The sequence below is a fragment of the Magnolia sinica genome, chromosome 2 (genome assembly GCF_029962835.1).
Source record: "Magnolia sinica isolate HGM2019 chromosome 2, MsV1, whole genome shotgun sequence".
Taxonomy (NCBI): domain Eukaryota; kingdom Viridiplantae; phylum Streptophyta; class Magnoliopsida; order Magnoliales; family Magnoliaceae; genus Magnolia; species Magnolia sinica.
Genome location: NC_080574.1, coordinates 120,861,185 through 121,005,363, shown reverse-complemented (window position 1 = coordinate 121,005,363; position 144,179 = coordinate 120,861,185). Strand labels below are relative to the sequence as shown.

The window sequence follows — 144,179 nt, the reverse complement described above, 5'->3', positions numbered from 1 at the left end:
TAAAGCTACAGGGACAGTCCACCATAATGTTTAAAGTTGTGGTGTCCTATCTATAAATCACAACAATCTCGACGTCCAAATGTTAGGGCCCATCCCAGATGGAACCTAGACTGAAAATTACACTGACTGAACGTTCCAGATTATCCGATATGAGGCTACCGAAGTTAAAAATAGAAATGGCCAATAAGAGAAATTGGACGCTTGAGATCGTTTGATCGGTGTAAATTCCGGTATAAGATCCAATCACAACGGCTCCTGTTGTCTACAAAATCTATCTACAGTGTCCGGATTTCTATAAATTAATGCCACTTGTGCCATGGATGAGGCCCACCATATTCTATAAATGGTGGCAATCTATCACTATAAGTTCGTGTAATTTTCTCTGCCACGCGTGTAATGCAACTGAAGTCAGATAGGGTTGTATTGTAAGTTATGATGCAGCCAATCTCACGCCAGCATGTCGTACGTGTGGTACGTGCAATCCGTGCAAAAGATGGGCCGTACGATGATTATCAGCTTTTATGATGATCATGCGATCTACTCATTGGGTGGGCCATACCATTAAAAGTCCATTGATTTTGATCTTGAGTTCCGATCGATGAGAGAATTGGTATGATTTTCATATAGGTAGATCATCAAGGTTTGCCCCACCTATTTGAACGGACAGGATCTCCTACAGATATGACACGTTGGCTGGAAAAAGATGGCGGTCTCACGACTTACGGTACAGCCGCCGTATCTGATAATTCCTCTAATATTATATCCGTCAGATCAACTTTCAACGGTAGTACAGTTGATTTGGCGGGATTTCATATTTTACTATTATATTTGCACGGACAATTACAGCCGTTCGTACAGAAAACTAAGTGCGTCGCAGTGGGCCCCACCATGACAATTCATTGTTTTGTTTCCATATGAATGCGGGAATAGGAGGATGGACATGACTAGGATGATGGTTGCTCTTCGACGTTGAATTTCCTGCAAACGGTTGTTTTGCCGAGCCCCTGCAACATATAGCTTTGTGGGGCTCACCTTGATGTGTATGTAAAATCCACTCCGTTCATCATTTTCATAAGATCATTTTAGGTGATGTTTGAGAATTTGAGGTGAATACAAAACTCAAATGGCCCATACCATGAGGAAAAGTGGAGATGGGATACCTACCATTGAAACCTTATTTGGCCCACCGAAGTTTTGGATCATGATGATGGTTTGTTTTTCCTTTCATCCTAGTGGGATTCACCTTATGAATGGATTGGATGGCAGATACACATGGCAGTGGGCCCAAGAAGATGTTGATGGTGGGGTGGGCATTCCCATCCCCATCAGACAGAGATCGCGGTCGCAGGGCCTGATGATTGTACGCTGCACACAAAAGATCGGCACGTGATATATCGTACCTGAAATTGATCCGTCCAAATTGTGGGGCCCACTACTGATGGGTGGGATTATTATGGGCCCACTGAGCAAAACAACCATTGGTTTAAATTCAACAAACAAAAATCTGTGTCCGGTGTCCTACTCCAATAATCAGCCTCACTTGGGAGACATGCTCCATTTGGATCAGCTACTATAAGGTCATGATAATGTGCTGTAAAAAGAAAAAAAGAAAAAGAAAAAGAAAGAGAAATCGTCACCAATGAGAAGAAAATTCCTGCATAGATGGAAACTTTGTGGCCGTACATTTCCAATATGAGAAAAGTCTAGCTGTGTCTGTGGAAATGGAAGGTGGAGATATGCCTGTGTTTATGTTTGGATAAGACATATGCCCAATCCATTAAATGAGTCACCTCATGAAATCCCCCCTAAACTTTTCTGGTGTAACTAAAAATTCTGATGGGCCATGGAAAAGTAAAAACATCGAAGCTATCTCTCTATTTGCTTCTCACTTTGTTAAGACCCACCAAAGTTTTAGGTCAAAGAATTAGACTTAGACATTCCCTAAGGTTACTCATTTAGTGAACTGTCTCGTTTTTGTGCCCACATCATATATTAAAAGTTTTTACAAAGTTTTCATAAAAACCGTTTCAAGGATTGAATTTATCAAGCTATTGGATTACTGCTCGACTCTCCCAAGAGATGGAGGTTGCATTAGAATTCCGGTTGAATGTTTAATTGTCCGATCAGATCTACATGGAAGCATACTGTGATGTATTTGTTTACTCACATTGTACATCTCTTTTTTGAGATCATGTTAAGGTATGAGCCAAAAAACAAGGCAAATCTAATATTCAAGTGGGCTATACCAGAGATGACTTGCATTTAATGTTGTGTGCATTTAATGCACCGAGCTTACTTATTTGGTGTGGACCACTGGAGCTTTGGATCTGCCTCATTTTTTAGCCCATAAGTTAACATGTTATGAGAAAAAGGGATGAACAATGTGGATAAACAGATACATCACAATGGGCCCTCATGTAGATTTGGTTGGACACTTAAAAGTCCATCTGGGAGTCGGACACAATCCGTTTCCTCTCCAAAGTGTTGGATTGGTTAACCTTAAATGCATGTTGACTGTGGTAAATAAGCAATTATGACATGTGCTCGTTGTTTAATTAAAATTTTTGATATATATGTTACATTCACTGTCCATTTTTCTTTTAGTTAATTTTAGGTCAATAGCTCAAAGAAGAGCCAGATAACAATATTTTCCTTTCTAATCACACCCAATGTCCATATACTATCCAATCACCGCAAAACTCATTGTTTTGCATTTTTGGATTTACATACACATCTAGATAGGATATGTCCATTCACATGGCTTTTCCCTCCACCATAAACGGATCACAACGTGCATGACCTTATTAAGAGGAAGGATTGTTCCAATCTCAATAATTTAAAAAATCATGTATAGAAGAGGATTCTTATGTGCATGAATAGTATTTCAAACTTGAAACGAGCATGAAGAAATTAACAATTCTAGATATGGAACAACATATCTAATAAGTTTCCAAAAGACTTGTGTAAAAGCATATTCACAACTTAGACGGATGAAGGATATCGCACTACGGCCGGTCATCCAATGTAGGTTACATGTTGATACCATGGCATCCGCTCCATTTTGAATGTTTACTATCAATAAGGAAGTGTTTCGATTAACCCTAGTCATAGCCTGCATTCCAAACATAGCTTGTGCTAGATAAAAATGATAAACACGTAGTAAATGATATGAATCTGTCGACTTGGATCTCAAAGATCTATCTGTATTTATAGGAGGTGGATTATAATAAACCTATATAAATTTGAATATATTTGAGATTTGAATGTGATGTAGGTGAAATGCTACTTGTTCGGTGGAAGTTTTGGAGGAGATGTAGATGGGTGGTTTACAAGCAAAAACCTAATAAAAGTTCATGGATGGTTAACAAGAAAAACCTAATATAAGTTCATCCAAGACCTCAAAACGCATCGGACCATTTTAAAACGAAAACCATGGGACCTGTTTAAAGCACATTCAGAAGAATGAGATTGAAGAAAATGGGATGAAATGAAGATGGACCTGCATGTGTGTTGAAAACGACTCGGCAAACATGCGTGCATATCATCTACGGCCTTACTAGTGTTTCAATGGTAGTAGTTCAATCCCCACTATATAGACATGCATGCATATCAACTATGGCCCTATGACCGTTTCAATGGTAGTAGTTCAATCCTCACTTTTACCTTGTATGACCCACTTGAGTTTTGAATACAGCTTTATTTATTTATTTATTTATCTCTAGTCTTAAGATGAGCCGGTAAAATAGATGGACATGATGGATTTGTCACAAACATCACAATGGTCCCACCATGCGTGCTTTTGGGTGCAAGAACTCAACCCATTGCATAAAAGTGTAGATTAATTGCTTAGTCAGTAACTTAGTATGCTAATATATACTAAATAAATTCTATGAGTCGCACCATGATGTATGTATCTTATCCAAGCCATCCATTCATTTTTCCATCTCATTTTATGTCTGAAACCTAGAGTTGTACACGAACCGAGTTAGCTCGCTCGACTCAACTCGACTTGAAAAAGCTTGATTCGACTCGGTTTGAAATTGAGTTCGAGCCAAGTCAGAGCTGAGTTTTTTAGCTCGAAAAAATTCTGAGCCGAGTTCGAGCTTGGCAGAGCTCGACTCGACTTGGATAGAACCCCAACTCGAATCGAACTCGGATTGAACCAGTTCGATGACTTGGTTATTTCGATATTGATGTTGCTCAGCAAGTGTTTGATGAAATGACTCAATGGAGTGTCGTCTGATGGTGAGGAAGGTACGGATATGAAACAAATACCCTTGTATTTTGATTTTTATATTGCTTACTGAGTATTTGATGAAATACCTATAAACCGATGTTGTTGTTTTACATTCCATGAGAAATTGAAGGTTCACTTCATATGTTTGAGAAAATGCCACAGATGCTCGATCTTGACTTGAACTCGCCTTGAATTGGCTCGAGCTGCTAACCGAACCAAGCCGAGCTGAGCTGGTCAGTTGGGCTTGAGGACCGAGTCGAGTTCGAGTTGGGGTCAGATATTGGCCGAGCCGAGTCGAGCTATGCCAAGCTCGACTCGGTTCAACTCCTGTACACCTATACTGAAACTATAATTGAAGCATATCTAAAGCTCAAATAGACAACACTAGGGGAAATAGTGGTCATTAAACGCCTATCTTTGAAAACTTTCCAAGAGCTAAAGAAATTCTGGATCAAGTTGATGTTTGTGTTTTCTCTTTATTTATATCCGTGTGATCTTATAAACAGTTTGAATGGCAAATAAACATCACTGTGGGCCCCACGAAGGTTTCTTCAGTCAAGCATCATTGTTCCCACTGTTTCCTATAGTGTGGTGCACTTGAGCTTTGGATATGCTTTAATTTTGGAACCATTCGCTAAAGGGAACTGACAAAACGGATGTACTGTGTGGATAAGACACATACATCAAGGTGGGACCCACAGAGTCTGATCAGTATGTACATGTGTACTGAGTCCATTGCATAAGCTCTCCTGATGCAGCGAAGATGACCATCTCTTTAAATGGTGGTAGCTCTTCAACTGCATACGTGGTGTGGTGTACTTTTATAAATTACTTGTATTAATTATCTGATCTGTCTCTATTAAATGACCACTCACTTTCTTTTAACCATTTATTTGGACCTCCAACCATGATATGCCCCACTGTTTGAAGAAAAAATAAATCTCTGATACTCTGACAGACTATGGTGATACATGCAGGCACTTTTGCAGACGAACAATACAGGTAATTCAAATCAAGCCGTCCACATTACGTGTCAGAGTGAAAATGTATGAACCAAAAATAAATATTATTTAATGAGAACGTCCCAGGTCCAACTAGTTGGACTACAAGGTACGGTCCATCCTGACCTATTAAGTTTATATGACATCCAGCCATTCTAATGCGTGGACGTACCATGGAAATTAATTTTATCCATTGATAAATAGGAAAGTACAACTGTGGTCCATTTGATGAGAAGATATGGCTCATTTTTGCATAAGGTGGTTCTCGCAATGAGGCCAATCTATTGGACGGGTTGGATGCTGCACAGTCATGATCGTGACAGATTGTAAGCTATTGGGTAGACTGGAATTTATAGTACAAGCGGTTGTACTTGGGATCTCTTATTTAAGTATCTAACTATTGGACGGATGGACATTTATTGAAAGGTATATATCCACCAATCGAGGTTGGTATTGTCCTGACCATATAGTTTTGGGCTTGTTCGGATAGCCAACCATGATGATAAGAATTATGAAAGTGTAAAGATTATAAATTATAATACCTGTTGAATTATTAATTTTATTAAAAAAATTTGTGTTTGGATAAATATGGTAAAAATATGATGATGATATTTTTACATTTTAGAAATGTCAACTCAAAAAAAAAAAAAAAACATTAATTCTTATGTTTGGATAAAAAGTTTCTACTGTTACAAATTTGAAATGATTACAAATTCTCTTCAAGTTTATTATAATTTTTTTAAAAGCTGGTTTATTTTGTCAACATTGTAGTAAGCTAAAGGAACCTAATAATTTCAAATTACTTGTTTGCTGCAACTAACCATTAATTCCATGTTTAGTTTATTTGTGATAAAATCATATTTATGATATTTTTACGGTACTTCAATGTTAAATCACCGTAAATATCTTGGTATTGTTGTTTGATTTTAAAGTATGTTTGGCTTTTCACTTTTCTATGAATAGTAAAATACATGAGCCGTGATTATTATTATTTTTTTTAAAAAAAATGAATATTAATGAAGTAAAGTAAATTGTAATTATTAAATTATCACACTATAAAATTACATTTTTACAATGATTTATAGGTGAAACAAATAATGTAGTAAAATCATCATAGTAGGCAAATATAACCTCATTGCCTATTTACATCCATTTATCCTTATAATTGGAAAATCAAAGAGAACCTAAATTTTTTTCAATAATTACATGGAAAAGCACAACAATTATAAGTTCATTTGGGCTTTGTTTGTTTAGATGAAAATACTGATAAATGATGGTAAAAGTATAATAATGAATAAGGGCAGTGGTTTGAAAAAAATGACTGATTTTGTGCAAAGCCCAATCCCAGTGAAGCAAAAATTATATAGGCCCACCGTGATGTATGTGTTATATCTGCATCATTAATTCAATTTCTTAGATTATTTTAAGACCTAAGCAACAAAAAAGAGGTAAATCCAAAGCTCAAGTAAACCATACCACAAAAAAAAAAAAAAAAAAAACACAGTGGATTCAATGGTGGCATCATTGTTCACACGGCTTCATTTGGTGTGGTCCACTTGAGCTTTATATCCATCCCATTTTTTTCTCATGTGATAAAATGAGCTGGAAAAAAATGAATGGACGGCATGGATATAACACATACATCATGATGGGGCATATAGAATTTTGCCACATATACATTGCAAAGGATGACAGGTAAATCGAATTACCTCCTAGGCTCCTACAATACCTGTAGGACCGTACTTGTGATATCTTTTCCAGTGTAAACAGGAAAGTAAATAATCATTACAAATTTACCTCAGGGGATATTTGTTTCCCAATTTATCAATGAAAATGATTGTAAATAAGCAATTATAGTTTTCTAATATAATATGGTTGATCCACATCGTTCATTCATTTTAATAGCTCATTTTAGTGCATGAGCCCACAAATGATATAAATGAAATAAGTTATAAGGTCAAGTGGACCACACCAAACAAAATAATGTGGATTATTATATCCACCATTGAAACATTGGAATGTTCATAGGGCCCACAGTGGCATGTATCTGTCATCCAGCCTGTTCATGAGGTCAGACCTACATGGATGAAGGGAAAAATAAATATCAACTTCATCCAAAATTTCTATAGCCGTAAAAATGTTTTCAACAGTAGGTGCTCAAAATTTCCTCATGTTTCAAGTGGTGTGGTTCATTTGTCATTTGGATCATTCTCATTTCTTAATTAAAATGAGATGGTAAAACAGATGGACGGCATGGATCACACACATTCATCATGGTGGGCCTTATAGAAAATTTTCTTTTCTCCTTTATGATAATTGCGTCGAAACCTATCAACCGTGATGCAATGAGGGAAGCCCCTGAGTATATAATAATTATTCACTTATTTACCACTATTTACTGCCATTTTTAGTGGTAAATTAGAAAACAAACACTTTCTTAATTTACATAAATGAAAAAAAAGAAAAGAGAGAGTCATTTTTACACTTGATATGTTTGTACAAATATCATAATGATGGCTTAATTTTTCTTGTGAATCTTTTGTTATATTTGTATTTGACCATCCAATTAAGTGTCCAATTATACATTTAGGGCATGTTTAGATGATGGACTATAACGATAATGTGATGTAAAACTCACTTCATTACTCATTGTCATTGATGGGATATTGCAGGATGTCAAATCAGGATAATCTTTCTTAGTCACAGCATCACATAAATTGATAGACAAGTGTTGAAGTGACATAGTTTCGTAGGCCTCACCATAATATATGGGTCATATCCACACCGTTCATCCCCCCTGTATGATCATTTTATAAAATGAAATTAAAAAATGAAGTAGATCCAAAGTGGAAATGGACACCACAACTAGCATGGGTATTAATACCTGTCATTAAAAACTTATTAATGTCTACATAAGTGTTGGATAAGCTCATTTTTGGAGACACCTTAAAATAATATTGCAAAATGGATAAATGGTGTGCATTTGACACATACTAATAGAATTACATCAAATTATGTCTAACCAACTAAAGTACTGTATATCGAGATTTGATAATCTCAAATTACAAATTTATAATTACAGTAAAATATAAGGAAATATGAAACTGAAAAATATAATATTAAGGACAGGCTGAAGCATGTGTGATAACATTGTCTTTAATGCGTTATTCACTCATTCTCTTAATAATTGAGACTGCTGATAGGTAGTAGGTAAATAACTTCCAAGATAAAATGAGCCTGTGTGTGGTTCTGCGTTCAGCAAGCATGAAAGTACTACTGATGGAACTCTATAAGCACAATTTTCTAACAGATGAAAACAAAAAAGAAAATTCTCAAATGGAAAGTGTAACATCCCAGAAAAATCCGTACAAAGACCCGAATACCACCTCAGGCAGAAATCACTAAGGACCAAATCCTTTAGAAATTAGATGAAGATTAATTAAGTGCTTAACTAAATCACCTGTTGAATTAGCTTGGACAACTTTTAATATGAATTGCAAGACCCAAAATCAGTAGGATCGCTGACGCTACATTATCCTGAAACCTAGGATCAATCTCTAAATCCGGTTGCTCTCGGGAGCACACCGAAACTCCGTATCGGACCTGAACTGCACGTCGAAAGTCCAATTAAAGCGAAACCATACGCTTATGACCGCCTTACTGGACTTGACAACCACCTTGAAAATCAAGTCTTAATTGTATATAGAAACACACAACTTGAGCCTGGAACGAAGTGTGTGAGAAACGTGAATCTCTTTAGGAAATGAACTGGGACTTAAGTGAATTGAGTTATTTCACTTGTAGGCCAAATCTATGGATTCAGACCGTCAGAATCTGACCTAATTATACCTTCGGATCAGAAAAAATTTCTAACACATGTCAGTGTACTTGTGGCCCTGATCAGATACCGGTGACCGTTGAACTGAAACTGGTCCTCCGCGGTCGATCTGTTAATCCGATCGGACCAAGAACTTAACTCAACCTAGATCTAATGTTTGGGAGCTTAAGTCCGACCGTACGCAGAAAAGGGGCCTCCGGAAGTGGTCTGTTGGACCAAAAAAGTCTGTCTTTGATTATAACCCAAGTATACAATGGCCCTGGGGCCATTCCCATCACTTTTAGGCCTATATAAGGACCTTAAACCCTCTCTCTCTCTCTCATTCCATACGAATTTGAAAAATCCTAAGAGAGAGAAGAGAGAAAAGAGAAGGAAAGAGAGAGAGAGTGAGAGAGAGAGTCGGTGTTTCTTCCTGGGATTCAATCCCATCACTCCACGTGCTTAACCACCACACCTGTATCGCTTTTCCGGCTATTCCAACTCCGTACTTGGGTAAGAAAACCTAACCCTAATCTGTTTAAGGGTTTCCAATAGTGTAAGTGATGAAATAGTTAACCGATTTCATGCTATAGGTTGTCGTTGTACCATAAACAAATGCTTAGTGTTTAAACTGAGTTCATTACGAGTCTACAGGGCGAAAGGTGCAGATTACAAATGTTTAGGTTATGGTTTTCAAGGCTTTCAATGTCAGTTAATAATTTATGACTGAATTGATTGCTTAGGTACGATGTCTTCCGTATATTATATATATGTGTAAAACTATGTTGTTTTCAATGCATTCCAAGTGTTTGTTGAAATGTTTGAATGAATGTGGAATTATAATGTGTGCATGCCATGACTATCGATTGCAAATATATGATTGTTGTATACGTGACATCTCCTTTATGAAAGATTTGCTATAATATGTGTTTTGACTAAGTTATTACCTGTATGTAATATGTGTAGTCTAAGTGTTTAATAAAATACCTCAATGAGGAAATACTTGTTGAAATGCATATAATGAGGGTGTTGAGATAGGATTCTCAATTCCTTTAACTATGGTTATAGTTTCCTTTATGTAACCTATATCGCTACAACATGCTGTATTGTTGAAATGCCTATGTATGCTAACATGTACCCTATGTGTATTTTGAAATGCTCATATGAGATTTGTATTTGATTTCAGTTGCCACATGCTGTTTTGGCTTACTATATGTGAATGTTATTGTTTGGAATGTGAGTGGGACTACGACGTAGTCCAAGCAATCGGTAATAAATCCTGTTGGAGTAGCTGAGCTAGTCTCACTATAAGTGATACATTTGGTGAATTCGAGTCGTACGATGATTGTTGACAGCGGTTAGCGCTCCATGTCGATTAATTCAGCGTACGCTTGTACTACCGAACTTGCCAAGTAACCCGATTTGCCTAATGTATGTTCACCATGTATGGACGCTATTGCTTGAATCTAAGGTACCAAACTCACCAGTGAAAATCTCTTTAACCTTGGTACATCGATTCACTAAGACTCATGAGCCGGGCATGGTGGTATGGGACACCGTGGTCGAACTATCGGCCTACGCTGGGGTGACGAGCCTCCCCGTAGTGAGCAGTGAGCAACCCAAACTCGTGAGCCGAATACGGTGGTATGAGACACTGTATTCGAGCTGTCGGCCTACCCTTGCGCAGCCTGACTGTGGTCTCCAGTTGGGTTGGTGACGAGCCTTCGAAAATAGACTGTCAGTTAGTAGGGTGTGGGTGGTAGTGACCTCGAGTGTACTCTGAGACTGCGTTGAGGCGACGAGTTTTTCCATAGCAACCAGAGTACAAACTAGGCCTATACTGATCAGGTGACGAGCCTTTTGTAGTGACCTAGAACTGCAATATCATATGAGATTTGCTAGGACTGATGACCCTAGAATGGATCATTGTTTGAGAATTAATATAAGGGAGGTACCATAGCTTTCCAATCCTGCTGTATGAAAAGGACTAATAAGAACTTGGTAATTACGTTCATGCACCGCATTACGTGTATGTTTGGCGTAGGAGGTCAAGCATTGAGGAAGTATTTCATGCGCGATCGTGAGATGAAGTCGCTGAGGGAGCGCAGGTGAGGGCATGCATCATTATTTTATATCATTCTTGCATTAACAAGAGTACTTAGGACCTGATTGTTGTATTGCGTTATCATTACTACTTGACTGAATTGACAACATGTTAACCTTTGCTTTATTGTTCCACTGAGTTGATCACTCACTCCCACGTTACGGGACGGTGCGCCCATCAGACCCTGTTTTAGTTTCAGATGATGGCGATGCGTATGAGGCGAAGCCGGACTTTTACGATGATGAGGAGGGTTTCTCCTATATGCAGCTATCAAGCAAGTCTATGTAGACCATGTTCTGATCGACGGGGTTACAGGGATGCTGATTAGATGCCATTACACTTATTATTTTGCACCTTTGGAACACTCATGTATCTTCATTTTGTTTATTTTTGGAGTATACATGTATATATTTAACCTGGAATTATGTTCACACTCTGGAGACTTACAACAGTTTATATATTTTATATATTTATCACAGTCTTCCGCTTGCGAAAGTTAACTGTCTCTAGAGTATGATATGCTGTTTTGGTATAATCTCACCATGTTTAATGCACCAATATGAACAACATTCAATCATCATTATCTATGTTGCATAAGTGATGCGTTGGAACTCAGGAGCTAAGCTTTTGCTCGACCCCCGATTTTTAGGGCATTACAGAAAGAGAGATAGAAAACAAAAGATTGACTTTGTTGAATTAGACCACTACACTAGTCTAATTCTTGTGGACTTGTTGGCTTAGGTTCGTATTGAACTTGCTGACTTGATTAGAAAACACTTGGAGCCTACCGATTCATATGAGAGAGTGATTAAGATTGTTTGTGATATTGAAATAAACAACCAAGCTTTATTTATATAGGCAAGGTTGGCTGGACGTTTTGGTCCAGGGTCATTATTATAATGGATTGTTTATAACTGCTTGTGAGAAATTAGCCATTTAGACATAATGGCTAGTTGTTTGTGACTGTTGGGCTAGCTACCTGCAACAATTTCTGCGCGGTTTAGTTAATTACTATATGAGCAGCTACATCAGGCTTCTTAAATGGCTCCACAACTTCTATATAAGGCAGAGATGTGTCTCTCAAACCTCTTATCCACAACACTCTAAACCTAGCCATCTAAACTATCTCTTTTAACCACGGTCGAACTATGACTCGCACTGCCTCGCGAGGAGTGCAAAGTGTACCACTAGTGCCTCTATGGCCACACTATCTCACATGCCCATCCCCTCACACCAAGTCCAAGTCCAATGTTCACACCCCAAGTATAGGGTTGTGATGTAATAATCTCAGTAAGACCGAGGTCGAATCCACAGGGATTGAACTTAGTACGTAATCTGAAAGTAACCAGAACTAGAACTAGAAAAAGATGTAATTTAAACCAGGAAATTATAGGGGAATAATGGTGAAATATTAGACTAAAAACTATAAATTTAAAGGTGGAAAACTAGGGTGCCAGGGATCCACTTGTATTAAACCAACTCACCGTTAATCTTGCATTTTCTGACGATCCATGCATATACGTTTGTAAGGGGTCAAAAGGACACCTAGGCGAGGGTCATGCCTCACCTCTGGAGCAAATGGACGGCTTTGATCTTCTGAATACATGATGGATGGGGCCCGCAAGCCAAAAAATGGTAGGACAGATGCGAACATTGTTGCGTTTTTGAGAATTAAAGAAATAAGTCAGCATGCGCTGACCGACTTTGGGTGTTTTGGTGCACGGTGAAGTGGGTCCCACCTTGATGTTGTTGATAAATCCACACCGTCCATCTGGTTTCCCATCTAATTTAAGGGGTTGAGACAAAAATTGAAGCATATCCAAAGATGAGGTGGGCCTCAAATTGATGATATGTGGACTGATCTATCCATTGGGTCACTTCCAGAGGGATCCATGGGCTGAATTTTGATGTGTATGGTTAATTTAGGGTCTTAAAGCCAGATATAAAGTTTCGAGCCAAACGGATGGCGGGAACCCTATGATCTTACATTCAAGACGACTTTCATGCCATTTGAACTTCAATTACTTGATTTTCTCGGATCTTTGGAGTGTAAATTCTTCAATCTCGGCCCCCTGGGATCCGTCCTTTGCCTTGGTGATTTTAAAGCGTTAAATCCATGCTTTTAGTATCCTTTTTCAGTCCAGGCTCCTAAATTCACATTGCATCATAAACAGTATCATATTCATAAAATCAGGTAATAATTGAGTCTAATATGCAATATTTGACCCTCAACACCCAAGATCATGACCGAGTCCAAGTCTGAAACCGTGACAAAGCCCATGCAGGCGCATTAGAACACGCAAATCTCAGTACTCACTTGTCTCACTAAGCAAACTCAACACCTTACTTATTAAGATGATTTTTTTATTCTCTCCTCTTCGATATTGGACTATTCCCAAAGCTGGAAAATAAGTTTTTTAATTTTTTACAAACAATGATATATATATATATATATATATATATATATATATATATATATATATATATAGGGAAAAGGTACTATGCGCTCGACCTCATAATAAGCTCCCGTGAGGTAGAGCTGTGTGGGCCCCACCATGATGCGTGTCGACCATCAACACCGTGCATTTGATGGGTCCCCTCTAAATTATGTGATATCCCAAAAATCAACCGTATACGGAACTCAAGTGGGCCATACCATCTAAAATCATGTGAAGACACCGTTAAAACATATAAAAGCACTTGGTGGGGCCCACCTGAGTTTTGAATGCTGTTGAAACTTGGTCTGAACCCTCATCCAAGTGGGACACAAATAATGGATGGGATGGATTTGCAAACCACATCTCGTTGGGCCCAAAAAATGATTATGAATGTTTTAATGGTGCACGGCCCCTCTCCACTTTTGTATGTGGTGTGGCCTACACAAGTCACGGATGGACTTGATTTTTGAGACCTAGGCCCATGATGGAATGATGCATCTGACTGATGGGGTAGATGTTCGAAACGCATCACGGTGGGGCCCACACAGCTCGACCTCATGGGACAGACTGGTGAGGTCGAGCGCATAGTACCTTTTCCCTATATATACATACATATATATATATATATATATATATATATATATATATAGGAACGCTCAACCACGCACCGGTTCGCACGTCATTACGTGCGAACCTTCCTATCAACCGTCGGATAAGGCTGACGGTCTGGATGAAGGCGCTTGTGGTGCGAGCTTGAAAAAGCAAGTTTCCTTCTCTCGCACACCTCTTCACCCTCGAAGGATGCGCTGAAGCCTTTTCACATAAAATTCTTCTGCTGGGATGCTAAGTGGGTCCCACAAGATGTTAGTGAGAGAGAGAGAGAGAGAGAGAGAGAGAGAGAGAGTACTGGTCTCCTGCGAACCAGTCCGCACGTATTATCTATGGTCTTAATGTGTGGCCAGCTGAAGTGGGCCTTACGGTGATGTTTAAGTGAAATCCAACTCGATCACTAAATGAATTGCCCCATTTTAACAGTATGAGTTCCTAGTGTGGTTGCCGTCCGTTCGAGGATAAAGTCACATTTTCAAAACAACTGGCTAAAAATTCTCCATCATCAATGCCTTTGTTTAATAGTCCAGTTCAATTCAGCCGTAAAAACATTACCCACAGTGTCGAAAAAATGAACCAGATCTAAATTTTAAGAGTACCACACCATAGGAAACTGTGGTGATTGAACTCTAGCCATTAAAAACTTACTAGGGCCCATCGTAATGTTTATTTTCCATCCATCCAAACCAATAGATGCCACACTAAAATTTAGAGTACAAGCCCAAAACTCAACTACATACATTATCTAGGTGGGCCATATTAAAGGAAAATAGTTTGGAGGGTAATTGCCATTTTATACACTATTTTTAATATCGTGGATTGCCGGGATCATATTTCAGGCTGGTTTCTCTGCTCTAAACCTAAATTTAAGTCATTCACCTGATAGCCGGGGGCATTTTTGAAAATGCATGACGGTGGCCCCACACCACCTGGCAAAATTTTTTACTAATATTTAGTAACTAGATAGGAAGCCTACTGCATTGAGGCTTAATGAACCTTTCACCATGTGATGTGAAGATTCTATGGGGCTCATCTTGATATATGTGATTTATCAACACCGTCCATCCATTTTTCAGCACATTTTATGACATGAACCCAAAACCAAAGGATATCCAAAGCTCAAGTGGACCGTACTAAAGAAGGCAACGAGGATAATGAGTACACTGTAAACTTTTCTAAGGCCCACACTGTTGTTTATTTCTCATCCAACCTCTTAATAAGGTCACATGGAACTAGATAAATGGAAAACACAAATATCAGCTTGAATCAATATTTCTGTAGACCGTAAGAAGTTTTCGACTGTGGTCATTCAATTCCCATTGTCTCCTGTGGGCGGTCCACCAGAACTTTGGATGTACTTCAATTTTTGTCTCAAACCTAAAATGACCTTGGAAAAAGAGATGGACCGCATGGATAAAACACATACATCATGGTGGACACCACAAAGTTTTCACAGCATGTAAAGGGTAGTGAATGCCTCACTACACAATCATAGAGCTAGCTTAGCGCTATGTATTTGTTTGAAAAATAGAACAAGGTGGAGTCCACCTGAATCATGAATAATGCAGATTTTTGGACCATACGCTTGACACCAGATGCTGCATAAAACAAAATTATTTTTCATAACACCTTAGTTGTGGGAAGTGGAGTTGGGAGAAAAGTATTATGTGCGGCCACTACTTAATTTTACTTTTGACTACGGTAATAATAATAATAATTATTACCTTTTTACCGCATATAACCCTTATTATTGCTGTTTACTCATCATCCAAACACGCCCTTAATCATGGGCTATAAAATAGCTGTTTGTCGTCCCCCTTCCTGTCAACATCTTTATTGAATAAAAAGTACTGAAATAAGCCATCATCACACATTCATATACATTTATAGCTAATCAAACAGGCCATGCGATGTGTATAATATTTCAGAGCCTACGTATCAATATCTGCCAGAGTATTAAATAACTACTCGATTTGGATGGTCTAGACAATGCTGTATAGTCGCTGCATGTGAGGAGTCTGACTATATGAGGTGACCTCCCATAGGAATGTGGACCACACTTAAACATTGAATTTAGACCTTTGGCATGTGTTCTGCACCATACGTTCTTCTCATATATGAATGGACCACCTTATCAAGGTACTACAGGCGTGACTCTTGAGTATGATCATTTTCAAGGTGGCCCACCTTGTGCACAGCTCAGATATACCAAGCACCATCCAAGCTGGCACTTTTGCTGCCTTCAGGTTAGGCAAAACCTCGTGGAGGTTGTGTGCCCTTGTAATCATAGGAACCGGATTCGCTGGTGTACCTGACACCAGCTATATAGCTGCTGTATTGGAGTCTGCAAGTTCTGTGGTTTCGATCATGAGGTATGTTGTGGTTTTGATCATGAGGTATGTGTTATATCCAAACTGTCCATCCATTTGGCGAGCTAATCTTAAGGGTTGAGACTAAAAATATGACAGGTACAACTATTAAGTCGACCACACTGAAAAATGTGGCGGGGATTGAACGTCTACCATTGAAACACTTTTTGGAGTCTCGGAAGTTTTGGATCTATATGTAATTTGTTTTTCCTCTTCATCCATGTCTTTGCAACATTGTAAATAGATCGGATGGAAAATAAATGTTATGGTTAGCCCTATGAATTGTTAACCGTGAAAATCAGTCTCTCCGCTGCTATTTGTGGTGTGGTAAAGATAATCTTTGGATATGTTTTATTTTTTTGGATAATGCTATAGAATGATCTCTAGAAATAGATGAACAGTATAGATATAATAAATACATTGGCCAATGTAACTTTGATCTCCTATAACTCTGATCTCTTATGAACCGTTCGTACAACTGGGAGCTCGATGAGCGTCAGTGTTCGTCTTCGCACGACACGTACCTACAGCAGCAGCTATATAGCTGATGTGTGGTACACCGGCCAATCCGCTTCCCATCATCTATCCAAACATGTCATTTTCATTTGTCAAACGTGTCGGTGTAGTGCGTCACATCAGCTGATGTACTTCTCTGGCTTGACATGTGCCGATAAATGACTCTGATTTTGACACGTGGCAGAATATGTGAGCCATGCATTGATTGCAGTTGCACAGTAGCTCTAGTGACGTGCCAGACGGTTGGTGGAACGGCTCTACGCTTTCACACGTTCCCCCAGTTCTTCCAAATCACCACGTGACGATCTGAACCGTTCATCAGACGCGTAGATTGACCCTGCACCTGACTTTTAGACCCTACTGATAAACGGTCTAGATGTGAGCTAAACCTGACCCCAGTTAAAGAACAACGTTGGTTATGAATTTAATGGTTGGGATTGTATTAGAAGTGAAAAGGCCCAATTACTCAACAGGTGGGCTTGGGCCATTCAAAAACCGGCTCAACCCGGCCCACTGACACCTTAGTGGGGCCAGATGGTCCATGGTTCAGTAATCCAAACAGATGATGTTAGGGTCCTACTGAAACCATGAATGGAAAAGCACCCAGGCTGGAAAAAACGAGAAATTTGCGGCTGTACGAGCCATTTATGGGCCATTTAGGAGACTAAGCCCACCTCATTTTCCCTTGCGAGAATACGCCCAGCAGTACGGACACCTTTCCAATGTTCGAAAATGCCCCTGGTGTAAACGACGGATTTGACTGCCGCTGCCAGTTGCGTTTCCACCAAAAAAATCCTAGCCTTTTTCCTTTTTCTCTCTCTGATCGTTCATCCTACCAATAGATTACCAATTTCTGATCACTTCTCCCCCCTCTGACTATCCACTGAAGCAGTAAAACCCTTCTTTTACCGCTTCCTTCTTTCCCCTTTATCTGGTCGAAAATACACACCTCACAGACGTCCTTTTCGACTTTTTTGAGCTCAAGATAGGACAAAATATGGTCACCCCAGCTAAGAAGCCTCGAATGGCGGGTATATTGAAATCCCTGCTTTCATTTTTTTGACCCCACTGTATATTTTAATATATATGCGCACCGTCCACAATCCATTTTCAATTTTTAAAAATATTAAGCTTTGTTTGGGTTGACCCCACTGTATATTATAGTATATATGCGCACGGTCCCCAATTCAATTTCATTTTTTTAAAATGCTTAATGGTATGGCATGTCCTGATAAATGAGCGAAATCAGGACTCAAATCGCCCACATTGAGAGTTGTTTAAATAAAGAATAAAATTAGATATGAAACTAAATGAAAAGCATGAAGGTGACTGAGCACCGACTGAGTTAACAGACCGAGGACCCACTGAGTTATTCAATTCGCTTCAAACCATGATCATTCCCATGCATTTCACTGTCACTTCACAGTCAGTTGCATGGACTTCGCGGTCAATTCGCTTCAAACCATGATCATTCCCATGCATTTCACTGTCATCCCAAACAATTCCGTGTTGATTCACGGTCGTTTCGAGGCATTTCGCTGTCAATTCCCTTCACTTCACGGTCAGTTGCATGCACTTTGCGGTCAATTCGCTTCAAACCATGATCATTCCCATGCATTTCACGGTCATCCCAAACAATTCCGTGTTGATTCACAGTCATTTCGAGGCATTTCGCGGTCAATTCCCTTCACTTCAGGGTCAGTTGCATGTACTTCGCGGTCAATTCGCCTCAAACCATGATCATTCTCATGCATTTCACTGTCATCCCAAACAATTCCGTGTTGATTCACGGTCGTTTCGAGGCATTTCGCGGTCAATTCCCTTCACTTCACGGTCAGTTGCATGCACTTCGCGGTCAATTCGCTTCAAACCATGATCATTCCCATGCATTTCACTGTCATCCCAAACAATTCCGTGTTGATTCACGGTCGTTTCGAGGCATTTCGCGGTCAATTTCGTTCACTTCACGGTCAGTTGCATGCACTTCGCGGTCAATTCGCTTCAAACCATGATCATTCCCATGCATTTCACTGTCATCCCACACAATTCCGTGTTGATTCACGGTCGAAATTCGCACGCGCGGTGTTTTTCTCGCACCGAACGCTGGCCCACATCTCCCAACCAGGGTATCGCCTCGGCGCGCAAGTCGCGGCATCGGAACCACGGTGATGACGCGGTCGCTAAGGTATAAGTCTTGGGTTGAGTCGACTCAGGTTGACGACACGAGAATCCAGGTCGCGCGCAAATACCGGTTAAGGGTCGAAAGTTGCCGGAATTCGACTGGGAAGACCGCGGAAGCCTATGGAACGGTACGGTCTAGGATACGAGGCTTACAGGAATGATAATGGTTTGAAGCGAATTGACCGCGAAGTGCATGCACCTGACCGTGAAGTGAAGGAAATTGATCGCGAAATGCCTCGAAACGACCATGAATCAACACGGAATTGTTTGGGATGACCGTGAAATGCATAGGAATTATCATGGTTTGAAGCGAATTGACCGCGAAGTGCATGCAACTGACCGTGAGGTGAAGGGAATTGACCACGAAATGCCTCGAAATGACCATGAATCAACACGGAATTGTTTGGGATGACCGTGAAATGCATGAGAATGATCATAGTTTGAAGTGAATTGACCGCGAAGTGCATGCAACTGACAATGAAGTGAAGGGAATTGACTGCAAAATGCCTCGAAATGACCGTGAACCAACACGAAATTGTTTGGGAGCACCGTGAAATGCCTGGGAATGATGATGGTTTGAAGCAAATTGACCGCGAAGTGCATGCAACTGACCGTGAAGTGAAGGGAATTGACCGCGAAATGCCTCGAAATGACCGTGAATCAACACGGAATTGTTTGGGATGACCGTGAAATGCATGGGAATGATCATGGTTTGAAGCGAATTGACCGCGAAGTGCATGCAACTGACCGTGAAGTGAAGGGAATTGACCGCGAAATGCCTCGAAACGACCGTGAATCAACACGGAATTGTTTGGGATGACAGTGAAATGCATGGGAATGATCATAGTTTGAAGCGAATTGACCGTGAAGTGTATGCAACTGACCGTGAATTGAAGAGAATTGACCGCGAAATGCCTCGAAATGACCGTGAATCAACACGGAATTGTTTGGGATGACCGTGAAATGCATGGGAATGATCATGGTTTGAAGCGAATTGACCGCGAAGTGCATGCAACTGACCGTGAAGTGAAGGGAATTGACCGCGAAATGCCTCGCAACAATCGTGAATCAACACGGAATTGTTTGGGATGACAGTGAAATGCTTGGGAATGATCATGGTTTGAAGCGAATTGACCGCGAAGTGCATGCAACTGACCGCGAAGTGAAGGGAATTGACCGCGAAATGCCTCAAAATGACCGTGAATCAACACGGAATTGTTTTGGATGACTGTGAAATGCATGGGAATGATCATGGTTTGAAGCGAATTGACCGCGAAATGCATGCAACTAACCGTGAAGTGAAGGAAATTGACCGCGAAATGCCTCGAAACGACCATGAATCAACACGGAATTGTTTGGGATGACCGTGAAATGCATGAGAATGATCATGGTTTGAAGCAAATTGACCGCGAAGTGCATGCAAATGACTGTGAAGTGAAGGGAATTGACCGCGAAATGCCTCGAAACGACCGTGAATCAACCCGGAATTGTTTGGGATGACTGTGAAATGCATGGGAAGCGAATTGACCACGAAGTGTATGCAACTGACCGTGAAGTGAAGGGAATTGACTGTGAAATGCCTCGAAACGACCGTGAATCAACACAGAATTGTTTGGGATGACCTTGAAATGCATGGGAATGATCATGGTTTGAAGCGAATTGACCACGAAGTGCATGCAATTGACTGTGAAGTGAAGGGAATTGACCGCGAAATGCCTCGAAACGACCATGAATCAACACGGAATTGTTTGGGATGACCGTGAAGTGCATGGGAATGATCATGGTTTGAAAGGAATTGATCGCAAAATGCATGCAAATGACCATGCAATTTAAGAGACTAGAAGAAGCACACTATGAACAGAACTTGGATAACATGGAGTGTGTACTAACATGGGCGTGTACTAACAAGCTAACCGAAAAAAACAAACCAAAAAAATATATATTTAAAAAAAAAAAAAAAAAAACACATTAGAAAAAAAAATGAAAAAATTACACTTCGATATATCGAATAGAACACGATATATCTAAATGCTTCGATATAAACGAAACCTAATCGATTAATTGTAGAGTAAGTTGTTGATTATATCAAAATCTAGTCGATATAATATTAGTATGTCATCCTTATAACAGACCGATATATCGACTCATGTTCGATTGATCGAAAATGGTCACACACTGTCCAGCGACAAAATGCTTTTTAAATTGTATTATCGATATAATCGAGTAGATGTCGATATATCTAAGTATCGATATATCGATTCGAATTCGATATATCGACTAGAATTCGATATATCGATAAGTGTATGGGCTTTATGCAAGGGCTTAATGGAGATGACTGTGGTAACAATCAATAATATTCACAACCTTAACCCAACTAGCAATAGTATTTGGAGTGCACGAGCAATGAGATGCCCTTTTGGCTGTTAATGTAAAGTTTTAGTTGAAATTCAGATTACACACTCAAACACGTTGATGGTTCGAAATTATTTGAGGAGACCTTTTGCGGCGATGTATCATAAAAGGTGTCCTTAGGAATGGCATTTCTTACACATGGAGTTGTGTGGAATCTTTTTCTTTTATATTTTTTGCATTGAACCTCAAAGGTTTACTTTCACCACCATTAAATTACCTTTGATTCACTAACGACCGCACTTTTTTCCAAACTTCTCCTAATCCACAATATTGTAAGATATCAGCCACTGCCTTTCACTGTAAACACACTGTATCGAGATCGTCAATATCGATACAAAATATGAAAAACTTTGTGAAATTCAAGAGAATCAGGAAAAATTCAGAAAATTAAATAATAATAACCATACATGAGGGGTTTTCACTTTCCACTTTATATGGACTAAGACCATGCTTTGTTAGACAAAACCAGTACAATTATATCCAAAATGAGTTCGTACATTCATACAATGAATAATACGGTACAAAATGAGTTCGTATCATTCATTTCCGGGCATTTCGCGGTCCAATCGCTTCACTTTACGGTATTTTCATGCATATTACGGTCATTCCCACCTATTCCGTCTTGATTCACGGTCCTTTCAGCTTATTTCACGGTCATGCCCTTCACGTCACATCATTTTTTTTTTACTTTATTTATTTTATTATTTTTTAGAGAATGCCAATGATTTTAATAAAATAAAGAAGAGAAATGGAATTCTCAATATAAAGAAATCATTTGTACGAGTTCCCCACAGTTTCAACTCTACTGTGGTCAACACGAAATTGTTTTGGATGACCGTGAAATGCATGGGAATGATCATGGTTTGAAGCGAATTGACCGCGAAATGCATCCAAATGACCGTGAAGTGAAGGGAATTGACCACGAAATGCCTCGAAACGACCGTGAATCAACACGGAATTGTTTGGGAGCACCGTGAAATGCATGGGAATGATCATGGTTTGAAGCGAATTGACCGCGAAGTGCATGCACCTGACCGTGAAGTGAAGGGAATTGACCGCGAAATGCCTCGAAACGACTATGAATCAACACGGAATTGTTTGGGATAACCGTGAAATGCATGGGAATGATCATGGTTTGAAGCGAATTGACCGCGAAGTGTATGCGAATGACCGTGAAGTGAAGGGAATTGATCGCGAAATGCCTCGAAACGACCGAGAATCAACACGAAATTGTTTTGGATGACCGTGAAATGCATGGGAATGATCATGGTTTGAAGCGAATTGACTGCGAAGTGCATGCAACTGACCGTGAAGTGAAGGGAATTGACCGCGAAATGCCTCGAAATGACCGTGAATCAACACGGAATTGTTTGGGATGACCGTGAAATATATGAGAATGATCATGGTTTGAAGCGAATTGACCGCGAAGTGCATGCAACTGACCGTGAAGTGAAGGGAATTGACCGCAAAATGCCTCAAAATGACTGTGAATCAACACGGAATTGTTTGGGAGCACCGTGAAATGCATGGGAATGATCATGGTTTGAAGCAAATTGACCGCGAAGTGCATGCAATTGACCGTGAAGTGAAGGGAATTGACCGTGAAATGCCTCGAAATGACCGTGAATCAACATGGAATTGTTTGCGATGACCGTGAAATGCATGGGAATGATCATGGTTTGAAGCGAATTGACTGCGAAGTGCATGCGACTGACCGTGAAGTGAAGGGAATTGACCGGGAAATGCCTCGAAACGACCGTGAATCAACATGGAATTGTTTAGGATGACAGTGAAATGCATGGGAATGATCATGGTTTGAAGCGAATTCACCGTGAAGTGCATGCAACTGACCGTGAAGTGAAGGGAATTGACCGCGAAATGCCTCGAAATGACCGTGAATCAACACGGAATTGTTTGGGATGACCGTGAAATGCATGGGAATGATCATGGTTTGAAGCGAATGCATGCAACTGACCGTGAAGTGAAGGAAATTGACCATGAAATGCCTCGAAATGACCGTGAATCAACACGGAATTGTTTGGGATGACAGTGAAATGCATGGGAATGATCATGGTTTGAAGCGAATTGATCGTGAAGTGCATGCAACTGACCGTGAAGTGAAGGGAATTGACCACGAAATGCCTCAAAATGACCGTGAATCAACATGGAATTGTTTGGAATGACCGTGAAATGCATGGGAATGATCATGGTTTGAAGCGAATTGACCGCGAAGTGCATGCAACTGACCGTGAAGTTGAGGGAATTGACTGCGAAATGCCTCGAAACGACCGTGAATCAACACGGAATTGTTTGGGATGACAGTGAAATTCTTGGGAATGATCATGGTTTGAAGCGAATTGATCGCGAAGTGCATGCAACTGACCGTGAAGTGAAGGAAATTGACCGCGAAATGCCTCGAAATGACCGTGAATCAACATGAAATTGTTTGGGATGACTGTGAAATGCATGGGAATGATCATGGTTTAAAGCGAATTGACCGCGAAGTGCATGCAACTGACCGTGAAGTTTAGGGAATTGACCGCGAAATGCCTCGAAACGACCGTGAATCAACACAGAATTGTTTGGGGGCACCGTGAAATGCATGGGAATGATCATGGTTTGAAGCGAATTGACCGCGAAGTGCATGCAACTGACCGTGAAGTGAAGGGAATTGACCGCGAAATGCCTCGAAACAACCGTGAATCAACACGGAATTGTTTGGGATGACCGTGAAATGCATGGGAATGATCATGGTTTGAAGCGAATTGACCGCGAAGTGCATGCAAATGACCGTGAAGTGAAGGGAATTGACCGCGAAATGCCTCGAAACGACCGTGAATCAACACAGAATTGTTTGGGATGACCGTGAAATGCATGGGAATGATCATGCTTTGAAGCAAATTGACCGCAAAATGCATGCAAATGACCGTGAAGTGAAGAGAATTGACCACGAAATGCCTCGAAATGACCGTGAATCAACACAGAATTGTTTTGGATGACCGTGAAATGCATGGGAATGATCATGGTTTGAAGCGAATTGACCGCGAAGTGCATGCGAATGACCGTGAAGTGAAGGGAATTGACCATGAAATGCCTCGAAACGACCGTGAATCAACACAGAATTGTTTGGGATGACCGTGAAATGCATGGGAATGATCATGGTTTGAAGCGAATTGACTGCGAAGTGCATGCAACTGACCGTGAAATGATGATGATGATGATGAATGACATTTCCTAGTGAGCTTATTCATAATGAGGAAGTGCCAACCAATTTGCTGCAACATTTATTTTTAGCCCCAAGTCAAAAGCACTGAATGCAATTGCAACTTAAGAGACTAGAAGAAGCACACTATGAACACAACTTGGATAACATGGAGTGTGTACCGACATGGGCGTGTATTAACAAGCTAATCTAAAAAAGTAAAATAAAAATATATATATATATATAAAAACATTAGAAAAAAAGGAAAGATTACACTTCGATATATCGAATATAACACGATATATCGAACGTAGATATAATCGAAACATAATCGATTAATCGTATCGTAAGTTGTCAATTATATCGAACTCTAAGATATAAATGTGGTAAGCCTTCCTTACAACCCACCGATATATCGACTATTTTTCAATTGATCGCAAATGGTCACACACTATCCAGCGACAAAATGCTTTTTAAATTGTATTATCGATATAATCAAGTAGATGTCGATATATCTGGTGTTGATATATCGAGAAGATTTCGATGTATCGGAAATGGTCAGACTCTGTCCAGCGTCGAACTGCCTTTTTAGTGCAATTATCGAATATATCGCCGAGAGTTCAATATATCGAAGTAATGATATATCGAGTAAATATCAATATATCAAAAATGTTCCTCGATGGTCCAGCAACGAATTGCTCCTCTTAAACGAATTATCGATAATATCGATACTCGATCGATATATCAAATAACTTGTCGGTATATATCGAAGTCCTCTCGATTAAAAATATTTGAAAAGGTATAAGCTGTTTGCCCGACCATTGGTTTCTCGGTCGATATATCGTTTGTGATTCGATATATCAAAATTGTGAGCTTATTTAAAGTAGGTTGCCGACGTTCCATTTCATTCCCTCCATTTTCATCTTCCTCTGTTCTTCCTCTGCGACGGATCCTCTCGAAGAAGTCGGTCACGGTTACTTGAGCCATTTTGGTGGAGTACTTTAAGGTTTGTAAATCGTTTTTATTTGACAATCTTTCAAAATCCTATAATTTCTACCCCTTTTTCTTCTCTTGTTCATTGTTCATCCTTACTTGCTCTCCGCTTCTTCAATCTCCTTGATTTCCACTTCTTTTATTAGGATATCCTCTTCAAGTTTTCATCTACATGGGAAAAGAGAGGAGTAAATCGGTTCATCAGGGAGAATCATCCAATCCTCGGCCAAAACGTGCTAAAACAGTTGTCAGGAGAAAAGGTGCTCAGCCCGCAACCCAAATTGTCTCTCCACCACCTACAAACATTCCGCCACCCGAACTTCTAATCCCTAATGTGCCACCACCTCCTGAGGATGTATATCAAAAGTTTTTGGGAAGGAAGATGGACTATGAAAGGCAAGTTGATAGGTCTTGTCTAGCTCCATATGGGATTATACCAATGCTCGAGGCCATTGACTGGTCTCGTATGCTTGACTTTGGCGGAGTGACACGGAATGAACAAATATATAGGTTTTTATCTTACTGTCATTCCCTCATATCTGACCCCCTGGCAATAGATGTCACCATTGGCCAAACTACAACTCACATCACTCCTGCCATTATCGGTCAGTTAATTGGAATTCCGTGTAAATTCCAAGGCTTTGCAGACTACAACTTCGACTTACTTGAAGTACGTTCAGAAATTACAAAACATGTATGCAATGGCGAAGACATTCCTTGGACAGAGAGCAACTCTCTGCGTGCATCCCACATGTCTCAATCGGGTCATCAACAGAACATGAATACAGTGACAGGTCCGCATTGGTGAAACCAGCATCATCGAAAGGCATGATGGGAAGCCTGGTGGTGAAGTCTAATGATCGACCCTGCTCAGGCAATAAAATGTCGCTTCCACTCACATTTCCGATGTTCGATGTTGAGGGCAAATCTACTCTCGTAAATGAAGGTGTTACTGTATATTCAAGTTTGAGGTTCACGTCAGCCGACAGCCTCATTGGACTTGTTATGAAGTTTGATGTATGACCTTGACTTGTCATCAAGTTTGGTGTATGAGCCGGCACGGGTACCGGAGTGCTGCTTGGAGGAACCTGTGAAGGTGAACATTTATATTTGTAAGTGAAGATATGTTCCTCACCCAAACTTTCTACTGCTGGGGCGTCATGTTCGAACCCACTATAATCGACCTGGTCTTCGAGTACTGGTTCATTAACGCGCTGCATTGTCTCGATGAATAAAGGGATGTAGTGATGCGGGTGCTTCAGTTGTGCTGTCAAGAACATTCTCACATCGTCATCGTCTTCAATTACAACTGGAGGGACTGATTGGTTTGTGCAAGGATACAATACCCTCAACCTTACATCGTAATCCTCAAGTCTACTCTTCGCAATTTTGTACATTTTCGATAGAAGCTGTTCATATGGAATGTCAACACATACAGCTGTAGTTTTCGTCTCTCTACCCTTGTACGTATAACGATCATTTTCACAAACTAACTCCCCACCATATGAGCATAAGATGATTACTGAAACCATTTCCTGAAAACAAACACAATAAGATTTGACCGAGTAGTAGAAAATCCACCATTGTACCAGCTCAAATATGATAGGCTTATCGATCAGATTCGCAAAGTTTTAAATTATAGGAATGTATGCCACTCAGTTCGCGATGATTTTTACTCATTTCACAATCAATTTTACCCACATCCAGGGAAGGTTCGCATTTTTCGCGATGAATTATCATTCAATTCTGGGTCCTGAAAGGATTGAAAATGACTGCAAAGTAAGTGAACAGGTCCTGTTTGATTTTTGGGCTCACTTGTATTTACCATGTAATTACAAGTAATAATTATTTACCTATGTAATTACCACTTCTTTCCCAATGTAGACCGCGAAATGAAATGAATTGACCGTGAGGTTAGGGGGATTCGCATGGAATTAACCGTACAAATGCGTGGAATTGACCGTGGAGTGAAGGGGATTGACCGTGAAATGAATAGAGTTGACCGTCAAATGAATGTCTTATTAGAAATTTGAATCATAGTGATAACAATTCACAATTTCAGGGCCCGTTTGGTTTTCTGGCTCAAGTGTAATTATCTTGTAAATGAGTAATCATTATTTACCAAGGTAAGATCTTTCCCAATGCTGACTCATAAATCGAGGAATTTACCTCCCATACATTATGCCAAATGAAATCAAGGCATGACCCCAAAAATTAGGCAAATCAAAACATCAAGTGGACCACACCACACGAAATCATGAGAATTGAATGCCTACCATTAAAAACTTGTTGAGGGCCTTAGAAATTTTAGATCAAGCTTATATTTATACTTTTCACTTATCCATGTCCATGTGACCCTATGAACGGGCTAGATGGTGAATAAACCTCAATGTGGGCCCAGTAAAAGAATCAACTTTCAACAGTGGACAAATTAAATCCATTGTTTCCTTTCATGTGGGCCAATTGAACATTAGATCTTCCGAATTTTTTCGCATCTAGCCTCAAAATATTCTAAATAAACAGATGGACGACACGGATATATTATATACATTATGGTGGGCCCATGGATTTAAGGCAACATTTTCAGATTGGTTTTCTAGGTGAAATTACTCACTCGTTTCCAAACAAGTGAAAAAATGTAATAATTACTTCTTTACGGCAATTTACCTGGATTATGGAAAACCAAACAGGCTCAAAGAAAGCAATGGATGTATTCAATATATAACATTCACAAACGTATTACACTAAATGCACTACAGATTCATCGTCGTATTACAGAAACGCACTACAATTTGATAGTAAATTGCGTGAAAATCACCAAGTAGTGTATGAAGTTGACCGATCAATTCAATATATTGATCGGAAAGTGAGTGAAATTGACCACGATACTTCATCTAATTGGATAGTCACGTAAAATTGACTCAGCAATGCATGAAATTGACCACGTGAAATTGACCATGGTCTTCTACGTAAACAATTACAAATTTACGTAAAATTTAAACTTCAAGATAGTTGACCGCGAACTATAATCACTCCCTAACACTCAGTGAAATTCGTGTTCGAGAAAAAGAATAAGAGTGCGTTGATGTGAAACATGTTCTTTGGAGAAAGGTCTTCAAGATTTCACGTGTATTCGTAAAAAGAATGCGCTTGAGCTCGAGGAGAATGTAATAGAGAATATGTAATGTGATAGTATGATGAAGATTATATGGTAATTTAGTGAAGAAAATGAAGATTATATGACGATTTAGTAAAGAAAATAAAGATTATACGGCGATTTAGTGAAGAAAATACGTGAAAAGAAGAGATAAGGTTGATAGACACGAGTCCGGACGTGTTTTTGGCCGTAAATGAGACAGTAGACTAAGATTGAAAACGAAGGGGCATTTTTGACCTTTGGAAAGGTGTCAGTACAGCTGGGGCGTATTCTCGCAAGGGAAAATGAGGTGGGCTTACTCTCCTAATTGGGCCATAAATGAGTCGTACAGTCGTAAATTTCTCTGGAAAAATCCCATCTCTTCAATAATTGGGCAATGCATAGACAACTGGTAAAGAAAATATATCAACGGTTTAAAGTCAGCCAATAAAAAAATGCCAACTATCTTACGTCTAGGATCTTCCTATCTGTACGAATTTTTTGGTACATGGTCCACCAAGACTGAAGAATTTCTTTTCAACGGTTCAGATCATTAAACCGTTGGCCCCACTTCCACAAACTTCACGACGTTTCCCGTCCATCATCACCGATCATTTTGCACTGCAGCTTGGGTGGTCGCTTGTTGTATAAATCCGAGCCATACAAATGATCGGATGGATTATAAATATCACCAGCGGAGAAAGCTAGAATGGTCCATTCATCAGGTGGATTACACCATCCTTAATTTTCATGTGTGGCCCACATAATAAGTGTGTTGTTACATTTTTGCTACATGTAATCTTAATGGTTTGGCCCACTATATCCACGGTTCGGATGCTCCACAGAACTGACACATTAGCAGAAAATATAAACGTTGTATGCTCAACTTTCCATGCATCGGTGCAAGTGAGCATCCTCTATTTTTTTTTGGGAACAGGTAAGATATTGTTCTCGGACGCGAATTGCGTACTGACGCTGTCAGTAGCCAGTAGCTACTGGACGGTAATATGTGGAGCCCATCATGATGTATGTATTTAATCCAAGCCTTCCATGTATTTTTTTTCAGATGATTTTATTGTATGAACCCAAAAATGAGGAAGATCCAAATCTTGCGTGACCATACCACACAGGAGACAATGGTGAATGAACGATCAGCATTACAAACTTCTCGGGAGCCACAAAAGTTTTGGGTGAAGCTGATATTTGTGTTTTCCATTCATTCAGGTTCGTGTAACCTAATCAACAGGTTGGATGGTAAATAAACATTGCAGTGTGTCATAGGGAGTTTTTAATGGTGACCGTCCTATCACCCATGTTTTCTTATGACGTGATCCGCTTGAGATTTGAATTTATTTCTCTCAGGGCTGTTTGTTTTTTCAAAGCCAGTGTATTTAATAAAGTAGAAATAAGTAATTAAATTGAATGATATGATAATATATATGATATATCCGTTCCGTCTATCTATTTAACTACAATATTTTGAAGCATAAAACAAAAATTAAACATATACAACACTCAAGTGACCCACACTAAAAGAAACAATATCACCACAAAGTTTTTTGTTCATATTATAAATTCAAATGGCATAATGGATGAACGGTGTGGATAAGTGAAATGCATCACCGTGGGACCCATATATATATATATATATATATATATATATATATATATATATATATATAGATATATATATATATATATATATATTGTAATGTTTTCAATTTACATGTCAAAAAAATAATTAGCCAAATTAAGTATATTGTAAATATATAGGGAAATAATTATTACTCTTTTACCAGGTATTTACCGTTACATTAGAAAATCAAACAATTTCCCATGTTCTAAAAGCACATGAAATTTTTTTTAAAAAATGTACGGCATGGATAAAACACTTACATAATGAAAATCAAACAAGTTCTCATGTCATAAAAGCACCTGAAAAAATTAAAAAAATAAATATACGGCATGGATAAAACACTTACATAATGAAAATAAAACAAGTTCTCATGTCATAAAAGCACCTGAAAAAATTAAAAAAATAAATGTACGGCATGGATAAAACACTTACATGATGGTGGCCCTACAGGGCACTGTCGCTAGGCAATCCGCGTCCATTGTTCTGTGTATGATTAACAACTAGTACTTACATTGGAAGACAAGTTCGATTCTCTGTCAGAATCATGAATGGTACGCCGGCACTAAGATTCCGTTTGATCCGGGCAACACCAAATTCGTAGAGGCAGTGACTGTGGGGTCCACCTTGATGTATATGTTGTATATCCGAGCCGTTCATCCATTTTCCAAGATTATTTTGTGCTTCAAGCCCAAAAAGGAAGCAGATCTAAATCTAATGTGGACCACACCACTGGAAAAACTGGTAATGTATCATTTAAATTAAGCTTCTTGTGACCACAAAAGTTGTAGATCAATCAAATATTTTTATTTTACATTCATCCAGATATGTGTGACTTTATCAACAGGTCGGATGGAAAATAAACATTACGGTGGACCCTAGAAAGTTTTTAACAGTGAGCGTTCAATCACCACTATTTCTTGTTGTGTGTTCCAAATGGAATTTGAATCTGCTTCATTTTTGGGCTCGTGTCCTAAAATGAGCCAGATAAACGAACTGACGGCGTGGATATACAACACATAAATCAAGGTGGGCCCCACATTCAAAGCCTGTCCCAAATCCGTGTGATCCGATCTGCTCCCTAAAAACAGCACACGTGGCATGCGTGTGTCGCGGATTAAACTATCTAGAGTGGGACCCACTTTAAATGTTTTATAAGTCAAATATGTGAACTAATACCTTCACTCGTCCATTAGTTGATATTTAATAGACGGTCAACATGAAAATAATCAATGGCTAGAATCAGTAGACATAATAAAAGAAAAACCCAGAGATTACAACCATTAAATTAATATATTTCACGTTTAGCACCTATCTGTAATTGTCATGATTTGGACAGATTAATTTAAGTTGTATATATGCCACGTGGCACTGAAGTACAGCTATCCAGACGGATCGAATGGTGGGTCGTTCGTAGTTATACTCCAAAAAATCACTACTTATCAGACTATCAGAACCGTTGAATTTGTGGCCATCAAAATGGATGGATTAAACACTGTCATATATACAAATTGCATGGCTAAGATCTTTCCTATCGATGTGATTTTGGGGATGTTATCAATTACAGTAGGTCCACGTTTTGTAAGGTCTCGATTGACATAAATGTATGCCATGTGTGCGGTGGATAGATCACTGTTGAATTTAATGTCTTAAATCTGTTTTGTGGTACGCTCGACAGGTCGAGGGACTGACTCCACCAATCGAGGGTCCACTCGACCGGTCGATGCCATCTCGACTCGAAGTCCAGCGAGCATAAGTTTTGGGTGTCCGAGTTGCTTGACCAGTCGAGGGTCAGGCTCGATCGGTCGAGGGTGCCCTTCGACCAGTCGAGGCCTCCGCTCGACTAGTTGAGGTTACGTAGAATCTTGCGCGGATTTGGTGCGAACTATGTAAATTTGAGGCGGTTTCGCAAATGTGCAAAAGGGGAATTTCCTAAACTATAAATATGGGTCCCTAGGGCTATTCTTAAGTATTCTAAAGCTTTCTAAAAGTTTTCCAATGGTTCGTAAAGGGTTCTAGGGTTATTAAAGGGTGTAGCAAGGGTGAGATTCGAGGTTTTTCAAATCGAGTAAGTCCTCTCTCTTGTAATTTCTATTTCATGGTGGATTTCTGTCGCTTTGTGCCATGATTTTTTTCCCATAAAGGTTTTCCACGTTAAAACTTTGTGTTCTCTTGTAATTGCTTGTTGCTCTTGAATTGTTATCCTAGATCAAGACCTGTGTGATTCCGCAGCACAAATCCCCAACAAGTGGTATCAAAGCAATCGTTGGGGCACAGATCTGAATCTGGGGGATTAATAATAATGGGAAATACTAGGTATGAGATTGAGAAGTACTCAGGGAAAAATAATTTTGAGTTATGGAAGATCAAGATGATGAGTTCCTTAATCAAGTAAGGCGAAGATGGTACTTTTGACGAGTGAAAGTCTATTATGACTGATAATGATTGGAATACTCTTGATAAAAAGGCTTTATCATTGATCCGTTTATGTCTCATGGATAAGGTTCTCTACAATGTCATGAGGGAGAAAACTGTGGCTAAGTTATGGGCGAAGTTAGAGGATGTTTATGCGAAAAAATCGTCTGAAAATCGCTTACACTTGAAGCGGCAGTGGTATAACTTCAAGATGGCAGAGGGTGGAGATCTTGAGGCTCACATCAGCAACTTTAATAAATTAGTTTACAAATTGCTTAATATGGAGGAAGTGATGAAAGATGAAGAACAAGCATGTATGTTGCTGAATTTTCTCCCGGCGTCGTATGAGTCATTCAAGGACACACTGTGCAGCATGAATAAAACCCTAAGTGTCGACACCATTATCTTAGCCCTTCAAGGGAAGGCTATGAGAAAACTAAACAGCGACATAGGGACAATTTCTGATGCACTATTTACAAGGGGTTAGAATTCTGAACAAGGTATGGGTTTTTCAAGTTCTAGATCCAAATCCAAGGGCAAGGGCAAAGGAAAGCTAAAGTGTTGGAACTGTGGGAAGGAATGACATGTCAAGAAGGATTGTGAAAATCCTAAATCGAAGAGAGAAGATAATAAGGCTTCATATAGGGAGGTCAATGCTACCACGTTTGATGGATCAAGTGGATGTGATGGTAATGTTTTGTCTGTGTCTACTATCAGGCGGTCATACGATGATAGCAAGGACGAGTGGATGCTAGACATAGGGGTATCTTTTCACATGACTCCTCATCGGAGTTAGTTCACCAACAACAGGGAGTGCGATGGTGGATAGGTATTTATGGGCAATGACATTGCCTATAATGTTGTGGCTATTGGTACGGTGCGTATTAAGATGTTTGATAGGGTGGAGCGTACCCTGATTAATGTCAAACACATTCCTGATTTAAAGCAGAATCTGATTTCTCTTGGTGTACTTGAGGCAAAATGATGCAAGTACACAGGTATTGATGGTGCTCTTAAAGTAAGGGGGCACGGGTAATCATGAAAGCGCAATGACTCGGTAACTTGTACAGGTTGATCGGGAGCACTTTAAAAGGTGGAGTTTTAGTGGATGTAGTGGATTCCACCTCTGTACGTGTGTGGGATGTTGGGTATGGTCACATGAGTTGGCAGAGCAGGAAGGCTGAGACGTGCAGACAGGGATACAGAGCAGGTGGAGCAGCCACTTGTGAGAAGAATCACACGGCATAATCGCAGGATATCGGCGAGCTACATGGATGACTCGAATATCGCAGGAAGATCCGTCTTCTATTCTGATGACTCCAAGTGAGCATGATGTTGAGAAGTGGAAGGTGACTATGGGCGATATGATGGACTCATTGTACCAGACCGACATATGGGAGCTGGTGGAGCTTCCAAAGGGCCGGAAAGCGGTTAGATGCAGGTGGATCTTCAGGATGATATATCATAGATACATGGTGAGGTTGGTAGCGAAAGGTTATGCTCAGAGAGAAGGGATCAGCTTCTCAGAGATATTTGTGCCAAATGTATAGCAGGTGTCTATTAGATCCGTGATTGGCGCTGGTTGGCCAATGTGATCTTGAGCTGGAAGGATGGATGTGGAGTCTGCACTTCTGTAAGGGAAAGTGAAGAGCAGATCTACATGAAGTAACCAGAGCGGTTCGAAGTTAAAGGGGCTGAGAAAAGACTTTGCAGGAGGTCGTGGTTCGACCTGTCACCTAGGCAGTGGTTTGATTCCTTCATGGTGAGTTAGGAATTGATGACATGTACATCGCAAATTATGACATATCTGAAATTAATGTACTGAAGACTCGGTTAAGTGGGACATTCAGAATGAAGGATCGGGGGGCTGCAAAGATGGTTCTCGGCATTGAGATTGAAGGAGGAGTACGCTTTGGTAATCATAGAAGGAATACCTTGTGTATAGGTATTAATCAAGGATGTGATGAGCTAGGTAAAGCCGGAGAGTGTTCCCTATACGTTTCTCCTCAAGTTTTCCTCAGAACATATCCCAAAATAGATGAGGAAAAGCAAGATATCTCATGAGCATTATTCGAATGCGGTTGGCAGTATAGCAGTGAGATGGTACGAAGACTTTGTCTTTCCTTTTGAGAAGACAGGAATAAAGGTGGTTGGGTACGTGGATTCATATTCGGCAGACATATTCACCTAGATCGTTCCTGTAGAGAAGTTCAAGTTCTGTACAACTTCTCTAGACTTGGCGATGGCGGAAAAGAAAGATGGAGTATGCACGAGAAGCTATGATGTGATGTAGAGATAAGAGAAGATATCAAGAGCTATATGGTTGAAGATTGAAGACATGGTAGAGATTATTGAAATTAATGTCTTAAATCTGTTTTGTAGTACGCTCGACCGATCGAGGGACTAGCTCGACCAGTCAAGGGTCCACTCGACCGGTCGAGGCCATCTCGACTCAAAGTCCAGTGAGCACAGGTTTTGGGTGTCTGAGCTGCTCGACTAGTCAAGGGTTAGGCTCGACCGGTCGAAGGTGCCCTTTGACCAGTCGGAGCCTCGGCTCGACTAGTCGAGGCTACGCAGATTTGGTGCGGACTGCGTAAATTTGAAGCGGTTTCGCAAGGGTGCGAAAGGAGAGTTTCCTAAACTATAAATAGGGGTCCGTAGGGCTATTCTAAAGTATTCTAAAGCTTTCTAAAAGTTTTCCAAGGGTTCCTAAAGGGTTCTAGGGTTATTAAAGGGTGTAGCAGGGGTAAGATTCGAGGTTGTTCGAATCGGGTAAGTCCTCTCTCTTGTAAATTCTATTTCATAATGGATTTCAGTTGCTTTGTACCGTAGTTTTTTTCCTGTAAGAGTTTTCCATGTTAAAACTTTGTGTTCTCTTGTGATTGCTTGTTGCTCTTGGATTGCTACCGTATATCAAGATTTGTGTGATTACGCAGCACAAATCTCCAACAATCACAATCATTTAAGAAACGGTGACGAACACATAGGCTCCATACCCGTCTCTCAATCAGGCCACGTGGCCTTTTCTTTCCCGAAAATTCAATCTCACCTATTTTTTGTTGGGGAGTTATTTGATACTCCGGCTGCGTATGATGCTTGATATGCAGGCACTCAGAAATGGTAAATATGTCGCATATTAACCTCCTTAAACCGAGTAAATTGTGTAATCCATTGTATTTAAGTTACATCGAAAAAATCAAGTTGCTTTGATAATCCTAACCTTTGATTCATGGACCTTTTTCTTTAAAAATTTAAAAATAGACCATTAGATATCTTCTCATTTCTAGCCGTCCAATAATCTTATGTTTTGATAACTAAATAAGAGTATTATTTTCACAAAATATGTAAACTTTTTCCCATAATTTTGACTGTTTAATTTGATTATTTGTATGCCACGTAAGAAATTCCTTAGTAATTTCGACTTACTGCGTTTCATCCATCACACCCGACCAGAGTTTTAAAGTATTTCTGTCTAGAACGCGTGAAAATGATTTTGAAACTGAGGGAAATATCGATACTCTGGCAGTGTAGGACCGTCCATAAGCATGCACGTGATAATTATGTGTTTGGAACATATCTACCTCAATCTAAGCCGTCCAAATGGTGTTACTAACTTTATATGGGGACCTTTGTTTGTTGGATTCGGGCCACCGACTAATTTTCATTTCGACCGTCCAATTGATGGACCGCCAAAAGTCATTTTCTTGATCAGTTTAATTTTTGGAATATGCCCTTCCTACAATCGGGCCCATCATTTGAACGGTTTGTTCAGAAGTCCATCCATGCCTCGATGTATGGTGACTTTGTGCCTGCGTATGGATGACTCAGCGTCTCTCCACAACGCGCATGTCTTCCAATTCTGAAAGTGGGGCCCATGAAGAGGCCATCCAGACCATCGGTCTTCTGAGTCCCACCATGGATAGAGTATTCCCTAAATATTTCTACTATATATATTCCTATAATAGACACTTAATAAGAGAAATACTACAACGGTCCACATTTAACTGAAAAAACCTAAATAGATTATTCTCTATATCTTTCAATCTGGGAGATCTTTAGGTTGATGGTCAATCTACAGTGGGACATAAAAAACTGATGGTCTGGATTACTGAACCGTTGGGTCCATTTGTCCCAATTGAAAAGTCATGCATATGATGAAAAGATGCCGGCCGTGTATCATGTATCCTCTTTTTCCTATCATCAAATGGAATGTTGGAAGGTGTAGGTGGGCCATGCGCGCGACTCGCTACCAGTCATTAGAGATTGGAAACCCTAGGAAAAACCTAGGCCCTAGCTTCTTTGGCAATGGGCCCCACCCAAGTACCTTTCTTAGTGGGGCCCACATGCACTTGTTTAAAGTATGCGAATGCATTAAATTCAAACAAGGGGGGGACGTACCTGTCCCTTTCAGAACATGGCAATCGTAGTCACCACCTACTTGCTGTTGCTTGAACTAGCTCAGTACACACGTGTGAGATACCCGAGCCGTTAAAAAGGCAAACTATCAATGTTTGATCTGGCCATGACCACTCATCGAAGGAGCGCTGCACGTGTATAAAATTTTGGGCCGTTAAAAGAACCCACCACCCACCAACGGTACATACCCAACTTACCCCTATGTAGGTGGAACAGGGTATCTGCTCCGTTGGATCTGCTTGATGAACGGATGGATCCTGCACACGTGTGATACAGTGACGATTGCTCCTGTGATTAGTATTCTGATCACGCTTGCTTAAGTAGTCTTCGAATTTCTCAACGGTTAGATGGTCATTCCTTCAGATGTGGAAATGGACCGAGCCCGTTCGAAAATGAAGGCCTATGCCCAGGACCGAAAGCTTAGCACCTGAGGCCCAAGACCGAATATGAAATGGCATATTTGTAGAAAGCACACGTGTGAAAATGAAGTTGGGTTAGGCCAGGCTGGGTCAGGTCAAATGAAATGAGCCCAAGCCTATCTCTAGAAAGGGGGTGCCATCCTTGCATGGAGATGGGTCAAGCCATGGGCCTGTAACCCGATCCACCATCGGCCTCGCTTGCCATGTCGTCTGGGTTGGGTCCGATGGTACGTAGGCTAGGATAAGCCCAACAATAGGTGGTCCACCTGAGACGTCGACATTGAAATGCAGATTATCTAACATCAAGCTGCGGGCTTAAACCCGAGGTTGATTTTCATGTCCAAGCTAGATTCAACCCATGGATAAGCCCAACAATAGGTGGTCCACCTGGCGGGCTCGTTGAAAATGCTAGATGGGCTCATTATGGGCTCACTATGGGCTTCCAGTTTAGGGCCTTTGGTTGCACCTAGGGTTGAAAGTAGCCAATTAATAAATCGGGTGGGCTTAAGGTCCAGTTTGATATTGTGGCCTGGGCCCCACTTATAGCCAACCTGGGTTAGGCCTAGGTCTGAATTTGAAAGGCCCGGTAATAAGCGGGTCGGGTCCCAGGCTCGCTTTTGGGGCTGTTTGGGTGCCACTTAAAAAATGAGTTGATGTCATTTTATTTAATTGTAATTATGCATTAAAGATCCTTTTCTTTTTTGGTAGGGATCCAAAAAATAACTAATGATTTAAGAGAATGGCACGCCCAATGCACGTGGAGAGGGGAGAGGGGTATTGACGTGGGCCCACCATACTTTAGTAGGGTGGCTGGTTTCAGCATGCATTGCATTTGAGTTAATATTAATTATGTATTAGAAATTTAGTAAGGAAAATAAAAATGAGGTCATCTATAGAAATTTTACAAAAAACGACCTACTTAATTATAAGCTACCCTACTAGTTTAAGCAATTATAAATAGATTACCTTATTATAAGTTGGGATTGGCCGTGCAAGCAAAGGAGTCTGCGGCTCGGATGGGCCCCGCTATGACATTTATGTCAAATCTACCTTAATCACCTGGCGTGTCATCATATCGGGCCTTATAAAAATCAAGGGTTGTCGAAATGAACTTCGCATTCATATCATGTTGATTTTTATTTTTTTTTTATTTTTTTTATTTTTTTGTTTTGGCACACTTTGATGTGAATGTGAAATCCACTCTTGCTCTGGTGGTAGGCTCTATGGAGTTTCAACACCTGGTCAAGGGTTCGAGTACCCATAGGTGGTGAAATCCTAATAAGGCGTGAGTGTGTGGGGTATGTGTGCGTGTGTTAAAAAAATGAAGAACAATAATAATAATAAATAATAAATAAAATTAAAAAAAAAAAAAAATCCACTCTAACCATTAGATGTATAGTCCTAAATTAAGCCCATGGCAAAATAAAAAATAAAAATAGGTTGACTTGTTAGGTAAAAAGCAGTCTACACCAGAAGATATAACTGATAGATACGTCCACCCTTGATTTTTATAGGACCCATCCTAATGATCATATAAAATCCACTTCAACTATTAAATGCCCAAGGCCCAAATATCATGTGCATCTGTGGTTCAAGTAGCGAGAGTTTCTGTATATATTATTTCTAATGAAGCGACCAATGGCACTGATTTTTTCCCCTGAGCCTAACACAAGGTGATAGGTCTAGTGGTTCGGGTGGATTTCACATAAACATTGTAGTGGGGCCATACGAGCTGCTGACCCTTTTGCTGGCCGACACCAACTTCAATGGTAATGTACTCCCATTATAATTACTTAAATAAATTAATAAGATAGCTTATTTAAACTTTTCAAAAAGGTACCAAAATGTAAATTTTATAATAAGTAGGAAGCTTTTTGTAAAATTCCTTTTACTTAAACTGTATAGCTAAAATGTGATGAAATCATTTTGTTAGTGACAACCAAACATGAACTAAAAATCACTCTCCAAAAGCTCTCTCACAGTGGGTCAGCAACAGAACATGCTAACGTGGCCTTGTGCCAATCCAACGGGCATGGATGTCCATGAAAATGTGGGAAATGGGTCTCCTAGTCCAGGAATGCCACGTGCTTAGACACCATTGGCCCACCTAATTGGGCATGAAAGGAATGTGACATTGCATGGATAAGATCATTTTTTTAAAATGTCCACATCAACAATTATTGAATGTGGACCACCTTAAAGGGCCTGAGAAACTACTTGGCCATCTTTGTGTGGTTCCCTGAACTTCGCCCCCATGAGGAGTTGTATGTGATCCTTGTCAGTTGCCTCAGGACATGGATGATATTATCTAGTGGGGTTCATGGTTTAGAGATCCACACCATTGATCCATTTGCCCCACCAAGGATGTGGATCGTGCCCCATAGTTTTCCTTGATTGGACGATCCTGGCTCCTCTATTGGTTGCCTGCATATTGGATGGGAGATGACCATCTATAGTGAGGCCCATTAGATAAATGATCAGGATCAATAAAATGCCGGGCCCATCTTAAACGGGAGTAGTCCATGAATGAATACTCTCTCTTAAGGTGTTGACCTATCTCTAGGGTTTCTTGTGAACTCATCAAATTTTACCACATCATGTTTAAAGAAGGCCGATGTTAGCAGAAGTAGATTATCTATTACCGGCCCATGTAACAACTTATTTCATGTTATTCTAACTGTGTGGGGCCCACCTTGATGTATTTGTTGTATATTCACGTTGTCCATCTACTTTTTCATCTCATTTTAGGATGTTGTCCCAAACCTTAAGAAGATCCAAATGTCAAGTAGAACACACAATTAGAAACATAGATGAATAACTACTAAAAATTATTCGTAGGCTATAAAAGTTTTGGATGAAGTTGATATTTGTATTTTCATGTCATCCAAGTCTTCTTGACATCATCAACAGGTTGGATGAAAAATAAACATTACGAAAAACCCTATAAAAGCCCTTTAGAAATTTTAATGGTGAGGCACTTAATCACTATTGTTTCCTGTAGTATGGTTCACCCTAGATTTGAATCTACTCAAATTTTGGGACCATACCCTAAAATCAATTGGAGAAACGGATGAACGACATGGATATAGAAAACATCATCAAGATGGGCCCCACAATAAGGGTAACACGCAACTCCCATTGTTGGCAAGTGTAGTACCCAATCCGTGTCACTTCTTTGTGTGGTCCCATAACATCCTGCCATCTTAATTAGGTATTATCCTTGCCCACATCTACTTCCTTTGGAACATGAGACTGGGTGAAATTTGATTGGATTGCATGCAGCTATAAAAATTGAATTTTAAAATTAAATTTTAATAGAGCATGTCCTTGACTACACAACTTTCAAAACTGATGTACAGCTCCTTCTTAAAACTGGGGTCAAATGGTAGCACGTGCAGTACGTTAGTTGGTTGAATGAAGATGTACTTGAGTAGGTTTTATCTCTTACTGTAATCTTTCCTCCAATCAAATTCCGCCATGTCATGTTGGGATAAGAGATTCACCTTGATCATCTATTTTGTTAGCTATGTTAGGACATGCGCCAAAAAATGAGGCAAATCCAAAACTCAAGTGAATACGAGACATGAAACAATGGGATTGAATGCTTACTGTTGAAACAATGGAAATTAAATATAGGACATCAAGAGTTCATATCAAGATAATATTTTTGTGTTTTCAATTCACCCCCAGTGGAAATAACCTTATGAATGGTCCGGATGGCATATAAACATTACTATGGACCCTACAAAGGTTTCAACCGTAGGCATTTCCCTCACCACGTGACAACTAGCATGGTTGATTTGCATCTTCCCACCTGGGAAATCAATGGGCCGGGCTCAGGCCTATAATCCAAATTTTGAATGTTGGGGTTGAGGGCTGGGCCCGAAACAGTTCACAATTCGGGCCAAGACCTAACCAGGCCCGGCCAGTTGACAGCCCGAATATTTAGGTAGGGAAAAGATAGTAGAATGTCGGTGCAACCCAAGTATGGTGGAGCCATCCTTCTTCTGTACAAGTGGCCCTGAGGTGGGGATTAAATCTGGACAGTCCATCTAGTTGGTCTGATTTTGTATGGCATATGGTAAAAAAAACCAGACCTTTTGGATCATCACGGTCATCAATCACTCAACTGAGTTTCTACTGTCAACTACTTTTGTTTTCTACCGTTGAGTTGATGGCCACTTATTGGATAGATTGGATCGACCAATCAGGATTTATTTTCAAATATTTTTCATCCATACTGAGATCCCTTGAATGGACCGTCTTGATTGAAAATCTATTGCCACGTGGATGAGACCAGCAAAACCTCTCTTTAGACGTTTCGGATCTCCTCAGCAAAAAGCTCCAGTATGCGTTTGCCATGCCAATCCAAACCATAAAAAAAATAATTTTGGGCCCTGTTGCAGATGGGCCATAGACCAAAATCCACACTGACCAGACGATCTTAACCATCAGAATTGCCTATTTGAATTGCTAACCACATCTGACCATTGATTGGATGATCACCCGTTCGGATGGTTAGGCCACAATTTACATTGAAAATCTACGTTTCAGATTTCTCTGAGAGGGATGTGAAGATATGTATAATCAAATGATAGGTTATGGTGGCAAATGGGCCCGGCCAAGCTGGGCCATAGAAGAATTTCCACTTCTAGCCCATGAATGCAATGCCTGAGTCTAGGCCCAGACTAGTCTGTGAGGTAAACAAATTAGTTCTGGTCAGGTGTGGCCCACTATCCAAACACTCAAATACCATCTGATTTTTCCCTTCCACTTTGGACCACTAATTATTTTACTTTGAACCATCCACTTGGGAGGGCATTAATTGCATGGCTAGGTTAGCTTGATGAATGTGATTTTAGAGATATGATCCATCCATAGTGGGACCTTCGATTTGGATGGTCTGCATGGTTATCCATCAGTGCCATGTGTGAGCATAATCACACTATTTATTTATTTTAATTTTACAACAACATCCCTAAAGCTTTTTAATGACAAGTGGGACACCCCATTATCAATCACGACCGTTCATTTAATAGTACAATTGGGATCAAGTCATGATCCAAGAATGACACCGATTGGATGACCCCAACACTATTAATTGGGCCAACTTGTTACAACCGTCTATCTTTTAATTATAAGCCATAGATCAAATGTTTAAAATCATCAAACAAAGTTCTGCTTTGGAATCATAAGCAATACAAAGTGAGATCCATCGGATAGATGTTCAAGATGATGATTAGACTTATTTTGTTTATCTGATCAATTTTAACCGTCTAATTTTCCATACCATTGATCAGATGCACAGGATCATCTGATTAGTATGATTTTTACTATTAATATGATTTTTACACTATGGCTCATCCTTAGTTGTATGAAAGAATGGAATGTTCAAATTGGCCATTGGGTATCTCAGGTGTCATTCAAGAGTTGTGGGGCCCACACAACTCGACCATCGACCTTATAGTACCATTTCCCACACACACACACACACGAGGAACGCTCAGCTACACACCGGTTTGCAAGTCATTACGTGTGAACCTTCCTATCAACCGTCGGATAAGGTAGACGATCTGGATGAAGGCGCTCTTAGCACGAGTTTGAGAGAGCGAGTTTCCTTCTCTCACACGCCTCTTCACCATATTCTCTAACTCTCCGAAGGATGCAGCAGAGGCATTTTCACATGAAATTCTTCCGTTGAGATGGGTCACACTAAGATGCTAGTGATAAATTCACGCCATCCATATATTTTTAAAAATAAGTTTATGGTATGAACCCAAAACTGAGGTAGATCAAAATCTTAAGTGGGCCACACAGTGTTGATTGATCTCTTCAACGGTAAGGGTTTAATGCCCACTATGTAGCCCACATCTATCTTGGATCTGCCACATTTTTGGGCTAATAGCTTAAAATGATGAAAACAATGGATGGAGGGTGTGGATAAGACCATAGAAAATATCACGGTGGCCACTTAAGGCTACCGCTTGTTCCAGGTGGAGGTGGACGCGATATGCATCCCTCACCTCTCTAATGACGGGCGCGGATTAGCTATTGATAGGTTGAGTAACCAGACTCCCTAATAAAGTGACGTCACCAAGTTCTGTGGGCCACACCATGATGTATGTTTTGTATTTACGACACCCATCCATTTGGAGAGATTATATTAGGCTATGATCCAAAGAATGAGTCAGATCCAAAGATCTAGTGGACCCCACCACAGAAAATAGTGGGGAGAGTGACGCCCACCATTAAAAAGTTCTAATGGCCACAAAAGTTCTCGATCAAGCTAATATTTATGTTTTCCCTTCTTTCATGTCTACGTTAACACATGAACAGATTGGATCTCAAATAAAAATTGTGGACCTTTTGAAGGTTTCAACTGTGGGCGTCACTCTCACCACTATTTTCTATGGTGGGGCCCACCCCGGCCTTGGATCTTCCTCGTTCTTTGGAGCATATCCTAAAATGATCTCTCCAAATGTTTGGACGGTGGGGATACAACACATACATCATGTGGGGCACACAGAACTTGGTGACGTCACTTCAGTAGCGAGTGTAGCTACTCAACCTCTGTCAATATCCAATCTGCGTCAGCTACTCAACCTTTGTCAGTATCCAATCCGTGTTAGCTACACAACCTCCCCTAATGACACTAGCAATTTGCAAAGTTCCATGGAAATCTATGTGGGGCCCACCATGATGTTTGTGAGAAATCTATCTTGTTCATCTGTTTTTGGAGCTCAAGTCCTTATTTTAGGACTTGAAACCAAAAGTGAGCAGGATATAGTACTCAATTAAGCCTTACTAAAGGAAAAGGGGGTAGGAAAATTCCTACCGTTGAAAGCTCCTTGAAGTCGACGGTGATGTTTACATGCCATCTATACCATTCATAACGTCATTCCTACTAGTATTAGCTGAGAGCACAAATATTATCCTGATTCAAAACTTTTGTAACCTACGAATATTTCAACTGTGTAAGTTCAATCTTCACGTTTTCGGCCCACTTGAGTATTGGATTCGGCTTGTTTTTGTACGCATGTCTTAAAATGATCTCATAAAATGGATGGACAGATTAGATTTCTCAAAAACATCATGGTAGGTCTCACTTACGTTTCCAGCGCAGAAACTTCCTGTGAAAGGCTTTTACAGAAATCCGCAATGAGATGTTTTCAAATGGGGATTTTCAGCGAAAGCCTTTTGCGCACCAGAAACCTAGGTGGGGCCCACCATAATGTTTTTTTTTTTTTGAGAAATCTACCCAGTCCATCCATTTTTCCTTATCATTTCAGGAGTTTCAACACCTGGTTGAGGGTTTGAGTACCCATAGGTGATGAAATCCCACTATGGTGTGAGTGTGTAGTGGTTTGTGTGCGTGTGTATAAAAAAAAAGGAAAAAAAAAAGGAAAAGAAGCAGCAGTGATAATGATTCTCACCGTTAAATATTTTTTAAGGCCCACCGTGATATTTATTTGACATCCAACCTATAGATTAGGTCATACAAACCTGGATGATGGAAAATAAATAAATATTAGCTTGATCCAAAAATTTGGTAGCCTCAAGAAGTTTTTAATGGTGAGAGTTCAATTAACACTGTGTAGCCCACTTGAGCTTTTGATCTACCTCAGTTTTGAATTCATACCATAAAATAATATATTTTTAAAAATGTATGGACAGTGTGGATTTTACACTAACATCTTGGTGGGATCCACCTAATATCCCAGCAGAAAAATTTCATGTGAAAAATGCTTCCGTTGAATCCTTCGAAGAGTTAGAGAATAGGATAAAGATGCGTGCGAGAGAGAGAGAGAGAAACTCGCTCTTTTAAGCTCGCGCTAAGAGCGCCTTCATTCAGACCGTTTACATTATCCTACGATTGATAGAAAGGTTCACATGTAATAACGTACGAACTGGTGGGTAACTGAGCATTTCTTTTATATATATATATATATATATATATATATATCCAACTGTGGCCCAGTAATGTTTCTACGGTCGACTACGCCTAATATATCATAGTATGATCCGGCAAAACGGATGGACATGGTAATTTTGACAATGGCCCCGCCTACCTTATGGCAGGAGGCTTTTGCTGGCAGTCCGAGCAGTTTGGAAAATAACACTGAATGGGAAGCATTTATTTCCATTACGGATTGCGTACTGACAGTGTCAGTAGCTAAGTGGCTACTGATAGTGACAGCAGCGAGGTGGCTACTGACAGCGACAGTGCTTTGTGAGCCCTACAGGATATATATATGTTTTTCTTTTATCAGAGCCCCCATCTAATTTTAGAGATCATTACAGGGCAGGAACCTAAAAATGAGGGAGATCCACGCCATAAGAAAACAGTTGCAATTGAATGCGCACCATTAAAAACTTCCTTCCGCTCACTAATGTTTATTTGTCATCCATCCTGTTGATTAGGTCACGCACACCTGTATCAATAGAAAACACAAATATCAGCTTAATCCAAAATTTTCATGGCCCCTGAGAAATTTTTAATGGTGAGTGTTCAATCACCATTATTTTTCCAGTGGTGTGGTTCATATGAGATTTGGATCCGCCTCATTTTTTGTTTCATGCTATAAAATAGTATGGAAAATGAATGGATGCATGGCATGGATAGGACACATACATCATGGTTGGGATCACATTCCGCGTTGCACCCACGGCTTGCAACTCTAGGTAGGTCCACCGAGCAAATCACAATGTTCATCTGTTTTGCTGGCTCATTCAAGGACATGAGCCCAAGAAAAAGTCAGATCCAAAAACTCAAGTGGGCCCCACGAGAGGAAATGTTGAGGATTGAACGTCCATTATTGAAACATTTGTGAGAAACGTAAGTTTTAGATCAAGCTAATATTGTGTTTTCAGTTCATCCCAGTAGGAATGACCTTATGAACGGCTATAGATGACATATAAACATCAGGGTGGTGGATTAGAGGGAGATTTAGATAGTCATTTCCCCATCCACTTTTTCATTCGTGCAGCTTAAATGAGATTTTGATCTGCCTCATTTTTGGGCCCATTTCTTAAAATGGACAGGCAAAATGGATGAATGGAGTGGATTTCTCAAAAATATCAAGGGGGCCACCTGACTTCCCCTGGAATTAATTTCATGGGAAAAGCTTTTGGAAGCAACGTCCCTGAGGTGAGGTGGTCTCACGGCCAACTGAATGGAGTAGGGTTCAAGTCCCAGCTAGAGATAATGTCTAAATTTTCATGTAATGTGGCATCCAAACCTTGTAATAGGTGGACCACATGATGATTATCACCTTTGGAAAAACTAAGCAGCAATCATTCATTGAGTAGATCACACTTATATTTCGCTATTTACCAATGTCTCTGAATGTTGTTTTCCATGGTGTAGCCCAATTGATGTGTAAATAGGACTGAAAATTGCACTAGGTGATCTAAGGTGATCTTCATGGTGGGGTCAACGTTTTAGAAGGGTTGGATGCCACATGCACTTTTTATTTTTTATTATTTATTTATTTATTTATTTTTGAATTTATCATACAGAAGTACTATGGTTTGTGGTCCAATAGGGTGGACTAAAGAACACTTCTTTAAGGAATAAATAGCCGCTCCTTGGAAACTGGAGGGACACGTACGGCCCAAAGTTGATTTTTCTTTTTTTTAAAAAAAAGGGTTTACGGTGGTGTGTGTTAGATCTATACATACCATTACATGCGTAATCCCATTTTCGGTCCAAATCTTAAAAACTCAGCTGATCTGTGATTCAAATCAGCCACAACAATGAAAAAGGTTGGGAGAGAGATATCCACCCTTGATTTTTACAAGGCCCACTATTGAATCCACTCCAACCATTAGATGCCACACTAAATCATGGCCTTGGGGCCCAAAAAGTAGGCACATTAGAGATTCAGGTGTGCCCCACCAAGGAAAATAATTTATAAGGTGAGGCTTGCCCTGCATGGTGTTTCTAATTGTCTGGTCCACCTCAATCACAGATGATGCTGATTTTTTCCCCTGAGTCTAAGGGGTGATGCATAATGATAGCTGGGGTGAATTTCTCATAAACACCACCAAGGGATCCAGCCAAACGAAGACCCCTTTTACTTCTCTCACTAGCATTTATTAATAATAATTAATGGTTTGCTGGTTGGACCAGATGTACAGCACAGCCGGTTCGACTTGAGAGTGACTCTACATTGTGGACAAATATTTTTTTTTATATCGCTGCATATAACCATGCACTCATAAAAAAAAATAAAAAATAAAATTGAAATGACTTTTTTACTAAACAGATTTTTCACCATATCAATATATTAATAATATTATCAAAATATCATCAATACACTGGCATTACAAGCAACACCTGGAATTCACTCAATCAAAAATATTGGTGACACATTGTAGATATCGAGCAATACAAGCTACACTTGAAATTTACATAATCCAAAATATCGGTAATACATTGACAATATTAATACATTGGCAATATTTACCGATACATAGTCGATATCTATAATTTTTAATTTTATATATATATATATATATATATGTATCATGGTCGAGCTGTGTAGGCCCCATTGTGATGTATTGGACATCCACACCGTGCATCTGGTGGTAGGACGGAAAGTCGGGCAGGTTGGGTCGGGTTGGTGCTTAACCCTAACCCAACCCAAGGTTCCTATACCTCAACCCTAACCCAACCCAACCCAATCTTGGGCTGGGAATTCTCCACCTAAGCAAGCTTGGTCGGGTTGGTCGGGTGTATATGTGCTAATATTTTTGTTATTACATTAGTTTATTATATTTCAATATAAGACTTATTTTTTGTATATATGATTTTATTGATTATATGTGATTATTCATCATAAAGAACTTCATTTTTTTCTTTAAAAAAACAAGATAAAATACAGGACAACTACTCCTTTAAAAGTCATGTAGCATAATAAGTAATCGATTTGGGAGAGAGAAGTCCGGCATATCTTGTTAGCTTGAGTCCTTGGAAATGATGTGGACAAATGAGACCCGACATCACTAGTGTGCCTTCGACACAAACGATCAACACTCAATTATAATTTATAAGTAACTGATAGATTGATCGGGTTTGGGTTGGGTTGGGCAACCCGAGACCTCAACCCGAGCCCAACCCAAGTTTTATCGGGTTGGTGTTTGTATTATCCAAGCTTGAGATTGGACCCAATATATCCTACCCGAGCCCAACCCAATGTCGGGTTGGCCGGTTGAACCCGCCCAACTTTCAGCCCTATCTGGTGGGTCCCCTCTAGGTTATGTGATATTCCAAAAATCAACTGTATATAGAAGAACTCAGGTAGGTCACACCATCTAAAACCATGTGAAAACATGTAATTACATCTAAAAGCACTAGGTGCTGCCCACCTGAGATTTCAATACAGCTGAAAATTAGTGTGACCCCTCATCCAAGTGGAACACACACAACACAATGGATAGGCTGGATGTCTAAACCACATCTCAGTGGACCCTATAAACAATCATTAAGGCTTCAATGGGTGAATAACCACTCTCGACTGGTCTGTGGTGTGGCCCACCGTGTAATGGTACATCTAATTGGAGTGGGATGTCCGACACACATTGGCCCACACACCTCAAGCATGCTAAGCATACCATGCTTAGGCCATGGATGGGCCAGGCGGGACATTGGCCTCATGGGGTATAACATCCAATTTAAATGACCCTTGCTTGGGTTGACCTCAGCCTTTTTTTTTTTTTGCCTGTTAGCTTGTTAGTACACCTCACTGTTAGTTCACACTTCACTGTTAGCCACCCCCACTTGGGATCGATACCAAGACCTCAGTGTTGAAACGAGGTATCTTTCACTCAGTCTACCACTTGAGCTATGGATCAGGGTGTAAGGGTTGACCTCAGCCTAGACCACCCATCTGGACAGCCCTAATTTTGCATCATTTTTCACTAAATTTTTTTACTGAGTGCTAGACATGTATGAAGTACAAAAGGTGGGAGCCATCATGGAGATCACATGAAAAAATCATGTGTATGCACTTGTTCGGTGGACCACACCTGGACAGCTAACAATCCAACTGCACAAGTGCTTCAACATGCTCGGCCTGTGCATGACATGGTTTAAAAACTCTAAAAACTTGACCTGATATCCAGCTGAGTTGGGTTGACTCAAAGACTCGGTTAGACTCAACTCAATCTTAATAATTAAATTAGGAATTTAATTACACTAATACTAGAAACTTAAAAATAATATGAATATATAATAATAATAATAAAAATGCAACTTAAAAACATTAAACAAGAACATGGTTGGTTTGTTAATGCCATTAGCTAGCTTGGTGGAGGTGGTCATGTGTTCAATCACAACATCTACACTTCTCTTTACTTGAAAGCCCTTTCACTCAAGCGAGTGGCAAGGTGAGCCGATCAAATGGTCTAATGCCGATTTCTGGTACAAGTAGCTTTGTTGATTCAGCTCAGTCGGCTTGGTTTCTGGTCGAGCAGAGATCATGATTGATGATGGCCTAACCAAATCTACCCTGAAACCTGTGGATTAGCTGAAACACGTGTACAGACAGACATGCACCATAATCTGCATGGATTAGCTGAAACACAAAATGTACAGACTTGAACCTTCATCTGCGTTAGGATTAGTACTATGACATTGATGCCTACCATTTTGACTACGTAACAGTTACAACAGAATGGGCCGCATGGGTGATCTTACCACGTTTCTCCTCTGCACAAATTCATTCACCAAGGGATATGACAACGAAAACATCATCGAGGGACCATTTCCTTGGTTGCATCTTGAGTGCGGGATTGATTATGGCACCCTCTGCATTGGCAAGGCGATAACCGATCACTATCTCCCGTCTTTGTCGAGCCCTGACCATTATATCATAAAAGCACAGCTCTTCCTGATCGTACAGATAGAACTCGGCTGGACGGATACACATCTCGTTTCCCTGTACCATATTTATTAATATTAAAGTGTGCTCTCAAAATATATTAAATGAATGAGACTAAAGCCAGCTTCATGGATCTCCACAAGAAAATCAAACCGAATCACATTCAATTTCCAAAATCAGGAAAATTTCAGTCCTTAGTACTGCCATATGTTGGCAAAAAAAAAAAAAGCCATAGTATACAACGGAGGAAATCAATAAACTTGAGATGAAAATATCAGATTTGTGAGTTCAAATATTGACTTCAATAGTCAATACCTCAAGATAGATGTCCTGTCGTTTCTGGATTCTAGCAAGTGCAAAGGAGGGAAATGGAAAATTGTCTTTAGGATACAATGAACGCACAGATCCAAAATTCAACACGAAGATTTGCACATCTAAGTGTTGAATAGATCGGCAAATGTAGATGCCGACATGCTTTCACAGAAAGGTCTCAAAAGGACAATTGTGGGCAGAGATGAGTGCACAGGGTTTTAGATGGCTTGATTTGGGTATTTTCCGTGCGCTGTCTAGGATATATAGATTCTGAAAAGACATGGAGTCCTTGGAGAAACACTTGAATAAGCACACCTATTCACGGCAAATAGTCATTTCTCCTTGAATGGACATGACTTTTGGTTATGGCACTTACTCTCTTTTGGACAAAGACAATTACACATCAGTAAAAGATTGTTGCCACATGGCAACACAACTCACTACCACCCATATCCTAGTCAGCCCAACTGTCATCACATGTACACCATGTGTTAGGTACACTCAACTAACACTATGGCTAGGAACTGAGACACCATTGGATAGAACCTCTAGCTAGATTTTGGTTTATTCCCTAAGTGCACCATGGGTCGGATGTGTTTGAACCACGTACCAAAAAGACTAAGGTTCTTTAGGCTCCTTGCAATGAAGCATATATGCAAAGTGCGCCTAAGAAAGCACCCAAGTAGCGTTACAGCCCACGTCACACATGCGCGGACAGTGTTTCTGAAGATTTGAACCCAGGTTCCTAGGGCAAAAACTCCTCATCTAACCATTGGTCCAATTAGAATTTTTTTATAAAGTTTCCAAACATATTTATAAATATTTTGTTTTTGAAAACTTAATTTTCTTATAAAAACACAACAACCCCCAACAATTTTAATAATAAAATTAACGACAAGAATGTCAAGCATATCAGTATTAATAGATGCATAACTAAAGGTATCTATCTTGTGGATTTGAACATTTATTTTAGTGCATATGTATCAAAGTTTTATCAGGTGCTTAGTGACTCATCAGTCTTGAACTAAGGACGTTATATAACTCATTGAATACATAGCACACATCTATTTATATATAAGTTTGAGATCTAAAAGTTCACACATTTATAGCCTTGTGCATATCCTAATTTAATGAGTATTCTACAAACGATCCCAATCTCTTCAAAAATGGCTTCACTTCTCTACTCATATAGGTAGATCTATCAAAGATTGCTTATAGACCTATTAAGAGCTAGTACCTAGCCTCTTATAGAATGCAATTTTTATTTTTATTTTCTAGTGTATGCTTTAGTCACTTACTCAACTTGTTTGTCCCTTTAAACCTAGCCTATATTTCAAAACTTAGGTAGGGTCACCATCAAGAGTGAAAGTCATGTCTTTATGGATCTTAATCCTATTCCTTTAGTGGTTCTCCTTATTTGATCTCTTGATAAGCCTTTTGTTAATGGATATGCTAAGACACTCCACCGTGGTTATGCTATCTCTAAGGAATCCTTTAACAAAGTTATGCCTTAGACTTATAGTTCTAGACTTACCACTGTAAGTCTTACTCATGGCATGACAAAGGATAGCCTGACTATCACGAATGATAGAAATGGTTGGCGTATGTCTTAACCAATATGAGAGTTCCATCAATAGGTATCTAAGTCATTCTCCTTCTTTACAAGCAACACCAAGTGTTATAAACTCACTTTCCATATTAGAGTGAGATATACACGTTTATTTCTTGAATTCCCAAGATATCGCTCTTCCTACATGAGTAAATATTCAACCACTTGTCGATTTTGATTTTAAGCTATCTGTATTCCAACTAACATCATTGTACCCTTTAAGTATAGCAAGATACGACTTATAATGCAATCATAGTCTATAGTTCCTTTCCGATACCTCCGATACCTTAGATCCCTATCCCAATGTTCTTAGCCTGGATTATTGATATACCTGCTTAGCATTCCTAATAACTCTAGCACATTCATGTTGTGCTTTACATCTACCTGTATTTTCAACTAATTTATTATGGATCAAATCAAGATGAAACCAGTTTACGATTAAGAGATTAAATTTCTTTAACACTTTCTTTAGATAATGAGATTGTGTTCAAGCTATTCCATCATTAAAATTATGAATCTTAATCTCTAATATTACATTGACTTTACCCACATTCTTCATATTGAAGTTGGTACTTGATTATTTTTTGTCTTTCACATCATCCACATTTGGTCCAAATATTAGCATGTTATCATACAATTAGATGATGATTTGACCTTTGATATATATGCATTCATCTATTTAGTTAACTTTAAAACCATTATATTAGATTACTTGGTCAAACTTTGCATGCCAATGCTTAGGAGCTGGCTTGAGCCCATAAAGAGATTTGACTAGTTTATACACTTTCTTTTATTGCCTAGGTTGAACAAAGCCTATAACTTCTTTGTCTAAATCACCATTTACGAATGTTGTTTTGACATCCATTTGATGGATTACTAGACAGTGCATTGTAACAAGAGCAATAAATATCTTAATGTTAGATATACGAGTAACATGAACATATGTATTGAAAAAATCGATACCTTCCTTTTGTCTAAAGTCTTTAGCAACTAGCCAAGCTTTGAACTTATTTACGGTTCAATCAAGATTGGGTTTCCTTATGAAAATCCACTTACATCCTATAAGTTTTGAATTTGGTGAAAGATCGATCAGACACCAAGTATTATCGGAGAATGGATTCATTTCATCTTCAACAACTTCCTTTCAAAACTGTGCATCAGGAGACGACTAAGCTTCACTAAGTGTTAAAAGATCATCTCCAATACTTAGTGGTAGAAATATTTCCTTTCTTATTTCATTCCTATGCCCTTCTACTAGGAACAAATGGAAATTTGGTCAAAAAGATGTTTTTTTCTTATGCCTATCGACTTTCTTGGTTCATTTCCTTTTGGATGAACTTTGGATTTATCAAGAATGTTACCTGGATCTTCATTCATTCGTTCCACTTCATGTCCATCAATCTAACCTTTTATACGATCAATCATATAGTTTTTATATACTATATTTTCAAAAAATATAGCATCTCTAGACTCTATAATCATGTTTTGTTAGCGAACGTAATTGTTTCAAAATCGGAAATCAATACATGGGACTTTGGATCTTATAACCCATAAAGGCACACTTGGTTCCTCTATGACCTAACTTCGATCTCTTAGAATCAACTATCCTTACTTTTGCTATACTTCCCCATACTTTGAAGTAATGAAGATTGAATTTCTTTTTTTTCCATAGTTCATATGAGGAGAAGAAATTAGGTTTTTGTGTGGGATAGCATTTAAAATACAGTTTGCGGTTAACAATGCTTCCCCCCCACGAATTCAGTGGTAATCTAGAATTTGATATCATATAGTTGATTATCTCAACTACGGTTTTATTTTTGTGTTCCACGAAGCCATTTTGTTGAGGTGTATAAGGGGCCTTAAATTCATGAATTATACCATTAGATAAATAGAAGTTATTGAATTTATTAGATGAATACCTACCTCTATCGCTTCAAAGGGCTTTAATCTATAGATTCAATTGATTTTCTACTTCAACCTTATAAAGCTTAAATATTTAAAAGGCTTCATCTTTAGATTTAACAAGTACATGTACGAAAATCTAGTGAAATCATCGATAAATGTGATAAAATACATTTTTTTCACTATGAGTTAAGATATTATTTAAATCACAGATATCAGAATGGATTAACTCCAAGGGCTATGATTTTCTAATGCTACTTGCAAAGGATTTTTTGGTTATTTTAGAATGAGTACATATCACATTTTCCTTATAGTTGAATTTCATGCTTGAGTGTAAGTCTTAAGTTCATCATTCTTTTCATTAAATAATAATTAACATGACCTACCCTAGCCTGTCATAGAGATACAAAATCCACATTAAACGAAAACATCACTATTATTATTGATATTCAATTTAACCATATCATTACAAGAATATCCTTTGCCTACAAAGAAAACATTCTTGGTGATAACCAACTTATCAAACTCATACACTATCCTAAATCCTCTCATATTGAGAAGATCACCTAACACTAAATTTTTTGACATGTCAGGTACATGGATTGCATTCATTAGCATCAATCATTTTCTTGATATAAATTGAAGTTCCACAAATCCATTTCTAACAACCTTTGCTTGAAAATTGTCACCCATCTTCACCTCTGCCCATTGGCAACGCCATCATAGGCATTAAAGATGTTTCGATCCTTCAATATGTGAATGGTTGCACCAGTGTTTAGCCACCATCCACCATTAGATTCTACTACATCGGCTTTAGTAACCACTACTACAAGTTTATCTTCCACCATGTTCGCCTGAGTCTTCAGTTGCTTCTTCCTATGTCCGCATTCCTTTATGTAGTGTTATGGCCTGTTACAAAAGTGATACTTGCTTCTTTACTTCTTCTTCCTCTTCTTTTTTGCCCATTTTCTTAAATTCTATAACCTCTTTGGAGGAACGGATTTGAAGTTTTGGAATTTTGGCTTGTCTTCTTCCACTACATTTGCTTTGGAATGGTTTTCCGAAGCATCTTCTTTCTTTTCTCGATTTCTAGGCTCTTCTTCTAGATGAAGATGCCAATGAAGCCCTTCAAGAGTACTTCTCATCATGTTTCGGTTTCTTTTCATAAGCAAAGCATGATGAGGGTAATTGTGCAATTACTACACCAACTAGGAATTCTTCAAGAAGATCTATGCCACCAATCTTCAATTTGTCCACCGAGTTTTGTATTTCACTTGGGAGATAATTGACTAAACATTCTTGAAGTTGAAGTGTACATAGTTATCATAAGAAATTTCTGAGAACTGACCTCTTTGATTACACACACACACACACACACATATTTAAAATCTAACTTTGTCCACAAGTTATAGATTAAATTAGAGATGGCGTTGCATAAGAAATCATTCTCCTTTCTTTGCTTCCACCCTGCCTTTGTTTCTTCAGAATCGTCGACTTTTAGCTTGGGCAAAGAAGGCGAATTGTCTTCTAGGATATATGACAACTAAGGTGTTGTCAAAAAGAAAAGCATTTGTTGCTGCCACCTTAAGAAGAATTGACCGTCGAAACGATCAAGTCATACAAAGTCTTGGTTCATCACTTGAATGGAATGAATTGCCTCCATTGTGACTATATTAAAAATTCTATCTTGATTGTTGGACAAACAAAGTAGCACATCATGGAGGAAACGAAGAAACTTGAGATGAAAATATTAGATTTCTGGGTTCAAATCTTGACTTGAATAGTCAGTATCTCTAGATAGATTTGTTGTCATTTTCTGGATATTCTAGCAAGTGCGAAAGAAGGGAGATGTAAAATTGTCTTCAAAATATAATGAACTTATAGATCCGAAATTCAACACAAAGATTTGCACCTCTAAGTGTTGAATGGATACTCCAAGTGTAGACACTGATATGATTTCACAAAATGGTCTCAAAAGGACAACTGCAAGAGGGCACAAATGAGTGCACAGGGCTTTAGATGACTTGATCTGGGTATTTTCTATGTGCTTTGGACTATAATCTCTGGCATAGATAGATTCTGAAGGGACATGGGGTCCTTACAGAAGAGACACTCTTGTGCCTCTTCAGAACAAGCATTCACTGCAAATAGTCATTTCTCCATGAATGGACATGACTTTTGCTTGTGACAATTATTTCTATCTCTTTTGGACAGAAACAATAACACAAATTTATTGTTGCCATATGGCAACACATGTAACTACCACCCAAATCCTAGTTAGGCCAATTGTCGCCACGTGTACGACATGTGGCACTGATGCCACGTTTACAACCATGTGTCAGGCACGCTCAACCAACACTATAGCTAGGACCTTAGACTGATGCAGGACATGAAATTAAATATGACATGCAAGATTTCAAGCTTTAGATCATACGAATTTTAAACAATCACAAAATTCCACGTTCCACATACGATCAAACATTCAACAAGGGGAATCTACAGGGGTCCAAGCCTACACATGTTTAGGGCTGGATCAAATAAAATTATAAACCAAACAATGCCCAAAGGAGTGTACGATTCATCCACTCTTGCAAAGGATTGTTCCCCAATTCAAGAGATTCGCCATGTTTCAATTTGGGAAAAATCTAGGGTTTGCAAAATTGAGAAAGAACTTAGAATTTAGGATTATCTAGGATTAGGGTAAAGGATTTCATGCGAGAGAGGAGAGAAATAGAGGAGAGAGAAGAACCTGAGACAGTACACATGTGTGGACAGCGGTCCGGCCCAAACGCACGTGTGTGGGTTCCTATCTGCACGTGTGGGGCCCACGAAACTAAAAACGGTCACCTAGGGTGTGGTCGGCCAGGGGTGGCCCACTCACACACCAAATCTCACGTCGATCTGCTGTCCGGTTTGTGCGTGGTGCTCTGCCGAAGTTTCAACCCCTTAAAGGGCCAGAATCTAAAAATCTGTTGTAGGGGAGAACTTGGGTACAAAAGGGGGTGAATTTGAAGATGGGATAGCCGTGGGAGATGATGGATGTAGGGTGTAGGAGGTGGGGACGGTTTGGAATGGTTGTGGCTTCGCACCACAGTAGTTAGCCATTCGAAGAAGGGAGGGTTTCGCACCCAATTAGATTCTTCAACTCAGAGAACTAGAGAAGAAGGAAAAACACAGAAATTTATTTATAAACTTCAATGAAAAAAAGCCTACATGGGGTTGCCTTTTTATAAGAAAACCCTAAACTCCAAAAGCCGCGCCATGTGTGCACGCTAATACTTAGAGACGAAGTAACAAAAATAATAACTAATCAACGCAATTAAAACCGTTCATGATGTTTCTAATAATGATAATAACCCAAACTCAAAATCCTAGATCATCTAGGGTAGTGGGCCACGATCATGAGATCCAATGGTGGAATCCACATGATGATCAGGGTCCATTTCAATGCCCAATAGCACAACCCCCTAACTAGGAGGTCCTCCATAGATGTTGTTGTCAATCCAGATCGATAGTGAGGCCTTCCTCCTCCTTGAGTACGTGCGTAGGGTGGGGGGCGTGTGTGTGCGCATGATGTCCTCATCAACTCTCCCCGGCTGCGAAGGTTTCGCCATTGGCGAAACAAAACTCCTGAACTGCTCTATGATATCAGGATCAAGTCTCTGAAGCTCTCCCTCAGTAAGCCACGTACTGTCTGAAGCCAGGCGTGACTTCCACTTGACCAAAAACTTTTGAAACCCATCGTCCAACGTCGATACTATCTGATGGTCCGGAATATCCTATATCTCCTTTCTGGGTGTGGGAAGAGTAGGTATGAGAGGTAAAGGCTGGGAAGATGGGTCGGGAAGAGGCCATGGATCAAGGGAAAGGTCTTGGGAATCGGGATGGTACGGTGAAAGGTTGGACAACGTATCAGTGGTCCCGTGAAATGCAACTAGATCCTCCACATTGAATGTGGAACTAATTCCCATGGAAATTGGAAGATCTACCACATACGCATTAAGACTGTTTCGTTTTATAATTTTGAATGGTCCAGCGCTACGCTCGTGTAATTTACGAATGGCTCCCTGAGGGTACCGCTTTGGCCTGATGCGGGCCATCACAGAGTCCCCTACATTGAATTCCTTGAATTGTTTATGTTGGTCTGTAGAAATTTTGTAATGTTCATTACTAGTATTGATCTTTCGCGTGATTTCTTGATGCAATGAATGAATGTGATGTGCAAAAGACTCTGCAGACTCTGATGGCCTATGAGACAGGGACATAGGGACAAGATCAATGGGCTTCTTAGGTTTTTAACCAGTAACGACTTCAAAAGGACTTAAAACCTGTGGATCTATTGATAAAACTATTAAATGCAAACTCGGCGATATGTAGTGCAGTGTCCCACGTCCTGGTGTGTACGACTAAACACCTGAGCAAATTTCCTAGGCTCCTATTGACCACCTCAGTCTGACCATTGGTCCAAGGGTGGTAAGCAGAAGAAAATTGGAGCCTAGTATTCATCATATGCCATAATGTCTTCCAAAAATAACTCATGAATCGTACATCACGGTCAGACACTATGGTTTTGGGTAACCCATGAAGTTTGACGACCTCACTAAAGAACTTGGCAACATGAGATGCGTCAGAGGTCTTCGAACAAGGAATGAAGTGGGCTATTTTAGAAAAACGGTCCACGACAAATATGCAATCGTGTTTTCGAATAGTCTTGGGGAGCCCAAGCACGAAGTGCATACTGATGTCCTACTAAGGGGCGAATGAAATTAGCAAAGGTGTGTATAGCCCCATGTTCTGCTTTTTCTGCTTTGCCAACTGACAAGTACGACACTGCCCTATAATTTTGACCACGTCTCGCTTGAGGCTTGGCCAATAGAATCTATCCTCCACTAGGGCAATGGTCTTGTCTCGACCAAAATGACCCGCGATCCCTCCTTAATGTAACTCCCAGACAACAAAATCATGAAGAGAGGTGCGAGGTATGCACAAACAGTCACTCCTAAACAAATATCTTTCCACTATCAAGTACTCAGTGCTAGCTCTTGACGGACTCTCTAACAACGACGCGTACACAACTCCGAAATCTGGGCACTCAGAATAATCCTCCTTGACACGCTCGAGCCTTGTGACTTCGACACTCATGGAATTGAGTAACGCGACTCGACGACTCAACGTGTCGGCAAGCTTATTCTCTACATCGGCCTTGTGCTCAAGCACAAAAGTGTACTCTTGAAGGAACTAGACTCACTTGGCGTGCTTAGGGTTTAATTTCTTCTGAGAGTTTAGATATCTCAAGGCCTCGTGATCTGAGAACAAGACGAATTCTTACGGCAATAGATAATGATGTCAGTGGCGCAATGACTGTACTGCATAGAATTCTGTCATAGGTGGAGTATTTTTGCTTCGCCTCATTTAGTTTCTCACTAAAAAAGGCAGCAGGATGCCCTTCCTGACTAAGTACTCCTATGCCGACTACTGACGCGTCGCATGCGACTTCGAAAACTTTTGAAAAGTCCGGAAGTCGCGTGATTGGAGCTTCAGTTATCCTGACCTTTATCTCCTTGAAGGCCTTCGAGGCTGCCTTCGTCCATTGAAACTCTCCTTTTTTTATGCAATCCGTGATGGGAGCCATAATGGAACTGAAGCCTCGAATGAACAGCCTATAGAAGGTGGCCAAGTCGTGAAAGCTGCGCGCCTCGTGAATATTGCGGGGTTCAGGCCAATTGACAATGGCTTGACATTCTCGGGATCCACCGACACACCTTCAGCTGACACAACAAAACCTAAGAAGATAACACTACTAGACATAAAGGCACACTTCTTTAGGTTGACGTATAATTTATCGGCTCTAAGGATCCCACAAACTTGCCTCAAATGATTGAGGTGTTGCTCCTTGGTCATGCTATAAATCAGGATATCATCAAAGTAAACCACCAGGAACTTCCCCATGAAGGGCCTCAACACTTGGGTCATCACACGCATGAAGGTACTTTGGGCATTAGTCAGCCCAAAAGGCATGATTAACCACTCGTATAGCCCATCCTTCGTCTTGAAGGCCGTCTTCCATTCATCACCAGGGCATACACAGATTTGGTGATAATCAATTTTGAGGTCAATTTTCGAGAAAATAATAGCATTGGCCATCATATCCAACATGTCATCAAGATGTGGTATGGGAAACCAGTACTTGACTATGATTTTGTTAATGGCCTTACTATCAACACACATCCTCCATGTGCCATCCTTCTTAGATGTAAGAAGGGCAGGCATGGCACGTGGGCTCATGCTCTCTCGAATGAAACCCTTTTCTAAGAGCTTATCAATCTGTCTCTTCAACTCTGCATGCTCCTTTGGATTCATTCTGTAATGAGGGAGGTTTGGTAGAGTCGCCCCAGGAATTAAATCAATGGCGTGCTATATATCCCTCATAGGAGGAAGTTCATTTGGTAGATCCTCAGGAAAGACATCACAAAACTCATCCACTACCGGAATGGCCTCAGTGGGTAGCTCTACACTAGCCTCTGGTGCATTCTCCCTAGCCTCAAGGGTGTACACTATCGAGTTCGACTCAATCTCTTGCTCAAAGTCTCTGGCATTTAAAATATGGAGAGGCTTAGACTTGGGCTTCGACTCCTTCAATTCTTTTGAGTTGCTCGCACCACTCTGTGGTGGACTCCTTTCTAGTCGTGTTCTTGGGTGGAAGTGGATTTAGCTTGACTTTCTTGCCCTCAAACTAGAATGTACACACATTCGAACGACCAAATATGGTGACATCCCTGTCATAGAGCCAGAGCCTACCCAGATTGATATGACCAACATCCATGGAAACGACATCACACCAAAGTGTCTTTATATGATCCAAACTGAATAGGAACAAGACAACAGTGCGAGATTAGAATGGAAGTTTCATCAACCCAAGACACTCTATAGGGTTGAGGATGGGCTTCAAGCTTCAAGCCCAAACGGCTAACAGTGCCAGTTGATGCCACGTTGGCACAACTACCACTATCCACAATCATCTTGCAGCACTTATCACCACAATTTGCGTAAGTATAGAAGATTGTGTTGTGGCGCTAATCGTTGGTATTCTTGGCTTGTGCAAAGGCACAACACACAACTGCGAGGGTCGCAGACTCTTGCGCTCCCTCTTCCTCATCACAAGGGGTTCCTGCTAGCTCATATTCTTCCTCCTCACCGTCACTCTCTGGGGGCACTACTTCCACTTGCCCATCAATAAGGAACACCTTGGTGCCCACTTTTGTGCCACATTGGTGGGCAAAGTGACCAAACCCCTAACATCTAAAACACCTAGTTGTCTCACTTTTGTGCGAGCTAGACCCGACAACTCCTTTACCCTTATCATCCTTGGGCCTAGACTGAGAACTGCTGGAAGGCTTGTATTGATATCCAGTGTTAGGCTTAGCTCCAGAAAGGTTGGCCTTAGTGACAGGATCATGCAACTCAAACTGCCTTCCCACAGATGCTGAGATATTGCTCGATCTCCAACACTACTTGATACATCTGTGCAAGAGCATCTATGTCCTTGATGAGCAACTCTCTCCTAATGTCAGAACGGAGGCCTATCTTAAATCGAGCAAAAGTGAGTACGGGATCCTCATCAACTTCACACCGGGTCAAGTACTCTTCTAACTTCTCAATGTATTCAGCTACACTCACGGAACCTTGTCGAAGAGACTTCCATTCTTCAACCAACCTCAAGTGATAAGAGAAAGGGAGGTACTTTTCCTTAAGAGTTTCTTTCATTTCTCCCCAATGAACTATTGGGGGCTCCCTCAACCTTTCTTTCTTTCGCTCCACAGTAGTCCAAAACCTCTTTGCTTGGCCCATAAGTTTCATCTTGGCAAATCGAACTCGACGAGCATCCGACATGTCTTATCACTCAAAATAATGGTCCATATCCGCCAACCAATCTAGAAAAGCTTTAAGATCCAAGTGGCCATCAAACGTAGGGGCCTCTACTCTAACTCCCTGGAGGAGTCACGCATCTGGGTCATAGTGATCATGATGCCCCTCGCGGGGTGGGTGCACGAGTACGCGCCCATGACCAATTCCTTAGCCACCTCCATTCCTTCGTCTGTCCTCCTGACTACCTACCTGAGATTGGGCATCTTCCCCAATAGTGAGGTTTGCTCGGGCGGAGGTTTCTAATTGGGTAACGCGTACATTAAGTTGTTCAAAGCATTGGTCAATACGTTGTTCCAAGCACCTACCTAAAGACTCAACTTGTCGAGTTATATTGTTCATTGACTCTTACAATTGCTTCATGTTTAGTGTAAGGTGCAAGCCAAAACCACGACTAGTACGTGTGGGCATACAACTACTCACTCAACTCAAAAGACCCTCTAACACAACTATATGTGTCTAAATGAGACTAAATGATCCTATAGGACTCTATATGAGGGAAACTACACAACACTACTAAAATTCCAGCAACATAACTACCCAAATAGTTCGTTAATAGAAAATTCAGCCATGAAAATTGGGAATTTTCTTACAACAGAAAATTCAGCAGTCCATGTTGTGAATGATGGGTCCTAAACAACCCTATATGATGAGACTTGATGCAAAATAGATGTGAATAGACTAAACCCTAAACATGCAATGCATTCCCCTATGAAAACACTAGGCTTTGATACCAAATTTGATGCAAGACATGAAATTAAATATGACATGCAAGATTTCAAGCTTTAGATCATACCAATTTTAAACAATCACAAAATTCAACATCCCACGTACGATCAAACATTCAACAAGGGGAATCTACAGGGGTCCAAGCCTACACACGTTTAGGGCTGGATCAAATAAAATTATAAACCAAACAATTCCCAAAGAAGTGTAAGATTCATCCACTCTTGTAAAGGATTGTTCCTCGATTCAAGAGATTCGCCATGTTTTAATTTGGGAAAAGTCTAGGGTTTGCAAAATTGGGAAAGAACTTAGAATTTAGGATTATCCAGGGTTAGGGTTAGGGATTTTAGGTGAGAGAGGAGAGAAATAGAGGAGAGAGAAGAACCTGAGACAGTCCACACGTGTGGACAACAGTCCGGCCCAGACACACGTGCATGGGTTCTTGTCCGCACATGTGTGGGGCCCACGAAACTGAAAACGGCCACCTAGGGTGTGGTCGGCCAGGGGTGGCCCACTCACACACCAAATCTCACGTTGATCTGCTGTCCGGTTTTTGCGTGGTGCTCCGCCGAAGTTTCAGCCCCCTGGAAGGCCAGAATCTGAAAATCTGCTGTAGGGGGAAACTTGGGTACAAAAAAGGGTGGATATGAAGATGGGATAGCTGTGGGAGATGATGGATGTAGGGTGTAGGAGGTGAGGACGGTTTGAGATGGTTGTGGCTTCGCACCATGGTAGTTAGCCCTTCGAAGAAGGGAGGGTTTCGCACCCAATTAGATTCTTCAACTTAGAGAACTAGAGAAGAAGGAAAAACACGGAATTTTATTCATAAACTTCAATGAAAAAAAAGCCTACATGGCGTTGCCTATTTATAAGAAAACCCTAAACCTCAAAAGCCGCGCCATGTGCGAATGCTAATACTTAGAGACGAAGTAACAAAAATAGCAACTAATCAACGCAATCAAAATCGTTCATAATGTTTCCAATAATGATAATAACCAAAACTCAAAATCCTAGATCATCTAGGGTAGTGGGCCACGATCATGAGATCCAATGGTGGAGTCCGCATGATGATGGGGGTCCACTCCAATGCTCCATAGTACAGTCCCCTAACTAAGAGGTCCTCCATAGATGTCATCGTCAATCCAGATCGATAGTGGGGTATTTCTCCTCCTTGAGTACGTGCGTAAGGTGGGGGGCGTGCGTGTGCACATGATGTCCTCATCATAGACACTAGTGAATTAAGCCTCTGGATAGATCCTCATTCACTCCCTAAGTGCACCATGCCTTCGATGTGTTTGAATCACGTGCAAAAAAAAATTAGGCTCTTTAGGCTCCTTGTGATGATGTGTACATGTGAAGTTCCAATTAGAAATTTTAACAAAATTTCCATATATAATACATTTATTTACTTTTTAAAAAGAAATATTTTATTTTTGAAATTTATTTTTCTTATAAAAGCACAACACCATAAAGGAATGTTAATATGCAACTCTTGGTTTAGAAGTTTTATGCAGCGCCTCACGGTATGTGTAGCGAAGATCTGTGGTGATTTAGATGGTTGATCTGGTTGGCCACTACGTTGATGAGCTATTGGACAGTGCCTGCCATCCAGTAAGTATGAGTTTCACTCATTGAATGGGTACTGTTCCTCCATCCATTCAATATTCAGGCCACTGATAGGATGGCTATCACAGTAAGATCCCTCTTCTCTACAAGATTTGGCCTGCCCACATGGTGGTCTACCAAATCAAGCAGTCACGATCGCTGCACATGTTTGCCATCATGTACCGTGTGAAGGAGCTGCATAGAACTTCCATGATGAGAGCCACATATTTGCATTTCTCTACGAATAACAGAAACCACTAATCTCAAAAGAAGAACAGAAATCACAACTGCAATGGTGTAAGGAGAAACAAGTAATACCAAGGTAAATGACCTCCTGTTATTGCCAGTAGGGAGGTTAATGGGCTGGGCTAGGGTGGCGAGGTGCAGTCCAAGAAAAATCAAAATTCTGAATGGGCCTAACCCATGACAAACCCAACCGCTAATCAAAGGAAGCTCTGGGTTGTTTGATCACTGAATTCCAGTAATGGAAAAAAAAAAAGAAAAAAGGCCCTTGAGATTACCAAATATTGAATTTGAGAGGAAATTCAAGCTACTTTTTGAATATGACAGCGATTCTAGTCTATTTTTTTGCCTGATAAGAAGGCACTCTGCAACTTGTGCTTCGGAATGTGATGGCGGTTTCAGCGCGGGAGGCTTGCTCCATTAACTGAGCAGGCGTGACTCAATCAGGCAACCACCGAGTTTTTGGTTAGCCATGCTAGTTTTGATAGGTTGGCAACCAACTATCATATGCTATATGCTTCTCGCTAAAGGCTAACCTGGAGACTCCTGCCAACCAATCAAAACTAGAGTACCTATATGCTTCTCGTTAGAGGCCTAACCTGGAGACTCATGCCAATTTGTAGAACACCTTTACATTTGCTCATCTGCTTTCTTCTCTTCTTCTTCAACCCTCACAATATTATTATAAATTTGAACGAAGAAATTTTTATTTATTATTTATTATTATTATTATTTTATTTTTTTTACACACACTCACACTAGTGGAATTTCACCACCTATGGGTACTCAAACCCTTGACCGGGTGTTGAAACTCCTGAGAATCTACCACACGAGCAATAGTAAGGACCCAATTTGAACAAAGAAATTGAAATTAAACAATCTCTTAGAGTGGTCTTGTTTCTTTCTTTTTCATTTTTGACTAATCCAGTAACTACTGGATTCTTTTTCTTCTTTTTTTTTTCCCCTTGAAATGTTTACAAAAAAGAAAAGGAAAATCTTTCAAAAATTTAGAGACATTTGTTACTGTGATCTGAGCCGGATAATCCTATAAATGACACAAAGGATTCACTGAATAATGGGAGTGCTCCTGTCAATGTCAAGAAGAAGAAGAAGAAGGGTCTTCTTCCAGAGAATTGAATGTGCTCGAGTAGGATGGTTAAACTTGTTGTTCCCGATGCTTTTCTTTTAACACAATCATAATGATATGCGATTCTTGCCTTCTTGAAGTTGATTGTAACCATAGTTATATAAAGATACAACATGCATTGTAAGAAGGTACCTCTTCTGCAAAGAGTTCCTCGAGAACCCTGTTGATTTGCTTGTCCTCAGCCACCATCGCTAGTGCCATGCTAACCAGCTCATTTGACAGAACGTAATCACTAATTCTCGACACAGATACCAGGTTTCTGGTCCTGGAATCCAGGATCTCACTGATAATTATTGATTTGTCTGAAGCTTGCTGCATTTCACGTATCCAAGAGCTGTGAGAGAACCCAGCATGCCGCGGAGTACTTGTTTTTGCCTCCTTGTATGGGAGACGCTTGGACTGAAACCCATGAGTGAATATGTATATGTTAACACAGTCATAAATAGGATGTGGGCAGTTGTTCTGTGAAATAAAATTCCTTTTTTTTTGTTTGTCTGTTGAAAAAGGAGGAGTGGAAAAGAACCAATGAAGTTCAACATTTATTAGCGTCAGTCATACATTTTTCTTCTTTTTTTTTTCTTCTTTTTTTTTTTTTTCATCCCAAAACCTATGCTATAAAATATTAATTTTCCAAATAAACATATAATGGATATGTCGTAAGTTCGAGAAGACTAAACTACCTAAATTCTAAAGCAAACAAACTACATCATCAACAAGAGTACATAAAAATAATAATAATAAAACATGAGTACATAAATGCAACACCATATTTGTAAATAATAAAAAAATCTATTATGAATTACTAATTGCTTTTTTGTTTTCAACATGGAAAGTAAATATTAAGTGAAAACAATGGGACGTTTGCATTCAGCATGCTCCATTGTAGCCATTATCTACAACACCTTGAATCCTTTCTGTACTTTCTTTTTTCTTTCTTCGACATAGAAAATATATCCTATGCGTTAACCGATATGTATCTATATCCCAATGGTGCCATACATTATGCGATAATGACACAGAAAACACTTGTATCGTTAAGGCTAAGCTACTATGTAGCGCAAGCAACACGCTAGATAGCATAAGCTACTTAAAACACCAGATGATCTAGGGAGATATCCTCGACTTATTGGGAAACTAATCTATTTAATGATTACCCAACCTAATATCACGTGTTCATCAATGTCGTTAGTTAGTGATGCATGATCGATGCATGAACTAATTAACATGTGAGATTAAATAGCTGAATTAAGATATTTAACAAAAAAAATAAAAAACAAATATCACTATAATCATCACAAATATCATGAAAATTAAAAGAAAATCATGCATAATCCTAGCCTAAGCTACCAACATCGTAACACAACATCATTAAATAAAAATACATGGATGGGGAAGAAAAGAGAAGATGATGGGGAATAGATGGAGACCTCGCACCTCCGTTGATGAAGATTAGCCTCGTACCAATTTCCCTTCCAAATCGTATGGAAGTATCTCCAAATCGCATGAAGATGGAGGAAGAAAGCAAGAGCTTCTCGCTCTCTCTCTCTCTCTCTCTCTCTCTCTCTTAATTACAAAATCCAATAGGGAGAGAGGTCACCCCCCCCCCCCCCCCATAGATTCAAGAGGTTTGGAAAATTACAATAATCTTCCTGTCTTGTAAATCTTAACGAAAATAACCCTAGTCTAGATAAAATCAACCAAAACACTTATAATGTGTCTAAATAAAAAATAATCAAAAACTAAATCCTAAAAGATGATAAAGTCTAAAATTGATGTGGACGCTCAACGATCAATGGCTTGATCATGTGATCCATGCGATTCAATGGTCCGATCGTCACGTCCCTCCAATCCAATGGTCTGGATCACTCTATAAAACAGCACATGTGCATCTTCCCAATGTGGGGTCTTCCAAATGCTCACACATGCACATGGGGTCTTCAGCACGATCACAGATACTCGCCTAGCCACAGGTAAATCGGTGTGGCTCGCCTCCTCTGATACGTATGCAAGGGTGTACATGAAATGATGTCCTCATCAACTCTCCTCGGCCGAGAAGAGTTCGCCTCTGGCGGACTAAAACTCCTGTAGCGCTCCAAAATGTCTGGATCTAAATGTTGTAGCTCGTCCTCTGTAATCCACGTACTGTCTGAAATCGGCCTGTGCTTCCACTTGACAAAGAATTTCTAAAATCCTCCATGTCGAGTGGAAACTGCTTGTGCATCTAGTATGTCTTCTATCTATTCGTTTCGAGCAGGCAAGGAAGGTAAATGTGGTAATTGCTCGGATGTTTGGTTAAGTAGGGGCCATGGATTTGGGACTAGGTCATGGTCTGTGGAAGGGTCTGTGGATGGATCAAAAGGTGAAGTAGTAGGACCCTTGTATTGTACTAGATCTTCCACATTAAAAGTAGAACTAATCCCCATGGTAGGTGGAATGTCTACTACATATGCATTAAGACCTAGTTTCTGCATTATTTTGTATGGTCTTGCGCTACGTGCTTGTAACTTTTTAATGGCCCCATGTGGGAACCGTTCAAGCCTCATGCGAACCATGACATAATCTCCTACTTGGAATTCATGAAACCTGCGATGAGAATCAGCAAAGATTTTGTATTTTTCATTACTTATATTAATTCGCTTCCTGACCTCACTATGCAACTCATGTATGAAATGGGCCATTTTAGAAAAACGGTCCACAACTATAAATACAGAATCGTGTTTCTTGATAGTTTTCGATAAGCCCAACACGAAATCCATACTAATATCCTGCCACAGAGCATGAGGTACTGTCAAAGGCGTATATAATCCTGTATTTTGCTTCCTCTGCTTTGCCAGTTGACAAGTCCTACACTACCCAACAATCTTAGTTATATCTCGCTTGAGACTTGGCCAATAAAATCTATCCTCCACAAGGGCAATGGTCTTGTCCCTCCCCAAATGACAGGCTACCACTCCTGCATGAAGTTCCCAGACTACGAAATCACGGAGGGAGATACGAAGAACGCGAAGTCTGTCACCTTTAAACAGAAACTCATCGATGATGACAAACCCGCGACTGTCGGTCGACTGACCATCTCGCAGTGACGCATACAAGTCACCAAAGTCTAGGCATGTAGGACACTCTTCTCTCGGCCGATCAAAGCCAGTCACTTCCACTATCTAGTTTGGAGTAGCGCCACACGATGGCTAAGGGCATTAGCAGGTTTGTTCTAGGCCACAACCTTATGTTTAAGAACGAAAGAGTATTCTTGAAGAAATTAGACCCATTTAGCATGCCTAGGGTTTAGTTTCTTCACGACAACTAAGGTGACGTAAGGCCTCGTGGTCAGAGAACAAGACAAATTCTTGCGGTGATAAATAATGTCGCCAATGGCGCAAGGATTGGACGACCAAATAGAACTCTTTGTCATATGTTGAATACCTTTGCTTTGCCTCATGCAACTTCTCACTAAAATAAGCAACAGGGTGCCCTTCCTAACTGAGCATGCCGCCTATACCTACCCTTGATGCATCACAAGCAACCTCAAAGACTTTAGAAAAGTCTGGAAGGCGCATGACGGGGGCTTCACCTATCTTGTCCTTAATCTCCTTAAATGCTTTAGTGGCAGCTTTAGTCCATATAAACTCCCCTTTCTTGATGCAATCCGTGATGGGAGCCATGATGGAGCTAAATACTCCGATGAACCGCCTATAAAAAGTTGTCGAGAGTCATGAAAGCTTCACACCTCATGAATATTGCGCGGTTCAAGCCATTCAAATATGGCCCGGACTTTCTCGGGGTCCACTCTCATGCCCTCAGATATACGATGAACCCTAAGAAGATACGCTTTTTGACATAAATGTGCATTTTTTAAGGTTGGTGTACAACGTTTCAATTCTGAGGACCACGCAAACTTGCCTCGGATGGTGGAGATGTTTCTTTGATGTGCTATAGATAAGAATGTCATCAAAATACACCATAAGGAACTTACCCATAAAGGGCATCAACACCCGGGTCATCACTCTCATAAATGTGCTTGGAGTGTTAGTCAAGCCAAAGGGCATGACTAGCCACTCGTATAGCCCATCCTTCGTCTTGAAGGTTGTCTTCCACTTATCTCCTGGGCATATACGTATTTGGTGATACCAGCTCTGAGGTCAATCTTTGAAAAGATTGTGGCACTCGCCATCATGTTTAACATATTATCAAGACAAGCTATGGGAAACCAGTACTTGACCGTGATTTTATTGATGGCTCGACTGTCCACACACATGCGTCATGTGCCATCTTTCTTGGGAGTGAGATGCGCTGGCATGGCACACGGACTCATACTCTCCTGAATGAAACTCTTTCTAAGGAGTTCATCTACTTCTCTCTTCAACTCTGCATGCTCCGTAGGATTCATTCGATAATGAGGAAGGTTTGGTAGAGTCAACCCAGGGACAAGATCAATGGCATGCTGGATGTCCCTCATGAGTGGAAGCTCATTTGGTAAGTCCTCTGGAAACACATCGTGAAACTCGTCCATAATCGGCTTCACCTCAGGGGTTCTCTCTACACTAACCTCGGGTGTAACTTCTCTCGCCACTAAGGCATACACTATCGAATCCACCGTAGTCTCTCTCTCAAACTCCTTGGCGTTGATTACATGGAGAGACTTAGGATTTCCTCGTATCCCTTAGGTTACTCAACTTCCCCTTAGTTTTCTTCTCCGTATCGCTTTTTGGTGGGAGAGGAACTAGAGATATCTTTTTGCCTTTATTTATGAATGAATATACATTTGAGTAGCCGTATATCGTCACATCATGGTCAAATAGTCAAGGCCGTCTCAAAATGATGTGTCTAACGTCCATAGGTAAGACGTCACACCACAGCGAATCTGAATAGGATCTAAAATTAACGGGCATGAGACATTGCTAGGTAACAGGTATGGAAGATGCATCCACCCATGACACTTTATAGGGCTGAGGGTGCAGTTTAGGTTTCAATCCCAAACAGGTTTAAAGTGCTAGTGGAGAACACATTTGTACAACTGCCACTATTGAAGATCACCTTGCAATTCTTCTCTCCACATTTTGCATAAGTGTAAAATATCGTAGTCTGACGCCAATCATCATTCTCCTTAGCATTGGTCAAGGCGCACCTGACTATTGCAAGTGGTGTGGTCTCTTCTTCTTCTACTTCCTCATCACGAGCACCATTATGTTGGGCTGATAAAATTCTTCTTCAAAATCACCATGTTCATCTCCTTCTTCCTCACCATCGTCAATTACCAGGGCTTTGTTCCTCTCTTTCGAGGTACATTGATGCACAAAGTGATCAATTCAATGGCAATTGAAGCATCGTGTTTGCTCAACTCCCCTAGAGCTAGAACTTGCTACCCCTTTTTCTTTGACATCTCTGGGGTTGGGTTGGGATGGGACCCAATTTGGGGTCTAGATTGACCCCCCATGTTAGGCTTAGCCCCTTGAAAGTAAGTCTTGACACTTGGATCTCAAGAATCATAACGTTTACCAACTGGTGCCTTGAGGTAGTGTTTGATACCTCCAATGTACCAACATCACAAGAATAAAGTTCTTGTTGAATCTCAAATCGGAGGCCCATCCTGAATCTGGACAATGTAACCATTGGGTCCTCTTCAATGTCACATCGCATCATGTACTCCTCAAACCTAGCGATGTAATCTGGAAAGGTCATGGATCCATGGCGCAGAGCCTGCCACTGGTCTAGGAGCCTCTGGCGATAAGAAAGAGGGAGATGCTTTTCTTTAAAGACCCATTTCATCACTTTTCTTTAATGACCTCTTTCATCTCGGCCCAATGTGCAATTGTGGACTCTCCTTCCCTTTCAATTTTACACCAAGGTGTCCCAAAACGGTTACGTATCAGATGTAACGGCTGATATGTAACGGTAACGGTGGGACCCGTTACGCAATACGGGGCCGTATCGGCCAATGTCCCATTTTGTACCCGTAACGGCCGTTACGGGCTTGTTACGGGCATAACAGCCGTTACTGACCCGTAACAGCTAGCCCGTATGATCAGATAACGGTCACATTTTTTTTTGCCTTTTTAAGCTCTGTTTTTTCATTTTTTTTAAAAAGTCATTTGCTTCTAAATTCTCACTCAATCCTTCTACTACTATTTTCGACCAATCTTGGCTTGGTATTTGAGATAAAAACATATTATATTACGGATTTTCTTGAATCGAAGCTCCCTGGGCCATTTTTCAGAAATTCGTCAAAAATAGATATTTATACTTTTTTTATTATGTTTTGTTGTTTTAATCATACCATATGATGTGTTAATCATGGTAGAACATGTTAATGTGCATTTTACAGATTTGTGGTGCCATTTTATATTTTTTTCTATTTACGCATTAATTTTGGCCCTTTTTTAAAATTCGAAAAATCATTTTTAATGATTGTTTTGCTGTTTTAATCATTCCATGTGATGTGTTAATCATAGTAGAACATGTTAATGTGCATTTTACAGATTTGGGGTGCCATTTTATATATTTTTATATTTTTTTCTATTTACACATTAATTTAGGCTCTTTTTTTTTTAATTCGAAAAATCATTTTTTAATGATTGTTTTGCTGTTTTAATCATGCCATGTGATGTGTTAATCATAGTAGAACATGTTAATGTGCATTTTACAGATTTGGGGTGCCATTTTATATATTTTTTATTTTTTTCTATTTATGCATTAATTTTGGCCTTTTTTAAAAACAATTCGAAAAATCATTTTTTAATTATTGTTTTGCTGTTTTAATCATGCCATGTGATGTGTTAATCATAGTAGAACATGTTAATGTGCATTTTACAGATTTGGGGTACCATTTTATATTTTTTAAATATTTTTTTATTTACGCATTAATTTTGGCCCTTTTTGTTAAATTTCAAAAAATCATTTTTTAATGATTGTTTTGTTGTTTTAATCATGTCATGTGATGTGTTAATCATAGTAGAACATGTTAATGTGCATTTTACAGATTTGGGGTGCCATTTTATATATTTTTATATTTTTTTCTATTTACGCATTAATTTTGGCCCTTTTTTTAAAAAAAAATCGAAAAATCATTTTCTAATGATTGTTTTGCTGTTTTAATCATGCCACGTGATGTGTTAATCATAGTAGAATATGTTAATGTGCATTTTGTAGATTTGGGGTGCCATTTTATATATTTTTTTATTTTTTTCTATTTACGCATTTTGGCCTTTTTTTAAAATTCGAAAAATCATTTTTTAACGATTGTTTTGCTGTTTTAATCATGCCATGTGATGTGTTAATCATAGTAGAACATGTTAATGTGCATTTTACAGATTTGGGGTGCCATTATATATATATTTTTATTTTTTTCTATTTACGCATTAATTTTGGTCCTTTTTTTAAAAAAAATTCGAAAAATCATTTTTTAATGATTGTTTTGTTGTTTTAATCATGCCATGTGATGCGTTAATCATAGTAGAACATTTTAATGTGCATTTTACAAATTTGGGGTGCCATTTTATATTTTAAAGTTGTGGAAGAGATTAAAGAGGAGAATGTAGTGCAGATTGTGACAGATAATGAAACATCATGTAAGCTTGCAGGACATGTTGATGGATAAGAGAAAATATCTTTTTTGGTCACCGTGTGCTGCCTATTGTATTGATCTTATATTGGAAGATATTGGGAAGAAGAAGAATGTTAAGGAAATGGTCGAAAGGGCAAGAGAAGTGACGACGTTTATTTACAATCATAATCAAGTAGTCGCAATAATGAGAAAGTTCATAAAAGGACGAGAGTTGTTGAGGCCTGCGGCAACTAGATTCGCAACAAACTTTATAGCATTAGAGAGTTTATTCCAGCATAGGGGAGAGTTGAGTGAGATGTTCGCTTCCCGAGAATGGCTCAACACAAAACATGGGAAGAAGACATCAGGGACATCGGTTGAAGTTGTGAACACCATACAGGACAACAAATATTGGAAGAGGGTCAAGTCGATCCTAAAGGTGATGGAGCCACTAATGAGGGTACTGTCTTGTTGAAACCGACGAAGCACCTACCATGGGCTTCCTATACGATGCCATGGATAAGGCAAAGTTGGCAATTCAACGTGATTGTAGAAGTTGGGAATCTTATTGGAGGATGATCGACAGGAGATGACAAGACAACTCCATCATAATCTTCATGCAGTAAGTTACTATCTAAATCCTAGGTATAGATATGCCCAATCATTTGTTGAGGATGATGAAGTTCGTGTCGGGCTAAAAAATGTGATAAAGAGATTAGAGCCTGACTTAGATATGCAAATAAAGGCGTTGAATAAATTAGATACATTTGGAAATCGCCTTGGTAGCTTTGGAGATGCTTTCGCACAGTATGCAGTATCTAAGTTGCAACTAGCCGAATGGTGGATTAATTTCGGAGAGAGTACGAAGGCTCTCCAAAAAATTGCAGTAAAAGTTTTAAGCCAGACAACATCTTCAACTAGCTGCGAAAGGAATTGGAATTGTTTTGCGCTTATTCATTCAAAGAATATGAATAGATTGCAGACTAGAACATTAGATAAACTTGTCTTCATGCACTAAAATATAAAACTAAGAATGCGACGACATCATAGGAGCATTACAGCTGTCGATGACGACTACTGTCTAATAAACTTGGACAATATTTATGATGAGGATGAACCACTTCTACCTTACTTGGAAACAAGGGAAAAGCAAATTGAAGAGTATAGTGAAGAATTGGAAATTGATGACCCAGAAATACGTAGAGCGCAACAAGAGAGTCGTGCAAATGTGTTGGACCTAGTAGGAGGGGCAGCGTTTATGCCAAGTACAGTTACGGCTCAAGATCAACAAAAGAGTACGAGCAGTGGTAGCATGACCGTGTCGGATGATGGTGACGATGACCCCCCTACCCCTGGTGCTGGCACTTCTGGTGTTGCTCAGCGCCCTATATAGCCGTTTACAGATCGCGATGCCTATGAACATCGACGAGATGATACACGAGGTCGGACTTATGAGTGTACCGAGTCACGATACAGCCAGCAAGATGAGGGTACATCTAGTGGTGCACCGGGTCCGGGAGGTCCGGAACATCAGCAGGCTCATGGTCTTAGTTATTATGATAGATATTCTTATAGTCAATTGGATTATGATTATGATGGTTATACTGAGCCTGTTCCATCACATTCATGTTGGAGTAGCCCTCCCGATCAATATCCATATGATTATGGATATCCAGATCCAAATCCAAGTTACTCATCACAGCAGACGCACTCTCAATCTCAAGATTCTCAACAGCCTGAGTATGGGCATCAGTATGGCTATTCGACGGGCACTGGTGGATATCCTTACTCGGGGTCGGAATCATTGCCTAGTCAGGATCAGTCATCCTCTAGTTTCGTTGATCTAGTATTTCCTTCTGGCACTGGATATTATGGATATGCAGCACCTACACCTATTGGACAGCCTCAGCCTGATGGTGACGATGACGATGCTGTGGATGTCGAGCAACCACAAAAAAGCAGATTTTCATTTTGGTGGTGACTTGTGATTGTGAGTATATATTTGTATTAAGGTAAGTATTTGCAGTTGCAGCAAACAGCTCATATCAGTATTATTGCAAGAAGCCATGCACACACTTGATACTGCCGAACTTGTATTTAAAATAGCTCCCCTGACAACCAATCAAGTAATCCTTAATCAAGTTGCAGGGGAGTATATCAGACACTACTATTTTTTTAAAAATATTCTTGACTTGAGGACAAGTCATAGACAAGAATCACAGTCACATGCACAGGTATGTTCGAGAAATTCCTCAAAAATAATTGCAAACACCTAATGTAAGATATTTTCATATTACATTCATTCTAATATATCTATCATTGATAGTAGATAGTTAGAAAATTAAATATATGAATTTTGTAGTCAAATTCAGGTTATCTGGTTCATAAATTCATTAGACAATCCGATACAACTTCTCACCAAAGAGTGGACTGTTACACTACCGTAAACATGTTCCAATTTATAAATGAATGCATATTTGGAATGCTTAGAATATTCGGGATTTAATCCATATTTTTCATATTTTTTTGGCAAAAAAAAAAAATGCGCCGTTACGGGCCGTTACGCTCCCGTATCGCCGTTACGCCCCCATATCCGTATCGGTTTCGGAGGGCACCGTTACGCCAACCGATACAAGACACCTTGTTTTACACTCCATGTTGGTTCAAAAAAGTTTGGCCTGACTCACCAACTTCATCTTGGCAAATCTCACTCGACGAGCATCAGACATATCATACCACTCAAAATAGTGGTCCATGTCTGCCAACCGATCAAGGAATGCTTTGAGGTCCAAGCGACCATCAAAGCTGGGGGTCTCAACTTTCATACCTTTCATGACTTGTGCATCTAGATCATAACGGTCATAACACTCCTCGCGTGGTGGTGGCACGTGTGCTCGACCACGGCCAACGCCTTGGCCACGATCACACTCCCACCTATCAACCTGATCTCCAACCTGAGATTGAACGCCTTTCCAGTATCGGGTTTTGCCTGTAAGGAAGACTCAAGTTGATTGACGGGCACATTGGTCGCGGTTGATTGAGTGACAGTGGTTCTATTATACGCTTCAATGATCGTCAGGCGGTTATTGATAGCATTAAGGGTCTTATCAATTTGCTCTAGATTCATTATGGGTTGTAGACCAAAACCACGTCTTGAACGAGTGGGCATACACAAGGAAACTCCAAAAGGGAAACTCTAGGTCCTAGGACAATGATAAAACTAACCTAAAGATCAAACTGGATACACTAACTAGAAAATTCATCAAGCAACTATCCTCAAATTTTATGTTGAAAATTCAGTAGGGCAATAATCCGAGGGTGCCAAATTGAAAATTCAGCACAGGTGTAATCCGAAAATTACAAGCTGAAAATTCAAGAATATGACAACTTGAAATTACTATGCTGAAATTTCAGCAATGGTATAAGTGGGGCCACAAACTGAAAATTCAGTTATAAGATACTCCAACAAAAATTCAGCAATATGATCCTATATGCAATCCATACTCTACTAACCCTAGATGTGACTCTAACCTAGAAGCAACACAAAAATCCGATGCTAAACCTATTGGATCTAATACCAAATTTGATGCAGTACCGATGCATGAACCAATTAACATGTGAGATCAAGTAGCTGAAGTAAGATATTTAACAAAAGGAAAAAACAAACACCGCTATAATCATCACGAATATCATGAAAATCAAAAAAATAAATAAAAATGCATAATCCTAGCCTAAGCTACCAACATCGTAACACAAGATCATTAAATAAAAAGAAACTAGGCTCTAATGGATGTAGGCATTGTTGTCATGTGCGATCGCATATGCGCATATGTGATCCATATGTAGATCGCATATGTGATCTGGCACATAATGCGATCGCATATGTTGCATATGCGAAAATATGCGATCGCATACAGCATATGCAATCGCATATTGGCCATGGCACATTGAATTTTTATTTTATTTTTTATTTTTTGCAAAAAAATAACAATTTTCTTATAAAAAGGCTTTCAAATCTCCTCCATTTGCAATATTCTCACTCCAAAACTCTCTTACTCTATTTTTCTCTTACAATTGTTAATTATAAGTGGTCTTAATCTCCCTCTCTCTTGTATTTCCTACTTCCAAGTGATCTTAGGGCCCGTTTGGCCAACTGCATTATGTGGGATTAAGGTGGATGAAATTGTAAAAGTAACAATAAATGCATGTGTAAGGTATTGTCCCTGGATTGGGTATATCCCATGTTTTGTAATACCATGTTTGGAACGTATACATTAAAAAGTAAATCCTGGGATTTACTTTCAAATTACACTTGGATTGAACTTGGATAAAGGAAAAATTTATCATCCACGGGATTTGTAATCCCATCTCACACTTTCCAACACAAGGCTCATTTTCCAAAGCCTATAAAATTAATTTTAATCCTATCTCACACTCCTTCCAAACATGTTATTCCCAATTTCAAAGTGGAAGTAACAATGCAATCCCATTTAATACAACTTAATACCACTGGCCAACCCCCCCCCCCCCCCCCCCCCCCTCTCTCTCTCTCTCTCTCACATTCCCTCTCTTGGAAGTTGGAAGATCAAGATTCAAGCACTTTTAAGTTTCAAGGAAGATAACTTGTTGATTTTCTACCATAATAAATAAATAGCATGTTGAATTTGTTATTACTTCTTGTTAACTATATTGTTAAATGTGGATGACTTGATGTTTAATTCATTATTTAATTGATTTTATCTCTCAAATGTATTTTAAATATGTAAAATTAGTTATCTATTAACTTAGAAAAGTTCTCCTCAGTTTCTTATTTTTTTTACATTTTTTTTTGAATTTTTCCCATATATATAAAAAATTTTCAAAAAAAAAAATTAAATTAAAAAAAAAATATACGATCGCATATGCGCATAGGCATATGCAATCGCACATGATCGCATATGTGATTCGACAACATTGGATGTAGGGACATCCAATTAGCATAGGGTATAGTCTATTTTAAAATAGAAAACCTAATACAACCTAGGGTGAAAATCAGGGTTCAAGTAATTTCGAAAAATAGAAAAATTAGGAATTTTAGGTTTAGGGTCAGGGTTTTGGGGATGGAGGAAAGGGATTTTTGATATAATGATGATAGGAAACCAAAAAAAGGGGCAAGGTGGGATTCACACGTGTGGCCATATGGTCACACGTGTGGCGTGAGGTGGATGGGTTTACGTCGGTTAGGGTTTAGATTGTGGATGGGTGTGAGAAAATTGGGTTTGGGAGAAGACAAAGATTTGGGATGGGAGAATTAAGAACCTGAAGAAAATTCATGGATGGGGAAGAAAAGAGAAGATAATGTGGGGATAGATGGAGATCTCGCACCTCCGTTAATGAAGATTAGCCTCGCACCAATCTCCCTTCCAAATCGCATGAAGATGGAAGAAGAAAGCAAGAGCTTTTCTCTCTTTTTTTTAATTACAAAATCCAATTGGGAGAGGTTAAAATTTATAATAATCTCTCTGTCTTGTGAATCTTAACGAAAATAACCCTAGTCTAAATAAAATCAACCAAAACACTCATAATGTGTCCAAATATAAAAAAAAAAAAAAACTAAATCCTAAAAGATGATAAAGTCTAAAACTGATGTGGACGATCAACGATCAATGGCCCGATCATGTGATCCAATGGCCCAATCGTCGCATCTCTCCAATCTAATGGTCTGGATCACTCCATAAAGCAGCCCATATGCATCGTCCCAGTGTGGGGTCTTCCAGATGCTCGCACATGCACATGGGGTCTTCTTCACAATTACGGATACTCACTTAGTCACAGGGAAATCGGTGTGGCCCGCCTCCTCTGATACGTATGCAAGGGTGTACGTGAAGTGATGTCCTCATCAGTTAGCTTATGCAGTCTCCTCGTTGATGGGGACATCATGCGCACACGCACACGGGCACGCACACCACCCCCCACGCACGTACGTACGCAGGAGGGCCCCACCATCGATCTGGTTCGATGACGACGTCCAGGGAGGACCTCCTAGCTAGAAGATGAAGTTTTGGTTCAAAAGGGTGGGCCCGATAGTCAAGAAAAACCCATCATGGGATCTCATGATCGTGGCCCACTCGTCAAATTGATTTCATATTTTAGGTTTTGATTATTGTTATTATTTAGAACATCGTAAACACTTTAGATTTCTTTGTTTGGTTTTTATTTTAGTTTACTTCATCGCCAAGTAATAAGTTGCGCACATGGTGCGAGTTTTTAGGGTATAGGGTTTTCCCTATAAATAGGCACCCCTTGTAGTTCTTTTCATTCATTGAAGATTAATAAAAATTCTGCGTTTTCCTACTCTCTGAGTTGTGAAGCCTAATTAGTTGCGAAGCCTTCCCTTCATCGAAAGGTTAACTACCGTGGTGCGAAGCCACATCTATCCCGATTCGCCCCCATCCATCGCCATCTCTACTACCCATCTTCTATCATCCCTTCTTCTCATCTCACCCCATCATCTACACTTCGAATCAATCATCTATTGCAGCAATTCTCCTCCCCACAGCAGAATTTCAGAATCTGGCCCTACAGGAGGGCTGAAACTTCAGCGGAGCACCACGCACAAACCGTACATCGGATCGAGCTGAGATTTGGGGGTTTTGGAGTCCATCCCTGGCCGACCAGGGCCAAGGTGGCCTTTTTCTGAATAGTGGGCCCCACACACGTGCGGCTGGGATCACACAGACGTGCGTCTGGGCCATTGTTGTTGTCCACGCGTGTGGTACTTCTCTGGTTCGTCTCTCTCTTCTCTTTCACTCCGCTTTCACCCAAAATCCCTAAACCTAACCCTAAATTACTCAAATCTCCAATTTTATGTCCCTTTTCTTACCCTAGGGTTCTCCGAATTGGAATTTCTGAATCCCTTGGATTAGGGACTGATTTTTATGCATCTGTGGTTGATTTCTATTTCCCTTTGACATCGTTTGGTTTATAATTTTTATTGGTCCAATTCTAGCCTGTGTCGGCCTGAACCCGCATAGATTCCCCTTTTTAATTGAATGATTTGGATTGTCATATGGGATGTGGAATTTGTGTAACTGTTTCTGAATTGGTATGATCTACGCCTGAATTCTTACATCTCATTCTTAAATTTCTTATCCTGCATCACTCGTGTCCCTCACATAGAGGTCATGCTTCGCATCCTCGGGTATTTAAGGGAGCTCCTGATCATGGTATCCTCCATAAGTGGAATGACAATCTCTAGCTAGAGGGGTATTCTAATCCAAAGTGGGTTGGTTCTCCATCAATTAGGCGATTTACTACTTGTAGGTGGTAATCTTGTTACATGGATGAGTAAGAAGCAAAGAGTAGTAGCTCGTTCAAGTGTCAAGGCAAAATACAAAGCAATGACCCATATGATGTGTGAACTCATTTAGCTAAAGACATTAATGTGCGAGCATGGGTTTATGGCTAATATTCCTATGAGGCTATATTATGATAATCCAACAACCTCTCACATTGCCAACAATCTTGTCTATCATGAGAGAACCAAGCACATCAAAGTAGATCATCACTTCATCCAGAAGAAGGTGGCTAGAAAGGGAAATTTACACGTTGTTTGTCAAGTCCCAAGATCAATTAGTAGATATGTCCACTAAAGCTCTGGGTTGTACTCATTTAGATCGTTTCTTTGTCAAGTTGGGCACACACACATGCACACACACGCGCTCACAAACACAAACACACACACACAGATATGTGTGTGTGTGTGTGTGTGTGTGTGTGTTGCCACTTGAGGGGGAGTGTTAACATATGTGGGCCATACCACTCTACGCCCACCCATCTCCAACTTCTAGCTCTTATATTTTATTATTAGTGATTGGGACATAGTGGGTATTTTTGCTTTTGTTATTAAAGGGAAAACTTGTCATTATGAAGAGGCTTGTTGTAACCCTAATTGTTCTCTCTTTCTCTTCTTTCTCTATTTGTCAATCACACTTACACAAGCATATCCAGCTTATCTTCTATTACTAACTCCCTTTTATCTCAGAAGCCCCAACTTCCAAGTCCCTACTTGTAACCCTCACCTAAACACATGCACATGCACACAAGTGGCATCATCTCCCATGATTCCAATCTTTCGATAGATTCAACAATCTCTATGAAACACATTTATCTAAGTAATGAAGCAGCAAGCATACCTTGGAATGGGTGGCCAAATTTAAATTTAGCAACAATGGAATTATTAAGGCTGAGGGAGTTTTGTGCCCTCATTGCCAGCCCCCCAACCAGGATGAGGGATAGTTGCGTCAGGATGGCAGCCGGCATCAAACTTATGCCATAACTTTCATCATGAATCTGAATTTGTAGTTATCTGATTAAGGATATGTATGAGGGAGCGGTAACAAATGTTGATCACCATTACTGGAGAGACAAGTGAGTTCTCAATTATCATAGGCTTGCACTAGGGATCGACATTGATCCCATACCTTTTTGCATTGGTTATGGACGAGTCAACAAGGCATTTTAAGGAAAAGATCCTATCATATATGTTGTTTACTAATGACATAGTTTTGATTGACAAGAAAAGGGAGGGTTTAAACACAAAGCTAGATTTATGGAGAAGTGCTTTAGAATTTAAAGGATTTAAAATTAGTCAAATTATAAAAAGTATATGGAGTGCAATTTTAGTAACAATAAGAGCGAAAACGAGGAATTAGTTAAGATTGTTGACAAAGAAGTTTCCAAAATGACCACTTTCAATACCTTGGGTTAACTCATGAAAATGGAGAGATTGAGAAGGGTGTTGCCCATAGAATTTGAACTGGGAGGAAGAAATGGAGATGTGCCGTTGGGGTTTTATGTGATTGTCATGTACCACTCAAACTGAAAGGGAAATGTTATAAGATAGCTATAAGACCAACCATGCTTTATGGGACGGAATGTTGGGATGTTAAGGAACATGTTCGTAAGATGAGTGTAGCTGAAATGAGGATTCTGAGATGGATTGAGTGACGACAAGAAGAAGGATAGAATTAGAAATGAATGTATTCAAGGGAACTTAGGATTAGCGCCAATAAGTAATAAGATGAGGGAAAGTAGACTTAGATGGTTTGGTCATTTGCAACGGAGACCAAGAACGGCAATGATTAGGAGTGAGTTGGCACAAGTTGAAAGCTCTAAAAGGGCAAGGGAAGTCCCCAAAGGATGTGGATGGAGGTAGTAAGAAAACACGATGACCTATGGTCTAGCTGAAGGTATGATCCTTCATACATTGGAATTGTGGAACAAGGTTCATGAAGCCGACCCAATTAATTTGGGATAAGGTTTAGATGATAGTGATGATGTCATTGACTTTCTTGATGCAAAGAAATGCGAAAAAACAATAAACACTAATAGAACATGAAGATATAATTAGTTAAATTAGGAGGCCACATACCTGAATATCACGAATGAGGAGAAGGGTGGCAAGAGATCTTGAGTCAGAGTGCACAACGGAATCCTCCAAAGACTCATCAGCAAGAATTAAAATCTGCTTGTCATGAGTAATATTCAAACACTTGGTGAAAAATTAACTTGTAAATGAATATGGAAAAAAAAAAAAAAAAAACATGTGAAGAAGAATATGGAACATGAACAAAAGTAGCTTCTTAATTGAGAACTGTGAAGAAATATTACATAACACAACATTCACTATAAAAAGTTGACTTTTATGTACATATGTGAAAGGAGAGTAGTTACCAATGCTTTCACAAGAACAATAGATATGAATATTGGTGGCTTTATAAATAACAGTTCTATATCAACAATTTCGTAATTATAGGTATTATGAAGGTATCATGAGTGTCGGGAAGGGTAGGGACCTAGATTATATCAACAATTTCGTAATTGAGAACTGTGAAGAAATAGTCAGCTTTATAAACTACTTTCAAAACTTTTATTAAAATGACAACCACTCTGAGAGCATAGGGAAATAAGGAACTATAAACTCAAATGACATCAGAAACCATAGATACTTTTGTAGGATTAGGATATCTTAAGTGGAAAAAACTTTGGGAAAGATGAAAATATGAAAGGCCCTTAGACCAAATGGTAATACCAATAAATGTTTGGAAGCACATGGGAAATATTGGGTTATTTTGGTTGACAAAGATGTTCAACAAGATTGTAAGATTAAAGAAAATGCTAGATGAATGGAGTAAAAGTATCGTGGCACCTATTTATAAGAATAAATAAGACATGCAGAGTTGCACTAACTATCATAGGATTAAACTTATGTGCCATAGTATGAAACTTTATGAGAGAGTGATTGAGCAATGACCAAGGCATGAGACGAATGTATTAGAAAATCAATTTGGTTTCCGGCCTGGGAGGTCTACCACTGAAGCTATTTTCCTATTTAGATAATTGATGGAGAAATGTAAGGAGAGGAAGAATCCCTACATGGTCTTTATTAACTCAAAGAGAATATGATAGGGTCTAGAGAGTTAATCTGGTGGGTGTTGGGAAAGGAGTTATAAGAGGATATATAGACATATTAAGGATATGTGTGAGGGAATAATAACAAATACGAGGACCTAATGCAAGGGCATTTTTACACCGGGCTCGAGTGGGGTGGCCTGTGGGATGCGAGGGCACACTCGAGGTGGGCGGCCCATCTGAGGCAGGTGGCTCGTGTGAGGCGGAACCCATGTGATGCGGGGCCCACGAGGGGGGTTCGGCCGAGGACCTAACCCATGGGATGTGGGGCCTGGGATATGAGATAAAGGGATTGATTCACCACGCTTTATCAATTTGAGCTTTTAGAGCAAGTGGTTAGTTGTCCTACATCAAGACCTCTAGTGAAGAGACAAGTGAGTTCCCAATTGCTATAGGCTCACAACAGGGATCGGTATTGAGCCCCTCCTTTTTTGCATTGGTTATGGACAAATTAATGGGGAACTTGCAAGAAGATATCACATGGTGTATGTTGTTTGTAGATGATATAGTTTTTTATCGATAAAACAAGGGAGAGCATAAATACAAAGCTATATTTATGGAGGGGCACTTTAGAATCTAATGGATTTAAAATTAGTCGGACTAAAATAGAGTATATGGAGTGGAATTTTAGTAACAATAGGAGTGGAAATGGGGTATTAGTTAAGATTGTTGACCAAGAAATTTCCCAAAATGACCACTTTCAGTACCTTGGGTCAATAATTCACGAGAATGAAGAGACTGAGAACGAAGTTGCCCATGGTAATTAAGTTGGGTGGAAGAAAAGGAGACGTGCCTCTGCGAGTTTATGCGGTTGTCATGTACCACTCAAACTCAAAGGGAAATTTTATTGGCTAGCCATAAGAACAGCCACATGCTTTATGGATAGAATGTTGGGCAGTTAAGGAACAACATGTTCATAGGACGAGTGTGGCTGAAATGAAGATGTTGAGATGGGTGAGTGGCAAGACGACGAAGAATAGAATTAGATATGAATGTATTGGAAGGAGCTTAGAAGTAGCACCGATAGGTAATAAGATGAGGGGAGAGACCTAGATGGTTTGGTCATGTGCAACGGAGACCAAGAACTGTACCGGTTAAAAGGAGTGAGTTGGTACAAGTTGAAGGCTCTAAAAGGGCAAGGGGAAGTCTCAAAAGGACATAGATGGAGGAAGTAAAAAAAAAAGAAAGAAGACTTTATGACCTATGGTCTAGATCAAGGTATGGCCCTTGATTGTGGAATGGTAGAACAAGATTCATGTGGCTGGCCCCCATTAATTTGGGATAAGGATTAGATGATGATGAAGGTATTTTTGTCATTTTGTAATAATGTCATGCTAGTTGATAAAAACTGTCCTGATTTTTTGGTCTTCTTTTTTCTTGCAAACAAATTCCATTTCAAATAAACTGCATGGAGCCTTTCATGTTAAGCTAATGATCAACGAGTATCATCCTCAGATTTCCATGGTCATATGATTGACAGTGGTGGTCCTATGGCTGGTGAAGCCTATTGATGAGGGATGGTAGCTCTCAAAAGATGTCTGTTTCAGAGATTGATGGTGATTTTTTAGTTGATTTTTGGAGAGGGTTTGAGGAAGTTCCAGATCATAATCTTAGAAATCGGAAATGAAAAACATTATTTTTGCAAATGGCTTTCTCAAGGTGAATGCATGGAGTGCTTGTTTCCAGATTTGTTGTTACAGAATAGTATCAAGCATGAAAAGCATGAAATTGTTAATCATTTGCAGTACCTCAATCTGTGAAGTTTTGATGTTTGGCTTTCATCGTATTTACTGCCCTGTGGTATTTCCCATTTTGTTTTTTGTTCTGTTGCATCTTTTTCCTTTTTGAATATTTTATATTGGAGGAAAATTTCATGTGGTCATTCATTTGAAAAATGTCTGCATTGGTTGGGAATGATTTTGCATTGGTTGGGAATGATTTTACATCATCATGCACATGGTTCATTTCACTCTTTCCTGTTGAAAGTTATGTTGTTATAATTCCAAATAAAGCTGTTCAACCCTTACACACAAAGGAATGGGCACCGAGACATGAATCAACAAGGTATTCATGCACAGACATTAAACATCTCTCAATTTCATTCTCTAGGAAAAGATGATGCATACTCACAGAATCGAATGTCTCCAAAGGAAGACTCTCCAAATGGCGTCGGATGACAGTGTTTCCCTCTCTGTGCACAAGCCTTATGTTTGCTAATCCCAAAAGTTCTAGTCCACCATCAATTAACCTTTTCTCCCTTTCTTTCTCTGGAACTTCATTAAACATCCACAATTCTGAACCTGGAGCCAAAAATGCCTCCAAAACCTGAAAATGAAAAAAAAAAAAAAAAAAAAAAAGAGAGAAGAAGAAGAAGAAGAATGCCAAGTTAAGAGGAAGACAAAAGCTTCATAACAATGCACTACTAAAAAATTTAACCTCTGCACCACTAGATAAAAAGAAAGTAGAGAAGATGATCACAACTGATTGAAAAGATGTAAAACAGAAGAAAATAAGATTATATTTTTAGTTAGTTAGAGTTGTTAGAATGAGGCTTCTGGGGGTATTTTAGTCCTCTTAATTACTCTCTGGTTCATTGTGTAACAATGATATTCTTTAGGGGCATTCCTATCTTTCTTAATATTAGTAGGATAATAAACATTTTATTCTTATACAATAGAAGAATAACCTGACCGATTATCTTCTCCTTTTTTTACTTCCCTCTTTCTTCTTTCCACTACTTATCCTAGATCTATAGCTCTCAACTTGGTATAAAGTGCCGATTAAAAATTGGTACCCTCTTTATCTTTAAGATTTATTTTATTCATCAAACAAATGAAATGTTTAATATACAACAGAAGAGCTGAAGACTTATATTGGGAGAAGAAAGAGGATACAGCTCAGTGTCCAACCAAGCATCCAACCAGAAGCAATTATCACTAACCCCAAGCCATCTAAGTTGCTTGTTGAGACTCATATTTATTATGTTGATCTACCCTCTTATTCTTTTTTATTTTTGGAACAAATAATGATCTTTTAATTTACCCTCGGAAGTTAAAAACACTTCGACAGATTTGGGCCATTGAAGATAGTTAGTTCTATTTAATTTAATAAAGGTTTTTTGGAACCATAAAAAATCATATGGATTTATGAATCCAGTTCTTGAATCACTCTTTTTCTCCATTGAAATAAGAGATTCAAATAAATACCACAAGTTTACGCACAATAGACGAATACCCAACTTGTATGCTTCACATGGTATGCACACCACATTAGAAGAGAATAACTATCTCACACATACCATCCAATCACGAGGGTCGATGATCACAAACACGGCATCCGATGGAAGCAACCCACATGACCCGCACATGAGAGGTGATGATTGTGAACACTTCATCCCCTTCTCACGCGCGGCCCATTACAAAGGCCCGGCACAACAAAAAGAAAAGAAAACTAGGGTTTCTTAAAAGATTTTCAGAACAAGAGGGATAAGAGAGAGCAAAAATAAAAGGAGAAAAAGTTATAAGATAGAAGGGAGAAAGGTTGATTAAATCAACAACAAGGATGCTCCGATACCATGTAGAATCATAGTTTAAAGAAGAAGAGAAGAGAAGAGAAGAGAAGAGAGAGGAGAAAGTTGGGAGAAGAGAGGAAAAAGAGTTAGGTATGGACATCCCCAGTCTTCGCCTTTATATTAATAAAAAAACAAAAAAACAAAAAGTACAAAAATACCCTCACTTATAATATTCATATTCCAAACAACTCTCAAGCCAATGTCCTAATCTAATATAAACACTGAATATAAAAGAGAAAGAAGCTAGGTGGACCGTACAATGGGACGACCAGATCCATTAGGTGGGTTGTACAGCTGTACACCCCTATCCTCATGAATTAATACATTGCGTGACAAGCTTCATTCCTGGTTTTGAATCAAACGAACCGAACCTTCAATGTGTAGATCTACCCTAGCTTTAGGAAAGAAAATGCCACTGATCTCCCAATAGGCTTCGAATAGGGACGAAAGCTCCTTTTCCTGGAAATTGAGAAAGGAATGTTGTAGACAAACAGAGTTGTCTCCTCCACCTTCTTCCTACAAACTTCCTCCCACTCCATTTCCTGGACTCACCGAGCTTCGATCTCCCCATTATTATTCATAAAGGTACCCATTCTTGTACTATTAGGTATCCTACTCATGAGACTATCTGTAAGTTCTTTTCATACGATGTTGTTCTTCTTCCTGTAGTGCCATCCTTCCTAATGTCTTCAATGCATCTTCTTTCTACTGTTGTAGAAGCTGTCTCAGCTTGAGTTGAAGGCCCTGATGTTCGAAGTAACAAGTGCCCTTCAAAAAAACAAACAATACCTAGGAACTTACTGATTTTTTGGAAGGAAAAGAATTGGTGGGATGCAAGTGGTCTCTACCATCAAGCACAAAGCTGATTGCGCATTAGAATGTATAAAGCCAAATTGGTTGCTAAAGGTTTCACTCAAAAGTTATTGCGTTGATAACTTGGAGGTGTTTTCCCCAATTGCTAAAATGAACGTTGTGAGGGTTTTGTCTCCGAGAGAGAACATGAAGTGTACAAATTAAAAAGGCAATGTGTGGATTGAAACCATGCTGAAAAAATGGTTCTAAAAGGATTTCTACAGATTAAACATTATTTATGAGGAATGAGAACAAATTACTACAATGATTGTACATGCTGATGAGATTGTTGTTCAGAGGGAAAACCTACAGCATTTTGTGGGTGGAAATGTGAGGATTCCATATAGTTTCCGAATTCCGTATGGGTATTCTTGACAGAAGATCTACCACCTACTGCATTTTGCAGGCGGAAATCTGGTTTCCTAAAAAGGCAAGAAATAACCCATGGTAGCAAGATCTAGCACAAAAGCAGACCATAGATACATGGAACGTGAAATTATGAGTGGAGGGTTGATGTCACTATGTCAGACTTCCAATGCAATTATACGGTGACCATAAGAACAGAGTAAACATATCAAGGTTGACTATTAGTTCTTCTAGGAGAAGGCAACGGCCAAGAACATTCATATTCCTCGTGTCATTTCTGAAGACCAGTTTGCACATATATTCACCATGGCAATTGAACGAAATAGAGTTTAGAATACCTTTTACAAGCTGGGTATGGTGAGTATATATGCACCAAGTTGAGGGAGTGTTGTTAGAATTATCCTTTTGGGGGTATTTTTGTCCTCTTAATTACTCTCCATTCATATCAGAAAATGTCTTTTACGGGCATTGTTCTCTTCCTTAGTACTAGTAGAATAACAATACATTAGTCATTCAAAATGGAAAACTACATAGTTGATTACCCAGACTTCATAGTCGATTACCCCTCATGTCTTCTTCCCCTTTATTCTTCACTCTTTTGCTTTTCATTTCTTGAGTAGACCTATAGCTATCAACTCGTAGTGCTTAGAACATGACAGGCATTACAGTCAATAACGATTTTCTTTAATCCATAAAAAGAGTGAGAAATTAGAATATAGGTCACATAATTACTGGAAAAACAGAGCAGAATCTAGAATTATATCTTGAGAAGATATGCCAAATTTGCAATCAAATTACCATGATCATATCATCAATGTCACGACGCCAACCGCAGAACAGTATCTTCTCTGGAAACTTTGGAGGACTGAAAACATTAGGAAGAAAACTCCAGTGCACCTATGGTATAGACGGAAAAAAAAAAAAATGAAAAAAGCAAACAAGAAAGAAGAAAGGAAGTGCACAACATGTTCATTTTACATAACAGAATTTTTACTAATAAAAACACAAGGCAATATTAATAGGGGAAAAGAGTTTCCAATCCAAAGAGAAGACCCACCAACACCTTTGGCATGAGTGTGAACAAGGTGTTGCTCCTGTACCAACATGAGCAAATGCAATGTTTAAACACTAGTCTAAAGCTTGAATCTTATATAAAAACCATGCAAATGCCAAGGTTCAGAAAGAGGATTGTTCGCCCAATAAACAGAATTTGAAGAGTGACCTCTACCATAAGACTTCTGAAAAGGAATTAGAAAAGATTCCAAGGCCTTCTCTAATGGGCTCCATTTCATTGGATTCAAACCAACCAACAGGGCCGAAAATACTGAATTCATGATGTTGTCACCATATTGGATAACAACACCAACAATGGATGGGCCCAAAGTCAAAATAGATTAACCATAGAAATTGAGCTTCCACCTATGATACACGGATAACCGTATAGCCCGGAGTACCAGTATACAGAGGAACAAAATGGATATGGGATACGGCATGGATATGATGGTAGCCAAGGTATTCCATAATGGCCGTAACGGCCACTGCCATTACCCTTATGATATGGGCTGTAACAGTCCGTTACGGATATATATATATATATATATATATATATATATATATAAACCTATTTCGGCCCCATAACAGACCATTACAGCTGTTACAGGACCATTATGAGGCTGTTACAGGCTGCTACAGGGCCGTTACAGGTCAATTTTTCTGTAATGGTTGCTACGGCTCGTAACGTGTAATGGTTACCACCATTACCGTTACTTATCAGACGTTACGTAACCATTTTGGAATACATTGATGGTAGCTGTGTTCATAACTATTTAATACACAAATTGCAATACAATATCAATAAGTCATTAAAAAAAATTACTTTTGTGTGTAATAATGTAAATATATTGTAAAGATATTTAAACACAATATGAAATAATAACAAGACTAATATCATGTATTGTTTGTAATATGAAATAATGACAAATTTTCTAACGATCACATCTTTAAAATAGCATGAACAAAAACATTCTTTCCATATATTGGAAGCTGATCCATAGTTCCATACCAATACCCATATCCAAGTTTTGGAAAATATCAAGTCGCATCATTATTATTTTTTATCCATGTCCATGTCTATATTGGCTTCAAAGAATCGTATGTTTCCACAAACTGGAGACAGGACATTTCCATTATACCTTATTCCTACTATGAGTAGAAGAAATACAGGAGTAAAAAGTGGCTTTCCAATCTCTAAACAAATCTAGAGCCAAAATATATCAGAAAATCCCTTTGGGAAAAAAGCTTGACCATCTCTTCTCACGAAAGTGTTTCCATCTTATCTCCAGGAGTTGTACAGTTTCCTGAATGTACAAGATCTTAGGGACCTTTGCACAAAGCCGAAGATGTACGGCCCACATCCTAACAGTCCACCTAACAACTATGAGAGCAAAAAAGGATCTAATTTAGGATGGCCCTAGACATGATTAATGGTTTAGATCGTCTAGAGGCAGCCTAATGAACAATAGATATCAACTAGTTATTCATCTTCCAATTTCCTCTCTAGCAATTCTCTTGGATGGGATGCATTTACCAAGAGGGATCAAAAGGATATGGGAGGAGTTTAGATGCAATAGGAGATCTTAACAGATATACATGTATCCATCTGTATTCTCTAAAAGGAGTAGCTCAAGTTTGAAAGGTATAGACAGATTTATTCAATAAGAATAAATAAAATAAACACCAATATCTCCAAGGATATCGTGCACTACATGACCATTGAAATATGTGTACCCCTAAACTCAAATATACTGCAAAGCACGTACATCAAAAACTGCATACTCTAATAGGAATATTTGTTTCAATATCTTTCCGTGGTGCCCTGGTATATCAGAGTATAATGCCCGGGGGCTGATTTGACTCAATCAATTTCTTTATATCATAATAACCAGGGGCCGATTCCAACATATCAACCCTGTTTCATTTGACTCCCAACTCGGGACCTGGTCGGTTCTTTATTCCACTCTGGACTCAGGACTCGATCAGTTGAACATTGGACTCGATCAGCTCTTTATTCAACTCTCGACCTAGAACTCGGTCAGTTCGACTCGATTCAGAATTCAGTTTCCTCTTTCAACTCCCTACTTCGTCAACTTCCTCCTCCTGAACACTATTTAATTCTACAGTAGTTGAAAGTAAAAGAAGAAAATTCAAAAAGAACTTTGCTGCAATCGATCCTTATTTTGTGGAGTGTTTCTACATCCAAGGAGAAAAACAATGATCCTTCTGTGGAATATATGGGTATTTTGAAGGAGTTTGGGTTTCTTCAGAACAAGTCCCCCCCCCCCCCCCTCTCTACAAGACAGAAAAAGAAGAGGCCTGGAAATAGTAAACCACTACCTACAGGTACAGGAAAATACATAACAGTATTGGTTTATGATATTAAACTATAGGCACAAGCCTATAGAATCGAACTTTAAGCAATCCTACCCCTTGAAACTTCTAGGTAAATTGTGATAGCTTTCAAAACCAACACATGGAATTTAACTTGCCATTGGCAAGGCCACATACACGAGCCTCTGCCATGGTCAGTTCCAAAGCCTGGTAAAAGAGAAAGGTTGATGTTTGGTGGGCAGTTGGTCATAAAACTTTTGCCAATCTAGTGAACACAAATGTCAAGGAAAACAGCTAAGACTAAGATTAAGATGATGACGATGATGACAAGGACCATGGCAATGACAATTGGCAAAACCCAAATACAATATACTTGCATGCATGTACACTTACACAAACACAATGCTGATTAAAAAGCATAAGACCATTGTATCAGTGATAAGATAACCACCTTATGTTAACTTCAGCATGTGCAAAATTGTAATAATCAAGAAAAAAGCATTTTGTCTTACACAATAATATGTGATAAAAAGATCACCTCTGGCAAAAGGCCTGGAGCATATGTATCGTCATCTTCAGCTATGACCAGAATTTCATCACCTTCCTTTAGAACATAGTCATCATCTGGATTTATGATGATCTTCCCACCATTTGCATGAACCTTAACTCCACAGGGTACTGCATCAGGGAATGAAATCAGTACATCGCTGAAGCACATGCCATCCAATTGAGGCCACCTTTTGATATAAAACTCAGCATTCTCAAACCCTAAAATATCCTCCCATATCTGCAAACAAAAAATATTGATAATTATTCCCCAAAATCCCATATGCAAGCTTAAAGTTGAACGAGTGCCATTCTTCCAAACGAAAAGTAACAACCATCATGTAATGTTTTTGACTGACACTATAAACAAACTAATGGAAGTTAAAAGGAATGACATTCTATTAGATACAAGGGGTTATGATATAGCACACTGTCATTGAACTCGAATAAGATCGTAAGGAATACAATTCAAATTGCACACAACCAAATCATATGGTTCCTTAGGATATATTGAACCTACTTAAAAGTCCTTCAGACAAAAAACACCATTTTATTCCCACTTTTTAAGCCTTTTGAGATTTCTTAAATAATTGTTTTAAATATTGATAAATCGGCCTATACTATTAGTACCACACCTCTCCAATACGAAACACAAGGGAATTGTAAAATTCCCCCTAGTCGATGATAATATCGACAATATTGATTACATCGATGTATTGCTATATATCCAAGCTGCCACTAATAAAGATTACCCGGTACCACCGATATGTGAGAAACATATTGACAATGCATTGATAACATGTGTGAAGGAGAGAGAATTCGAAAAGAATTTGCAAACAATTTCTAAAAACTCTTCTTTTGCTGCACTTTTCAGAGGCATCTGTTCGTGGGAGGATTTATGCAAACTCCATTTGAGTTGTTTTGGGCAAATTCAGCGCTTGGATGGAGAAATCCTGATCCAATAGCAGAAATGAGGCAAAACCCAATCACTAAGATTCTTCTATTTATATAGTCAATTCTTTATATAGATTAGGTAGAAACAATTTAGAAATCCATTTCACATGTTTTGCATGCGTCGACATGGATTTTATGCTTGTATTATCGAATTTAGGGGAAATGGAAATTTTTGGGGAAAATCCAAAAATCTTCCATTTTTCACCCATTTAAACTGCTGGCAGAGTGTCAACAAATTATATGACACTACTCATAGGCAATGTTTTCCGTATTGTTATCACGTAATGTATCACACCTTTGGGATACATACTAATACATATCAGTTATCGCATGGGATATATCGGTTGTATCACGTAATGTATCACTGACTGTTGTTGGCAAACATGGGGAAACATTGGGAAATTAGTGGAATTTTTCAATGAAACTTCAAGGATTGTTAAAAAAGACATCGATAGATTCAATTCACACTTAGAAATCAAAACATCACAAAAAGCAAGTGAACATAAACTTTCATTTGTATGGGGTCCTAATCTATGTGTTGTCTACCTAAACTGATGCAAGTATATTCAAACTCTTCATATAATTTATAAATGTAAGAAGACATATATGGAAACACAAGAAATGCATTCAAAAGCAAAAGAAGAAGTAGAAAACTAGAATATACATGTGAATAATGCGTGCGGTTGTGTCTTAGACCCATATAGAGTTGTGCAGTGGCTCAAAATCATCATCTCCATCTCGACGGGGCTACGCATTGTACTGTTTCTCCACAAATTGACAATACTATGCCCAAGGTATAGTAAATGATACCAATGAAGATACTCTCTAACATAACGCTAGTACTCATCCTCTCTAATTTGAGAAACTTTGGGGAAATTTTGAATTTTTCCCAATTTTACGCAAATCGACCCACTTCCCCCGAATCCCAAAATTAGAGTGAATGTGATGATGATTTCATCAAACACTCGTAAATACTTTGAAATGGGGGCCAAATAACGGTTGATCGAAGTGGAATTTCGAAAAAAAATTAACATTTTTAATTTAAAAATAATTTCTTTCCGAAAAATACCCAAATTACCAAGAATCACTAGATTATGTTACAACCGATTTGCGAGAAAATGGAAAATTTCAATTTTTCCCAATTTTCGACAACTCAACCCATCTCCCCAAATCTTGAAATTGAAGCTCCAAATCCATGACTTTTCCTGCAAAACATGAAGAATCATGAATTTGTAACCATTTGACACTGATTTAACATGATTTACAGCAAAAAAAAAAAAAAAGGGATCGAAAATCGAAAATGCTCATCTAGTCGAATGTGGGATATATCGCACTACATGAGCGCTTCGTATCACATAGGTGGGATACAAGACATATCGTGAGATCCATCACCGATATCGTCAATATTGAAAACATCGCTCATAGGCAGATCTACGGATTGGCAACACGTTGAGCCACCTCTTATTGGTTTGAGATAAAGGTATATTTATGCTCCTTGGTTTATGATTGTATTTTTATATTTTATTACTTGTACGATATTTGAATATATGAACTCAGTTTGGATATATAACTACATCACTTTTATCAGACAACACTACAATGGAAACTTATTATGCATACTTGTTCTTTGTAATGATTTGAGTTCTCCGTGTATAATCATCTCTCTTTTAACATCTCCTAAAGTTCCATTGACAAATTCCATCATTTTCCCAAGAGTGTTATATGGGCATCGATACCAATACTTACAACATTGGTTAAAACAAGGAGAAAATTGGAAGGGGCGCTTTTCTACCATTAATCCATCTTATGTGGAGTGTTAATATATCCAAAGAAAGGCCAATCATAGTTATTTGCAAGATGTTCAATAACGGTTACAGGACCGTTACGGGGCTGTTACAGGTAGTTTTTCCTATAACGGCCGTTTCGGCCCCGTAGCTCGTAACGGTTATGGCCGTTACTGTTACATAACAGTCGTTACGGCCATAACGTAACTGTTTTTATATACCTTGGTTATTTGGTTCAAAGGAATACGACAAGTGTTGGGCTTTTCAAAACCCTACACTATAAGAAGATAAAAGAAGAGTAGTGAGTTGTTTTTGTGGTTCATTTCTTCACCGAAGGTTGGAAAAATCATCTTGGTTAGATTTCAAAAAATCTTATCTCTTGGTTTTAGGAGTAGGCATAATCATCTAGTGTTTTTTGGTATCTTGCGATATGACCAATATATACCAAGATATATCTGTTATCCCAGCTAGGCGATATGAAACCCCACTTTAATATCCATTTCTCATGGTGTTGTGCAATATATTGCATGATATCGTGATGTATCGTAAATATCACAATATATCATGCAATATATACACACTCCTCCAATCCTTTTTAAATTCTTTATGTATCATGTGATATATTGATGTTGAGTGTGACATTGAAAGGGATCAGTGTTCGAAGTATCGGTATCGCTACAAGTTTCGCTTACTAGGAATACGGAAACAATATCGATATCGTCGATAATATCGCTTATAACCAAAAATGTGGTGAAACATGGGAAAAATGGTGGAATTTTCAACTAAACTTTCAGGAGATGTTAAAATTTACATATTTATATATTTAGAAATAAAAAATTTGCAAAAAGAATGCATTGAAAGAACGAACAATAGATGTCCCAGAGGAGGGGTGAATAGGACAATACAAAATAATTCGATATAATGTGGAATTATAACACAAATATTCTCAATAGCATCGAGTATTGAAATCTTGATTCCAAATAGTTTGGAGGACAACCTTCACCTAAAAGATTTAGGCAGGACAACCTTATTTCACGACGTCTTTGAGATCAAAATACCAAACTTAGCAAGAGACAATCAATCACAAGGAAAGCAATAAATAAATAAACATTCACCACCACTACTTAAGGAGTTATAGTGGTTCGGTGCTCAATCCCACACCTACTCTACTCCCAAAATTACTACCCTCGTAATTTTTGCTTTCACTATTTCAAGGTTTTCATAGGATCACCTTAACAACCTGATACAGTTCTTGTGATTTTCATGGGCTATCACAACAAAACCAACTTTGTGATTTTCACGGGATCATCACTAAACAACCCGCTGAGATTTCCGGGCTATCTCAGAAAAACCCAAAAGACGATAAAAGAAATTACAGTATTTATCTTCTAATGTCAAGTCGAAGACGTAACTGTAACTTGATTGCAGCGATCTTCTTTCTTGGGATATTGATGAAGACGTATATGTGTTAAACCCAAAAAGAGTATAGGGATCTAATTTATTTTCAATAAACAAAAACTCTAATGTTGCAAATTCAATTCTCTGATTCCCAACTAGAGTATGGATTACGCTATTGAAAATGATTAAAACTAACTTGAGAAAATAGAATAGAATAAGCTAAATTAAAATAAGATTTACCGCACGAATAGCTTAAGAAGGCCCTGACTTTCTCTCCTTACTAGAGTATATTGCTCACAATTTTTCGTTGTAGAAATGAATGAGAGAAGGCCTCTATTTATAGCCAAAGGTCTTGGAAATTCAGTTAGCCAGATTTTCGGTTCGGCTGGCCGAATTCCAATGATATCGAACCAATGGCATTCGGATTTCGCGGGATAAGATTTTTCAAAAATTCGGCTGGCCGAATCTCCCTGAGATCTGAAAATTTAAGGCTTCTAGAAACTTGACTGAACAGTTCTGGTTGGCCGAACCCAAGGTTGGGCTGACTGAACTTGACGTGAAAAATCCTTATCTTGTGGTATACTTGCCCGAAATGTGTTGAGTTAGCTGAATGTAGTTACTCTAGCCAAATCAAAAGTGGGACTGGCCTAACTTCAATATATTTTACTTAGAATTATGTTCATTATGATACCATGTGAAATACACCTAACCTAGGGTCAATCTAAGGTTATACCACCTAATGGTTGACACATATAGATGCTTTAAACTTTGAACCAAGCCAATATAAAGCTTGCAATAATGAGTCTTCCTTGAGATGTTGATCTAGTCTTTACGTAGTCTTCATGAGTCATCTAAGAATATCTTCATGAGTGCTTGTGATCCATTCGGGACTGCGAAATTTGACAATCTTAACTGTGTTTTAAGTATAAGCACTTACATGCATACATAACAAGTTTCCATTTTATGGGGCCTTAAAAGCATGTGCTATTGTAAGAAATCAGTCCAACCATCCCATCCACCCTATTTAACCATCCAACCTTCCATCTAAACATCCATCAATATTACAAAATATCAACGACACATGATATTTCACCAAGAAATCATCAACAATTGGAAATGAAACAAAAGATTGTGGTCTTAATATCGCGCATGTTGCGATATCGATAATATCGAGATATAATCAATATAATCAATGACAAATTGAACACTACATACAACCATCTGCCCATGAAAAAAATTGAAATAAAAATTTACTATTGAAATATCGTCGATACACTTATGATACAAGCATTACCTAGAATTTACATAGTCGAAAATATTGGCGATAAATTGGCAATATTGATGCATTGGCAATACAAGCGACACATATAATTTACATAGTTGAAAATATTGGCAATTACATTAGCGATATTGATACGTTGGCGATACATTGTTAATATCTGGAATTTCTAATACTACCAGCGTTATCAGTATCGCTACCAGTGTTGTCGGTATCGCTGAGCTTGAGATAAAAATAATATCGGAGATAATTTGAACACTGAAAGGGATAAAGGGAAATAGCGTTATTTTGTCTGGAAAAACCTCGAAAATTCACAAAATTTGATTATTATTATTTTTTTGCAAAAATAATAATAATAATAATAATCTTTCCCAATACATTGTAAGGTGATTTCAATCAGTCCACTCTAGTTCGTTGGAAGAAAATCTTCGAAATTTCTCTAAAATCGCGATCGGAAGCTTCTTGGGGCCAAATTCTAAAAGGCGCATATTTGTGAGTTTTGATTCATTTTTTCCATTTTTATATGTTGTAAATAGTGTCAAATGGTAAGAAAACCATGATTCTTCATGTTTTGCATGAAAATTTATGGATTTGGAGCTTTGATTTTAAAATTTAGGGGAGATGGGCTGAGAGGCCGAAAATTGGAGAAAAATCAAAATTTCCCTAATTTTTCCCAAATCGGTTGCAATCTTAATGTTCAACACAAATCAAAATAAAACATGTGTATAAACCTAATCCACACATTCTTGACAATTTGGGAATTTTTTGAAGAAAAAAATAACTTTTTAATTAAAAAATGTTTTAAAAAAATATGAAATCCATAGGTATATTTCTAGTTTTCTAATTTTTTTGCTTTTGAATGTAATGCTTATATTTCCAAACATGTCTTCTTACATTTATAAATTTTACAAATTGACTTTGAATATAGTTGCATCAGTTTAGTCAGATAATGCAAAGATAGGAGTATAGGACCCTATACAAAAAAGATGAGTCGTACGAGGAGCATGCATAAACTAACTTATTACACCTACTGCATATGACAGATCAAGCAGTATTATAGTCAGGTAAATGAGATGACCAACCAAGAGACGATACATGCCAGGATCAAGTAAAGGGTCTCCATCATCAATCAAGTAGCGAAGTATACCCAGATCTTTGATTGTAAATCGAGTTTAAAGAAAGGATTTGAAGGCAGTAATGCCCGCAACATCATCACTAGCTAACACAATGTTATCGACATAGACTAGCAAAACCATAATCCCAATAATGCATCGATAAATGAAGAGAGTGATCCGAATGGCTGTGAACGAAGCCAAAATTTAACAAAGCACAGCTAAACCTATTAAACCAGGCCCAGAGAGACAACTTTATACCATAGATAACCTTCTTAAGGCGACACACCCGATGTGAGCCATTGGTTAAGGAAAAACCAGACGGTTGATCCATATAGACTTTCTCAGGAAGGTCACCATACAAAAAGGCATTCTTCACGTCTAGTTGGAATAATAGCCAAGACAATTTTACAACTAAAGAAATAATTACATGAACTGAATTAAGCTTGGCTATAAGAGAAAAGGACAATTTCCAGCTATATATGCAGATCTACCAATAGCAATAGTAGTAGAAGATGGGACAAGAAATCTTTGAACAAGGGCATAAACCACTGGAAGAGAAGGAAAGGGCTACGATATGATCAAGTACACTCTAATATTCTAGATTTAATCTAGAGAAAAACTACGTAATTTGATTCTCTTCACGTTGTTATCGGATGAGTTCATGATCTTTAGTACAATGAGATGGCAGAGGATGGTACATATCCAACTCATCCCACATACTACATAAAATAGTGAAATACTCTTCCAGGCTTCTAGAATCTTCTTAAAACTTACATATGTCTAAAATCAGCTTGTACACACTGGACATATTGTGATCTTCATAATACATGTCCCAAATAGTATCCTATATCTTTTTAGCTGATGATAAAAACATAATAGAATTGTGAATGGTACTCTCCATACTATTTAGAAGCCAAGCCATGGCCTGGTAATTTTCTTTAGTTCGGGTTTTAAATCTCTCATTTTTAGGATCTGAGGGGTCATCCAAGTTATAAGAAAGTCTCTCTTTTCCTCGCAAAAAAAGCTTGACTAATTAAGCCCATTGTAAGTAATTGTTCCCATTTAACTTAACGGCTATAATCAACAAGGTGTAAGAATCAGAGGGCCCCACAAAAGCTCTAGTAGTGAGATTATCTTCCATACTAGGTCAATCGAAGGGTCGGATAATGACTATATATATATATATATATATATATATATATATATATATATATATGCTAGACATCATTCCTCTGGGTAATCCACTAATTTTCTTAAAAGGGGGTAGAAAACAGTGGAATTGCACATCAAGTCTCCCAAGAAAAAGTGTTAAACTCCAATTAACAAGCAAAAAGCACCTATGGACGATCAACAATAGTTAATCTAACCAACCATATGCTGCATTTTCTTATATAAAGGGGCTTTTTCGAAAAATACATTGTGGGGCTCGAAACTCACATTCATGATTAAACTATCCTAGAAATATCCACCAAAAGAAAAAAATTTCACTATAAATCTTCTAAAATCGAGATCTTTCAAACCATACCCTTCATAGGCTACAGGTCCAAGAGGATAGTACATATCCTAACCTCAATCATACAAACATTGACGCCAGCAGAGTGCAATGGCCACAAACAAAACCACAATTAAAATCCTTGCTCTAATACCAAGTAGAAGAAGATTGGAGAAGAACAATAAGGAAAATAGAAGAAGAAAGATAGCAAGAGGAAGAAAATGGGAAGAAACAGCTAGGGCAACATTCGTAGTTACCCTACACACACCCCTCCATATCATTTATATATGCAACATATGGTACTCCAGCAGAGTATACAAAACTATGTACACACTCAAAAAAGGAGAAAAAAGAAGAAGATACTTTTGATTGTTACATACATATTCTCAATAGGAATAACATCAATAAATCAGCACCTCTCAAGAACCACCCCGTCAGAACAAGGATAAGCTATGCAGAGAGATTGATCACTTGAGTAATGCCCATTCATTAACAACGAAGTATGGATAAACCCATATTTTTCCCTATAAAAGAGGAGATTTCTATCATTTTTTTTTTATTTTTTAAAAGATGAGGATATTTTTAACATTCATCAATGCTAAAAAAAATCATCATCATCATCATGGCCGAATGCTTTTAAATACAAGAGAAATATGGGAATAGTCAAACATTAGACTTGGTAAACTCATAACCATTTCAATGCCAGCTATCACGATAACTACGAAGAAAATTAGCCCCTTATCTAACCTGTGCAAGGCCTGGTTGGAGAGCACACTGTATCATTAAACGCCCGATGACATCATGAGCAACAACTGTTTCGATGAGTTCCCCTCCAACAAGCTTCACTAAAGGCTCGTTGTCAATATCACTCATCTCTACCACAACATGACCCCTCAAACCCTCTTTTACTCCAGTGAGGCTCAGCACAACCCTCAAAGCTCGAGCATCACTCTACACAATGATATGAAGATTTATAAGAACAATAACCTAGCTTTTTGGATAGCCATAAAAATGTCACTATCAAATGAAAGAACATGAAAAATGGATAACCAACCTGATCTGCATTTTCATCAGCCGCTAATACAATGATGGCACGTGCCTTAGACACCGAAACCTATACATGTGCAAATAAAAATCCACAAAGATGCAGATATGAACAGACCAAAAAAAGTCCACATGGTGCCAGTATTGAACTGATTAACATCAAGAATAAGGAGAGAATGCCAATTAAAATAACTATGAGAAAGCATATTTGAAGGTTCTCAAAAGACTTACCTTTTTTAGGTCTGCCAGTATAAGAGGACTGCCACTTCTACATATGACAGATGTTCCCATAAAGTCAAATTCTAGCTTTGATATGTCCATCTCCATTTCTTCCTTGTCTCTCTCTGCAAGCACCACGACTACACCACCACCAATGCTCTTATTTGCAATTGCTAGCTGCTTGAGAAGTGATCCCTGTCATTAAGATTAAAGACAATTTGTTAGTGGATAGAAAGTGGTACAGAATCTGCTAGATTCTCAGATGCAATGGACTGAAAGACATCAGCATCAGGGGTATGGAAGGAATGAAAGCATATAGAAGCCTTAACTAAAGGCCTCAACAACTGAAAAACAATAGCCATTCTATCATCATCATCATCTAAGCATTATCCCAACTAAATGCAGCCGGCTACATGAATCCTATTCTGCCATTCCACTCTATCAACGACTATATCCTCAGCGAAAAATGATAGCCATTAAACCAAAAAACAGAGAAAATGATGTCTGTATGTTTTTTGTAATTCCCCTTTTTCTCTTCCGTTTTTGAACAATAGTGCATCAAACACATGCAAGCTTCTGATCTGGACTCAAAGATGATGCATGCATCTAATATTCAACCTCAGGTGAAGCAGAATGGAAGCTCGTACCAAGGCTAATATGCCACATGGATGAAATTTCTGGATTGAGAAGATTGACATGGTGAGAGAAGTATTTGGATCAATTGAAGAAGAAATTCCCATGGCAAATGATAATTAACAAAAAGAACAGCACGCTGAGTTGTTTACAGACATGATACTTCTATTGGACTGGTGGAATCTGATCAGAACTCGTTTTGCATCCCATTATCTATACAACACTTGACTCCTTCCACGTATTTTCTTACAGCTACTCATGTGGGCTATTTTTTGTCAAACCTTGATTTCTGGATGTGATATTTCTTACACCTTAGGTTTGTATTAGGCCCAAATCTTTTATTTCAACAGACATGCAAGAGACTACATTGATGATAAACATTTTGCATTCTTGTTGGGAAGATGAAGGTATGCGTACAAAAACTATTTTCAATTTTCACTTAGACTTGGAGCAATTAAACTTCTAAGCCCTGCTTCCACTGTTATTTAAGGGTAAGTGCAGTTCTTATTATGTTATTTCTATATTATATCATTATATTTTATCGTGCCATATAAATATATGCCTGTATTTTGCTAATTTACCCATTTTATTTTTGTTGTTATCCCTTTATGTAGAATTTGCAAGGGGCATATCCTTAATATCTCGTGATAAGGTTTTTCTTTATAAACCATGGAAGCCCCGGTTGGCCTTCACACAATTTCCTGCTACTCTTTCCTTGCTCTTAGATCTAAATATATTGTGAGAGTACAATGCAACTTTTAGCACCATCAGTTTGAACTCTTACAAAGTTGTATGATTCATACTGAGTTTAACACCATTTCAGGTCAGTTTCATCATTTACTTGGGAAGGTGGAGAGAGAGAGAGAGAGAGAGAGAGAGAGAGAGAGAGAGAGAGTAGAGATTAAAGAGAGTTGCTCTCTAATCCTATTATTGCTAATAGTAAACGCCAAAAATAAACTATATGGTGTCCTGAGGGAGCACCAGGATTGCACACACTCCTCTTAACATTTCTAACATGTCCCCTCAAGTTGGAGCATAGGCATCATGCATGCCCACCTTCCAATCTCCTGGATATGAGTAGAATGAACCATATCTTGGTCAGAATATCCACAAGCTGATTTTGGAGCAAACGTGAGGCATAGACAGAATTCCAAATGATACTTCTTCACAAACAAAGCGACAATCCACTTCAATGTGCTTTGTCCTTTGATGGAAGATAGGATTAGAAGCCATATGAATTCCATAATGATTATCACAATGAAACGGAATAGGAAGAAGAAAGCACAACACCCAACTCCTAAAGAAGAGTTTTAAAAAAAAAACATTAAAACATTTGTGAGAAGAATGCCAAAGGCGAAAACAGAACAGGCGGGGCCTACAACAACCCGAAAGAGAAAATAAAATACAAGCCAAGGAAAATGAAAACAAGTCAAGCCTACTATAACATGAAGAGAGAAAACATAATCCAAAGGATCGGAGGTTGGGAGACAGGAGGACCGCTTCGCAACCTCCCTTTTGATGAAGGCAACAACCCAAAAGATAGTAGAGGAGAAAGTCATGGAAGCAATGATTTTCCTTTCATTCCAAATGGCCCCAAGGGTAGCCATAAAACTAGATGGCAAATAGCTTTAAGGTCATTCCGAGTACCTCCCTCATGCTACGAAAAGAGATCTTCAGCGGCATAATCCAAGAGGTGTGGAAGAGAGCAAGCATGCAAGACAATATCCCGTAGGCGAAAGGGCAGTGGACAAATAGATGGTTTATCAATTCCGCATTTACAGAGCAGGCAAATGGTTGGAAGAGACATTCCTCTTCTCTATCAATTGTCAACAATGAGGATTCTCTCCTAAGCAAGAAGGCAGACAAACGTGGCAACTTTCCGGGGGGGGGAAGGAAGGAAAACGATGTTGGCTGCTAAAGGGAAATCCACCAAGCAACGTGAACAACAAGCTGACTGAAAACTTGCCTGAGCTATTGAAGGACCACAACAGCGAGTCTTCGACTCCCAGGGAGAGGCAGATGCCACTCAATAGCTCCATAAGCCTTCCAACTCCAAGTCGAATGGATTTCTGCTGCAAGAAGGAGAGAAGATCCCAGACCCAACATCAGAGAAGCAACTAGCTACAAAAACAAACCTATCCAAGGCGACTTAAGCCAGGCTAGGAAAAAGAGAGTGGAGGGGCCTATCTGAAATCCAATTATCCATCCAGAAATGGATGCACTTGCATTTGGGGGCCCGTTTTGGCAATGGCCTTACAAACTCCAAAGGTTGTGTAAAGATAAAGGGATTTGAAATGCCACCCTCCTTCACACGTCCCGTATTTGTTGGCAATCATCTCTCTGCACCAGCTACCACCTCCAAGCCAAATCGCCAAGTACATTTGCCAAGAAGGGTTGAGTTCATCACGACCAGGTCTTGAATGCCTGCACCACCATCCAAGATAGGCCTGCAAACCTCTGACAGGTTGGGAAGGTGGAACTTGTGGATATCTAAATTCCCATTTCTCATAATTCTCTTCTGAATGTGTTCAACCTATCCAACACAGACTTCAGGCAATGTGTGAGAGAGAGAGAGAGAGAGAGAGAGAGAGGGGGGGGGGGGGCAACTTTAATAAGAGCAAACGCCCCCAAGGGACAAGGAGCGACTTTTCCAATGAGATAGCTTCTGCTTAACTTGTTCAATAACCACATCCCATGGATGATTAGCGAGCTTCCCAATGCACAGCGAGAGACCAATATACGAGGAGGGGAAGGATCCAGCCTTACAGCCAAAAACAACAGCCAAATGAGAAAGAGTAAGGGACGAGAGATTAATACTAAGCATCTCACTTTTGAAGAGATTTATCTTAAGGCCAGAGATTACCTCAAAACATCAAACCATTTTCCGAAGGTTTTCAACAAATGCATCTTCAACATTGAAGAAGCGGAGTATCATTGGCAAACTGACTATCAGTAACAAAGGAACCAAAATTCGCCACCTTGAACCCACTGAAGAGGCCAACAAACACAACTTTTCCTAGCATTCTACTAAAGGCCTTCAGCAGCAAACAATCATCCTGCGTTAAACCTCCGAAAAGAAGCCTTTGGGGGAGCCATTAGCTAAAATAGAGAATTTTATAGAGGAGATGTAGACCCGGATCCATTAGCGCCATTTCAACCCAAAGCCAAGCCGATCTGGCGTGCAGTCATAGTAGTCCTAGTCAACATGATCAAGGACTTTCTCAATGTCGAGCTTACAGACCACACCACTCCTACCTTCTCGGTGACAAGAGTCAATACATTCATGGGCAATGAGGGCACGATCAAGGATTTGCCAATTAGCCATAAAAGCTCTTTGCACTTCAAAGACAACACACGAAAGCAAGGACCTTAGCCAAAAGTTTATAAAGGCCCCCCAATAAGTTAATGGGCCGAAAATCCTTGAGATGGACTGCACTATCAATTTTAAGAATGATGGCAATGAAGGAGGCATACATTTTCCAAGGCAATCGGCCCTTTGAGAAGAAACCTATTAGATCTGGTTTGATCACTTACCAAAAGGCTTAGAAGAATGCCAGGGGAAACCCATCGAGACCAGGGGCTCTGTCTCTACCAAGGGAAAACACAACAGCATTGATTTCCTCCTCAAAGAAAGGGGATTCAAGGGTCAAGGTTTTCTCGGCAAAGATTAAAGGGAATGCTAAGTTATCCAGCGTAGGTCGAATCCAACCTTCAGAGGATAATACGCTTCTATAGAAGGAAACAATATGATCATAGACCTGACGCATGTCCTCCACTTACCATTTATGGAAATGCTACTTATCTTGTTACATCGGGTCCTCACCAAGGTATCTCGTATCGGTATCGGTTGGCGTAACAGTGCCCTTCGATACCGATACGGATACGAGGGTGTAACAGCGATACGGGGGCGTAACGGCCCATAACAATGCATTTTTTTTTTTTTCGAAAAAAATATGAAAAATTATGGATTAAATCCGGAATATTCTAAGCATTCCAAATATGCATTCATTTATATATTGGAACATGTTTATGGTGGTGTAACGGTCCACTCTTTGGTAAGAAGTTGTATTGGACTGTCTGATGAATTTATGAACCAAATAACTTGAATTTGACTACAAAATTCATATATTTAATTTTATAAATATCTAATTTACATACCTAACAATTTGATATCATTTCTCCCAATAGTTCTTTAAAAAAATGAAATTAAATTCAGGTAGATGGCGTTGCCAATTTGGGGCTGACTTGGAGGATCAATCCATGCCCCAAATCAGTCTCAAATTCATGCAATTTATTGGCATTATCCCACTTATGAATTGGTGGACATTTATTGGATAGTGAATCATGAAAAAAAACAAAATAAAAAAAAAACAAAAGGCCTATTTAAAAAAATAAGCGTCTACAAATTAACAATTAAAACTATTCAAACAATTTGATTTTGGCATGGTGAATTAGCAATTACAGTCCATAATTTAATTGATAAATTTTAAGTTAATACATGCCTCGTGTACAATTTTTTAAGGGCCCGAATTAGGCAGGACCCGACTGTGAAGTGTAGCACACGAGTGTCAAAGTTTTTTGGGCCCCACCCGCTATGAATGTGTTATATCCACAACATCCATCCATTTTGCCAAATAATTTTAGGGCATGAGCCCAAAAATGAGGTAGATCCAAAGCTCAGGTGAACTGCACCATAAGAAACAACAATAATTAAACTTCCTGTATTAGGGGCTACAAAAGTTTTAAATCAAGTTGACATGTGTGTTTTCCCTTCATCCACGTCAATGTGACCCAATTAACAGGTTAGATGAAAAGTAAACATTACAGTAGACCCTAAGAAAATTTTAATGGTGAGCATTCTATAACCACTGTTTCCTATGGTGTGGTCCACCTGAGATTTGGATCTTACTAATTTTTTAGATCATGACCTAAAATAATGTGGCAAAATGGATGGACGGCATGGATAAAATATATACATCATGGTGGGGCCACGCAACACGCACATTTCTTTGAAAGTGGATTACATTGTGTACCTCAATGACATACCTGTATTAACGTCAATAAGTCCTATGGGTTTGATCATGACGTATGTATTATATCTAAACCGTCCATTCATTTGACGAGCTCATCTTAAGGCTTGACACTAAAAATAATACAGATCTAATTATCAAGTGGACCACACTACAGAAAGCAGTGGGGGATTGTACGTCTACCATTGAAACCCTTTTTGGGATCACAGAAGTTTTAGATCAATATGAAATTTGTTTTTCCTCTTCATTCAGGTCTTTTTGACCTTATGAACAGATTGGATGGAAAAAAAACGTTATGGTGGGCCTACGAATTGTTTAACGGTGAAAATCATTATCTCCGCTACTATTTTTGGTGTGGTCCAGAAGATCTTTGGATATGATTCATTTTTTGGGTAATGCTCTAAAATAATATCTAAAAATAGATGAACGGTGTAGATATAACAAATACGTCACTATGGAGCCCATGTAACTTTGATCTCCTTTGAACCGTTCGTACAACTCAGAGCTCGAGTGTCAGTGCTCGTTTTAGCATGACACGTACCAACAGTAGCTATATAGCTATAGCTGGTGTGTGGTACACCAGTCAATCGGCTTCCGATTTCAAACGAAAAAGATCGAAAATCAAAAGAGGGAAAGAAAAGAGAGAGAGAGAGAGAGAGAGAGAGAGAGAGAGAGAGAGAAGAAGAAGAAGAAGAAGAAGAAGAAGAAGGAAGAGGAGGCCCGCAGCCGCAGCAGGGCGAGAAGAAGAAGAGGAAGGAGGAGGAGGAGAAAAGAAAATTTTTTTTAAAAAAAGGTATGCTTTTTTTTTTTCCTATTTTTTTTTCTTTTTTCTTATTTTCTTGTGGCCCGTAACAGCTGTTACGGGGCCGTAATGGGCGTTATGGCCTGTAACAGCCGTTACGGGGCCGTAATGGGCGTTATGGCCCATAACGGGCGTAACGGCAGTTACGGTCATAGAATCGGGGGGGTGCCCATTTCGACCCCATATCGCGCAACGATGTCGGCCATTACCGTTACGTATCGGCTGATACGGCCGTATCGTAACAGATACGAGACACCTTGGTCCTCACACTAGCAATGTAATGGATGAAGTGGGTGTTCTCGTCTCCCTCCTTAAGTCAAAGAGCGTGCGACCTCTACCTCCATTTTAATTCTTCTTGCTTGACCTTCCTAGAGTAGTCAACATAGAGAATAGATCTCGAGACTTTATCTTCTTCAAAGAGCAGGCTCCCTTCTTTCTTAGCATCCAGAGATTGGATAGATGAAAGGATTTCAATGATGCCTACATCGTTACTCCCGAAAGTGTCCTTCTCCAAAACACTTTTTTTAACGACTTGAGCTTCTAGCTAAGGATAAACCCCGAGAGACCTAAAATGGAGGACCACCATTTACTGATCAAGGAGGAGAAACAATCTATTTCGAGCCACAATCGTGCAAATCTGAATGGCTTAGGACCCCAGCTCTCCTCGACAAGGCCTAATAAATTTGGGCAATGATCGAAGCTAGGACGGGGCAAACCTTAATATGAGACTGTTGGAAAGAATTCTAGCCCATCAAGGGAGACTAGGAATCTATCTAGGCGAGAGAGGGTAGGGAGATCTTGGCTATTTGACCATGTATATTTCACATCCAGGAGAGGAAGGTCCACAAGTTCATTTCTGTCAACCCATGCTTTTAGAGAGAGAAGGTCACTGTTCGACTTCTCGAAGGAGAACCGGGTAACATTCAAGTCTCCTTCAAGACACCAAGGTAGTGACCATCTAGCTCTAATAACATCAAGGTCTCTCCAAAGGAGATGCCTCTAAGATGCTTTACAAAGGCCATAGGCCGTTGAGCAAATCCATCTGAAACCAAAGGAAGGGCATTTCAGAACCATAGAGACATAGAAAGCCCAAATCCAAGCATCCTCTTTAACCCAAGCCCTGGTTTCCTAGGCTACCAAAATACACCAGCAGACCCCTTCGCATCGAGTGCCACTAAATCCTTAAAGGCGACTCCCCAGATAGAGTCCATTAGGGACCGGCTAACATACTGAAGCTTAGTTTCCCGAAGAGCTATAAGCTACACCTTAAACCAACAACAAATGTCATTGACTTGGGCTCTCTTCTAGCCATAACCAAAGCCTTGAACATTCCAAGAAATGAACTTCATTGGGAAACCTACACGGCCCTTTTGCCTTTCTTTGCGCTCCTGGAGTTGAAGCTTGCATCATAACATCCTAATTGATTGAGGATTCGAGGCCGATAAGCTCTCTCTAGCCATTAGGGATTTCTAAGATCTTTTGGGCTCAATGAGCATTCATAGCACCTCTCACCTTAACAAATTGGAAAAGGGCTATGCAACCATCATCCATTCACAAAAGAATACACCAACCAGTTTCCTGAACTAGATAAAGGCGTCCTTAATCCATTGAGGGTCCTTACATTGCAATATGATAAGAATGTCACAAGCCTAGGAGGGAGGAATAGTAATAGGAGAGAGAGGGTGAGACATCCAAGATGTTCGAGAAGGAGGCATCCACTAAGACTAGGGCCACCAGGATGGGTACAATGCATCAAAGCCCACTCCCTAGCTAATGAGGGGCCAAGGTAGGAGGAGGGGAGGGATTCATTGCTTGAATTTAGAAATGGAGCATTAAGAGAGAGGTTCAGGCCCAAAGACAGGAGGCAGAGATCACAAGAGGTAGAGGGGCTCAAAGGAGAGTATACTAAGGCAAGGAAAGGAAGGTCGGAATCTTGGAAAGCAGGGAGCTTAAAGGGGGCAACCAAAGATAGAGAAGGAGGACGCAGGTAACATAAAGTTGCATTAGCAGACTCAAGGGGGCCAGCGTAAAAAGGGAAGGGGTTTCTTTGTCTCCAACCACAAAGATATTATTAAGTAGGCCAATTGTCATAAAGAAAGAACTTGAGGAATCAGAGAAATTAAAGCTAACAACGCCAGCTAGCTTAGAGGTGTGGTGGAGTCTGGCCACGCATCGGTGTCTGCCTTACCAATAACAAAGGGGCCTCACTGACACCATTATCAAAGACAAAGGCTCTGAGATGATAACAGGCGACACTAACTTCTTCATGGGCGGCAGTGAAAAGCCATGCGTCAATATGGAAGACACCCTGCTGACGTAGCCAAAGTCGTCGTTGGCATGGCTGTTAGAATCATCAATGAAGGAGGCGTTAGAGGGCTCGTGGGACGGAAGGGTCAAAGCCACACATCACCACAAATTTTACCTAGTTGACATCTCTTACGACGCTGTTAAGGGCTTGTTTGATTTTCCGGGGAATTGGTAAATACCGCGTAAAAAAGTAATAATTATTTCCTGGAACATTTACAACATACCTGATTTGACTGCTTACTTCTTGACATGAAAACCAAGAATATTACAAAATATCTGTGGGTCCCACTGTGATGCATTTCGCTTATCCACACCGTTGATCCACTATTCCAGTTGAATTTATAGCATGAGTAAAAAAATGATGCATATCCAATACTCAAGTGGACCACGTCATACTAAAAAGGTAATCGAATACTTGCCATTAAAAACTTTGTGGGGCCACCATTTCTTTTGGCGTGGGCCACTTGAGTGCTGGATCTGCTTTATTTTTTGTCTCATGCTTCAAAATATTGTAGTAAAACAGATGGACGGAACGGATATATCATATGCATTACCTTGCGCTTCAAAAATTAAAATTATCTCTTTTGAACCACTTTCAAAGGCACAAATTCCTATTAATTTTCAAACACGGTGAAATCGTAATAATTACTATTTACAGTTGTATTTACCATTGCTTTGAAAAAACAAACAGGCCCTAAGGGGGCCGACATCGGCATGCTCAGGAGATAACAACGAAGAGCCATGCATCGTCAAAGAACCGCCTCCATAAGTCTACAAGGCCTGTCGCTGCCAAAGACGTGTCTCGGAGGGGCAACTCTCATTGTCCGAAGGCAAATGATGTCATTGGCATAGTTAATCTCGCAAGCGCTTGCGGTAACAGGCTCGAGAGGGGGTATGTCCATGCCACACGTTGCCAAAGGGAGAGGGGCAAGCTTCATCAAAACAAGGATGGCTTAAGACCACGCCACATGCCTGCTCCATAGAGAGGAAGGGCATCCAGCCATCCATGTGTTCCATCATGGGGCTAAAGGATAGGCCAAGTTGTGGAAGGGGGACAAAACGGATCGAAGCAGATCTGACAGGGCATGCATGGGGGCGATGTGTCGACTGATGGAATTTTGGGCCTCCACATACCACTAGAGAAAATTTCAATACTCCGCCAAAGTAAAAACGCCAAGGTACACCACCATCTCCACTGGCCACAACTCCTTTGGGGTCAGGCGGAGCGACCCCCCTAAAAAAAAAGTTCCTTCGACCATACCTCAATCTTAAGACGATCCATCCCCATAGAGATCAGGATCTTATAAGGGGTGGAGAAAAGCCTCTTCTTCCTAATGAGGTGGCAGGCAACGCAGAGCTCCCACCTGCTTTTTGCAGTAAAATCGAAAGACGGAACCTCTCCTATGCAAGAGCCAACAAGAACTCTCGACTCCAAAGCTCTAAGGGAATGCCCCAAAACTGAAACCAAGTATTTACTAAACTAAAAATGAATCTCTCAGCCCATTTGCACAAGGAGGTCATTGGGCCGTCATTGAAAAGGACTCCTGCCATGAGGATGCGATCAATATTCTCATTCCACTTGAGGTTGAGGAGCAACCCAGTAGAGAAGGATTTGATGAGGATAATGTGAAGAAGAGATGAGAATATTGAGAGAGAGGAAGGAGGAGGAGAATTTGGGAGAGATGATGTGTTAGGCTTGCTTGCCCTAACACATAATATTTTATTATGATAAAGCATATAGTACACTGCAGGAGAATAGGGAAGTGTGCACATGCACTTACACTAAAAGGGCCGCCCACTAACCACACACAATAAATACAATACACTAGCATTCTCTATACTCCCCCTCAAGTTGGAACATAGATGTTGATCATGCCCAACTTGTCACGAACACGATGAAGAACATCTCGACTCAAGGACTTTGTAAGAACATCAGCAAGTTGATCCCCAAATCGAACAAAAGGAGTGACGATTTCCTTAGAAGCGACTTTCTCCCGAATAAAGTGACAATCGACCTCAATATGCTTGGTTCGCTCATGGAAAACTGGGTTAACGAGCAATATAGATGGCCGCTTGATTGTCACAGTGAAGAGGAACAGGATCCGAAGGAGGATAGCCAAGTTCTTCAAGAAGATTGCAAAACCACACAAGTTCACACGTCGCATGAGCCATAGCACGATATTCTGCTTCAGCCGAGGACTGGGCAACAACTGGCTGCTTTTTGCTCTTCCAGGTTATAAGATTACCACCTAGGAAGGTACAGAAGCCGGATGTAGAGCGGCGATCAAAAGTACTACCTGCACAATCAGCATCGGAATAGCCAGAAGAAGATGACCATGCAACTGAAAGAGGAGGCCAAGACCCGGGGCTGATTTTAAATACCGAAGTATGCGGTAGACAGCCGTGAGATGAGAAGTACGAGGAGCTAGTATGAATTGGCTAACAACCCCCACCGCAAATGAGAGATCTGGGCGAGTAATAGTCAGGTAAATAAACCGGCCTACAAGTCGTCGATACATCTCGGGATTAGTAAGGAAAGCACCATCATCTGGTCGAAGCTTTTGTGAAGTATCCATGGGAGTGGTAGCAGGCTTGTACCCTAACATGCCAGTCTCCATGAGAAGATCGAGCGCATATTTTCGTTGTGACAAAACCAATTTGGATGATGAGCGAGCGACTTCAATTCCGAGGAAGTAGCGAAGAGGACCAAGATCCTTGATCTCAAACTTGGTCTTCAAAAAATCTGACCTCCCTCATTCCAGCAGAATCAATACCGGACAAAACAATATCATCCACATAGACAATGAGAACCATAATGCCCGTCGATCGACGACATATAAAGAGAGAATGATCAGCATGACTACGAACAAAGTCAAACTCCAAGAGAGCCTGACTAAATTTTTCGAATCATGCACGTGGAGATTGTTTGAGTCCATAAAGAGCCTTCTTCAACCAACATACAAGTGCAGGGTTGTGAGAAGCAACAAAGCCAGGAGGTTAATGCATGTAAACTTCCTCTGCAAGATTCCCATGGAGAAATGCATTCTTAACATCAAGCTGAAACAAGGGCCATAATAAATTAACGGCCAAGGAGAGCACAATGCGAATTGAATTAAGCTTAGCCACCGGAGAGAATGTCTCGAAGTAATCCACACCATGAGTCTGTGTGTAACCTTTAGCAACAAGACGAGCTTTATAGCGATCAATTGAGCCATCTGGAAGAAACTTGATTGTATAAACCCATCGATAGCCAACAGGTTTATGGCCTACAGGAAGTGGCATAAGATCCCAAGTATGATTCTTCTCAAGAGCAGACATTTCTTCCATCATCGCCTTTGTCCAATCAGGACTCTGAAGAGCATGTGAGAGAGATCTAGGAATAGTCTGTGATGAAAGGGAAGCTGCAAACGACTGAAAAGACGGTGAAAGATGATCATATGAAACGAAATTACTAATGGGGTGTTGAGTACAAGATCGTGACCCTTTGCGCAAGGCAATGGGAAGATCTAAACTCGAGTTAGGAGAGTCACCTGAACCAACATCCAAAGTGAGCGGAAGGGTGGATGGCTGAGCTTGTGAAGATTTATCTCGACGATGATACACCCGCAGAGGCTTAGGCTCACCCATATCACCAACAGGATGCTGAATAGAGGGGAGAGGAGTTTTCCCATGATCACTAGTGGGGAGAGGAGTTTTCCCATGATCACTAGTGGAAAGAGGATAAGAGTCATACTCCCCCTGACGCGCAAGAGGATCACAGAGGGATCGGCCTGGAGAGGAGAAAAAAGAAAGATCCTCAAAGAAGGTGACATCAGTAGAGACATATTTCTTGCGAGTCAATGGGTCAAAGCATTTATACCCTTTCTGACTCTGAGTATACCCTATAAAGACACATTTAATCGCCCTGGGACTAAGTTTATCATTACTCCCATCCAAAATTCGAACAAAGCATGTACAACCAAAAACTTTAGGTGGTAGAGGAAATGGATTGTCATGAGGATACAATATAGTAAATGAAGATTTGTAAGACAGAATACGTGAGGGTATACGATTAATAAGAAAAGTAGCAGTTAAAAGAGCATCACCCCAAAAATGTTTGGGTAGATGCATACCAAGCAGAAGGGTGCGAGCAACTTCAAGAAGATAACGATTCTTTCGTTCTGCAATACCATTTTGTTGAGTGCGAGCACATGACGTCGCAGACAAAATACCACGTTCCTGCAAGAAGGACAAAAAGGCAGTAGACATGTATTCTCCCTCATTATCAGAATGGAGGGATTTGATGGAACAATGAAATTGAGTGCACACTTCATGATAAAACACTTTAAACGCATCAAACACTTCACTTTTAGATTTCAAAAGATAAATCCAAGTCATGCGAGAATAATCATCAATAAAGGTAACAAAATATCTAAATCCAAAAGTCGAGGTAACCGGAGCTGGTCCCCAGACATCCGAGTGAACTAGAAGAAAAGGTTGAGATTTCCTCCCAGAAGAGCTAGGAGGAAACGTAGCACGATGATGTTTAGACAATTCACAAATATCACAGCATAATGGTTTAGTGACAGATAAGGAGGGAAACAAAAGTCTCAATCTAGCAATGGATGGCTGGCCTAAGCGGCAATGCCACCGAGTCATGGACTCTCGATCTAGAGAAGGGGTACTAGAAGCGGCAACAGGTGTATCATCGAGAAGAGAAACGCCTCCTCGCTCATGCCCCCCACCAATCACTCTCTTCGGCTGTAGGTCCTGAAACAAACAATAAGAAGGAAAGAAGGTGATGGAACAATTGAGTGATTTAGTAAGAGAGCTAACAGACAATAAGTTTAATGGAAAAACAAGGAAGAAGAGAGAGGGATGGAACCAATCTCAGAGATGGGAGATTGGGTTCCATCTGCGACTGTGTCATACTGAGTGGGAGAAGAAGAAGAATAAGAAGAAAAGAATTGCAACTTACCAATCATATGGGAGGAAGCTCTGGAGTCGATGACCAAGGAGGTAAGAGAGGATGACGCAAGAAGGGCAGTACTTGACTGGGCCGAAGCTGCGTGAGAAGGCTCAGGAATATCCCGAATATGAAGCCGCATAAGGGCATCATATGCCGCCCGAAAAATGATAAGAGACTCCCCTGAAGTAGACTGCTCAGCTGTCAGGGTGGAAGACTGTGTCTCAGAAGCAACAAAAGCAATAGTGGAAGCAACAGAAGCAGCGGCATACGTAGGACGACCATGTAGCTGCCAGCAATAATCAATAGTGTGATTAGTTCCACCACAATGTGAACAAATGCAGGAACTATCACGTCCTCGTCCACGTCCACCACGATCACAAAGACTACGGCCGCCGCGACTGCGATCTCCCTCGCGGCCTCTACCATGACCACCAAAACCAGAAATGCGCCCTGAGCTCAAGGATGGTACCCGAAGACCAATGAAGGACTGATCGCCAGCAAGATGTGCCGAACACTCAGGTGGCACAAATGAATGAGAAGGAAGAGTAGAGACCATAGCACGCTGACACATGGCATAGACTGTCGTCAATGGGGGAAGAGGATCCTGCATAACAACCTGATCACGAACGTTAAGATAATCAGAACTCAACCCAGCGAGGAACTACATGATACGAGTATCATCCCGTTGCTTATAAGCATGTTCATGATCCTCTTTACATTTGGAAGGAAGAGGCTGATACATATCCAACTCATCCTACATACCCCAAAGCGTTAAATAGTAGTCTTTTAAGGATCTGGAGTTTTGTTGAAACCGACCAATTTCTTGAATAAGCTGGAATACCCGTGAAAAATTCTGAGATTCCGAGAACATACCATCAAGCGTATCCCAAATGCCTTTAGCCGAGGATAAAAACATCACTGAGTGGCTAATCGAGGAATCCATGCTATTTAACAACCATGCAATAACTTGATAATTCTCCTTTGTCCAAGACTTGTAGGTGACATCTGTAGAGCTTGGGGGATCATCCAAAATATACGACAACTTGTCACGGGCTCCTAAAAATACTTTTACAGATTGTGCCCATTAAAGATAGTTGTCACCATTCAACTTAATGGAGGTAATCTGCAAGGGGTTGGATTCAAGAGACCCTATGCCAAGAGATGAGGGCCCTTTGTCAGCCATAGTAAAGTCCAAGAGAAATAAACCTATGCCAAGAGACCCCCTATGCCAAGAAAGATTGATTCAAACAACTCTATCTCACTCAATCCTTCAAGATAACAAGAGATAAACCTCAAACAAATATCAATCATCCAAAATACCATGAAACGCAGTCAAATAGGGCCTGACCGAGTGAAAAACGGCCCAGCCGCACGCCCATTTGAGGTTAAAAATCTCTCAAACATTTATCTTAAGTAAAAAATTCACCATGGATATCTTGGGAGGAAGATTTCGGTCCATCTTAAGCAAAGAAACCAAAGAAAAGCTTACCGATTTGAGGTAGATCGAAGAAAAGCGGAATCTGGAACCGATTTTCGAATTTCTCTATTTCGCCCAAAATACCATGAAATGAGGTCCAATAAATTCTGAAAAAATCATGACAAATCTTCTAAAATCAAGATCTATCAAACCCCTAAACTTTTAGCTCAAACAGAGTCCATGCGTTCGTACAATGCTGACGTCATCCGTACGGCTGCTGACATCAACAAGGTGACGTGTCGCCTCTCAACCTGTTAGATCCGGAATGCCTGGATCTTTGCTCTGATACCAAGTAGAGAAGGATTTGATGAGGATAATGTGAAGAAGAGATGAGAATATTGAGAGAGAGGAAGGAGGAGGAGAGTTTGGGAGAGATGATGTGTTAGGCTTGCTTGCCCTAACACATAATATTTTATTATGATAAAGCATATAGTATACTGCAGGAGAATAGGGAAGTGTGCACATGCACTTACACTAAAAGGGCCGCCCACTAACCACACACAATAAATACAATACACTAGCATTCTCTATAAACCCGTCCTCTCCCAGTGACTTGAGGCCAAAGTCACCTTCCCTAAGATAACAGCAAGCTTCCAACCATGTTTTTATGTCAACGAGGGAGGCTCATTTCCTAGAGATAATGGCTAGACTCCATTAGGATGTAGTAGCCACCTCATCCACCATCGAGCAATTGACAATGAACTCAGGGCTAGATGTGGAACTAACTTTCTGGACCCTTCTGGACCCAAAGACCGTCTAACCCCCTTGTCTCCTCTTAAATACCGGATTCCTTTGTTGTAGGGAAGACAGTAGAGGCCCTTGCCACTGCATCTCTAAACGAGTAGTCGACGATAGCCATGCCCTCACTTGAGGTCTCAGGAGGGCCAACCGCCAAATGAACTATAGGTCAAGAGCCCCTAGCCTCCACAACCTTCACACTCGAACCTTTGATGGAGGGGTTTGGGCTATACTAAGCCATTTGGACAGAAAGCCTATTGCCATTTAAGTCGAACTGATGGAAGATAGCAATGACTTGAGCGGGCTCCTTAAGCATCTCCATTCAAACAAAGGCAAAGCCACGACTGGATGGAGAACCTTTCTTCTTCAAGATGACTACCTCCTTTGCCACCCTTGCCTTCCTAAATACTCTAGAGAACTGGTATTCATTCCAATCTTTCAGAAAGTTTGTAACTGTTAAACGACTACATCGTGCTAATCTTGAGGGCCTATGAGAAGCTTCAATGAGAAGAAAAAGAAAGAGGAGAAGAAAGATGGAAGAGAGAAACAATGAGAGAGGAAAGATTGCAAGAACATGAGATGCTTAGGGTCCATTAAAACCCTAGCCCTCTACTAATATTTATAATAGTAAAAACTTGAATGGGCCAAATGGTCCTTATTACATGGACTTGGACCCAACGAGCCTTATTCAACTATCAACCTTTCAACACTCCCTCTCAAGATGGAGCATCCTAATGAGACCCAGCTTGGAACAAGGGCCAACACAATCACATACAAAAGAAAGAAATTCTTCTCTAACATAATCAAATCTAAGAAAGAATGAAAGAAAAAAATATTCTCTAACACCCCCCCCCCCCAAACCTCAAGGTGCTGTAAAAAGAGGAACTTGAGTTTAGAGAGGCACATAAAAGATTTCATAAAAGCATAAAATAAAATAAAAGTAGTGCGGTTGTGGTGATGAGTAGTGTTGGCTAGGACGAGAGGTAAACAAATGCATGAGAAGTGGAGACAATGAGACCTCCAATACCTTTAGGCGAATAAGCACTTCTACAACTTTGGTGATGTGCGCCACCAAAACAACCATCAAGCATAAACAAGTCCAGATTAACTATCCAGCTCAACCAAGGATGGGCCAACTACCTAACACAATCATAAGTCCGAACAATTATCCGAAACAAATAAGATTGAACCAATTGTCCAATATAAACGAACGAGTCTGGATCAACTATCTAGCTCAACCAAAGTTGAGCTAACTACTCAACACAATCATAAGTCCGGACAACTATCCGAAACAAATAACAATAGACCAACTATCCAATATAAACAAGACTAAGCCAACTTGATGCAGGATACATGATTTAATGCTAACATGCAATGTGGAGATTATGAAAGAGTCCATAAAGTAATTCAATTAACAAGATATGCTAACCTATCAAGTAATTAAGAGTAAACAATAGGAAATAAAATCTGATTTAATCTAAATCACATGCCCGCATGCTAAGAAATCACATAAATCAATTAAAACTAGGACCGATGGAAGGATAGAACTTCCAATTTAGCATACAAGTTCCACACTCAATGGACAAATTTGTAGGTTTTATGATTAGGGTTAGGAAGGGGAAAATCTGAAATTTGAAGAATTAAGGTTAATGGAAATTTTGAATTTTGGAATTAGAGCTTTTTTTAGAAATTGGGGAAAATTTAGGAAAGTTAGGGATTTTAGGTTTAGGGTTAGGGTTTCGGGGATGGAAGAAATGGTTTTTGATATAATGATGGTGGGAAACCAAAAGGGGCAAGTGGGATTCACACGTGGGGCCGTACAGTCAGACGTGTGTCGTAAGAGGATAGGTTTAGTTCGGTTAGGGTTTGGATTGTGGATGGGTATGGGAAAGTAGGGTTTGGGAGAAAAAGATCTTGGATGGAGAGAATGAAGAACCTGAAGAAAATACCTAGATGGGGAAGAAAAGAGAAGATAGTGTGGGGATAGATGGAGACCTCGCACCTCTGTTGATAAAGATTAGCCTTGCACCAATCTTCCTTCCAAATCGCATGGAAGTATCTTCAAATCGAATGAAGATGGGAGAAGAAAGGAAGAGCTTTTCTCTTCTTCTTTTTAATCACAAAATCCAATGAGGGTTGGATCTCCACCCCCTTGTGCTTTTATTATTAAAAATTCAGCATAATTACAACTATGCCACTCACTTAAGTGAAGTGGCCCATCGTCAAAAATAAGAAAACTAACACATTTATTATCAATCTCAACCATCAAATAAATCCTAAAAATAACAAAAAAACATAAAGAAAGTAAGATCAGAGTCCAAGGGGCCCAGATCGAAAAGATCTAGCGGCTCGATGGCCTGATCGACAAGATCCAACCGTGGGATCAACACAATAGCAATCCTGCGACTAAAATGATCTCCTAAGCAGCCCACATGAATCATCCCAAGGTGGGGTCTTTCAGATGCACGTCCAATGCATGTGGGGTCTTCAAAATGGCCTGGCAAGCCCTATCTAGAACTCGTCTTCCATCCACAAAGAAAGTTGCACTGATGCGGATGATCGTCTCCGTCTCTGGTACATTCGAGTAGGTCCTCCGATGTCCCCATCACAACTACTCAGAGTAAGCAAGCCCAGTACAATCATAAGTTTGAACCAAGGTTGGGACAATCACCCAATCCAAACGAGCCCAAACCGACTGTTCGATGCATAAACGGGTCCGAGCTAACTACCCGTACATAAACAAGTTGGGCCAACTACCCTAAATCCATGTGACACACAGACTTCCTAGTGAATGTGGTGATTCACTTCAATTAGTGTATCAACAGGACAAGTACCCAACATACCTTCCTTTGTGAGTAGGTTAAGAGCATACCTTTTTTGCAAAATGATGATCCATTTCTTAGGCCTAGCAACCTTAATGCCAAGAAAATACTTTAGTAAGCCCAAATCCTTTCAAAGTTTGTGGCAAGGAAGTTTTTCACATTAGCTATGTTAGATTCTGTAAGTGCTATAATGTATAAAGCACACTCTTGTTTGTCAAATTTCAATGAGACAAAATAACTTATGATATGACTCACATAATGTGAATCAAGATGTAAAGTTCAACAAGTAACTTTAAGTGATCAAGATGGAAAGTTTGTGACATAACTTCAAGACATGCTTTTACTAGGATCAAAACATTCCTGAAGTTCAAGTCAAGAAGTAAATTAAGACAAAAAGTTCACCTTCAAGACAAATTCTACTTCAAAGTTCAAGCTTAATCTTCAAGCCCTATTGAAGATTCAACTAGAAGATCAAGCTCCAAAAAGTACAAACTACTTCACGTCAGTCTATTCAGGTATAATTGACCCTAAAAAGACCTTAGGCTTGGGTCCTTTCAAAACATAATCATATATAGGTTTTTATGCTTAATATAGACTAATCTTCGACTAGTCTAGACTTAGGTTCGACTAGTATAAGCTATGGCTCGACCAGTCTAAGTTCAAAATGCAGAAAAGCGGATTTTTCCGTTGCTTCCTCGACCAGTCGAAGAAGGACCTTCGACCAGCCGAGGGTTGCTCGACTCGAAGTCCAGCAACCATATTTTGACACCCTCGACTAGTCGAAGCCCATGCTCGACCAGTCGAAGAACCGTTTTATCCGATCACGCCCAAATTTTGAAATTTTGTTAGATCTTAGACGAGTCGAAGCAACAACATTTGCAACTATAAATAGAGGCCTTCTCTCATTCCAAAATTACTCATCCAAGCTAGTAAAAGCCTTCACCAAGAGAGAGAAAGATAAGTCCCCACTATCTTCAACCTATTGCATGGTATTTTAATATTTTGTTTAAATAGCTTTTTGTTTTAATTCTTTGATCTCTTTTCATGAATCTTATTCTTTAAAAAGAGTAATTGCTCTTCTTTGAGATCTTAAGGAATTCAAACAAGTAGCCTTTGGTTTGAATTAATTTAAAATCAATCTAGAACCTACAACCCTTGTTTATGTGACTGGACATTGAACATTCTACTTCAAAAGAAGCGGTTCTATAGGCTACATCAAGAGAAACGTCTTCAATGAGAAGATAAGTACATTTCTATTCTTTGTATTTTGGTTTCTTTGAGATAACCAAAAAATCTCATGTGTTGGTTTTGACTGAGATAGCCAGAAAATCTCAGTGTCGGGTTTTTGTTTTTGATAGCCCTTCTAAAATCACAACTGTGTAAGCTTTTAAGGTGAACCTATGAAAACCTTGTTTTTAGTGAACACCAATATCACGTGGGTTGTGATTATTAGGAATGGAGTAGGTGTGGTTGTTTGAGAACAGTTGGTGTACACACCAAACCACTATAACTCTTGGTGCTGTGGTGAATGTTTGTAATAGATAGGTTTATTATCTCTTGCTTAGTTTGAAGTCTTGATCCTTACAAACGTTTGTGAAATCAGGTTGTCATACCTAAAACTTTGTTTTTGGTGTAAGGTTGTCCTAGGAACTAAGTTTGAATCAATTAGTGCTATTGAGATTTCTGTTTTATTCTGATTTATTTATTATTTCAGTACTTTTAAGTTTTTATTTGGCATAGTCCTATCCCTCCCCCCCCCCCCCCCAAGGACTGTTAAGCTCGTCTTTTTCAGATTCACTATCCCCTAATGACCATGTCACTGCATAAAATGCTAGGATGGTAAAGGAGCAAACATGCTTAATAAACACAAAATGATTGCATGAGCTGCGGAAAAACCCCAAGTTCGAGAGATAGTTGTGCAAAACTTCTCAAACCAAGCTCAATTAGACTGTTTCAAACCAAATAAGGTTTTATTCAACTTGCATGCATTTCCTTTTAGTCCAAGAGAACGAAATCCAAGAGGTAGAGACATTTAAACCATCTCATGAAAATCTCCATGGAGAAAAGCACTTTTCGCCATCTAATGGGTGAAGGGGCCAACCATGATATGCGGTAATAGAGAGGGGAACATGAACAAAAGTCAATTTTGTAACTGGAGAAAAAGTCTCATGACAAACCACCCCAAGCTTTTGAGCAAACCCTTTCACTACCCCTAATGTCTAGCAATGGAGCTATCGAGGTTATACTTCAATGTGTGCACCCACTTGCAACCAACTACATGTTTACCATCAAGTAAATCCATTAAATCCCAAGTCTCTTGCTTCTCAAGAGTAATCAGTCTAGGAGAAAAGAGAAAGAAAAAGGGTATTAGACCTTCTCTGATACCATGAAGAAGGTGGAGAAGGAAAGAGACAAAATTTTAGAGAGGAGAAAAGGGATATTAGAGAGAGTTTCTATATGACCCCAAGATGCAAGGACATGTGATGACCTAACCCTATATGCATGTATAATCAAGTTAAAGAATGTTCAAATAAATACACCAATTAACTAACTGTTTCCAATCAAAAGGATTAGGTAAATCTCAACACAAAGATAAGGTTATTCCGTCAGGATCATGCCCCCTTAGCATAAGATCACGTAAACAGTAAAAAATGAGGACCTAGGGATATGAGGATATCCCAGATCTAGCATAAGTCAGTCCACGGTCAAGTTTGGATCTGATTCTACTGACTAACCATCCCTCTTTTCCGTTCAAACTAGAAAGGGGGTATCCAGAGAGGAACGAAAGGGGTGAAGAATGAAGGGTTCAAGATAAGGAAAGTACGGGTCCTTTTGTCGTCAAAAGAAAAGAAGAAAGATGATTCTTACTTTTTCCTGCACCTCGAAAATCTAGAAAGAAGGAAACCTGAAATCAGGGTGGAATCCTCAACACCCAAGGGCCAATCCTGAAACCCTAGTCTCTTGAATAAAGATGAAGAAAAGAGACGAATTTCTATTCATTCAATAATAATAAACATAGGGTTTCTCACAACGTATATATTAGCTATGGAAAAAGTAAAAGTGCACTAAACCCCGTGAAAGCAAGAAAATAAACAAAAGAAGACGAAAAATTAAAGTGCAATAAAGCCCCTGAAACAAGAAAAAAGAATAAAAACCCCTAAAACTAAAACACCCGTGTGGTAGGGTGTCAAATATGACCCATGAATCTAAAGTCAGGGAGCGGTCATACCGCTCCTGCACTCGTAGCGCGTCAAAAAATGGGTCTGATGGACCCAACGTCCATCCACATCAACTCCTCCGCTTCGGCACTCTGTCGATGACATCTCCTCTGGTACACTCTAACGAGCACACCACTGATGTCCGCATCAATTCTCCCCGAGTAGGAAGAATTCGCCACTGGCAAAAGTGAACTCTTGTATCTCTCGAGCAAATCGGGGTCGATGCATTGCAGCTCTGCCTCTATGATCCAAGAGTTATCTGTAATGGGCCTATTCCTCCATTTGACTCGGAATTTCTGGAAACCCCCGGAGCGAGTGGAAACTGCCTCGGAGTCCAAAATTTCCTCTATCTCGTCTCTTCTCAGTGCAGGTGGAAGAGAAGGTAAGATGGGTACAAGAAGATCAGGTTGTGGCCAAGGTCCATATATAGGAGGGTCTAGGAAGAAACAGGAGAACCAGTGGATAAAGATAATGGCTCGTGAAAGGAAACTAGATCTTCCACATTAAATGTGGAATTGATACCCATGGTAGCAAGGATATCAACAACGTAAGCATTAGACTCCAACTTTTTTACAATTTTGTGTGGGCCTATGCTACGAGCATGAAGCTTCTTCACAGATTCAGGTGGAAACCGATCAGACCTAATACGAACCATGATGTCATCTCCAGGTTGAAATTCCCTAAATCTCCTGTGAGTGTCAGCAGAAAGTTTATAATGTTCATTACTTGAATTAATCTTCCTCCTGATCTCACTATGCAATGCATGTATATGCTGGGCAAAGGACTTCCCTAACTTTGAAGGACATTGTGGGGTAGCCATGAGGATCAAATCTATGAGGGCTCAGGGTCTAAGACCTGAAACAATTTCAAACGGGCTCATTCCTGTGGACCTGTTCACTGAAGAATTATACGCGAACTCTGTTGTGGGAAGAACAGTGTCCCAGGTCTTATGGTGATCTCCAACCAGACATCTTAACAAATTCCCTAGGCTACAGTTCACTACATCTATTTGACCATCTGACTGGGGATGATATGCTAAAGAAAACTGGAGCCTCGTACCCAAAAGATGCCATAGTCTTCCAAAAATAACTAGTGAACCTAGTATCTCTATTAGACACAATGGATCTAGGTACTCCATGGACTCGCATAACCTCCTGAAAGAATAACTTAGCAACGTGGGAGGCATCTAAGGTCTTATAACAGGGTAGGAAATGGGTCATCTTAGAAAATCAATCAATAACTACGAGTATGGAGTCATGCTTACGAATAGTCTTGGGAAGCCCAAGCACAAAGTCCATACTGACATTTTGCCATGGGGCATGTGGAACTGGCAAAGGAGTATATAAGCCTGTATCTTGCTTCCTCTGCTTTGCTAGTTGACATGTCCGACACTGCTCTACAATCTTAGCCACATCTTGCTGGAGATTAGGCCAATAGAAACGATCAAATACAGGAGCAACTGTTTTATCTCGACCAAAGTGACCTGCCATCCCCCCCAGCATGTAGCTCCCAAACTAGAAAATCGCGGAGGGATGTGCGTGGGATACAGAGCTTGTCCCCTCTAAAAAGATATCCATCTGCAAGGATGAACTCCGCAATCCTCGAAGGCAGGGCACTAGACAATGACGCATAAATGATCCCAAAATCATGACAGTTTGAATACTCACCCTAGAGTTGCTCAAAGCCTGTAACTTCAATACTCATGGACTGCAGCATCATGCTACGACGGCTAAGCGCGTCAGCAACCTTATTCTCTTTTTCGGCCTTGTGCTTAAGCACAAACCTGTACTCTTTAGGAAATTGTGCCCACTTGGCATGCTTAGGGCTCAACTTCTTCTAAGAGCTCAAATATTTCAAGGCCTCATGATCAGAGAACAGAACGAATTCTTGCGGTAATAAATAATGTCGCCAATGGCGCAATGATTGCACAACCGCATAGAACTCCTTGTCATAAGTGGAGTAGCGTTGTTTAGCCTCATTCAGCTTCTCACTGAAAAAAGCCACCAGATGCCCCTCTTAGCTTAACACTCCACCTATGGCAATTCCTGACGCGTAACACGCTACCTCAAAGGCTTTGGTAAAGTCAGATAGACGCATGACTGGTGCTTCCATCATCTTCTTTTTAATTTCCGAGAAAACCCGTGCCGCAGCTTTAGTCCATTGAAACTCCCATTTTCGTATGCAATTTGTGATGGAAGCCATAATCGAGCTAAATCCACGGATGAACCGCCAATAGAACATAGCTAAGCCGTGAAAGCTTCGCGCGCCGTGTATGGTACGCGGCTCGGGCCAATTGACAATGGCCTTGACTTTCTCAGGGTCTGCAGACATACCTTCTGACGATACAACGAACCCCAGGAAGATAACATGGGAGGTCAAGAAGGAACACTTCTTAAGGTTCGCATGGAGCTTTTCTGCGCGCAAGGCGTTGCAGACCTGCCTCAAGTGCTCGATGTGCTGGCTAGGGGACGTACTATAGATGAAGATATCATTGAAGTACACAACTAAAAACTTGCCCATAAAGGGTCGCGACACTTGGGTCATCACCCTCATAAACGTACTTGGGGCATTAGTTAACCCGAAGGGCATAACCAGCCACTCATACAGCCCGTCCTTTGTCTTGAAGGCAGTTTTTCATTCATCTCCAAGGCGAACACAAATTTGGTGATAACCACTCTTGAGATCAAATTTTGAAAAGATGGTAGAGGTGACCATAATGTCAAGCATGTCATCAAGCCTCGGGATGGGAAACCGATACTTGACAGTGATCTTGTTTATGGCTCTACTATCAACACACATGTGCCACATGCTGTCTTTCTTGGGCGTTAGAAGCACGAGCACGGTGCACGGGCTCAGACTCTCACAAATGAATCCCTTTTTAAGCAATTCATCCACCTGCCTCTTCAACTCGGCGTGCTCCGTGGGGTTCATTCTATAGTGATGGAGGTTTGGTAGGATCACCCCTAGGATGAGATCTATCGCGTGTTGAATGTCTCGCATCGGTGGAAGCTCATCTGGAAAGTCCTTAGGGAAGACATTCCAAAACTCCTCTAAGACCGGACGAGCCTCCTAGGGTATCCCCATAGCAACCTCAAGTGTACTCTCCCCAGCAAGTAGGTCGTACGCCATAGTCCCTGCCTTGGTCTCTCTCTCAAACTCCTTAGCATCTATGATGTGGAGAGACTTCGACTGAGGCGCCCTTTGACTCTTAAGACCACCTGGGGATGCAACATCTTTTGCTCATGTTGACAATTTGGGAGGAAGCGGGCTCAAGACAAACTTTTTCCTTCATACTTAAATACACGATTATTCGTACGCCCGAATATTGTGACATCTTTGTCATAGAGTCATGGCCTTCCTAAGATGATATGACCAACATCCATCGTGACCACATCACACCACAACTAGTCCTTGTATGGTCCAAACTCAATCGGAACAAGGCATCGCTGGGTCACAGGGAGGGATGTCGCATCCACCCAAGAAACTCTGTATGGGTTGGGGTGAGGGACTGGTTTCAACCCCAGGCAACTCAAAGTAATTGGGGAAACTACATTTTCACAACTTCCGTCGTCTATGATCACTTTGCAACTCTTTTCTTCGCACTTGGCGTAAGTGTGGAAAATTATGGTTCTGCGCCAATCTTCGCTTTCCTTCATCTGGGTCAAGGCGCACCTCACCACTACAAGTGGGATAATCTCCATAATATCATCTTAAGCATCACTAGTCGGGTCAAGGGAGGGGATAACAATCTCCTCATCATCCCAGTCATCATCAACTTTATCTGCCACTTCTTCTGTGGGGTGTTCGGAAACAAAGGCAATGCCCTATCCTTATTTGAACACTCGGCAGCGATGTGACCCATGCCACCACAGCAGTAGCACTGCCCTAGCATCGCGGGCCTAGTACTTGGTCCAGCCATATTATTACTTCGATTTCTGTTGACTGGTTGGGTATCAGGTTGAGCTCTGGGTTAAATTCCAACTTGGGGTCTCACTCCCTGCAGAGCTACTCTAGGCATAGTAGGTCTCACATTGGACTGGCGCACACCGTGCTCCAATTCCTGCACCACCTGGTAAGCATGTTCCAGACTGATGACCATGTGAAGCGTGAGCTCCGGCTGAAGCTTAGGCCTGAGGCCCATACGGAAACGGGAGAGAACCACAGCAGGGTCCTCATCCACATCGCACATCATCATATATTCATCGAACTTAGCGATGTATTTTGTCACTGTCATGGATCCTTGGCGCAAAATGTGCCATTTATCTAATAGTCTGTGCCTGTAAGAAAGGGAAACATACTTCTCTCGCAACAACTCTTTCATCTCAATCCAAATGAGAACTGGCCCCTCTCCAGATCGCTCACAGCGACGCTGCACATTTCCCCAATATTGTCGTGCTTGGCCCACTAATTTCATCTTGGTGAACCCGACTCGTCGTGGATCTGGCAGACCATGCCACTCAAAGAAGTGGTCCATGTCTGCTAACTAGTCGGAAAAAACTTTGGAGTCCAATCTCCCATCAAAACTGGGGGCATCAACCTTGATGCCTTTTATGACCCTAGAAACAGGTTCATCGTGCTCATGATATCTCTGGGGGTGCTGACGATACACCCCTTCATGGCCCTCCCATTGGGCGGGAAGAACAAGACCACGATTGTGTGTAGGTGGTAATGGATATACCCTATCATGTCGGTTGCCAAGCCCACGCCCAAACCATCCCTAGGCGGATCAGGGCCCACAACTTGGAACTGATTGACAACCCCAGTGTCGGGGATCACCTGGGCTCCACCTACAATGGCGGTTGGAATACCAGCCTCTAGACATACAACTCTCTCCTCTAAACACGTGAACCTACCATCCTGATGCGTAAACTGTTGCGTGATATCATCCCTCAAGGTTCGAAACTGTTGATCCATTCTCTTGGTTAGGCCCTTCATGGACTTGGCAAATTGATCGGAGTCCATGGTGTAATGGAGACCGAACCCACGACCAATGCGCGTGAGCATACACCAAGAATGACGAGTGAATGGTCTTAGATCTATGTGGGGACTCAACAAAACCTAGGAAAAATGGCTGACTAAACTAAACAAAATATGTCCCTTACGTAGAGCCGGTCACGCGGGTTAAACGATTTTTTAAATTAAAGGGTGTTGAAGTGATAAAGTCCCTTGATATACATTGATACACCACACTCTGATAGCTTGAGCTTTTAGAGTAAATGGTTGTTTGACAAAGGGTCTCTGTAGAAAATTTTCACTACAAAGGCGGATTGACAATAAACTGACCTACACAAAAACTAGTCTCTGATACCAAATTTGATGTAGGGACATGTGATGACCTAACCCTATATGCATGTATAATTGGGTTAAAGAATGTTCAAATAAATACATCAATTAACTAACCGATTCCAATTAAAGGGATTAGGTAAATCTCAATACAAAGATAAGGTTATTTCGTCAGGATCATGCCCCTTAGTATAAGATCATGTAAAAAGTAAAAAAGGGAGGACCTGGGGATATGAGGATATCCCAGATCTAGCATAAGTCAGTCCACGGTCAAGTTTGGATCTGATTCTACTGACCAATCATCCCTCTTTTCCTTTCAAACTAGAAAAGGGGTATCCAGAGAGGAACGAAAGGAGTGAAGAACGAAGGGTTCGAGATGAAGAAAGTACGGGTCCTTTTGTTGTCAAAAGAAAAGAAGGAAGATGATTCTTACCTTTTCCTGCACCTCGAAGATCTAAAAAGAAGGAAACCTGAAATTGGGGTAGAATCCTCAACACCCAAGGGCCAATCCTGAAACCCTAATCTCTTGAATAAATAAGAAAAAAAGAGACGAATTTCTATTAATTCAATAATGATAAAAATAGGGTTTCTTACAATGTATATATAAGCTATGGAAAAAGTAAAAGTGCACTAAACGCCCTGAAAACAAGAAAAATAACAAAAAAAGATGAAAAATTAAAGAAAGTGCAATAAAGCCCCTAAAACAAGAAAAAAGAACAAAAACGCATAAAACTAAAACATTCGTGTGGTAGGATGTGAAATCCGACCCATGGATCTATGGTCAGGGTGCGGTCATGCCGCTCTTGCACTCATAGCGAATCAGAAAATGGGTCCATCGTCCATCCACATCAACTCCTCCTCCGGTACTTTGTCGGCGACGCCTCCTCCTTTGGTACACTCTAAAGAGTACACCACTGATGTCCGCATCACCCCATCATTATTAATAATTACCCTAAAAAAATTATATAGTGTCTTGAGAGAGCTCCGAGACCACATACACACGCGCAAACTCCTCTAATGTCTCTAACAGCTTGACAAGAGTTTGACAACCAACCACCCACCTGATTAACCCTCCTTTTGCCTGAGCATGGGGCCAACTGCATGTCGCTACCAAACAAAGTTCATTAATAACCCCATGAAACAAGATTTCCATTGATTAACTAAAATAACCTATCTTTCTTGATTTTATACATACATACATACATACATACATATATATATAGACACACACACACACACACACACACACACACACACACACACACACACACCCATACACATATATATGTATGTATATGTGTGTGTGTGTGTGTGTAGAGAGAGAGAGAGAGAGAGAGAGAGAGAGAGAGAGTGTGTTATAACCTATTTATCCTAAAAATTCATTCGTTTAACAAAGAAAGTTCTTAAAAGTGGAATCTGAAGCAAACATCCAATCGCCATGTACATGCACCCCAACCTAGACCCTCCATCTCACAAACATGTACACAGCACACTACTCTACCAAAATCAACTAATTCAAATCCAATGTCCTAAAAATCAGAAGATAACTATAAGCTGCAATAGGATTGAATCAAATCATAAAAAAAATTCATACTACTTTAGAATATTAAAAAAATACAACAAAAAATCAAGAACAAGGATAACTATTGGTTAAACATTTATTTGCCATACATATTCATCATCTAAATAGCAACAAATGATATTATCATTTAAATATATATGGATAATATTTTCAATAAAACAAGTCCATAAATGACAAAACAAGTTCACGTGCATACATCAAGCATCGTGAACAACATTATCATCATCTTTAGTATCATGACATTGCCATCTCTCTTGGTGTATTCTACACTAGAACAATGTTCCTTTCAAATACATTGGTGGCGTAATGCCCTAAAAAATATTTCATGCAAGAAAGCCAAACAAAATGCACATATTTGGATTTCGAAAGACTCATAACAGTCATTTATTAGTTAATCATTATACTAGAAGTCCAGAACTTTGAGAAGAAACCCTGGGACGATCCTCTGTTGATGTAGAAATGTGTTGGAATGAGAGGGACATCTCGTGCTCATGCACGCAAGGAGGAGGGCCCCACCATCGATCTGGTTCGATGACGATGTCCAGGGAGGACCCCCTAGTTAGAGGACTGCATTTTGGTTCCTTAGAGTGGACCCGGTCATCATGTGAATCCCACCATGGGTTCTCATGATCGTGGCCCACTATTCCAAACGATCCAGTACTTTGAGTTTTAGTTATTATTGTTATTAGGAATATCATGGACAGTTTAGATTATTTTGATTAGTTATTAATTGCGGTTACTTCGTCTCTAAGTAATAGGTTGCGCATATGGTGTGAGTTTTGGGGTATAGGATTTTATTATAAATAGACACCCCTTGTAGTCTTTTTCCTCATTGAAGATGATTAATAAAATTCCACGTTTTCCTACTTCTCTAATTCTCCAAGTTGTGGAAACCTAATTGGGTGCGAAACCCTCCCTTCTTCGAAAGGCTAACTACCATGGTGCAAAGCCACACCCATCCCAAATCACCTCCATCCCCTACTCTCCATATTCCTCATCTCCTACAGCCATCCCCTCATCAAATCCACCCACGTTTGCAGCTAATCTTTCCCCTATAGCAAATTTCCAGAATCTGGCCCTATGGGAGGACTGAAACTTCAGCGGAGCATTATGCTCAAACCGATCATCTGTTTGGCCAGAAATTTGGAGGGAAGGTGACCCATCCCTGGCTGACCAGGCCCTAGTTGGCCGATTCCAGATTCGTGGGCCCCACACCCGTGCGGGCCGCTATCCACGCACGTGCGTCAGGCCGGTTTGCTGTCCACACGTGCGGGTTGATTACAAGTTCCTTCTCATCTCTATTTCACTCCACTTTCGCCTTGTTTCCATAACCCTAACCCTAGATCATCTCAAATCCTCAAGTTCTATTCTACTTTTGAAACCCTAGGTTTTCCCAAATTGAAATGTAAGAATCCCTTGGATTGGGAAATAATCATTTGCATGTGTGGATGAATCTACTATCCTTTAAGCATTGTTTGGTCTATAATTTTTAATTGATTTAGGCATTTAGCCCTAACATGTGTAGGCTTGGACCCTCGTAGATTCCCCTTGTTGAATGCTTAACTTTATGTGGGATGTGGAATTATTGTGATTGTTTCTAAATTATTATGATCTAAAGCCTGAAAACTTGCACATCATATCTAGTTTTCATGTCCTACATCATGGAAGAGATGAACTTAGAATCTGTTGAATAACCAAGGAATCCCTCTCACAAGTGCTTGATGCAAGTGAGATAACTGGGGCTTAAAAGGCAGCAAATAAGTTCAGAAAACAAAAGCTAAGCAAAAGCAAAACAAAAGCACACTTTTCTAGGCCATAATTCTGCCTCGAGAGATGAATCTTCTTTTCTAGTGTAATTGTAAGATTCAATCTAGGATTCATTTAGGACTGCACACTAGACTAAGAAGGATGATGTAAGAAAAACAAAATGACCTATCCAAATAACAACATCTAATATAAATTACAAGATTGTAGTGCAAAACAACTGAAGCTCAATATTGAGATTACTTTATAATAAAAGAAAAAGACATGTAAGACCAAGTTTTTAGTTTTTTTGATGGATAACGAGAGCAAACAAAAAGTGTAAGACCAAAGTACCCTAGCGAATTACCAATTTGTCACTCCACCCAAGGATGAGTATGTGGTTGCTCTCAATAACTTCACTCTTCCCCTTCCGCCAGGAATCCACTTTCTCTGATATCGCATCAGATACAAGACCGAGCATCATTGCAAATATCAACATGCCCCCTGAACTTATAGAAACCGAGACAATCCTTGGACCAGTACCAACTCTGTCTGCATGATTTCCTGAGTCTGCTACAAAAGTCCATGAAAGCCAGAGGGCCTCAGAAATGCTACCATCACCAACTGCATACAATGCTAACCCACCAAAACCTATAAGGAGAATGGTAGCAAACAGAAGAGCAAGCAGCTTCGCATATGGATAAACAGAGAAAAACACGTCTACCCTGTATGCAATCCTTTTCTTCAAGGGAACCTCCTCCTCACTGTTCTTTGTCGTCATATAGAAAGTCTTTATTTGGAGAAGATTGTCAAGACACTTAAATAACAAGAATGGTACCGTAAGTGCAATCACTACAGTGTACAGGGCAATATTTCTACTGTTAATGTTGCTGAAATAGAAAAATGAATTGTTATCATCAAGCTGCAAAACTTCAACATCATCGTGAACAACAACGTTGTTTCTGTTGGACAATCGACGAAGGTTAATAATCTCCGCCTGCGAGAAAAACAGCAACAATTAGGAAATGTCTATTAAGTACGGGAGCAAGCAATGCTCAACAGGACCTAATGGCAATTGTGTTTGGCAGAAACTTTACAGACAAGCCAACCTTTGTGCGATCCAGGGTGCACATCTGGTGGAACCTGGATGGGTCGTGCCCCGAAAGTATCCCCACTACACATGATAATTGGTGGATTTTTCCCCCTAAAACGTGGACTGCTATCCATTTCTGCCCACTGATGTGCTATTTAGGATTATCTGCTGGAAGAGATTTTTGGGCACTTCTTGGGCTGCACATCTCGCAGAACCTGAATGGGTCGTGCCCCAAAAGCATCCCCACTACACATGATAATTGCTGGATTTTTCTCCCCAAAACATGGACTGCTAGCCATTTCTGGCCACTGATGTAGTATTTAGGATTATCTGCTGGAGGAGATTTTTGGGCACTTCTTGTCTATAATGGCCTCCACCAGATCAAGGGTCTGGATAACCAAAAGGCGGGCCAAAAGTGTAAAGTTGCCAATCAGTCAAGCATCATCCTCGCATCTCTTATATCCAAACTTCACACATTGAAAAATTCAAACACATGTAAGAGTGAAAACTAATACCTCTAGTTCTGCAACCTTGATCCACAGATAAGCTGCAAACGACATAGATAATACAGATGTAACAACGAGCTGCAATAAAAATCAACGAGATCACAGGCATAAACACAATCTAGAGAACCAAAAATTAAAATTTAAAAAAAAAAAAAAAAAAGGTATTTTACTATGCTTGACTGGACAAAAGCGGTTTTTGCTTGGCTCAGCAAAAGTAAGGCAGATCCAAATTTCAGTTATCCAGACTGTTTATCTGGTGGGTTCCATTATATAAGAGCCATACCCCCAACATTCAAAAAGAACAAATCCACCAATTGATGTCAGGTTTCCAGTAAGGAGAGAATTTACGGACATGGACCATATACAATGGCTCCTAGCAGATAAACGGCCTGGATTGCAGCAGGTGGGCCAACCTGTACAGCAGCTGGGAGAATGAGCAACACCATTTAACTCAATCAGATATTGTATATTTTTTTAAAAAAAAATTAATTTATCGACTCACCAAAGAAAAGATAAGTAAGCTGTTGAATCGACGAATTTTCCTCACCGCCGCTGGAGGCACTGAAGAAGAAGAAGAAATCGATCTAACTAGTTTCACATCTTCTTTTTCCGCCATCTGCTTCTCTTCCGAAACCTTCTGACCAGCATCGGACAGTGGTGGCGGAGACAGCTGTACACGGCGAGGGGGCAAAGGAGGCAAATCCATCTTCGCCTTCGGTGACTTGGCCAGCTTAACCGTGGTCCGATTCCGCGACGGATGAGGGCCGAGGAAGGACGGAAAGGTCCAGTCCCGATGGGAGAATCCATTGTCGCGGATCTCGAAGGAATCATCAGCAGTGGAGCTGAAGAGACGGTGGGATGAAGGAGGAGATGTAGAGATGCGGCGGACAGCAGCGGCAGCTGTTGAAGATCGGGTTTCGGAAATTGTTCGGGATTTCTTGAGGAGAGGAGGCCTTTCTGATTTGCTAGGATTAGGGTTTGGACCGCCATCGATGCTCTCCGGCATTCTGCGAGGAGAGAGAGGAGAGAGAAGGGAAGTGTTTAGCTGCTGCTGACTGTCATCTCTGGTATTTATAGGGGGTAGAGACAGACAGACAGAGACAGAGAGAGAGAGTGAGAGAGAGAGAGAGGATGGATTTTCGGTTTTTCAGGTTTTCAGTTTCAGAATCATCTTCTCCTCTCAAAAATGAAGCGGATTGGCTGGTGTACCACACAGCACCGATGTGTCTGATGTGTTGACGTCACCAAGTTCTGTGGGTCCTATCATGAGGGATGAGTTATATCCAAACCGTCCGTCCACTTAGTGAACTCATCTTAATTCTTAAGCCGAAAAATAAGACAGATCTAGAATTCAAGTAGATCACACTGTAAAAAGCAATGGAGGATTGAACGACTACCATTGAAACCCTTTTGGTGTCACAGAAATTTTGGATCAATATGATATTTGTTTTTGTTCTTCATCCAGGTCTTTGTGACCTTATGAACGGATTGGATGGAAATTAAACATTACGGTAAGCCTACTTATGTTTTAACGGTGAAAATCATTATCCCCATTGATTTTTATGGTGTGGTCTAATTAAGCTTGTAAATTACTAATTTTGGGGATAAAAATGTAAAAATGACATTTTCAAATGGATGAACGGTTTAGATATGATAAATACATCTTGTTGGGACCATATAACTTTGATCTCTTTGAATCGTTTCTTTCAACCCGGAGCTCGAAGAGCGTCAGTGGTTGTCTTCTCATGGCACGTACCCACAAGGTCGGTTGCTGGAGTGCCGTACACCAGCCAATCCGCTTCCCATGAATCGAGAGAAGGACCTGTAGGCGTGAAGGACGGATTGATGGAGACGCGGGTGTGTACATATGTTGGGCTCTGTGGGGACCAAAATGATGTATGTTTTATATATCCACGTCGTCCATCCGTTTTACCCCCTCATTGTATAGGAATAAATAAAAAAGGAACCAGGTACGAATCTCAAGTAGACCACACTATAAGAAACTGTCGTGATTGAACTCCCACATTTGAAAAACATCTTCATGTCACAAAAGTTTTGGATCAGGCTGATATTTGTTTTTTCACTTGCATGAGTGACCTTGCTAGCAGGTGGGATGGCAAATAAACATAACGGTGAGCCCTAAAAAAAATTTCAGCAGTAAGTGTCATTATCCCAGTGTTTTCTTTTCTGTGGTCCACTTTAGATTTTTTATCTCCTTAATTTTTGGATTCATCCGCTGAAATGAGAGAAATAAGTGAATGATGTGGATATGAGAAAAATGTATTAAGTTGGTCCCTATAGCTTAACACATCGTCACACCACCGTTGGGACCCATGTTGGCAACCTGGCCTACTTCTTTTCGTTAAAAAAAAAACCCAACGTTCGTACTCGAAAATTACAGACGTTGTATGGTCATGTCCATGGTGCTAATTTTTTCGCCCTTCCAGTGTTTGAGAACGTCTTTGATACTCTGGCAAAGCGTCATGGATGATACACAAGCACTTAAAAAATGTAAACATGAAATTAAATTAAACTGTCCAAATTATGGGTCTAGTTTAGATGTATCATGAAATTAAATTAAACTGTCCAAATTATGGGTCTAGTTTAGATGTATCATGAAATTATAAAAAATAATAATAATAATAATCTTATTTAAAAATATGACTATTAGATCAATGGACAGTTATTGAACTATTAATTTTAAAATATCCAATGATCTTATTTCAACAAACAAGTGTCCGAGCATCAGTGGTTAAGAATGCTCAGCCAATCTGATTTTGTGCACGTGACTTATCAACAGCGGTTCCACAATTTAGTTAGTTTAACGGAAGTTAGAAGTGAGATGAGTGGACATTTTCTGGGTGCCGGAGTATCAAGCAGCATGCTCTGCCTGAGTATCATATAACTCCTCTCTTTACAGGAAAAATGAGGTGGCTACTCGCGAGAGTAGGACTTCCAATTCTGCTCTTCTAAGGTGGGGCTTTTGAAATCATATCCGTTCATTGAGTGGGTCATCGTTTATTTGTAGTTAGCGAAAAACTCTGAAATTTTCATTAGGTGAGTAGCACATGTCTGGAGAAAAAGTCATGGTTGGAGAGTATTAATTGATGGTCTGGATAATTCGTTAAATGTAGCAACGATTTATGAGCGATATGGCCTTAGTTTTAGTTTCAAGAATATACAGTAGGGGCCTAACCCGATGAACGGTTATTATCTCTCGCACATGTGAGAAAGGAAGCTTTGGTTACTATAGGATTTGAAATTCTACTCGCGAGTAGCCGTAACGACAACATCTTTCTTGCATCCACATGTCCGGCACTAATAAGTGTCAGATCGGATCAAGTAAAAAGCGATTGCACTGAGGTGCACGTGCGGCTTTAATGAGCTGACACGACTACTGAACTTTTTAACGTGAGGTAACTCCCATGCTAGTTTTGGGAAAACGCCTGCGTACCTTCCTCTACCTACCCACCGTGGTTAACTTTCTCAAATGTGGGAGAAATGATTGAGCATGCATGAAATCCACACCGTCCATCAGGTATATCACCCATTTTTTAGGGTTGATACCTAAAACAAGGATGATTTAACAGTTGGGTGGGCCACCACCAAAAACGTTTATACATAAAATCTCTATATTCACTTCGTATGGTCCCCTTGAATTTCAGAATACTGTAATTTTTGGATCATGTTTCCATCTGACCGGTTATGTCAGATTCATGGAATGGATGTCATATAAACAGTATAGTCGATCCTACAGAACTAACGGTGGCAACTCTCTCTCGGCTGCTTTCTGTGGTGTGGCCTACCTTCAAGTTTAAGAATTATGATTTTTGGGTTCAATGGTTATAAAGAGAGAACGGAACTGATGGTTGGGATGGATGTCATAGAAGTTCCACCAATTTAGCTCTCAGAAGTAGATTGCGTGGTGTGCCATGTATGATTGACCTGGGTGGTGTGTTGACGTCAACTTGAGCTCCACCATGACGTATGAGTTATATCCTAACCGTCCGTTCATTTTGAGAGATTGTTGTAAGGCTTCAGACAAATTATGGATCATATCTACGGTTCAAGTGGACCACACCACAGAATTTAGGATTGAACGTCTACCATTGAAAACTTCTTAAGGGCCCGTTTGGCCGGGCGGATTGGAAGGGATTGGATGGTATTGGAAGGGATTGGAAGTTAAATCCCGGGATTGGCGGGGCGTGCCAAACAGACCGAGTGACCTGATCCAGGGATATAGCAATCCCATGGATATTAAGACAATCCATTGACAACATCATTATTACCTTTAAATCCCATCCAATCCACCCTAATCTGTTTAAATTTGCCTGGTTTGAGGGATTGGAAGGGATGGGAAGGTTTAATCCTGGGATTGGCCAGGCATGCCAAACAGACTCGTTATAGCAATCCCGGGATATAGCATTCCCATGAATCTTAAGACAATCCACTGACAACACCATCATTACCTTGAAATCCATGCCATCCACCCTAATACCATTCAATCCCTTCCAATCCAACCGGCCAAATGGGCCCTAAGGTCACAAAAGATTTGGATCAATCTGATGTTTGTTTTTGCATTTCATTGACCTTAAGAAAAGGTTGGATGGCAAATAAATATCATGATGGCCACATGAAGGTTTTAACTGTCGTAATCAGTGTCCCCACAATTTGGAAGCGGATTGGCTGTTGTACCACACACCATGTGGCTGGTGTGTTGATGTCACCAAGTTCCGTGGGTTCCATCATAAGGTATGAGTTATATCCAAACCTACCGTTCACTTGATGAGCTCGTCATAAGGTTTGAGCCGAAAAATAAGATACATCCAAAAATCAAGTAGACCACATTGTAAAAGGCTGTGGATGATTGAACACCTGGTATTGAAACCCTGTTGATGTTTGTTTTTTATCTTCATCCAAACAGATGGGATGGAAAGTAAACATTACAGTGGGCCGTATGAATGTTTTGACTGTGAGAATAATTGTCCCCACTACTATTTGTGGTGTGGTCCACTTGAGTCTTGTAAATTACTGATTTTTGGAATCAATATCTAAAATGATATCGCCAAATGGAAGAATGGTGTAGATATGATAAATACATCATTGTGAGCCTATGTAACTTTGATCTCCTTTGCCCCGTTAGTACAACTTGGAGCTTGAGAAGCGTCACTGCTCCAGCCAATCCGCTTCCCTGATTTGTGTGCTTTTTGTGGTGTGGTCCACTTGAGCTTTAGCTTTGCTTTATTTTTGTGCTCATGCCTTAAAATATCCGGTAAAATAGATGGATGGTGTGGATATAATATATATGTTATAATGCGATATCTTAGCTTCGCCAACATGTTGTTTAAACTGGAAATAATAATTACTTGACTAATTATACATATTATTACATTGCTGGGTTGTATTATAAGCTAACCATTGTGCATATGTTGACATTCTCGCGAGCAATAGTGTTGACGTGAAAAGTTTATGACTGTTGTGTTCCCGGGTATCATCTCGATAAACATAGTTGGGTCATGCTCGGGTCAACCATTGCGCACATCATCATGTCATCCATGCATTTAAATAATTAACTTATAATTATTTATTTTGTAATGTTATCAATGTCTGTGTTTGATGTATTAATAACATTTGAAACTTAGAAAATAATACCACTGAGTAAATTACTCACTTCCACCTAGGAAGGTATTTTTAAACACCAACCATGTAATATTATTGATGTAGGTACCATCAAGATCTTAGACAGGTAGACATTGATCGACTCATTTCACCATTGTGATGTTTTGGAGCATTGGGTGAATATATAAAATTTTACATCTTTCCTTCATTTTGGACATATATATTGTGGCTTGTGTGGTCATCATTAGGCGAACACCACTTTTATAACTGTACATTTTGATTATTAGTCATATATTTCTAGGTTTAGTTATCTCTAATTAACTTTTAATACCGCTGATTTAAAGCTACTTAGATTATTGATTTTGTGTGAATATTAATCGTATTATGCGAGCACATGAGAAATTGCCCACGTGCATTTTTTCTAGCTTCACACTCGAGAACTCAAAATTGGAGTCTCCATACTCGAGTGCCGAATTTCAGAGTGTGACATTCTATCGAGGGCTTTGCGCTATAATTGATTGGTTAAGTTTGACCAGAGTCACCACTAGCCAATTCTTTCATCTCTATAGTCGGCTAGATGTTATAGAAACGTTAGGGTAGGGATCCGATGATTTTCCTTCCCTAAGATGATTCTTTGGTTCTGCGATCAGAGATTCGCAGTAAGGGACCGCCGTTACAAAGAGGGAAGGTGTTAGACACATACTTTGTCCGTACAGGTATACGATCTCTACTTCATAGGATCTGACTGTTCACTAGGGTTATGATTCATCTATCGTGTATGAATGTATACAATGTTTGTAACAAAATGTGAAGTAATTGGCAATTTTTATGTTTAGCGGGGTTCAATTAAATCAACAATCATCATATCATACTTCCAAGCCAATTTAGTGCAAAGTGTGTTGAATGATGAGATAAATGTTACACTATGCAAATGCTATCGCTAGATGAAGTTTAATTGAAGACAGTTAGGTGGATGGTAGTGTCGCAAGGATTGCATCGAGTGACTTGGATTGAACTTGGATTAGCTCAAGTAGCTCGTGTTAGGGCTGGACCTGGGCTAAGCTCTCTTCCTCACTCTCACTGTCCTTAGTGGGGGATATCATGCTTCTAAATTGTAAAGGAATGATAAGGAATGATTTTTTAGGATGCTTGAAATGTGAAGGGAATGGAGTATTTGTAGCCCTGTAGCCTGGTTTTCTGGTAATTCATGTAAATGATGAGATTAAAAACGGTTTGGATGGCTGGGAAATGAGATTGCCAAGTGGCAAAATCTTATGTGTTGGTTCGGATGGCATAAGGTATAATTTTGGCTCAAAAAATGGGCATTAAAGTAATTTCAAAGTTTTGCATATACATGAAATAGACTAGGAGGACAGCTACACATGAGTAAACAGCTGGCCAAGGTACAGCCAGTGCCACACGACGAGCAGCAACCCGGGTGCCACTCATCCTTCCTTTTTTACCTCGGCTTCAAAGGTAGGTTCCTCCTGCACACATGGACAACTTTAGTCCTTCAGAGCTGCCTTATTAGATCCCCTTCCCTTTGATTTGGGCTTTACAATGGGCTTGGGCCAAAATGAGTTTATAGACTTGGCTTGACAATGTGAGTTGAATTGGTAGGCTATGTGGGTTGACCAAGTGAGTTGACTCAGTGGATTGACTCAAGGGTTGACTCTATATGTTCAATTTTTCCTAGAGTTTGGGTTTGAGACCCGGTTTAGAGTTTTATCAGGTTAATATGACTAGGTTAACTGGGTTTTAAGGTTTATAGGGTTTGGATTTAAGGTTAAGGTATGTATTCGGGTTTAGCTTAGGGCTAAGGGTATGGATTAGGGTTTTTGTTCAATCAAGCTTATCAGCTTGAGGTGGAGTGTTTACAGAACCTAATGTAAACTCATTTCAGAAGCTCCTACAAGAGACTTTAGTTGATTTTTTATCAGTTAACCAACAACCTTAGTCCTAGTCTAAAGACCTATATTTATTCTCGTTGGCAGCTCTCATGAAAACTAACACATACACACTAGTGTCCGGTGAATTTGGCCCTACATAAGAGCGTAGGTCCTATACAATAACCTATTGAGTTTGGGTTACAAACTCTTATACTCAATCCTACAAAATGAAATAGAGTATGGACTCATACATGACACTTGTCGAATTGAGTCCCTTTGACGTGCCTTCTTAGGTTGCTTCTTTAAAGCTCTCCCGTGCTTGAATCCACTCCTCTTTTTGTCCCTCGATTGTTGACATTGATGCTTGCCAGTGTTTCATCTCTAAGATCAAATACCTTGCATGCGATGTTCCATCTGAGGTGACTAAGGTGATGGGAAGGTTGTAGAATCTCCTACAACTAATTGGATAGTTGAAATCCTAAGAGATTCACTTATAAGGGTCTTTTAGAGGATTTAGACTAAGGATATGCCAATAAGAATGGGCCTAATCTCTATAAAATGGTGGAGTTCAAGTTCAACTTCTCATTGGAAGTTTGAATCATCATAGAGTATTAAAGCTCATAAAGATGACTTGAAACTCATAAGGTTAGAAGTTTAGGATGTGTGATATTAATATGGAATCACCTAACCTTCTATTGTATAAAAAATTCCTTAAAATGCACAAGGTTTGTATATATGCCTTTATAAAACATTTGAGCTCCAATGGTTTTTTTTTTTTTTTTTTTAAAGGGCAGAAACATCTCCTATCGATAGATTGACCGAGCTGTCGATCGATTGAACTAAATTCCGATTTACTTGAAAAGGCTTGTGGGATAGATTTGGCCTTGTTCGATCACTCAAGACCGATCGATCGAGGATCTATCAATCGCTTGATGGTTGTTATTTGTGTAGTTTATTTTAGAACAACCAACACCTCTTTTAGCCTTACTTGTCATATTCCAATTTTGGCTCTTGAAGAAATGGACGATCAAATAAATTTTACTTATATACGTTAGGATCATTTAGAGGTTCAGGGTTATTTTGGGTCAAGGGTTAGGGTCACCAAGGTATCTCATATACTTATTCTTTACTTCGTTGATGCTCCATGTCCACTTATGTCTTTAGTCTTTGGCTTCCAATTGCTCAACCGACTCCTTGACACATAAACTTACGTGATTAACAAATAAGGTGGATAAATAAGTGCCACTAATAGTCCATACATCTAAGGGATTGTTTGGATTCGAGCAAAGTTGTATCAGAATAGGTTATTGGAACTAGTTGTGTTCAGTATAAGTTATCCAGGTCATGCAATCAAAACTAGTTATTATCTTCCTTGTATGTCAAACACTCTAAGCTAGAAATAAAAGATGAATTTTGGCATATGTGGCGAGCTTAATGTGCATGGTGGCATCTATAGCATTTGTAGCACTAATGATATTGACACATGTGCAATATGTTGAACACTTAAGATTAATGGTGTCACATGTGCACATGTAAGTGCTTGAACTTCAAGGTTGCACATGTGATGCATGTGTATGAAAGAAAATATTCCTTGTGTACATGGAACCTGCCATGAGTAGTTACACCTTTTTGCAAAGACAAGCAATCGATGCTAACAACTATTTATTGGGAACTAGTAGTCCTCATTTTTTATAGGTTTCCGTTAAAAATGGGTGTGATAAACCATATATAAGTACTCTATGTCAAGATGCTTTGTCCTAAACAGCTTTACTTGAATTCAAATGGTACTTAAGATTGGTTTGATATCTTAATGATTTAGCTTTAATGGATTCTATATCTTGTTCAAAGAAATCATGGGAATGAAATTTATCTTTTTGAGAAAATTCTAAAGTTGCTAAATGGGACCATTGTCTATGGGCCTCAATGACGAACCAAATGGGACATAAGAAGAGCTTCATCTAATAACACCTACCAATCCTTATACATCTAAAATTAAGAAATACAACCATCAAGTGGGCCATAAACATACACAACAATTGACTCATATGTCAATTTCCTCATAACCATTCATTTTTGTAGGGTATTGTGGATGCTGAGATCATGGGTCGGAATTGACTTGAGGCCGCTTCTCCACAGGTTGCCTTTATCAAGGGCTTTTGTGTTGTGATTGATTGATTATGTTTGACCAAAGTCGCCACTAGCCAATTTTTTCATCTCTATAGTTGGCTAGACTTTATAGAAGCG

The 144,179-nt window shown here is 39.8% G+C and overlaps 1 protein-coding gene across 3 annotated transcripts; it reads right to left on the bottom strand.

Annotated features, from left to right (window-relative positions):
• Positions 1-50,452: 50,452 nt before the first annotated feature.
• LOC131237497 (ion channel DMI1-like) lies at positions 50,453-135,593 on the bottom strand. 3 transcript variants are annotated; one of them, XM_058235302.1, is made up of 12 exons: positions 134,930-135,590; positions 134,437-134,505; positions 133,196-133,825; positions 102,258-102,440; positions 102,037-102,096; positions 101,730-101,933; positions 92,953-93,201; positions 89,826-89,924; positions 86,369-86,563; positions 83,199-83,291; positions 66,382-66,648; positions 50,453-50,839 (listed from the first exon to the last, which is right to left on the bottom strand). In XM_058235302.1, exons 1-12 carry the CDS (start codon positions 135,431-135,433, stop codon positions 50,621-50,623), a joined length of 2,772 nt encoding a protein of 923 aa, XP_058091285.1. In that variant the 5' UTR covers positions 135,434-135,590; the 3' UTR covers positions 50,453-50,620. The 3 variants fall into 3 exon arrangements, with proteins under 3 accessions (XP_058091285.1, XP_058091287.1, XP_058091286.1); XM_058235304.1 differs by lacking the exon at positions 66,382-66,648 and having other exon boundaries at positions 134,930-135,593; XM_058235303.1 differs by lacking the exon at positions 89,826-89,924 and having other exon boundaries at positions 134,930-135,591.
• Between the last annotated feature and the right edge of the window lie 8,586 nt (positions 135,594-144,179).

Excerpts from the sequence above, each read along its gene's own strand:
- LOC131237497 (XM_058235302.1), bottom strand. The coding sequence starts at position 135,433 with ATGCCGGAGAGCATCGATGGCGGTCCAAACCCTAATCCTAGCAAATCA. Across the intron at positions 102,097-102,257 it reads TACTGGCAGACCTAAAAAAG|GTTTCGGTGTCTAAGGCACG; the intron begins GTAAGTCTTTTG and ends GCACATGTATAG. Across the intron at positions 89,925-92,952 it reads CTCCAGGCCTTTTGCCAGAG|GTGCACTGGAGTTTTCTTCC; the intron begins GTGATCTTTTTA and ends TCTATACCATAG.